We start from the raw sequence: 144,179 nt of genomic DNA, 5'->3' as shown, positions 1-144,179 counted from the left end.
TTAAAACCCACAATTAGTAATCTGCAGTTAAAATGCAAGTCAAACTGCTGCAATGAGCTAAGGATGTTCAGCAACCAGTGAAGTGTTTTTTCGTGGCAGGGCTCGTGCCAGTGCTCTGGGAAGACCTGTGGGCTGCAGTTTCAAGTCTGGTGGCAGGGCCCGCCTGATTTTTTTTCTGCAAGATTGGTGCGCCAGCCCAGGGTCACCCTGAAACCACGCAGTCTCCTGTGCTGGAGTGGAAATGACTGACTGGGGAAAGGGGAAGACTCAGCTTTCTATGCCCACATTGCTGCTGAAGACATTTTTGTGAGACTGTGGCTTTAGTTTCTGATATGTGACCATTCTGGATGACTCCCAAGATCATCACCTTTCTAGATGGCTTTGTAATTAGCAGGAAAGTCTCTCAATACCCTAGGGGGGGTTATGCAGACTACTGTCAAAGGACAAATAATCTCAGAAGTGTTTTCTAATGTTCAGGAACAATCTCTCGAATCCAGTGCAACTTAGGGCCAAAGAGACTTTTCCCTTGCCATTTTTCGGTTCCTTTCCTGGCTTCAGAAAAATCTCTCTGTGGCACACACAATGGAGATATCATGCCATGCTTGCTTGGCTTTCTGACAACACTGAAAAAATCCTAGACAGACACTTCTATTTTCCTGATCAATGATACTGTACCTCAGAACAGGTCGTGCTGCACTATGAGCTGATCTCTGCCATAAAAATGCATGCATAATATATAACACACACGCACACACACACACACACACACACACACACACACACGCACTCATTTATATTCTCCACACAGAGGATGAAATAATTCTGCACCTTGTACATTTTTGCGCCGTTAAGGCACGCTGTTGCTTTGCAAGCAAAACAGTAGATCTTTCATTTGCCAGTGACATTCCACAAAGTGCTTATAATTCAGTGCGAGCTTATCAGCCGTCCAATCACCCACTCCAGGGAATGTGTCAACCATCAAAAGGAGTGGAGGAGGTGTGCTGAATCTTAATGGCTTCTATTTCATCAGACTCACTTTCTTAAGGGCATTTAATCAATGAGGACAAGTAGTAGGCAGATTTTTAAATAAATGTGTCACTTTAGGTTAATCCACAGTACAGTTGAATGTATTTGTTTATGCGATTCCCTGAATATGTTCCACTGCTGCTCAGCTGAATTGATAATCTGTAAATCAAAACATGTTACAAGTAGCTTTAAACTAGCCCTTGAGCAATAACTTCATTTGACCTACTGGTATCTAAACCAGCCAGAAGTTTCAGATCCAAGGGTGCTTAATGTCAGTGTTTCATATTCAGCACAGTTTCAAGCAAACATTTGCTTCAGTGAATCACATTGTTTTTCTGGTCGTTGTAGGTATATGGAACGCTTTGGTGGATTGTTTTGATTTGACTGTGGGTTCTTTGTTAAAAAACAATCTTTTGGAAGAAAGGATAACCTAAATGAGAAAGTGAACCCCCCTCCCCACAAAATCATTGAAATAATTAAGCCTCCCGGTGTTATTTATTATTATTTAATGGCTATATGACAGGACAACATATATAACTAAAAACATGCAAATACAGATAAAATTGATTGTATATGTATGTACATATATATGTGTGTCCATGTGCATGCGATAAGCAATTACTCATGAGTGCTGATTTACCACATGTTAACTCCGTGCTAATTAAAATGTTCCATCTATTTATCCTTCCTGCTCATACATGAAAAAAAGGTTATCACATAATTCATGGGGGAGAATGTGTCACGCGTTAGTATATGACAATCATTGCTAGTCTATAGTAAAAAGGATTTAAATTAGCCATTGTTACAATTATACCAACATATCTTGGTGTTCACAGAAAGGAAAACTGATGAGCTAGTGGGAAAAAATGGCTAGCCCATCTGTACTGGAGATTTGCACTAATGCAAAATATTGGTAAAGCTGCTTTGATTTACACTGATATGAACAAGATTATAATCAAGCCTAACAGCTAGAATGGATGCTACTTATGTTACTCAGCTGCGAGAACATATAAGGCCTGACTGTGCAGTTAAAATCCCCTTGGAGACCAATGGCAGTTTTGCCTGCATAATGACCTCCGAGCCGTACTGTAATAGAGTAGAAATTATTCTGTGCTGTAATAGAAAACTTTACCTACAGCCATTTATTGAGGTCTTTGGTGGAAATACTCTCCAGATCGAAGTGTGTGACATTGCAAAGGACATCTGTGCTTATGAAAGGCTGCTTGTGTTATGCAATATAAATCATTCGAGCATGGGCATCCAACCAGAATATGACTTTCCAGTTCGTGTGAGGAGCAATTAGATTCGTGAGCGTGCGCCACACACAGAATAGTGAAATAAAATAAAATAAAATAAAATGAGTCAACAGAGCTCGTATACAAAATCAAGAAATAAAGGTTGAAGATGTGTTACAGGTGCTCTCAGCAATGTTCTTATGATTTTAAGGGTGATTCTTGCATGACCTTAGCCTGTCACAACTGCTCCATTTCCGAGCTTCTCAGCACTAGCACCGTAAGTGCACTTGTAAACATACATATAATGGGTACTTTCAAATGGATATTCATGTGCCAATTTGTATCACAATTTCGCTCTTCTCCATTCAAGACAAATTAAATTCATTCTTGTGCATCCTACTGGTAATGTACAATTAGCTTCCTGAGACTGCAATCTATTTTTTTCTCCTGACTTGCAGGAGGCTTTGAAAACACCAGGTAAAACCTACCCCACCCCTTTAAAAAGGATCTTTAATATGGATCTGAAAGTCATGTAAATCAAACCATTTCATAAACTGTGCCTCAACCTCTTTAAACATATCTCCATGTTAGCTTTAACATCATTATGTCCCATTGTGATGAAAATGGACTTTCTGTTTCCTGTGATAATGAAAATAGCCACTTTATGCAGTTTCTGCCTGCAATTACCCAGGCTTTTCTCAGGCTCTAGAGAAATCTAAGCTAATTGCTTTGGGACTTTTGCTACATTTCCATAAATTCTTTGTTAATTTTTCATGAGAAACTGTTATTGCAGTTGGCCTTAAAGTTCCCATTGTATTCAATAATGTAAAGAAGTCATTATGAAAACATAACCAATTCACTAGTGCCTCCATCAAAGCTACACTCTTTTATCTACATGTATTCTCAGGTGAGACTGAATGACTCATCCAAACCCTTCAATGGCTCTTTTTTATTTTGATACAAGCTTTTCTTCATCTGAGCTTACTCAAAGCAAATCTAAAAGTGGTTCTATGTGGTGCATGACCTTGTCATTATAGGACATGAATTGAGTTTGCTTTATCTGACAGTTGGCTGTGGAATTGCTTTTATACCTACTCATCAAGCCAAAGACAAAGAATTCTGTTTTAAGTGACATGGTAGTAATAAAAATGAGGCACATTTCCAAGGGAACGCTTCACAACTTGTGATGTTATATTTGATTTATTGATTATTTCGAGCTCAAAGTCACAGTTTCTGTAGACTAGAAACAGCAATAAAATATTAATCTGAATCCATTTTAGTGCACTTTGCTCAGATATTCAGTAATACAAACCTAGCCTCTATCCTGATGGGTGTCAGGCACTTCTTACTAGGGTCCTTTTTTCTTTCCTTACACAGCTGGGCCTCAATACAATGATGCATGTTTTTCTCTGCAGCATTTTTATAAAATGCAGCAATTACGTATGTTAACTGTTATTAATTACGTAAAACCCCACCAAGCAGTAAGAAAGAACTGATGGTGGTTGAGGTTCTGGAGATTCCTGGAACAATAGCAGCTCTGTGTATCTGGCTGCAACTGGGCAAGTGTTTTTATTAAAAAAAAATAATATATGAATTAGAAAGCAAGAAATGTCAAAAGCTTGGCTAAAGTTCTGTTGCTGACTGTGAAAATATCTTTCACTGTCTTCCTCTGCAAGCTGCAGTGTTAAAGCTTTGCCTGCATTATAAGGACAGGCCTCTCAATACATAAAACAGAAGATTTGCATTGATTTTGGTGGCACCATGCCAGCTTACATTAGCTACAAACCCAGCCCTGATTAGGTCTGTACTTGAAGAAAGGCATCAGAGCTGTCCACTGAGATGCTCCTTAAAAAGTCCTCGGGCCATAGCAAACCTGCTTAGCTCTCGCACAGCCCTGAAACACCTTAATATAACAAAAATATCTACGCCGTTTTAGGAGCTTATTGCATTTTTACCAGTTTTCACCATGTAGGTCTTTCTGTTATGATCATAAAATATTGATATATTTGTAATCAAATATGTGTCACTGCCAACTCTCAAGCAGTTAATGTAATTTGCAGTGCAAAATCTACTTCCACAAGGATTTTCCCTTGTATTTTGCAATAGAAAAACAACCACTTTTATTAAAAAAAAAAAAAAAAAAAGAAAAAGAAAGAAAGATCAGGGTGAAAAATCACCCTGAAAAATCATGATGAGCCAGTATTTTTCCAGTCAGGGAAAACTGCTTAGTGATATGATTTATGGAATGCACAGGTTTTGTTGATACCAAGAGTAACCATTAGAGATTAGAACTGTGTCATTTAATGACCTATCTCTCTCTAAGGTCCTCTAGCTTCTGAAAGCTGAAAAAAGGCAAGGTATCATAAGCAAACCTCAAAAAGCTCTAAGGTTTGACTCAGAAACATGTCACAAATCCCATTGCTTGTCCTAAGCTTTTCCAGACCTCTTTTGTGTGGTAATGAAGGAGAGGATCATTGTATGATTTGACCACTTTTTCTCTTGTAGCTGGTCTAAAAATAGAACAAAACTAATATTGCTTGTGATATCTATAAATCATTGATAACGTTCTGACCAAAATTTGGAAACACTCCATGCAAAGATCTTAAACAAATAAAATTTAAGCCCTACTTTTTTGCTTTCCCACAAAAAAAGATAATGCTGGCTTTGGTTTTACATACAAACTGAGTTTTTTTCATATTTATCAGTGGTTTCCCTATGCTGGGGACTATTGATTCAAGAACCATGCCTTTCCCATACTTCTTATGAGCTGCAGTGCTTTATTCTCTGGGGAGCTAACTGAAGTGAATGGGAATATTGGCAGCATATGGCACTACTCAGGGTATTCGAAGTGGAAGGTTTGCTGGACTGGAGGGAAATTTACTCTGTTCTTGTTGTCATGCGTATTACCAAGCAGTGTACATTCACAGGCTCTCTGAGATGGCAATTTTAATACCACTGCTTTTCAGTGATTTGCCACCACTGATGCTAATGGCAGTGGGAGCAAAAGAAGCAGTACAGTAGCTAGTTGGCTACTTCAACTACTCAGACTTTAAACTTTTCTTTTTACTGCAGTGATAGCAACAACAGTGAGTTGTGTCAGGGACCTAAAGCTTGTATATATATGACTTCTAAAGTGCTTGAGCATACTTTATTAATACTTTATCCAGAGCACTGGATCTATATTTTCCCGAAGAGGTAAAAGCCTCCTCTTCACACTGTTTCTCTTCCATAGGAAATTTGGTTTGCTTTGATTGAAAGAGAGAAACAACCGAAAGGCCTGCGCTTCTCCCAGAAGTGTACACCTGTTGGAAGACTAATGGTCTTACAGCTGGTCTGCATTTATTTTCATCATCTTCCCTCTAACATCTGTCCCAAACAGGGCCTTCAGCCTGTTTGTTGGTAAAAATGCAGGAAGAGAGGGTGGGAGGATACATGGATCCACTGGCAGGGGATATGAAACATCTAGAGACCAGTCTGCATTGTCATACCTGGGGTCTCTGAATTCACAAGGAACGTGAAAAGTAGGAAAGTTTGATTGCGTTTTTGCCTGCAATTGCTGAGTGGATTCAAGGAAATGGGGTCTTATTTGGGATTGTGCTAAAGCAGGTATTAACTGAGGGGGGTGGAACGAAGATTAGTGGAAGAGAGGTGGGACATGAAACGCTGGAAGCTCTGACATCCAAATAGGAAAGGAGGTATAAACATGTGTGCTTATGTGAATATGTGTGCACATCTGGGTGCTCACAGAGGACTGTTGTGGGAGCCAAAAGAAAGGGAGGAAAGAGGAGCCGAAAGGCACAAATGGAGAGAGCACATCCAAGCCTTTTTGCTTTTTGAGTTAAGAGAACAGCAGTAGTGGATGTTTCTTATACAAACAGTGCTTCAGTAACACAGGAAAGCTGACTTTGAACTTCTTGGAACTAATTGAGTGGTTTGGCCGTGCTTGCCTAAGGAAGTCATTCTGCTTCGGTTGTACACGATAATTGCAACAGGCTTCACAGCTAGTAGCCCCCTTGCTGTTACAGAAAATTTCACTTTGACCAACTCGGTCCAGCAAGTCTGGTTTATTGTGTTTTGAATATGTTCACAAGTTCATACACATTAGGTAATTCCATCTCCTTTTGTAGCTCTGTCCTAATGGTGTTTCTTTTACATGCCAGTTATTTTCTAGCTTTTAGATATTTTGTTACTCTGATATTACCTGAACCGTAGGGGCAAATGAAATGTTTGCACGAGCTACTGAACGTGGCTTGTTCTTTTTTCTTTTTTCTTTTTTCCCCTTTCCTTTGCTAGAAAATCTACTAGCTCAAATAGGTGAGAGGAACAAAGTTCCCTGAACTTTAGGGGAAAAAACATAAACAAGGGCAAACACACACAGTAAAGTAGCCTTGGATTTTTCCAGACCCCTAAGTGCTTCGTTTCAGAAGATTTCCAAGTTTATTTAGGAAACACATATACAAGGCGTGTGTAAAACCTTCCCTGAATGGTTAGCTGGCTATAAGACTGATCACTGAAAGCAATGCAAAAAGACCTTTCATTCTCACAACAATCATTCTTTCTTGATTGGCTAAGTGTATGGAAAAATCCCTTGACATACATATAGTACCAATTTCCATATAAGTAAGTGCAGTCCAGCACTATCGCATTCCAGCTAGCTGTGCAGTGAAGACAATTGGTCATTGAAAGCTATTGGGAAGATAAAGTTCATGTGCTTTAAAAAAAATGCAAACTTTTGACTGTTAAAGTCCATTATGCATTATGCAGTTCTTTACTTCAATGAAGGATCTCAGGAAAAAGCTGTTACAATAACAATGAATAACACATTGCTTTACATGATGCTTCATTTGCGAATTCCCTGTGGCTAGTGCATTTCTTTTCCAAACGGAAAGAAATGAAGTGTCATGTGTATCAGCTTGTTCTTCATTGCTCACATTCCTCTTTGTGTTGACTAGAATTTTTCAGTACAAGGACGCAAGAATGGTGCTTTACTTAAGGATACTGCGTTATGTTAAGCAGACAGTATTGTCATTATTTAGCTGCTATGGTAGACTGTGGATGCAGTCCTGTTGATTTTATTAAAGAGGCTGTCAGGATCTATAATTCACACATCATTAACCGCTTCATTAAGACTACAGCAGCTCTGTGAGCCCTAAACTTGTAGCAGTTTCAAGACAATACAAGTAAATGCTCACTGGCTGCGACATGCAAGCATCTCCAGTGACTTGTTCACTGGATAGTTAAAAGGCAGTACTGTTTTTTAGGAAACGCTTTTTTTCAAATTATAAGCATAAATGCATAAAACATGTTCACTTACAATTGATTTGATTTAAGTTAAAAGCATTACTTTGCAATGAGGTGCACACTCTCACATCGTCAATCAGAAAAAAGGGCAATAACATAACGAAATGTACAGTTATTTAAGTACTTTCATATGTTTTAGGTTTTCTTTACTGGAATATGGAGCAGCCTGTGTGCTGAAACAATGTGAAGCAGAACTCTAACAGACCTGAACAATGTGAAGCATATCTATTTAAGAATTTAGAATTAATGGAGCATTAATTATATGAAGTAATTTTTATTTTCCTCTTATTTTCCCTAAGTCTTACTATATTTCCATTTTTACTCTGCTCAGTCCCTTGCACTTGCTTTCCGTTCCTCACTTTCACTAGCCACCTCCTTCCCTCTCTCTCCCTGCTTCTTTTGTTAGAGCTACCACATAGCACTGGATTTTAAGCTGTGTTTTGGAACCTGATAGATTTGAGCGGATTTAAAAAAACAGCAAAAAGACTTGTGTTTCCACCCATTACACAGGGCCAACCGTGGAAGCTTTGTGGGTGGGATTGCTGTGCAGCTCTTTGGCAGCACTGCCCTGCTTTCACGGACCCTTCTTGCCTTCTTCCCTTGCCTTCCTGTTGCATCGACGCAGCCATTTGTGCACCCACAAGAGGAACGGGGCCAGGCAAAGGGTTCGGCGTCTTGGTGCTGCTGGTTTAGGCTGGCCCTGACACCTCCCTTGGAGGAGCTCATGCCTCCTCACCTGCTACCAGGGCACTGCTTGTATTCTGCAAACACGGGGCTGCCAGCAGGGAAGGACCTTTACTTCTCTTGCCAGAAATCACAAATTTCCAGCCTTCCCCTGCCTTGGGAGCTGCGCGTTCAGCTTGCTCCAGCATAGCCACTAGCCGTCCCTCCAAACCCAATGGGGCTTGCGGCTCTTGGCTTTATGGGGGTCTCTGCGAAGGTCCTGCCCAGCCACGCTGGAGGCCACCAGTCTCTCTCTCTCCACAGCTTCTTCATCCCATGGTGACTTGGCACCTCAACCACCCGCTCTAGGGCTGATGCTGCCCTGTGGCCTCCAGCAGAGGCACCGCCCCCCCGAGCTGCTCTGGCTCAGGGCCACAATGCCCCAGGGCAGATGCTGGGGATTACGCCTTGCAGTGGGTCACTACCATCGCTGCACTGAGTCTAGGTGTCCTGTAGGGTCTCCAGCAGCGTTTCTGGGGCACATATGTGCTCCTCAGCGATGGGAGCCTGACATCCCCAAACTGGCGCTGAGCAGTGAGGCACTCCCTAACAGGAAACCATGGACAAAAAGAGCCAAAATCTAGCTTACTTTGGAAAAAACAAGCAAATGCTGCCCTGACCGCTGGGGAAGGCTGGCAGGCTTTGCGGGAGGCTCAGCCTGGTGCTAGGGTTAGGGTTAGGGTCAAGAGAAGAGAAAGTTGAAAGCTATAGTGAGAGTGGGGCTGCAAAGGAGCCGCCAAAAGAAACCGAGAGCCGCCTTGCAGTCCTGCTCCCTGCAGTTTTTATGAGGTACTCTTTGAAAGATGCTGAACAAAATAAATGGCTTTGTATTGTATTTGTTGATATTAGCCCAGGAGCACCATGCAAAGCATAATTGATTGATGTTACCCTAAAAGTCCATTTGAATTTTGCTAACTTAATTCATTGCAGCTTTACTGACAATTTAAATAGTGTATTTGTTGCCATAAAGTAAGTCTCAGGGTAAATGTACTGTCAGCAAACATATTGTACCTTTCTTGGAGCCAATATGTGAATATTTCTATTGACATTTTTGTAGGGAAATAAGTCAAATTTTTATTTATAAGAAGTTTATTTTCTTCTTCTTCTCTGCATTTACTTAGAAAGATGTACATACATACCAAAAGATTTCTGCTCAGTCACGGTGGATTCTTTCAAGGTTAAATCCCAAGTCTCCATGGGAGTGTGTTATTCTCTCTGTAAGATGTCAATCTTTCTCAGACTGTTCTAATCAGGGAAAACAAATCTTTTACCAACAGCACACTGCTGATAACTATTTTTTTGCTGGGGGAGAGTGATTGCATAATGGTCACCAGTTATAACATGCTTACAATTTATTGGGATGTCTAGGCTGTAAGATTGTTGATAGGGTTGAGATTACTCTTTTCATGCTTTGGTGTGCTAGTGGTTACTGAGAAATAAAATTGGCTATGGTTTTCCAGCCTTTGTCTTCAGACCTGTACAAATATATGTCAAATAGTATAGGACAAAGTTAGCTTTGGTAAAAGGGGAAGGAGCGAGGAACTCTATTTTTTCCTGTAATTATCACTGGTGAGTATTTGTGTTCTTAACAGCAAAAGTGCTGGTTATGTTGGGAACTGGCAGATCTTGTACAAACCAGAAGGGTAGTCACTGTGTAAACAGTTAGAGGCCAAGATTTTTCACAGTGACCTTGCACTGACCTCAGCCTTGAGGTAGAAACTTCTTTACTAGAGATAAAACATTAATGCCTTCCTGTCTGTCCAGGACAGATGGCCTATGATATGGCAGTAAATTCAATGTGCCCAAGGCCATTCTCTGGCAATGAGGCCAACCGACACAGAGTAGCACAAATCCCTTCCTTTAAACTACCTTTAAACTACCTTATTCTTCAAAACAAGGTGGCCAAATGCAAACCAATAACGAGGAAGGGCCCAAGGTTCCCACCCCACGCTGGGAAGGGCCCACCCCATGGATTGGCATGGGCCAAAAATGGGCTGAGGTGGCCCTGGCATGGTGTCACTGTAGATGGATGGGTCTAGTACCCAGCAGCAACCCCCAGCCCTCTTTAATTTAATAGTATAGAAATAGCAAGAGGGCTTTTTTTCCCCTGGTGCTCTTCGTTCTTTCTGGGAAGTAAATCTAACCATTCCGCATTCATTTCACTTAGAAAATCTGAAAGAAATACAAGTAGTTACCTCTTAAAGGAAGGTCAATAGTCACCACAAAAGCGTCTGAACAAGTCAAGTCATATTCATACATTTTCCCAGCACAACCAGCATATTCCATTCACAGCTTCATCCTTTCCCTGCAACCTTTTTTTATTGTCAAGTTAGAAAAAGATGAAAAACATAACAATTCAGCTCAAATATTCTCAGCTGACCTGACTGTATGGAGGGCTTTCCACTTAGGACTGTTTGGGTCCTGAGCCAAGATGGCAAGAAGATTGCAGCTATGGTAAATCAATGAGCTGTAAATGCTACAGAAAGTTAGCAAGGCTTAATTAATTAGTCCTGCAAAATACCTTTGCTGACTAACTGAACAAGTCAACAGTAAAATATTTTTCCTAAAAGATCATCTGCAAGAGCTGAAAACACAACAACCCGTACTTATTGCAAACAAAAACCTGTGGAAAGGAACATGAGAAAATGTTTGTGACTGATAATTGTAAAAAAGAAAATGTCTGAAAAATAATCAAAAAAACAGAAAAACAAGCAGATAAAAGCTAAGAGGGAACAGCCCTATCCATTCCATATAATTCCAGAAACCTGCAAACATAACAGAAAGATATTGTGAAAGCAGCAGGTATATCTGTGATATCCGTGTAAGCCCTTCTCCCAGTGACAGGGGATCATCGTCATTAGTGCACTAAAACAAACACAGTCCATGCAAAACTGAGACATTCCCTCAGGAACATGCAGGCATCACCACAACCTTTTTAATCAAGAACAACAGAAAAGCTAGATACGTTGGACAGATCTCAATAGGAAATGCTAGCTTCCAGAGCTCAGACCTTACCAGTGCTTCAATAATTAATACTAGATGGTGGCCTAGATGGCCAGTATTTGGGCTACAAGGACTTGTGGTATGACCCAGTACGGCAGTCCTTAGCAGCTTGCCTTTCTGGTGTGCAACTTAAATCTCCCTTGCTGAGATTGCTTTCCTTTTCAGCCTATCCACAGTAGCCAGGAAGAGTAAGTTACTTTCCCACTTGGTTGTTACTTTTATACCTTTGAAGGCTTGTATCTCTGCTCAGACTCTTCTCAAAAGTGACATCCCTCATTTCTGGCTATTCTCATTTTCCTTTGGGCTCACTCTAATCGGTCACATCTTGAAGTGTAACGTCCAAAACCAGGCAGAGCACAGAGCCAAATTCTTCCCATTGCTCAAGCGAGAAGAATCTTTACTTCACATGTTGCAGACTATGCTATTTCATATCCCAGCATGATGGCTGATGCTTTCACAAAAGCACAACATTGCTGACATTGTTCCGTTTGATCCATGATAAACCCCTACGGAGCTGCTACATAACCAGTACTTGGGTGGTTTATTGTCCTTACCTGCATATCACACTTTGCATTTGTACTGTTTTTTCCAGTGCATATTGCCGATTTGTGAAGATTATTTAGCACTGCAGTACCATCTTTCTATGCACTTCCAGACCGTTCCAGTTTCGTAGAAGCTGTATATTTTTAAGGATATATACTCTATTTTGTTATGTAAGTTATTCATTAATATACTGAAAATAGTGGATGGGAAGCACCTGAATGGGAATCCCCTCTCAGTACATACTGCGAGTTTGATAGTGAAGCATTGATAGCTATTCTCCAAACACTGTCTTCCAGTTAGGTTTGTTCCTACTTCACAGCTCTTTAATGGACAACACATATTCCTCACTTATATTTGAGAGCATTGTATAACACCTAATCAAAGGCATACTAAAGTCAAGACAGGTGGCATCCATTGCTACTCTCTTACTGTCCTACTATAGAAGGAATCCAGATGTTTTGCCTTGAATTGTTCCTCTCTTTGTTCTAAGTAAGTCATTACAAACAATTTGTTTATCATTTTTTTGAGTATCATTCTGTGAGTTTGAAAATAAGCTAACCTGTCCTCTGCTAACAAGCTGAGCTAACCTTAGATCTCCTATTATCTCCCTGTTGCGCATATGGGAATATTTATGCAGTAAATACACAAAATAAAGCCAGCTGGTCTTACAGTTTAGGCAGAGAACCACTTCTTGCACACTTGCGTAGACATACCTTAAAACCCAAAGGTTTTTAAGTTTTTTGTGATAGGCAGCTGTTTCAAGCTGATGATATCAGCCATAAGCAGTTGTCTCCTTTTTGTCCTAACAGCATGGGTTGCAGATGAACTCTGAACTATCATGTCCTACAAGTCCTAAGCTTGCCAAAAAAACAAATAAGGGTTGATCAAATCAGCAGTTGAAGATGAAAGAACTATATTAAAAACTATCTGTGGTTAAATAGAAGTATCCTGGCATAAACACTTTCTCCCGTTAGGCCCTTAGCCTTCCCTTTTGGTACTATGTCCTTTTTCTAAGGTAAAACTAACAATTCAAACACAAAAACTTTAAAAAAACCCTCTAAGTTCCATCATGAAATTGAGCTTCAACTACATTATTACTTTAAACAGCGCCCATCAGATACTGACATAAGTTGGCATAACTGGGCATTAAAATCTCTTACCAAAGTCCTAGAACAACTCTACAAGTTGTAAAATCCAATCACTTATGGATTCTTTAAGACTGTGTGGAAACTGAAGTCTCAAAGTAGTCTCATTTTCATATTTATCATGTATTTCACATTTACCATGTATTTTGCATTTATTTTTCATATTTATTAGGTATTTATCAGGTATCTCACATTTGTGGTAGATATACTATCTTTGATATTGTTTCAGGTAAAATACTAGATCTAGGGTAACCTGCACAAAGTCATAGGAACTGCAATAATCCCTCTGCTGCACATGCTTTATAAAATGCCTGTCTGACACCACTGTGATAGTAGGAGTCCAAAGTATTGCTCAGCTGGTACTTCTCCAAAAAAAGCCTTTTTCTCATTTGAACTGTATATTCACCTTTATCTGTTATAACCAATAGCTTAACCATCAGACAACTGGTTATGGATAAAACTATGCAGTTACTGTACTTGTGAAGCCTGGGATCACGGAAAATCACTATAAAGATATTTGTATACCCCCATCATCAGGTACTATGCACTGTTGTTTTCTGGGATTTGGCCCAGAATTTCTGACCTTTTTCTGCTGGGTACACCAAGTCTGTATACGTGGCCTGGATGTATGTAATACACAGAACACCCATGCTAAGGAGGGCATTTCTCACATGTGGCATCACTTACTTACATACAAGCAAGTCCGCACAGTGTAGTGATAGCTTTCTGTAAGTTGATAGCCTTTGTCTTAAGTTTGTGTCCTCTCTGGTTTTTTGTTTGTTTGTTTGTTTTGGCTAAATATTACTCTAATGCAGTAAAACCTTGTGTATAGGTAAGAAGATTTTAGAGAAATTAAATTGCCACTGGCTTTAAAAATGTCTTTTCTGTCATGGAAGTAATGTGAGGACAACTAATTCAAGATGCTAACATTAATAGAAGTTGATAAAGTGTTTGAGTAGACAGTTGTATGGATTTATCAAGTGAAGCATGCATCTTAAATACATTAGAAAATGATCACCTCGCACTGATTAAGGATGTAACATTTCTTTCTATTGAGATGTGTTTTACATCTGTGAGGCTGTAACGTGTCTTGCAAATGGCTTCAGTATTTCACAGACAAATTATATGTTTCTCACTTCTGCATGTTCTGTCACTAAGTGAGAGGAGATGCTAGAGAACTTAGAAAGCTCTAAAAAATTTCCACTGGTTTTCTGTCCAAAGCAGCCTGTTCATTGTGAACCAACCTTTTTCAAGGGCCTTCATATATTTTATTTGTCTTTTATTCCATTAGTACATTATGACGCAGTTAGACAGACATGAAGAAACTTCAGCCCTGTGAACACTTGCCACTGGAGACATGCAATCCCTGGCAGGAGCGCTTAATCACATTCCTCAGTCAGGTGTCAAACAGAGCAAAGGCACAAACACACAAGCAAGTTTTGTTTAGAGGACCTCAAAAAACCAGCCAAGTGGCAAATTTGGACATCTGTGCTAGACTGTGGCTGTCCTGTTTTTTCAATCTAATCTGTCAAGATAACCATTTCCCCATTCTCTTAAACAAACACAGACTTCCTTGTTTAAACACTATAACAGTTCTAACAGAGCACACGGTTTTTAATCATGCTCTGCTAAGTACACTAGCAAGAGCCTGAGAAAAGCAGCAAAACATCTTAAATGTAAGCTGCTGAATTTGCTATGTGCAAAAGAATAGGGCATGCAACCCTCAAATTTTGGATGGACTGTAAATAGTGCTTGTAAGAAAAAGTGCAGCTTAAAAAGACATGAGCTCTTTTCTGGCCTCTTAGTTAACAGAGCAGCTGAATTCAATTTTACTCCAAAAGAATAATTAGGATAATGAATGTGGGGGGTTCATTTTTCTTTTCCTATAGGGTGTCCCTTCCTACAGATTTCCTCTACTACTCAGATTATCCTAATGTAGCATTAGTAACAGATTTTCCATGAGTAATAGAATCATAAAATATGGTAAATGCTGAACAGCAGTCTGTAGGTAGTCATTACATTTAATACTAAAATTTAGAAAGACAGGCCTGCTGCAGAAAGACTATTAAATATAGACATTGAATAAATCCAATTAAAATCACTGATCTATTTTTGCTGAATATTGACTTTGCTTTTTACTCTCTTCAGTCTTTTTCCCCTCCTTTTCTTTCCTATTATCTCCGATTCATTCTATCCACTTCTGTATTATTTATGTTTAATTTTTTCTTGCTTTACACATTATTCTCTCACCTTTCTCTTCTGTAACTACTTGTTCTTTTTATCTCTGAATGGAGCATTTCCTTTCTGTTCATTCTTTATTGTTTTTTATGCCGGGTACACTATGTTGACCTTCTCATTCTCTCTCCTTTTCCTATGACTTTCCTCTTTTTTTCTTTTGTCTGTTTCTTTTCATTGCATTCTGTTGTCCCTTTCTTGCTTTCCACCACCACATTCTTCCTTCTTTATCCTTTATCCCCGAAGTCTCCTTCTTTTTGTCTTGAATCCTTCCCTTTAGCTGTTTCTCTGTATGGAATTTTCCCATATCTTAGTCTTACATCTTTTCCTGATCCACCATATGGTGTCTCCTATCCTCTCGTTTCTCATGGGGTCCTTCTTCCCGACCTGCTCCAGAAGATACATTTCTATTGATGGGAATGCTACTTTCCCGTCTTGCTCCTTTACCTCTGTGCTTCATTTATATTACAGACTAGCTAAGTCATACCATGTGCTTGGAAATCAGTCTGCCCAAGGCTTGGATCTTGTGATTTCCCACACAAACGAACCTGATTGTTTCCCACCTGCAGGTTGCCCGGGTGTACTCCTGGGGTAGGCATTCTGTGTTGGGAACCTCCTTCCGCTGTGGATGGGCGACTCGGCAAGGTCAGCCCAAAAGCTCCCCTTCACAAAGTTTCCTAGATGGTTTATGCAGACTTCCCGGAGCTCTTCTTTTACGACACTCTGGTCTAAGCTGTTTCTCATTGGAAACCACAGTTAAAGAACACACAAGGTATGCAGGGGAATATTTAAAACACCTTATTCTTGGACAGTATAGGAACTACACAGATCCGTGCACAAATGAAAACGTTTAGATACTGTATCACAACAGGAGTTTATTCTCACCTCTTCAGGGATTCTTTAGGTCCAATCTATGATTGAGGCAGCTGTAGTCCTTTTCTCTTCTTTGTTGCTCTCCTAGTTTCCCAGGATGGTTCCTTAGTGAAGGAGGTAAAGAGATCAGGTAGCTCTGGAGAAGATACCATCTTCAGAAAAAACATCATTCACCTTTGTCAGGTTACTCATCGTTTTTAATATCCTGGTCATATGGCTCATACACAGCTCTCAGAGAAAGACTAAGACTACTGGCTTCTACTAGCTTAGTCTAATTGTTCTTAGCAAAGACAGTTAACAAAGTATCTCCCTTCATCTTCTACATTCAGGACCAAAAAAACTAGGCATCTGGCTTTGTAACACGAGTGGAATAAAACAATCCCCTGAAAGTGCCATGTACAATGAGTCTGAAATATAGTGTGTTTCAACAAAATGAGATGCAGTCAAAATCTTCAGACCATCATGTTTTCTTGCACAGGACTCCAGTCATGTCTGGACACTGGAAATAGCAGGTCACATACCTGGAAACTCTTTTTTCCTGCTCAAAAGGTGTAGTGGTCTGCTCAGACCAGTACTTCAGATTGGGCAAAACAGGCACTCCAGTGATACAGCTATCCTACCAGATCATTGCTATGTTAATTCCCAAATTAGCATCCAGAAAGAAGTAATAGCTGAGGGTCATATGTAGCTCAGATCTGGAAAGTGCCAGAAGCTGTGCATGGAAAGAGTAGTAGGCATGAAGCCTCACATGCCTAGAAACCAGAACCAAAAGACTGCCAATTCACCTAGAAAGCAACCCAGGGCTATTGAGATGCCAGCTGTAACAGTGTGGGACAGGAGGGCAAAAAAGGCCCTGAATTGACTAATAAGAACAAGCAGGACAGAAGCAGCAAATTCTGGCAATGGGCTCTGTGACCTTGGGCCTGATTGCCTCCCGAGTTTTGTTAGTACCATGCACATGGAGCACAAGCTCCCGTTTGCTATAGTGGGCTCCTTAAAGTGCCAAGTGCAGGACAGCTGGTTGTCCATAGTCTGCACCTGAAAACAGTCATGTTAAAATTTTTGCAAAGATTTCTAGTAGCACTTACACAGAAATTCTTTCTGTTGCTGAAGAGCGTGAGTATTTGTTTTGAATCTGGAACTCATGTAAAGATAGATTTTTTAAATCTCTAAAATTATTTTGTACTTTGCTGTACTTACAAAAATTTATGTTTATACGACGTTATGGTGCCTTTCATCAGTTCTGATAAGAAGGCTAACAAATTCATGGAAGGATCATGGATTAGAGACACAATGTTCAGATTTTCTTCCGTAGCTGAATCCTGGCCTACAAGGAGGTCAGCTAAACAATTTCATAATCCATCAAATACTCCAACACTCCGCAATTATTAGTCACCTAGAGGAATTTACAATTTGGGGAAAAGGCTATAGTATCAACGTGAATCCAGATACTAGTGAAGGTTAAGGTTTTAGGGTCAAAGGATTTTCTCACAAAGGGAATATTGTGCTGAAGATTTAAATGTCAGAAGTCTATGTGGGAAAATACGAATGACTATCTCAGGCAATGAAAAACTAAGCTTTTCATAAAACTTCATGCAAAGAATGTGGAAAAAAAAGGAATTTAGAGGAAAGGGAGTGGAGTCTGCAACCAAGAACAAAAACTAAAATAGAAACATCAGAGGCATCAGAATGGAACAAGTGGCTACAAAAAGAAATCTGAGAATGAATAAATAGGGCTGTAGAAGTTCAGACCTGTCAGATATGGTATGTGACTCTGACTATTTCAGGTTGGTGTCCAGGCTAGAATAAAATTTGGCCTGTCTCACAATATGCAGGCAGGGTGAACCTTCTCAGAGAGGTCTGGACGATTAAAGTAGGAGAGCAATTTGCAAGCAGGCAGAGATAAGAAATATGTACAAGACTGTTGGGAGGTGTAAGCTGAAATATTCCACAAAATATTCAGAAAACAGAATGATTACTAAATCCTGAAAAAGGCAATGCACAGCTTAATGTGGGCTGGCTTGGGTGCATTTTGTATATATATATATGGTTATGTCTTGCATTAAATATAAGGTTATGAGGATGGAACAGAGTGAAGTGAAATGCTAGTATAATTAAATGAGAGACAGTACCCATCTGTATCTATAACTAAGGTGAAAATAAACACAAAAAAATGGTAAGGCCAAATATTCAACTTAAAATATTAAAACTCAGAGAATGACAGAATCACAGAAAACTCTAGGCTGGAAAGGACCCCTGGAGATCAGCTGATCCAGCCTTCTGTTGAAATCAGGGCCTTAAATTAGGTTAACTAAGGCCCAATCAAGCCAAGTTTTGAATATTTCTGATGAGGAAGATTCCATCACTTCTCTGGGTACCTGTTTAATTGTTCTGACAATTAAGATTTTTTTTATTTTATCCAGATGGAATTTCCCCTGAGGCAACTTGTGCCTGTTGTCTCTCATCCTGTCACCATGCAACCCTGTGAAGAAAGCACCTCCATTTCCTCTACAACTACCTTTGAGGTATGGGAAGACTGTGATTAGATCCCTGCAAGCCCTAGCTTCTCAAGGCTGCACAAACCCCATTTCTTCAACCTTCCTACATATGTTAAGTTCTCCAACCCTCTAGTCATCTTAGTGGTCCTCCTCTGCTGGACCCTCTCATATTTTTCTGTCTCTCTTGAACTGTGGGGACCAACACAGGATGCAGTATTCCAGGCACGGACTGACAGGTACCCAGTAGAGTGGGATAACCACGTCCCTCAATCTGCATCCAAGGTGCAGGATTTAACATTTACCTTTGCTAAACATCATGCAATTCTTTATGGTTCGATCTTCCAGCCTGTCAGTATCTCTCTATACAGTGACTCTTCCCTCCTGTGTATGTACTGCTCCTCCCTGTTTGGTGTCATACACAAATTTGGAGAAGGTGCATTCAATCCTGTCATCTGGATCATTTATAAGGATATTGAACAGTATCGCAGCTAGTATCAAGCCTGAGGAACACCACGTGACCAGCTGCCATTTCAACTTGGAGCCATTGACCACTACCCCTTGAGCTCAGCAGTTCAGCCAATTTTCCACCCATCTCCTGGTCCATCCATCCAGTCCATATCTACCAGTTTGTCAGCAAGCACATTGCGAGAAACCATGTCAAACACCTTGCTAAAATCAAAGTAAGTGAAGTCCACAGCTCTTACCTCACCCACTGAGCAAGGTGTTTCATCATAGAAGGCAACCGTGTGGGTCAAGCACAATTTGCCATTGGTGAATCCGTGTTGGCTTTTCCCAGTCACCTTCTTGTGCTTCATGTGCTTGGAAATAGCCTATAGGAGGATCCGTACCACAATTTTCGCAGCGACTGAAGTGATGCTGGCTGGTTCGTAATTTTCTGGATCTTCTTAATTTTCAGTTTAATGTGATATATATTGGAAAGATACGAATGAGGTGCCTCCATAATTTGTGTATAACACTCAAGGAGAGGTCATACAAAATGGTGTGGTAGAGGCAAATGCTCCTGTAACTTATTTAGACCCCCAAAAGCTCTTTATAGGCTTATTTGCGTCTTACAGCATCCTATAGTGTAGCTCATGGAACAATTACAATATATCCTGTGGAGAACTATGGAAGGAAAAAAGAAGAAAAATCCCATCTAGATTTGAAGACGTTCTGTAAAGAATGTCTTCAGTACGCAGGCCAGGGCAGGGACCGATGATGGTGCCCCTCCCCTTTTCCCCATGACCCGATACGTGTCCATGCTGCGTTACCCAGTCATACACAAATAGCATATCTGAATGTCCTCTGGTGAGGCACTGAGCACCTGTGATATCAGCGCCTTCCCTCTCACGTGCCCTCCAAGGAGGAAACATGCATATACCCTGGGGGTTTTGTCTGTACATGTGTTAGGATGTGGGTGTGTTTATTTGTGCAGGCCAGGCTGCCTTGACTTACGCCTTAAGATCTTTCTGTTGAGGAGCTGCATCTCTTGTCAGAACACCCTAAAAAAAATAAATTCTAATGGGCCAAAACCCAGAAGGTAGAATGAATATTTGTTTGATAAACTCAATAGATTTGAAACCTGAATGCATTTTCACAGGGCAACATAAAAGAGGTCTTAGAAAACAACAAAACTCTACTTTGAATATTTGCTAAGGGAAGAAATAGGTTTTGTAGAGTAATACAATAGTGAAGGAACAAAGCTATCTCTAATATATTTCAATGGTAGTATATCTCTGCTTTCACTTTTAGGCATGGTAATTTCATCTTTTACACTGTATAGATAACTGAGAGAAAGTCATGGAAAGGCTGCAATTCTTTTTCAAAGGAACGTGAATTTTAGCTATTCAACAGTGAGGTACACTCAAAAGCCATGTTGGCACGATCAATATAGTTTTATGAATACTTAGTTTACTGGTGTCATAAATAATTAATTCAATCCAGGTAGACTCCCTTAAAAAGCAATTTACTAAGCTGTCAACCAATACAGCAACAACATACCAGGAATACTTTTTGCTAAGAGGCATGATTTTAAAAAAAGGATTAATTATAAGATTGAAGATATGATGAACACTTTTCTTCTGAACTCTGCAGTTCAATTGCAGTATTGTCTTCACAAAAATTCATGACTGTAAAATGGGAGACAAACAGAAGATTTTATTTTAAATAATAAACATTTTGAAAAGTGACATACCGTAAGAGATATTTCCCATCTAAAAGAGGTGGTAAATGAATGTATTACTTACTTCACAATGATTTAAATATTGTTCAATAATTAATGCGGTGCTGTGCTAACGTGGCATTATAGAGAAGAACTAATTCAAAGGCAATTAGTAGTATTAGATGAAAGTTTTGCTTTGGGGACTTTTATTATTTAGAAGCTATTTTTTATCATTAATTTAAACCAGTGAGCTTACATTTAAGGTTATGTGGCGGTGGCTGCCTGCTACTTACTGAATTTGGAAAAGCTGCATATTCTCAAGCCAGTCGGTCTTACAAGCCAGAGATAGCAAGGCCAGGACAGCCCTGTGCATTCAAGGTATCCCATGGGTGTGCAAACATTTTTAACCCTGCCACCTCCTCGCTATTGTAGCCAAGATATAAAGGAAGAATGCAGTGGCTCGGCTTTGTCTTGCACTTCAGTCCCAGGGAGAGGCAAAGGTTAAGAATGAGGAAAATTAGGCAGGCAGCCCTGTGTGGCCCAGAGAAAGACATGCTCTTCTGTGGGGGCCAACTCCCCTTACATAAATGGGCGAAAGCCCCATGAATGAGATCATTTTGACTTCCTTTGCTCACATGCTAATGTGGGCTTTCTCTCCTTTAGTTAAAGCAGGTCAGCCATGCACTAAGGTTCAGCACTGCTTTGTGAAATATTTCCGAACCCCTGGTGCCTGCGCTGTGACTCAGGTCTGAAGTACGTGACTCACATGGGTCGTCCTTGCTCTGCAACGGGTGCGTAAGGCCTGGCGCACCTGAGCCCACCTTCGTGTTCCCGGTGAGGTCTGAAGAGCGAAGACCCCAGCAATCAGCACGCTCGAGAGGAAACACGGGCAGTGGGGTTTATTTCAGACCACTACTCAAGGGCTTACTAAAATGGCATTTGTGTACGCTCTGCCCTCATTGATAGCAAATTGAATGTTAATGGGGGGCAGTTCTGGCATTTAGGAGCGCCAGTAATCACATACTAGTCACAGTGATAAGGTTTCAGACTGCCACTCTTTTTGCTGCTGTTTGGCTTTTTTTTTTTAATCCTTGGATTTACTTTGCTCTCAAATTCTTTTACAGTTTGCTCACTGAATTATGTTCACTCCAAAGAAGTGAATCCAGTTTCTTCTGTTCCCACAGTAATCATCAATTCAAGCTAAAGTGAAAGGGTCAAATCCAGAGGCAAAGTAAATGGTGGTGTAAATTTCTCATTAGCAAATCAATGCAAATCAGTGAAATTCAGTGTCACTGAACCAAAGTCAGCTCTGCTTTAAGTGAGAACAACCTCCATCAATAGCTTCTTTCTACTCTGCGTTTGATCCATTGGGCCAAATTACACTTATACCCTTGACATCACTGTGAAGTTGAATTAATCATGGGAGGGCACTGTCTCTGCCACTGTGAATGTAAATCTGTATAATTCTCCTGCTAAGGGGAAAAAGGAGCTGAAGTAGCAAAAGAAAAGAGTGTGAACAACAAAATAAATTTACCCTCTTCAACCTTTTTAGCATCCTCCTGAACCTTGCTGTTGGCTGCACCTTCTAGCTTCACAAAATGCATGCGGCATTAACAGCTTCCTATACACTCAATGCAGGCTGGCAGGTGGGAGAAGAAGGGCCTGAAGGGAGGTCGTGGTGCACGCAGTGCAGGTCACATCCCTGCTCCCCACGGCTCCTCCTCGACTGGCACTGCCCCAGACTGAAGAATGCTGAAGGGGGGAGACAGCGTCAGGGAGCTCTCTGGAGTATAGGCTAAATATGTGCCGGCCAGCAGTAGGTTAACTTATACATATGAAAATCCTTTTAAACAAATCAGAAATGGTGAGGAAATGTGGAGAATCCAACGCCTTTCCTTGCTCCAAACCTTTAAGATTTCCTTCAACCAACTAAAAAGTTAAACCACAGTTCACACTCCGCATATGCTGTCTGCTCGCCTTTCCAGAGGCTCGCAGCTGCCTCGGCCGTGAGGGAGCCTAGTCTGTAAATCACTGCACGGAGGAGACTGGCGCAATTTATTTCTTCTGGCACAAGCAAGGAAAGTTGCCACAGCTGTTGGCTGGTACGGGGGTGCACTCTGGCTCATGGGCGACAGCCGTTCGCCATTTCTATACCACAAGCCTTGCATATGTTAATGATGCTCCTTAATCCCCACCAGTTTATTTCAAAAATATCTTTAAATCAGGCTTCTGCAGTTATGGCCAAGTTAACAATTTATTTCACTCAGGCCTGAAAATACAACATGTAATTTAGCTGTTTTAAATTCCAGAATGTAGCTGTGTGTGTGTACACATATATATATGTTTACATGTATATGTATATACACACACACATATATTAAATATATATAAAACTTTAAAAGTAGACTTAAATATAAATTGTAACATATCAAAAGTAAGAAGAATAGAAAGGGAAAGAAATAGCCTTCACTGTAAATTAGGTCTAACCATAAGCTTTTTAATGAGCCTTCATTCATGCAAACTTTGCATCAGATCTATTTTTTCCCTCATTTTCCAAAGACATTTTGCAGGTACTATGTCATATTACAAAACCACTGTGAGAGGCTTAAATCCTTATGAAATGGATGCATTAGTCAGGATAGGTCAGGTCTAGCAGTAATGTTGTCAAGGACAGCTTCTGTTACTTTTTTATTTATTTTTCACATTGTCCAGATTTGCTTGATGTTGTTTTGCACTTTTAGCACTGTTACCTCTAAAAACATGGATGAAGCATTATACCAGAGTCTTATTATGATCTCTGAAATACTTATGAACAAAGGCATATTCTGAAGTGTAAGTAGTTTGGACAAAATACTATATTCAACACTGGAAATATTTAACAGATCACATACTAGTTGGTACCTCTAGGCAGACCTGATTCTTCCCCACACATGCATACAAGGTTATTAATGTATTTTTAAAGCAGATTGTTGACTTAGCTCTGTGTTTTTACCTGTATAAGAGCCTTTACAGAACTCCTATTAAGGCTAGAACAAATCTGTGTATGAGTCAAAACAGGATGATAATACCTACAGGTGTAAAGACCATTTAACTATATGTCCCAGACAGGAAGAGTTGTCCACATCTCCAGCAACAGATGTCAAGTTAAGTTGGGATGGACCATACTCTCTAGAGTTAGCACTGGAGTCTGGGTTGCTGTCATGTATTTGTCTACAATAAAAGATAGAGCTTGGTTTGAAGTCTGTAATAGTGCTTCTCGTTTGACACCTACTTAACATATGTTTTCATATTGGCAGAGGATTACAGTAAATTTCAGGATTATAGATCTGAATAGACGCAGCCTGTGTTCAAATTCTTGGCTCTGAATGTTTTAGATTTCAGATTTGGATCATAATCTAAGTAGACAGTGTCGGATTTGCTGTGGTCAGAGTCTCATGCAAGCTGCCAGTCGTATTTCCTATCAAGATAGCAGGAATTTTATGAAAGCAGCTGTTCTGGAGAGATTTCTGCTATACTCCAGCATCAGCTTCAGCTGATTTGTCTTTATCCGCTTCACAGTCATACTCAAACTTTGGGAAGTGTATTTCAGTGTACTCTTCAGATTGACTGAGAGATACTTATCACCAGCAGACTGAAAAGACTCAGCTCACCTTCCCACTTTACTCACTAGTGGACTCGCATACATGAAAAAAGCAGAGGAGATTTGTGTGGTATATACTATATAACGTACCCTCAGACAGGGGAGCAGTCACCCAGCACCATAGGCTGGGCTCTCTTGGCAAGGGAGGACAACTTTCCTCATTGGAGCCCCATCACTTCTGCCAGGAACCACGTGGATGTCAAGAGCAACGCACAGTCTCTGGTGAGCGTAAGAGCCAACAGTTCGAACTACATGCTGGTGCAAGCCAGCAGTTAAAACCTCAGCTGGTCTTTCCAGAGCTCATCATACACCCTGATGGATCATGGTACTGGAATTACTTCAGTGCAAGTTAGAGCATCCTGAATTGCTTTAATTTCTACCAGTTTTTGACGGCCCCCTCAGGGGTCATTATTCTATTAGGGTTGTTCTTCCTAGTCCCCACAGTCTCTATCCTGATATGTACTGTACATCCTACATCATTCAGCCAGTTCTTAAGGAAGTATTAGTCATTGACTTCCAATGAAATTCTTTAGATCTAACTGCCTGTTCTTGAGCAGCCTAATTAAAAAACTTGTTAAGGATTTCTTCCAACTCCATGTGGATAACACCAGCCTTTCCCATTCATTATTAAGAACAAGATTTGAAACATGCTGCTGCTGCTGTCAAACCAATGTTATCATCTCTTTTTGGCTAAAAGAACTGGGTTTGTTCAGCCTTAAGAAGAGATGGCTGAAGGGAGATTTGATTGCTGTCAACAACCACCTAATTGGAGAATGTAGAAGAATGGAGCCAGGCCCCTCCCAAAGGTGGACATGGGTAGGAGAAAAGACAACAGACACAAGTTAGAACACAGGAAATTCCAATTAGGTATAAGGAAAATAATTTTCACCATGTGGAGGTGAAAAACTTGAACTGGGCCAGGAGAGGTGTGGGATCTCTGTCCTTGGGGTTATTTGAAAGCCAGCTGGACACAGTCCTAGGCAATGTCATGTAACCAGACCTGGTTGAGCCCAGGGTTGGACTAGAGATGTCCACAAGTCCCTTCCAGCAGAAATTATTCCGTGGTTCTAAGAACAAAACAAGAAGGCAGATTTAATAAAATGCTGCTGAGGGCACCTGTCTCTCATCTTCCTAACTTCTCTCCCGCAAAGTGTGTGTGTCTCACCTGCTCTATTCCTACCTAGTCTGTATAAAACCACAAGAGAATTCACAGACCTAGATTAAAACATCAAAGTTCCCATGACTTTGAGCAACTTTACATCCTTCTCATACTGGTTACTAATACAAAATACACTTCCAGGCCTGGTTTCTATATACAGTTTCTGGCAAGGGAAGTCCTGCCTTGTAAACCTCTTGATGGTCTCTCATGGGATGAACAAGCATGTGGAAAAGAAGGCATCAACCAGATCACCCAACTGATGTCTTTTTTGCTTTCCGAAAGGCTTTTGACAATTGACCTTCACTGGGGCTTTTAAGAAAACTCACCAGCCATGACATAGGAGAGCATATAGAAAAATAACTGGCTAAAACCTAGGAAGTCAAAGGTAAATGGGCAGTTTTCACAACGGAAAAATGGTTGTGTCCCCCTACAACTATAAAGGATATATTAGAAATAAAAGAGGTTCAGAGAAGGGTGACAAGGATGCTTAATAGGTTCCATATAGGAAAAAAAAGATTAGGCTGGGAGACTTTAGTATGGGGGAAAAAAAGATGGCTTGAGGTGTTGATGTTAAAGTCTACAGAATTATGAGCGGTATGGCGTAGATGACTAGGAAAGAAATTGTTTGCTGTTTCTTCCAATACGAGAACCCAGGGTCACCAAAGCAAGACAGCAGGAATCACACTCAGAACAAACAGAGGTTCTTCGTGCGATGGATAATGGATGTGGGAAGCTCCTTGCCAAAGGACACTGAGTACAAGAAGTTTATATTGAATTCAAGAGGAGACTGAACAAAGACTTTGAAAAAGATTATAAATTTATTGAATAGAAAAACCACAAAGGGTTCAGAAAATCCCCTGGCTGAAAATTGTTAGGAGATGGGAACGTATTAGTACAGATATGTGCCCTATTCTTGCTCTTTTCTAGGTTTGTGGCCACTATTGATGACTGAGCTAGCCAGGATATGGTTGGGTCTGTATTCCTTGACCTCCAAAGAGACTGGTGACGTGGATGGTGATTTTGACCTTTCCTTTACCCAAAGCTGAGTGAGTAAACCCCCATGCCATGTCTCAGTGCAGTCTGGAAATAGTCAATATTTACAAGATGCGGTGCTTGAGCTCCTGCAGCTGCACTGCTGCTGGACCTCAGCTGGCTCACCTATGGCCGTTAGGTTTTCTCCCTCTTGACTCCCCAGCATTTCTAATTCCCGGGACAGACAGCATATGTGTGTCCTCCTGAGCAATGTAAGCACATCTGATTTCAGAACTTTAAATCTTGGCCCTGAAGCTTAATCTTGGCAAACCTGAGCTGGTGGGGGGGTGGGGGGGGGGGGTGGGGCAGAGAAACCACTGGTGACCTCTGCTATGTTGTCTGAACTTTTCTACTCCAAAAGCAACTGGATTTTTGAGAGCATTCAGGCACCTAGACAAGCTCCTTGTGGGCATCTCAAAATCTGCTTTACAAGATTGTTGCCAGATGCCTAACTCCCCTTGACTTCAGTGCAATAGCACTTCTGAAAATCCTTAAGACACCTATCTACATCTTTAGGTGCTTAAATATCTCTAGTGTGCTGATCCTGTGCCCTCCAGAACTTAAAAATAACTTTGTCTAATTGGAATCCTACTTGACCCTGGGTGGTTTGAGGCCTGCTCCATCTGCATAGGCTGACAGGACAAATGAAAATATATTAATCTGAAGTGAAAAGCACTTATTGCAGATGGAGTAAGATCCCTTGAGGTATGTGTCTGATTCCAAAGTTATGGACAGGCACAGCAATTTTAATATTAATACGATGTTTTAAATAATAGAGAAGCTGTGAGATTATCAATTTATGGCCAAACAAAATATGAAGCACACCGTTATATGCTAGATTAAAAGAATGCAATCTGTAACTTTTCATGGTTCGCTATTACAACAATACTATGGTGGTAACTAGTATTAAACAGGAAATTACTATGCTTTTTTTTTTTTTCCCCCAGAATGCAGCAAAAGAGAAAGAAAGAAAAATGAAAATCACTGGGACAGGACCCTGTCCTTAAATGTGTTTGTATAGCATTGAGCTGAGCGGATTGAAATCTTTGGAGGGCAGGATAAAATAAATTAACGAAGAATACTAAATCATGACTCCAAACAAAAGAGCTCAGAAATGCGAAAGACAGAGCAGGAGGGATTTCAGCCAACAGTGTTATAATCACTGTGTGCGCGCATGTGCCAGAGATGTAGCTGATCACTAGGTGATCTTGTACCTAGGCATACTTAGCTCAGGGTTCCAGTATTTTTTTCTCTCAGAGAGCAATTTTGTTATTAAACAAACACAGGCATTTTCATGTTTGGCACATTCAGGATTCATTCCCATCCCTTTGCTCTTTTTTTGCTTTGTTTTCTCCAGTGCAATGTCAGGAGCTGTAAGCACATTTTTTTCAGCTCCTGATTAGGTGGAGAGGTCTTCTTGTCTAATTCAAGGACACATTCACTCACAGTTTCAAAGCAGATGATTAGCTGTCCCTGGCTTTGCCAAGACAGTGGGAGTTGTATGACTAAATCCTTGTGCCGGTCTTTTAAAATATTCTCTCTTGATAATTAACTGGAGCCGCTGACCTTCCTGATTTCACCTCCTACCACAGTTTCTGAGCAATGGTGCAGTGTGCCACCTACAATGCAAGTTAGCCAACGGCCATTATTTTCAGAACTGCACCAAAATTATTTTTGTACTTATTCCATTGCCTTACACTCAAAAGCAGTTAACGTCGGGCTCTCATCCCGCTGCACTCCCTCAGCACTTGCTCACCGCGCCGCAGCAGCAGTACAGCTCGCATGATGCACTTTGCACACCGCATGAGGACATCTGCAGGACTGAAGTCTCCTTCACGCTTAAAAGCCTGAGGCACAGAGGGACGAACTTGAGTGGACTGAAATATGACGTCTGAGAATGTTATTACCCCCAACTGCCCTCCTCGCCCCCTTTTCTGAAATCGGCATGCCTAGGCGAGAAGGGGCAGGCCGGGTGGTGCAGCCTCAGGTCTCCACTTGGCAACACCGGCCGTGGCTGGCGGTCAGGCACGAGTGGCAATAACATCCTAAACCCCCAGAGGTGCAGTCACCACGGCTCATCCCTCTGATCCCCAAGGTTGTGGCTCTGAAGCAGATGGAGATAGGAAGGAAATTCTCTTGCCGTTAGCTTTATCTTTGGCAGAAGCAGGCAGTTTGCAGTATCCTTGAAGGAGCTTCTTTGGATTACAGCAACTATTAGCTGAGTGTTTAACAAATAAATTCAAATGAAAACCAAATGTCTTCAGCAACACAGCAAAGAGCATTTGGTTACCAGTGCAGATCAGCCTATACCAAAGCTTGGGTTCGGAAAGTTTGGGTTCAGCCTTTGAGGCTGTAGCCCTGCTGCAGTCAGGATGCACTCTTGCCTCAGCTGTTTATTTATCTGAAATGCGTAATGCTCTTGTCCATGCAGTTCGGGTAGGACATTTCCTTTATCTCTCTTCCAAGAGAAGCAACGTTCTCTAAGAAAAAACAGCTCATGACTAAGAGTAAATAAGTTATCAAAACAGCTGTGTCAATGGGCAACATGAGCACTCTCCCTTCCCTCACAAAGCAGCTCATTTATTTGGATGGTTAAGTAAGAAAATAGGTGCGTGAGTTGAGGTGCCCAAGTCTGCAAGTGTTGGCCTGCGTTCCTGAACTGAGTCTTCTCATGCCCTGATTCAATTCATATCCACCTCTTTACAGCAGAGCTGTGAATCCTAAAAATGGATGTTTGCTGTAAAAAAATCACTGCTGCAATTTCAATTATAGTTATCTAAGCTCAGCACTGTGATACAGGTATGGTCTTTGCTTGATATTTCCTAACACTAACTGGACATGTGCGTGAAAGGGAAAGAAAGACCCCAGAAAAGAAAGACCTCGCCAACCTCACTTGAACATTAGATTATTCACTTTCCCAACTAATCAATAATCGTTATAATTAAAATTGATAGCTGCAAATAACATGACAGAGTGCTGCTGCCAGAATACTGATTGTGTATTTGGCTTGGAAAGATATGCAGTAGCGTGGAACACTTATTTTCCAATTTGCTTTTAGCTGTGTGCAAATTGCTTTAGCTGTATCCAGCTGATTTAGACCTTGCCTGGAGGTACACTAGATTAATTGGGAGCCACACATTCATTGCTTACAGAATGGACTCTGTAATTGGTGGAATTTGTTAGTGCCAGTTATAAAATAACTATATAGTTCTGCTTTTTTTTGTTGTCCTTTCATTACTCTTTCAGGATAGGGGAAAAAACAATTAGAACCCTTCAGACAATCAAGATTGCTTTTAAGTCTTTATGTAAAACCGCCAATGTGACTACAGTCAATATTTTATGCAAGCAAACATTACTGTGACTATGGTATTGATTTTTTTTTCAAAACTGAAAAGCTCTTCAGCATACACAAGAGGGATTTTTTTTTTGTCCTTGTTGTGACTGAACTTTAGATAATGAAACCATTATGTTGTTACTACCAATGGCTTTCAAAAATAACTCTTTGTTCTTTTTTGTATCTTAACTAGCTTATTATTAAATAGTGGGAAAACTTATTGTTGTTTGTTGGCACCTAAAAGCATTAAAAAAGAATCTAGGGCCATAGCTTTTCTTAAATCCAGGCTGCTCTTTTGTTTATGTATGTATAATAGGGATGGGTAAAGCCTAGAGCTAAAAACATAAATATCTCTATAATGGACTAATTCAAAGTTATAAATAATCTGATTATTGATGGATTTAGGCGTTAAGAGCCATGACCTGGGCTTACTTCAGTTTCCCTTGTTGTTCATGTCTTCACCTTGGAAACGAACAAATGATAAAACTGTTTTTACAACCTCTGCATCTTACGCACGGTGCAGAGCACAGGACAAGACACTGGAGCCTGGAGGATTTCACAGCCAGGGGCCGTATTGGGCCTGACCATGCCCCATTTTTGCGAGGGGCAAAACCGTGACGCTCATAGCCGCCACTCGGTCGTTCACAGCTCACAATACACGTGTGACAAGGCTGCGCTGCCGAGACCCTCGCGCAACCCTCATTTACAGCTCCTGCGCTCACACCATGTGCATGGCCTTTCCCTCACACACAACACTTAAGCCTGTTGGCCAGCTGCAATTAAACTAAAGGTCAATGCTCCGAAGACATTCTTTTTTGATAATTTAGCAAGTATTGGTAAGCAGGCAGAGGACAGACAGCCTGTTAGTGGCCTCATTTAGGAAAAATTCCCACTTCACTGAACATCTGAGAGTCCGAACAGGCAAGAAAGCCATTGGAAACTGGTCTTCATTAGCTCCACTGGTCCCAGAACTACCTGTTCTTCTTCAAGTCTCTTTAGCTATTAGCCAGCAATTTGCTTCTGATGGTACTGGAAGATAGGAGTATTTCTACTGCTCATTCAAACTGAGCATCCAACCTTCATGCTATCACTAGGGAATAATGGATAGTAAATATGAGAAGAAGTGAGCCTGGGGCAGACACATGATCTAGAAAAGGGTGTATGTGAAAGGAAGACAAGAAAGGGGCCTGGATCAGTCACCACCCTTAGCTGCCCTCATATGTGCATAGACACAAGGAAGAATTAAAGAGCTATACTGAATCACAATGATGACTGTCTCAGGGGACCAAACTCTTACATAGTTGCAGCACACCTCACCTGAGATTAGCGAGAGGTGCCCTAGCATAAGAGACAGTGGACTCTGTCCTGCCATTTTTGGTTCTTTCTTTTTGTGGTAGTTTCCTCTGCAGCTTTTTGGTTCTTTAGAGCAATAAGCTGATGGAGACCGACTTTTGGCAGGTGCAAAGGGAAAGTGGTCAACTGACTTCAGCAGAGTCACAGCCGTCTCCACAGGCTGAGGGTATGGCAAATTCTCTATTAAAGGAAGCCAGGAGCCAGCCTCTCATTTCTAAGTAGGAAGATTGTGAATTAGCTCAGCAGATACTTGCGGCAAGGCTCGGTATTAAATTGTCACATTCCAGGACACGGCATGGGAAGACATACTGTGCCATTGACATTTTAATGACCTTTTCAGTATGGAGCTCTGCTTAAAAAATCAGCGCCTTGATGAGGCTCATCACTGCACACACTGGAACTGATTTAGGACAGATTTGGAGAAAGGTGTGGATGAAAGGAGACTATAAAAGCCTTGCTCTGGCATGTATATGCAATGCAAAAGCAGAACCTTCCCTGCAGTCCTTGTAGTCCTTGGCCTGCTTCCTCCCATTGTCTCTGGGGAAACGCAGAGCCCCAAAGGAAGGAGGTTGAGTCATTTCTACAGTGGCCAACAGAGCCGACCACTGCTGAACAGGGAGCAGAGCAGGGAGAAGCCTCTTCCGCATGGGGAAGCTGCCCATACAGCTGAGCACACATAGTAGAGGCCAGCTCCTGTTAAAGCAAATTGCAAATCTTGCCCTTTTCAGTGGCCCATATCGGATGAGGAAAGAAAAACCACCTCCTCTCCCCTCTATTTCTAGTGTCACTGATATAGTTCTCGGACTCTTAAACACAGGTTTATATTATTGAGAAAATGGGGGAAAGATAATAATAAAAAGGAACATTTTTCATGGCAGCCTCTTACCTATGTAGGAAGTTCTTCAACCAGAAGACTCTAGGGCTTCTTGTACTATATCTCATTTCCACTATTCTGTGCAAATTTGATCTGAACCATATAAAGGCAAAACTCCTCTTTCACTTTTCATATGGCTAATTTTTTGGCTTGTTTTTTTAAGCTGGCATTGCTATACAATTCAGTTTCATGAACATGCATTACTCTCAAAATAATAAATAAGCACTACTCTAGCATCAGCAAGTTCAAATGGCCAAAATCCTGTAATTAAGATACACCACTGCACCATCCAAAATGCCTTCCAAATGCTGCTGAAGTGACCAGCTATGAAGCCACGGAAATAGTCTACAGGAGTTCATTCATCTATAGTGAAAACTGCTTTCAAACTCCTCAAAGCACTTTTGTGTAATATTATGGTGAAGAGTAACAAGCTTTCCGCATGATTAACATTGACAGGTTGCAACTAATAATTACCTTTGCTAAATCCTAAAGTTTGCTAATTTGTCAGTCCAGACGAGAAGTTTCAGAGCTGCTACTGAGGTTGGAAGCACCATTTAGCATAGGCTCCATAGAAATTACTAACAACCACCGTGAATATTTTAATAGGGCCTAGCTTCCCATCACTGCACATGTGTAACTTCAGCTTATGTTAATGATTTTCTACATGCATCACAGAGCCTTAAAAAATGGTTAAGTAAGTAAAAAACACAGTGTCTTCAAAAGGCTTTCTCCCTCCCCTCATAACGAAACAGATTCAACATCGGATACACCAAAAAGGGAAAAATGAGCTGCAAAGCTCTTATAAGTCATTAGACATTTTTGTTTTCAAATCTCTCTGAAAAATACAAAATTTTCTAAATCTCATGCTATAAAGAAAGGGGTAAAGAAGATAAAGACAGTACAAACCAAGACTTAGGAGTTTTCCATGTTAAATTGAAATGGAAAACTTACTCCGCTACCAACAGTCAAGTGTCTCTTCTGCCTCACGCAATCCTCTTGTGTTGCTCAGTAAAAGAAAGACCCGCACAAAAATACAAAAATTAAAGAAAAGGCTAAAGTTAAGTGAACCTAGGAAAAATTGACCTGAGCAAAATAACTGCATCAAGGGAAGCTCATGCTAACACTATAGAGAGATTAGTACAGCCAGGCAAGTAGAGGGCTAAAACTTGAATAAATGAAGAAAACAGGGCTGCCTTTGTAAAACAAAGCAAAGCTGGTTCGGTAAGTAATGACCGTATGGCTGCAATTCACTCTGATATGTGGAGACAAAGCTTCGAAACGCCTATGTGGGCTTGGTTTTGTTCCCAATTTTTGAGGAGTAAGGTGCTTTCAAGAGACCTTTTAGAACTGTAATGGCTTTTGTCAGTTATCTTCAGCTGCTTGTTAATAATGGCCTGTTCTAGCTACTCATCAAACATCTTGTGCTATCTCCTGTGAGATGCTAAAAGCATCCATTGCTGTTATTCAGAAGGAACTATAAATATGAACCATGCTGTACAAATTTGAAGTGAGACATGTTCCCTGTCCCAAACACTTCAGGCTGAAGAGAGACAGGATACATTAACACAGCGTAAGATACAGGGGAAAAAGAAAAGTACAGGTCAAAGGAAGCAGTGTGATAAAAGCAAAAAGAGAGAGGTAATCACAGGCTGAGAACACGACTGCACGCAGAAGATTTCAGCTGTACAAACAGAAAGAAAAGAGTGAGTTTTGATGACACCAAATGGAAGTAAGTTAGAGGGCTTATTAAGTGGGCAAGAGGGGGAGCGAGAGAAGAGAAGGAGAGAGAAATGGGAAAAAGAGAGGGGGAAAAAAAGTGAAAGGGCACAAGAGTGTTGCAAGCCAATGCTAGAGTGACATTCTGAGGCAGAACAATGAGGACAGTAAATCCGTCAGTTGTCAATAAAAGTGCGACAAGACCGTGACTCCAGAAGGAAGCAAGAGCGGGGTTCCCTTATGTGTCCCCTAGGGTCACCAGGGAATCCAAAAAGATAAACTGGAAGAACGTCACTCCCCACCCCCACGAGAAAAGCTCTACCCCAGCTCTGCCAGCCCTTCGTTTTAGCCAGGTGGACCCCCGTCCTATTTCAGGCTCTGAAGCTACATAATTGCTCTAAAAAAACCCACCCCTTCTCTGTACACATCCATTTTATCCCCACGTGAGCCCCACGGGCAGTAACTCCCGGGCTGAGGTTTCCGGGCCAGCATGAGGGGCTCTCACTGGCAGACCCTTCGGCTGCATCCCACAGACAGGCTGGAAATGCGAAGTCAGCGCATAGGCGAGCTCCAGGTTACCTCTGCAGACATCCAGCAGCATCCGGACGAAAGACAGGAGCAGAGGGAGCGACTGGGGCTGCTGGAAGAGCAGAGCAGGAGAGGTGCCAGCCGGAAGAGACACGAGCCCGGGCCCTGTCCGTGGGCAAAAGCGCTCAGCTGCGGCCGTCCCACGGTGCGTGAACTGCCCCTTTCCAGTGACCGGCTCCTGTGGCATGCAGACAGCTCCCAGGTTTGTAAAATTTCTTCCTCACGGCGGTGAGATGGTTACAGCCACTGCGTGTCAAAGCCTGGACGTGAGGACACCGTTTGGCTTTGGGGAGCCAGAGAGTCACGCGCATCGGCTGCACAGCCTCTGAGAGGTCAGCGCGGCAAGCGTTAAACCGAGAGGAACGCTATAAAGACGGAAGGAAAATAATACCCTTCAGTGGAGGAAGACAATAAATGGCAATGACAGTTAGCCCCTCTTACAGACTTCAAGGATATAATAAAGCTATAACATTAATTATCATTTAAACTGCTGCTTACCCTGTATCAATCAGAGTAATTCATTCCAGTTACTTACGACACTCAATCTTAAACCACACTAAATCAAAATCACCAACAGTGTGAATTTATAAGATCTGTTTTGCTGCAGAAGCATTAATGGTCTGGGCTGAAAAAAAAAAAAATCAATGGCGCATTTCAATAAAAAAGCCATCAGAGCTTTTAATATAGAAGTAAGAGGGCACTTATTTAATTGTTCAGGAGCTTTGCACTCACAACATCCCCACCCCACAGAAAACACCCCTTCCTTCCCATTTCTGATGAGGCTAATTTGTCGTATGTCAGTGCTGGGAGATTTCTGAATGTGTTCAGAACAAGATGATAAGAGTAAGCCAGAGATGAATGTGTAGTAAAAATCAATAAACCTTATTACTAGTCACTAAGGGGACTGATTTTATGTCTGTAAAAATAAAACAATTATAGCAATATTAATGGCAGATTCATCATGGTAATATAAAAAGTCCAAGTGTGCTTGTCTGTTGGGAATCCTTAATTCATCCTTCTATATTAAGTATTCACAAGGCAAGAGAAATGGAACCCACTTCATAAACAAGTTCTAACCTCCAGTAATTCATCTTGCCAAGAAAAAAAAAAAAGACAGTAAAACTTTAAAACCAATTTTGCCGCCCAATGTAAATGGAACGTGCAGGAAAGGATAAAAGTTAAAGCCTTAAAAACGTGACCAGTAAATCGCGTTTTTTTTTTTCATGTCATAACCAGTGCTCTTTCATGTTACTGTGTATTGTGGTTACAGCACTGGAACAAAATAGGTGGCAAGTCTACAAAATTATTTATTTTTTGGTAATAAGGGTAGGAATGGGACTTTTTCTATCTACATGTCCTCCGTTGTTAGGTGTCTATTCATTTTACTGAGGCAGTACAGATGAAACAGAAAAAGAATAGCCTATAATTTATAGCGCACACAGCTGCTCTGCAAAAGGCATTAGAGATTTAAGTACCGCTAATACCACCCAAGCTTATTAGGGGCCTTCCTCCAGCCTGCTGAAGCCAAGGGAAGGAGACCCTCGGCAGTCACCCGGCTCAGGTGCCGCGCTGCCACCCAGGAGAGGCAGCGGAGGTGCTGCGGGCCCGGGGCCACCGCTGGCCTGTTGCCGGTGCCGGCGGCTCCCGAGCCGCAGAGAGCCGCGCCGCAGACACGCTGGGCTCTCCTGCCTGCATCGATGGCACCGCTCCCAAAGCGGGCCACAGGAAAGCAAGTTGAGACAGACACCAAGAAAGTACAAAAACAACTTTTTTTCTTTATTCTGATTGCCAAATTATTTAAGGCAGGTATAAAAATGAAAGCATTCAATATACATTTTACATAAAATAAACTAGATTACAGCATAAAACAAGTAACCAGGCAATGGCATTAAAGTCTCTCTTCTAAAACTGGATAATTGTAAACATTAAAAAAAAGACTGCAGGACTATTCAAGTAATAGAACAATCACAGATGTCTTCTGGTATGCAGGCTATTGGGTTATTTGCCATTCAAGATTATCAAAAAAGACATTTCATTATTCACAGATGCTCATTATTTCCCCATTTAAAATCTATACATTATGTACAACACAGTTTTTGTGGTACTGGCAACCCCATGCCTTCCAAATGTATATCTCTCACAATACACAATTACAATGAAACAGTGAATACAGTAACATTTTACACTGATGCATCTTAATAGGAGCCACCAAATAGACATCTACATTGTACCAAAGTGTCATCACAGTTAGCCTCTCTGAGGGCTTGTGGGAAATATCAGAAGGGTATGCAAGGTTCAGGCACACTGATACATAACATTATTTATTTACAATTACAAAGCAAAAAAAAAAAAAAAAGAAAGAAAGAAAAGGGAAGAAGAGAAGAGAAAAGAAACAAACAGCCTTTCGTGGTTAACACTTTCTAAACATGACAAATACATTTCTCCTTTACTGTGTGGTTTGCAACTTAGCAGCAGACCCTGTGTGCGAGCCTGGTTACTGATACAAAAAAAGTAAAGAATATATATATATTTTTATATATATATGTATATATATATACGCATATATATATATAAAAACAGAAGTCTAATTACAGCAACATTTGTTACTCTGTGATAAAATCTGCAATTTACAAAAATGAAATGACTGGTTTTTGCCTGCCATTAAGGCATTTCAAATTAACACCATGGAACTGATGTCTGTAATAAAGCGCTTCCTCATGTGATCCAGTCACATGACAATGTACATTTCCAAACTCATCATTCTCTGAAAAGAGAAAGAAGAACGTTTAAGCATGGCGTGTCCTTTTCTCCTAATGTTTTCTGCATCTCGGACACGCTGTGAAATGAGATCTGCACAGAACTCTATCTCAAGCGACAAAGAGAGCAAGTCACATCCTCTTCCCTCCCCCACAAAGGTCAACATACAACAAACGTGTCGGGATTTATCTTCCGAGTTCTGACACCCTGGACCACATCGGGTCTTTCAGAGCCAGAAACCTCCTCTCCCACTCAAATAATTCAAGCTAGAAGTCTTACGCGCTCACTTGTTCCCAGAAAGACACCAATAACCACGGAACTTTATAGCACTACATAAGACATTAAACTCTGAGACTTAACATGGAGGTGATGAAAGAGACCCTACTGTTACGGATGCATTGGGTTTTTCACTTAAAATAAGATGACTGTGACACAGAAGGGTGTCTCCCCTGTTGGGGGTCGAAGAGTAAATCTTATTCACAACCTATTAAATAACTAAGACGTGAATGCATGGAATTCCTATGTGACTGAAAAATGATGTAACCTCTAACGGACTCCCTAGCAAACCCTCTGAAAATAAAATCAGCAAACTAGACAGATTTGCAGATTACATAAAAGCATAAGTTTATCTGGTAGTAGATGGATCTTAATTGAACATGAAATGTTATCCACCTCGTAATATCATTTGGATCTTAATTATATTTCATAATCACTTGTTTTTTCTTAATAATAGCTAAACCTAAAACATAATCTATGAAAAAACTCAAAAAACAGACTATTTGTTTCCCCTTAATGATCTACATTATAATTAAAGGACACAATTCAAAGACAAAATGTCATCTTAATGAGAATAAAACTACAATTAGCCTCAAAACCCAGCCAACCTTTTCCCCCTCCTTAAAAACTGTGTCTTATAAGGAACTGCAGCCCTCTAGGCTATAAAAACTATGCTTTGCCTTCTCCTCTCTATATTAAGATGTATAATTCAAGATTTACTGGATATTTACCTTCTTTGTGCAGGAAACATACCAGACGCAGATGCCTGAGCAGCCACCTGCTGAGTGGCAACAAGGGCAGCAGAGGTCAATCCTGAAGGAAAGGAGAAACAAAAGAATGTGGATGCACTTCTGGTTTTAATGGATTTTTCTGTTCAGAGAACGGTAGGAAGAATCCCTAACGCAAACAAATAAAAAAACCCCACCATCAGAAAATGGCTTTTAACACTACACAAAAGGCAAATGTTTCAGACAGCCGTGTTGAGACAGTCTGCCCAGTATGACCAATATGCCTTCACAGAGTATACTGAATTCTCCTTGATAGGTATTTTACAAGAAAATACAGCATTCCGACTTATTGTATTACTTTCCAAGTACTGCACTGTGTGGTGCTAAATGGTTTGTATGAATTCCTGAAAGCTCAGTAGAAATAACAGGTACCAGGAAACAACAAGAACAAAAAGTCACAGTGAATTACAGAAACGACATGCTAGCTGCTCAGAATACAATACTTTCATATTAACTTATCATTTTTACAGTTTTCCTACTGAACAGGCATAATGCATCCCATAAGGCATATGGAATCACTGAATCAAACTGAGAAATTTCAAGACTTTTACACAGGAAAAATAACTTCTGAGGCACTGAGTGAATGTAATGAATTAATGTCATTTTAGCTACCAATTGTGTTAGCATATACTTTGCTGCATGGGAGGAAATCTCCTTTTAATTCAGCTAGAATCCAGGGTTAGAGAAAACCAGTCAAAGACTGGTATAAAACCTAGGGAGAATGAATCATGCCTTACTGTGGTGCCTTTTCCCTGACTGCAACTCTGCGCACTGCATTTGCTGAAATACAAAGAGATCCCTTTCAGAGGCTCAAACTAGCAAACTCAAACCGTTGTGACTCCAATGCCCTGTACATAAAATATGTTCCGGATAAAAAGCTTTTGTCTTTGCTAGACTTCTTCCACTGCTTACACAACCCTAATTACATAAAAAGGGGTTTGTTTGGTTTGTTTTTTTTACCGCCTTTTACCCGGTTAATGTCAGTTTGCAGTAGGATTCCAAAAGTTCAAGTGAACAACAGTCTAACTAGTAGATCTTTAATAATATGTTGACAACCAGTTGTGGAAAGAAAACTTGGTATTTCTCAGGCACGAAGCTGTTTACTTGAGGTTTTCCTTGCTGCTAGTCCTTGATGGGAATTTTCAAGCCTCCTGCCTAAATGTAAAGCCCTTCTGATTTAACAACGGGGTCTCTACTCAAAACGCTTCATGTACGTACGGCTTGCAAGGTCAAAGAAACAACTCCACCAGGCATGCTAACCCCATTACTGCTCACCTTGAAATGGGTCGTATTGACCAGGTATAAGCGGGTAACCCATTCCAACGTGCGTGTGATGGTGCGTATGGAGGTGCCGCTGGCTGAAAGGAGAATGACGGTCTCGTTCCCTCTCTGCTTCCCGTTCACGCTCAGCTGCAGATTTTTCCACAGGCTGACAATAAAATGGTGGAAGAAAATTGACGTGAGAATTTCAAAGGGGAGGAAATCGTAACCAAAATACACTTGCTAGTATTACCTGGCAATGATCTTTTAAATTCAGATGATGAAGCTGATTCTCCAGTGTACTGGAGACCTGCACTTGTTCTAGCACAAAGCAAGTGTATCTGGTTATTTCTGGTATTCTGGTTATATATAATCTGGAAGATTTTCAAAGCACAGATTTTCAGGTGACACCCTGCAGCATGAAGCCACCAGGCTGACCTCTATTTTTGCACTCCCTCAAGTTTGGCTGACCCGCCAATGCCTGAACATCCTCTTTGGGCTGCTGAGAGCTGATGTAAATTAGTCCTCAGGCCTCTTTAATGCACACTAGGGAACAAACCTGCCTGAGCAGCAAGAAAGCCCTTTTTAAAACAGAATCAGAGTCAGTGACTTGCTCACAATTAAAGATAGCACCAACTTATCTGAAAGTAAAATAACAGTGTTTGTTCCAACATGGAAATATTCAGAAGTAGATGCTGGGAATCTGCTATTCAGAAGATATGGCTTCATGGCAAATCTACTGAGGGGATATTAGCGAATCCCACAGCTGAACTTATTTCATTTTCTGCTTTCAAACAGGAGCTTCCCATTTAACCGCAACAAACTCTGCCATGCACCAAGAGATATCTCTGAATCTAGGTTTCTATATAAGTCCTCTTATTTAAGTTAGGAAGACTGTGCACAGAACTCTGTTATACGTATCACTTCCAATTTATGCCAAGGAAGCATCCGGACTTTAAACTACTTTTACTTTAAGTAGCAGTATAAAGAAGCATCATGCATTCATAGTTTGATGCCAGACTCTGTGTGCATATTAAAATGATATTCTCTAGCCCTCCCCAAAGGTACTGCTCTTCAGTAACAACAGAAGAAGCCTTACAACAGGGGACTTGCTGCGATACTGGTTGGCATGCTGCTGGAGCAAATCCAGTGCTTTAGACTCAGTGGTTGATTTCGCATTGATGCTCGGGCTGGTATTGACTTTCTCCGCCTCTTCTCTCCCTGACATCTTCCCATAAACAGGATAATGAAATCCTGGAGAGAGATAGGCCCCTGCAGGTAAACAATAAATGCCACATCAAGTTACTGTTTTTACATTTTGGTTATACCAAGGTGGGAGGAAGGGATGGCCAGGACAGAGAGTAACAACAGAAAGGGATCACGCGACTATCAAACTGTATCTTTGCTCTTCGATTTTTTCCCCTAATTTGCCCTGATGAATGGAGGTTATAAAGAGGGCTGAGCTGATAGCCATTTCAGACATTTATGGGTCCTCTTTAAGTGAAAGGAATAGTAACTCTAATGGTTCTGACAGTAAGTGCTTAGAATATTTTTATAGGCAATAAACTATCTGTCAGTCTAACAGCAATAGCAAACTGTCAAGGGTTGAGGAAACTGTAGCCGGGAACTCTGACAGTTCATAAAAGGCACACCTTGTGTTGACTTTCCCTAGCATAAGCTCAAGCAAAATGAATGTCATCTATGAAGCTTCTAATTTACTCCAGCAACAAATAGAAATATTAAAATGCAGGCTTTGCTGCATTTTGAGTGTGCAAATCTTTACCAGTGCGCAAGGCAAGTTTCAGAATACATACCAGGATAGCTGTGCATTAGGACAGGAGAGACTGCACGATAGGCTGGATGGTTGGGATCGTACATCTGTGGATAAGGATAAGCATGCAAGTACTGGATATATGACTGATGCTGACTCATTGGTGAAGAAACTGCCACTCTAGCGCCCCGAGAGTCCTTCCAATTTACAGGAGTCTTTCGATCATCGTTTTTTATCTTGTTCTCATCCACTGATTGAGAATCAGAACGCTTGACCTCTTTAGGCTCCTCTTTAATGCTTGCTAATGAGACAGGAAGGTTAGGCAGGGAACTTTCCTTGTTAGGTGTTTTTCTTGGGCTGTCTTCTTTTAACTTTTTCTCACGATCAAGTTCTTCTGATTTTTGCTGATCGAGGTATTTGGGCTGATAGACATAATGATGCCATGTTCGTGAATCTGGGTCCTGAAGCGGAGGAGAAAAAAATTTTGGTCTGAACTTAGATGTTGAAATACAATATTGATATTTCCCATATTTTGGTTAATGTATTTTTAATAGCTGTTTTAATAACATATCTGTATTACAAGAGGAGAGGTGTGCTTGCTACAGAGTGCCTTGAGCTCAAAGTCAAACCAATATTACCATGAAAGAGTAAGAGACTGTTATCAAAATGTAATTCAGTTGCTTCATCTTATATCTTCCGTCATGCCTTTAACTAGTTTAATCATGAAATACATATGCATTTTATCAAAGTTCTGCGACCACACCATACATAAAACATTTTAATTAAAACCCACTGAGAGATTTTCCCACTAGAGAGCAAAAAATATCTGTGAACCACAAAATTAAAGCTGCCTAATGATATGTCTGGGTGCTCAGATTACCTGGAACAACGAACCTGAAAAACTGATTTAGCTGGAAAGATACTTGTGCTGCCTCTGATACTGCAAACACTGACGAATCAGTGGAATGCCAGACATTTAGGCAGACTCCTGCCGCTGACAGACAGTCTTATTTTAAGTTTGTAAAATGACACATGCGTAAGTATTTACAGGATCAGGACCACAAGGTTTAAGGAACAAGTACAGGATATAAAAAATGTATTTTTGCATAATATACTATCTAGACCAGTTTATAAACATTGTATAGAAGTAGATAGGTGTGTTCTTTACAAGACTACGTCAATCAGTACTGAACAACAACAAGAAGACTTAAGTACAACCTATGTAAGGGCTAACTGTAAACATCATCTCCAACAGATCCACATCATGGCAGACACAGCGGAAACATGAGCACAGAACTAGACGCTTGGATGGTCTGGTTCAAATACTCATTTGAATCAGCAGAAATCTCCTCCTTAGGCCCATACCATCCCACTTCCTTTATAGCTCCCACCTCCCACTCACCTGACCCCACCACATCTTGAAAGACAGCCTGTTAGGGTGAAGTCTAGGATGTACCGTACACCACAACATGAAAGCGTTCGACACTGAGGCTCCGGCTCAGAGCAGAGAGACAGTAACGTTACCTCCAGTGAAGGAAAACCGACATCTAGGAAGGTCAGCATGAGCCACTGGATGAAATTCTGGTTCCACTAAAGTCAATGGCAAAACTAACACTGACTTCAATGGAGAGATGATTTCATCCATTGTGTAGGCCCGTAGGGGCTTGGGGTTGGTTGAGGAGAGAAGGGGAACTTAACTGTTTTGAAAAGGTCACCTTGGGTTAAGATAAAGAGCTGAGCTTCAAGCCAACTCTTCAAAGAATCAGCTCACCCATCTTTAGTAAATGCCAACTGTCATTTAACAAAAAAAAAAAAAAAAAAAGAAACACTTCAAACTGTGTTTCAAATCTACTTTAAGTCCTCTCACAATGAAAGCTGCTTATTTTGCTTCAAATTTTTCATTTCTGAACTAAGCAAATTGCTTGGAATTTACATCTAAAAGAGAAATCTAACTCTATTTCATTCTTGCATGTAATTTTAAATAGTCTATTCATGTCTTAGGCCTGGATTCTGTCACCACCTTGCTAGATAGTTTTTTTCTTTTCAAACAGCTCAGCTGAAAGCTAACTTCTTTTCAAACAGCTAAACCGGTTTATTCACCAACTACAGTAATATCCAGCAAGAAAAAACAGATGGCGGCGCTTGTTTGGCTGCAAAGGTAAAAGGCCATAACAAAATCAGGGACAAAACCTCACACGATTTAAGAATAAATCAAGACACCTGTGTTTCATTTCCTGTGATCTCACCTGTTTAAATCTTGTAGTCGGATCTACTCCTGTCTGCTTCATGGAGTCCATAACAGATTTCATCTCCACAGCCTCTTTTATGAGTTGGTGGTTTTCCATTTGTTTGGCTTTGAAACTGTCAGACTGAAGCTGCTGCTGGTGATTGGAAAGGATCTGCGATTTGCTCGTCTCCTCACCTTTGTTAGGGACTGATGACCCTATTTTAGTGTTATTTTTGCTCGACTCTGGAGTTGAAGGGGCCTTTGAAATAGTAGCAGATGGGATATTCTTCTGCTTATTATCATCCTTTCCTATTTCCTTCAAGGGGGGTTCGTTCTTCCTTTCACAGTCTCTTCCAGTTTGTGCCATTTTCTGTTCTGCTAGTCTCTGGTCCTCGTAGTATTTTTCATACTGCTGTCTGTAAGCAGGGTTGGAGGCCATTAAGGACTTTTGGTCCATATAGAGTCCATAAGCATACTGTCCGTAATAAAGTGACTGGGCGAGTGCAGGGTGTCTTTGTGTTATTACCGACTGATGCTGTGGCTGCAAATTAGAGGAATTGGTTTCACTTTTCTTGGAATCCGATGGTTCGGTCTTCTCTTTCTTTTCAGCCTCTTCCTCAGCCTCTTTTTTGATCTTCAGCCCCTGCGGGGTACTGCTGTTCCCAGCTGCTGGGGCACTGACCTGTCCAGAGTGCATGTAACTTGGAGAATAATAAGGATCGTAGCCATGGTAATAGGGAGAATGGGACTCTTTTGCTTGAGCCGATTGTGCCGCGGTTGAAGAATGTCCTTTTACAACACTGTCCTTACTAGAAATAATATCCGACGGAGAGCTGGCCTTTGACCTCATGCCCTCTGACCGGCTGTCAGAACCACCGTCATCAGCCGCATCAGAAATATCGGAGTAAGCGGGGCTGTTGGTTTTAGCGGCCGCGCTGTCCGCACCGTTTTGCGTCAACACGTGCAGCGGCGCCATCGAGGACTGTCCATTCACCAAAGTGCTGCAATCCATCCGGGAGGCACTCCCTATCGACGGGCTGGGAGCGTTGTCCGTGAATGTGTAAACCTTATCGGCTTCGGCCTTAATACTCGCCATCCTGCTCTCTTGCGACTCCGACAGTCCGTTAGCTAACGCTTCGTTCTTGTTGAGATGGTCCTTTAAAAAATGGCCAGGTAAATCTTTCCCAGACCCCTTTGAATCCTCCAGCTTTCCCAGCTTAGAATCCATCTTCGGGCTCCCAGACTCTTTGCTTTCTTTGTCCTTTAGCTTTCTCTTCTCCTTTTTCTTTTTGTCTTTGAGCGATGTGAGAGCTGGGTTTACAGTGCTTGGCTCTCCCATAATTGTGGGCTTTGGTTGAATAGGTTTTAGCGGAGGGCTCTTTGGTGTAGCCTGAACAACAGTAGTTGTTAGAGAGGGCAGTCCTGGTATTGTCCCTGTAGTGGTGGTTGTAAAGGCCGTAGTAGGTATCGCTATTAATTGGGGAGGAGTCGGCGCTGGCGCGGGGGCAATGGGCCTGGCTGTTTTCAGTTTGGAAAGGTTTTTATCCACTTTGCAATTATTAGCTTTTTTGCCTTTGTCTTTATCACCCAAACCTTTCTTGTCTATTAACCCTTCAGCCTCCAACTTAGGCATTTCAGTCTGCAAATTGCCATCTGCTACCGAGCAATTGTCCAGGGTGGCTGCCATATTAGAAATCACCGGCAGGCTGTTCAACTCACTGTTCAGACCCTTCTTTTTGCCCGAATTCTTGCCAGTTTTGGAACTGATAACTGAACTGGGGCCATTGCTGGTCAGCTCCCTTTTTCCCTTGGGGGTCCCTGGGGTAGTGATGGAGGAAGGAGACGTCGGTGCTTTTAGTGGATCAAAGCCGGACAAATTTGTGCTTGGCTCGCTGCATTCAAGTGCCACATTACTCAGTGCTTCCTCGCAGTCTGAAATTTTGTCTTCGCTGTCAGGCTCAAACTCCAGCTTGTTTTCTGGGTCTAAATGTGCATGAGCCTGGTGGTATCGCAGTCCGTTAATGTGCTTGTACTTCTTGTTGCAGTTGGGGTGAGGACAGTCAATCAGCACTGGAGAAGAGCAGCCTTGGTCCAAAAATGTGGTCTCTGGTTTCCCCTGTGGGGTGGTAGGAGTGCTTCTAGAGTTAGTACGAACACGTTTTCCAGATTTATTGTCCTCTGAACTGGAGTTCAAATCAAGCTCCATCGGAGGCTTATTTTTCCTCTTGTTGGTGGATGAGGGGCTGGCTTTGACGTCATCTACAGCACAGTTCGGGGGTGTCCTGCGCCCGCTCGAGTTAAGGCTGCCCCTCCTTCCCTTCCCGTTGGCGCCTCCTCGATTCTTGTTCTGGAGTCCTCTAGACTCTGTAAAACTCGCATCGTTTCCAGGTACAGCTGCAGCTGCAGCGGACCTTGCCCGCTTCCCTCTGCCCCGACCTCCTCTCATTTCCAGGTCACTCGTTGGCGATTCACAAAACCTATATAAACAAGAGCAGATGTCATCAGCAGGAACTGTGAACTAAATAAATACTGAAACAACACCGCTTCCCGTAACAGAGCCTTCAGCCGTGTTAAGGGAAGGATGTGCTTCTTCCACATGAGAACGTTACAGTCTCAAAGGGAGTGTCAATTAAAAAAAAAAAAAAAAAAAAAAGGGAAAAAAAATCTAATTAGAGCAACAGAGAGAAAATGTTTCCAAACTTATAAAAATGTATTTTTAAATTAATTCCCCTTTGATTTCATCCCACATACTTCCCTTCCCCTCTCAAAAACACAAAGCAAAAGGAAACAAAAACGCTCACCCTAATGTCCCCACTTTCCAGTGTGGAACAGAGAATTATTCATTTCACTGATGCATGTTTTCAATTACACCCAGTTGTTTTTTATTAATGTCTGTATAGTTTCTTGACAGGGACTGGGGGGGAAAGGGGCTGAAAATACAGCAGAGCAAAACCAGATGCAAAACGCTTGCCTACCTGGGAGGGGCCCAGTCGTGCTTTGTGCAGTCCAGCAGCGTTCCCACGTAGGTCTTGTTCCTCCATGTAACATTTACCACTAGAACACCTGCCGGTGGGAGAAAAACAAAGTATTATCACAGTCAGAACAATAACTAGGGCAGGTTTTTTGTTTTGTTCTTTTTTCTTTTTTTCCTTCCCCACAAAGCGAGAGCTTTATTCTCACTTGCTTTCAAAAGCTGTGGTCTATACTCTTCCTCTTTTCTGGTTTCACTGACCTCAAGCTAAAACCCACAGGAAAGAGAGCGAGCAAGAAAGAACAAGAGCGTGTGTGTAAATGTGTGTGTGCGGCTGTGTGTGTGCGCGGGTGTCGGTGTAAGAGACAGTATGTGCCTGTGTGACTGTGAGTGTGTGTAATCAAGATACAGCTGACAGAAGGAAATGGGTTTTGCCATGTCCTGCTGTAAAACGGCAACACTCACCTCTTAATTTTGCTATTATTGCACATAATTGCTTTCGTTTGGCAGCCAGCCAGCATAAACTGAGCACCAGTTACAGTGTTTAAATCAGTAGGTGACTGAGAAGAATCTGCTTTGCTTTAAACAATATGATAATGATGCTTCTATTTATTTGAAATTGCATATATCCAAACACACAAAAACATACACATATATGCATTGTAAGTTTGGTTCAGCAGACTGATATGAACACGTATTATCTGCCTTGCCTTCTCCTCCGCGGAAAGAGAGGGATTAAACGAGAAACTGCAACCTTACAGTAAAGCTAGAGGAATCAAAATGTAAATATTTAGAAAGAGGGCTACTTTAAAAAAATGCATTGTGTTCATTTAATGGCTTTTCCATTTAAGACTTCTGTTAAAATGTAAATACATCTGCCCACCTAAGACAGACTTAGAGTTTTGCTTTATTCAAAACATCTGTGTAAGATGTATACATGGTACGGATGTCTTAAACAGAATTAAAAAGGGGGGGGGTCATTCAAATGTTTTCAGGCTCCCCTCAAATTTGCCTTCACAGAGATAATTTATCACCATGTTTATGGACTAGCCAACATAATTACCCCTTTCATTCATTAACTACCGCAGATAAACACAAGGTAATATTCCTGAGGCAGCCGCCTCTTCCCTTCGGACCTCACACCAAAATAAGAGATTATCCCACCCAGCCCAAGGAAGGCGCAGGGTGCAAAATGTTTCCAGTTCATAAGAGGCATTAGACACTGAATCGCAGCCGCCAGCCCTGTGACTTTCTTTTCTTCTACGCTCTCCTTGTTCCAGCTCTGGCTCTTCCACAATGGATATAATAATGGCACAGTGCCAAAGTGTTTCCAGCCTGTCCCTGCCTTTGTGTTACCAGTGTGATTTCTAATTTTGCACTAAAACTCTCCCTCTCTGCTGCACCAAGGTAAAGTAAACATGTAACCAGCAGCTTATTTCCTCCGGGGCCTTTTAACAGCAGGGAAGTATTTGAAGTGTTGTTAGCGGAGGTACATGGGAAGAAGGGATTTCCTTGAAAATTCTCAATAGCAGATTTGAAATTTATTCCCCATATGGTTTTAAGTTGCCCTTATGATGAGACGTCTGTACGATTTCAGACATTGAGGGTAACACGGTCTAAGGGATAAAAGATAAAATAGTCTCCCAGTCAGGTCCAAGCCCCGACTTTCGACACAGAAAAGGATTAAGGTAAAACTGATACGCAGGCAATCAAAATCAAAATTAAGTTTATTTTTATGATCTGCGCCACTTCCGTAGAATGGAAGAACACATTTTATTCCTGCCCCCTTCAAGTGACAACAGACACCTGAAAAAGCTATGAGGGGAGGGGGGTCCGTTGCTTTTCTCGTCGCCGCTCTCCAGCGCGTCGTGCGCGGTGCCAGGGACCTTCCAGCTCCCCCAGACCCGGCCGAGGGCAGCGCCCGCCGCGCTCCTCGGGGCCGCCCGCGGGTGGGGGCGGCGCGCGTGGCGGCCGTTGCCTCGCGCAAGAGCCGCGCGAACAATGAGGGCGCCGCTCGCCCCCTCCCCTCCGCGGAGCCCGGGGCGCTCGGCGCGACGAAGGGCTACGGTCCGCCCCGCCGCAGGCAGCGCTCAGCCCCGCGGGGAAGCGGGGCCGCGGCGGCAGCCGTTAGCCCCTGCGCCTCTGCGGTGCGGCGGCGGGGGGAGGGGCGACGCCTGACCAACGCGCGCAACCGCCACCCCAACGGGCGCAACCGCCCTCTGCCAGCCCGTGAGCCGCCGCCGCGGGCCGGCACGGCACCGAGCGGCCCTGCCGCCAGCACCAGAGGAGCAGTGCTCAGCGCACGTCATGTTTGGTGTCCCCTAAACCTACTTACACGTATGGGCAAACGCTTCAAAGCATGAAAAGCAACCGCCGGTAGAATCAGAGAGGAAACATTTGCCAGTGGAAATCTGGTTTCCCCAGCAGCTCCCAGCCAAATGCCCACCTGCCACTTGTACACCAGAGAGATGCATTAAAATAGTGTTTCTCTGGTAACCTTGATGCTTTTCCTCCCACTTTAACAACTTGTCAGCCACGACTCCTTAGTGCTAGGAGTGAAAACGACGGGTATTTTCCATCTCTGAAGCCTGCTCTGTCACGCAGCCCACCTGTCTGCGGCACCTCAGCGGTGCCCTCCCGTCCCGTCACCAGCGCCTGTCCCATCTCCTAAACTCCGGGGCAAGGAGGGCTCTCCGGCCTCCCACCAAAGATTACCGGAGACTTAGGCGTGCTTGCCCTTTCCTGCTAACTAGTCCACCTTTTTTTTTTTTATGTAATTGTTACATTCTTAAAAATCACGGAATACTCCTAAATAATTCTGCGTCCTCAACTCTTCTTGTCTCTTTCTGTGTCCTGTATTTATTTAATAATTTATATAACAGAACCATGGGTAGTCTGTTATCTATTAATAGAACAGAAGGCAAAAGAGAAGGCATAAAGAGTAGTATAATGAAAAATAACTGAAATCAATAAATATTTCAGTAATTCTCTTAGAAGACATTCAAATGACCTTCCAGTGTGAGAAAGTCAATACTTCAAAGCAAACACGAACAAGCTCCTCCTCTAAAGTCAGTTACATTTAGCATCTTACTAATTTTGTTGGTCTTAGCTAAGGCCCCGGTAAGTAAGTAGAAGGGAAGATTAATCCCCACGCTGTTTTAGAATAACTGTGGTAAGGAGTAAATTTCCTTCCTCTAATGAACAGCATATTACTCAGCCACAGGTACAATTTCACAGATCAGGCAGTGAAGGGAGCTCATTTAATCTATTAAAATCATCACAGAAATGGGTCAAAAGAATAGAAGTAACATGGGAGCTAGGACCGACCCCTAGGGAAACGTGCAACTGGGAGGCTAATTAGACCAAAGCACTGGAAAGCCAAAAGGGAGAGCAGAAAGATGCTACATGCTTGATGCACCTAGAGAAGAGGAAGGACTATCCCTGCTGCACCCACTCAGGGGGGACTGTTACAGATTTCTCTCATCCAAAATATTTGTCCGTGGCACAAAGCTCAAGTGAGTCCACTTCGAAACAAGAATCTCTCCTGGGACTTCTTTCCAGGAAGCAGCACACAAATAATACTGGAGCAGTCTTCAATACATCCCTGAGTAATGCATCCGAATACACAGCGCAGGTAGTCACAGACGCATTAGCTTTCGCTAATTTGTTCTCAGCCCTCCTGTGTGCGTGTGTGCTGGGACACAGCTCTCCACACACTGGCACATCTATCTGACGAAGTAAGTAACATAGCACTCACAGGACCAACCCTCACTGAGGCTGTATCCAGCTGCAAGAAATCTCTGTAATGGCGGTGGGGGGTTCCTATCCACTAGAATACATGCCTTGTAACAACCATTTCTTTAGCGTTGTCTCAGCGGAGGAGGGAAGATGGGGAGACAGTCTGAGGAACCCACAGGCTTCATACCACCTGAATACAGAAATGCATTTTCACATGAAAAAAACAAGAGGCTAAACTATCCAAAATAACCACTACTGCTGAATGGGAGAAAAAAATCAGATGCTTGTGTATTACAAGTGTATCTAAGGGTATCTGGACTCTAAGATTGCAGTTCAAGGAACCTACCTGAAATCCTAAATTAAAGCAGCCAAGAATAAGAAATTGTCTTTTCACTATTTCAGAAGTTACTACCCATGCTACTCGTTATTCCTGAAGAGTAGATAGAGTAACCAGTAAACCTATGCTCAAGGATTGTCAAACACAATCTAGTACAGATAAACAAGGTCATGTTACCTAGAAATTTTACAGTTCAACCACCTATGCTAGCTAGTCAGTATCTTTTCTGCTCAAATCTGTTATTAGCCAAGACAGGATCATACGCAAAAGCCTTAATGTAAAGTGAAGGTGCACACTGGATGTTACCCAGTGCCCACCACTGTCACTCCTCTAACATCAAGGGACATTTCGTCAGCCTGTTGGGAGCAAGAAAAGATTCTGCATTTGGGTGTTTTCTTTCTCACTGGATGTACCTTTATAAGCTTTTTCTTTTACTCATCACATTCAGAACTACAATGTAGGAAGCTACATTCACGGCAAAAAGAAGCTCAAGAATAGTTAGAGCAGCATTAAAATGTCATTGGCTATTTACTATTAATTAAATTTAGAGAATAAGGTATGTCACCACAATTTGGAAATGAAGGCATCTAAATTACTTCCAAAGCACTTTAAAGACAAAAACAAAGGCAATTCACAGTGGTTCTGTATAACCTATCATTAAATTATTTCTTAGTTCTGTGCTGCAAACAATGTAAGACATTAGTCTTACATTGTCTTACTGGTGAGACATTAACAGAAGACTGAAATCATGAATACTGTCCAATGCCCAGCCTTAGGCTCTTAGCTGTATAATACTGATCTTCTGTAGGTCTCAGACCTGAAACTGCAGATTAGCACTGGGAATCTTTACAGGGCTTGCATTCACAATAAAAAGAAAACAACCCACGTTCTTTTAATGTTAGCATAACAAATGCAGATGTACTGTTTTGACATAAAAACATCACAGTGACAAGGCATCTTTAGCACCACTCCAGGATACTGTGCACATTAATTACCTTGAAGTAAAAAAAGACATGGCACTTTTAGCAGCAACCTCAAGCTTGTAGGGATCTACTCACATCTAACAAAATACGCTCTTGCAGATGTTCTCTCATCTAATGCAGAAAAGACGAAAGGACTATTCTAAAACAGACACAAAGTTTTTTGCTTTCATGACTCCACTTTATGCATATAATAAAATCAAGACTTTTTACGCTTTGTATTCAAAACTTTGAAAATGAGATCATTTGTTTAGGAATCAAATTATCACATTAACAGCTTAAATGCAGGCCCCAATTTTTGAAAAAGTTGGCTTTGGAAAATAAACACCTTCAAAGTCCAGTATAAGTAGACATTACTCAATTAATTAGACTGGAAAGCCTGACTTAATGTTTACAGCATAGGCTGCTTTGGTGTTCAGATCACAGTAAATGCTACAAAATTCTGCTTTAGTTAAAGTTGATTATTTTCCCAGGCAACTCAAAAGACCAGTTATCTGAGAGCGTGAATGGGCATGGCTTCATTTTGGTAATGAGAAAGAGGAAGCTCTTCCCTCTTTTCTTAATTGAGAATCCAGCCCAGAATAATTGCAACATTTTGGGGAAAGCAGAGCTGCACACAGGCTTTCTGAATATGTATGTCACTCATTTGTGGAAGATTATCCAGATGATCTTCCACCAGTAGGAACTGTTTGTTTGCTTTTCAGTTATCAAAAACTACCGTTTAAACATCAGTGCAGTCCTGCTTGCTCAAAACTCCTATTTGGATAATAGTTCTGCCTACTGCCTTTACTATGCTGAGCATTATTTTAGACAAATTTGCTGATGCTAAAGCAAGACTCACCAAACTATACTGTGCTTTGTAGTCATTTTTACAAGATTATTTAACAAAACTTTAATATTACAAATTCTTTCAGCAATACTCCTGTGGTACAGCAGGTCTTCAAAGCTGAGCTGCAATTCTCAATACTGAGAAGGCATCATATCATCACTTGACATAACATGAGAGCAAAATCAATTCCTCATATCTTTACCATCGGTGAATCCACAAATTCATTTGCAAGCCAAATTCAATTTGCCTTTTGTGCCAGCCTTGCTAAGTACAAACAATCCCAACATGCCTGGAATAGCCAAATCGTGGTGTGTGCTTCATCTGTGAGTACACCACCATCATGGATTAAATAAGCACATCTTATTTTGCAAGTAGCACTGTCAACTTTCTAATCCCACATGTACCTATTTGACATCACTGTTCTAACACTAAAGCATTTTGAGTGCAAAAAGCAGCAGGGTGAAAATCCCTAACTTTAGGATTATCTCAAGCTTTTTTTATTGCCACTGGTTTCGTAAAGAATGCAGTAACTCCTTTGCCTCACAACACCCACCACAGGCTCATCAAACCCAGCTCCACATACACACCTGCCATCCATCCAGGCATATAGCCCATAGAACGATGTTTACATTAGACTCGCGAAGCAAATGCCCCACTTTCTCCTGATTGCTTCCATCAAGGAGGTAATCTAAAATTAACAGCACACATTCTACCTATAAAGTCAAGTCTCCTCTGCTGAATACTGATCCGGTAGCCACACAGTTTGTTTACTACCTTAATCATACACAGTGCCTAACATGGCACAAGAACTTAACTGCATCTACAGCAGGTGCACATGTAACAGACATCAAGATCAGCAAGGCTGAGAATGTAATGATTGTCAGGTGGCCAGAAAATGCAAGACTGGGGATTTTTTTTTTTTTTTTTTTTTTTTAAGTGCCCTACTGCTGGGCTGAATGTTTGAAGAGTCGCTTTAACCACATCCTGTAATCAAACCATCTGGAGCCCAGATCTGCAATTAGTCATCCTGGACATTGGACTTTATCTGAACAAATACGGTACAGCAATGAAGCTGAGAAGATTGGACAGCATTAAGGAAAAGAAGCATAATGAAATACTGCTGCTACAGTCATAAACCTTTGAGACACTTAGATGTGGTGTTAATTTACTACTTTATGAAAGCACAGTAAGCTTAGAGGGCTGAAAGGCTAAAAACTGCTAGTTTAGATAATGTTGCCCTGCTGGTGGCTAAAGCAGGTTGGCATTACTCGAGCCACATAAATTATAGCCTCTTCAACAGCATAACAAACTCAATTCATATCCATGTGATTTCCAGTGGGTTTTGAATAACACCAACCTAAATTTGATGGGTACTTTATCCAAATGTCATGCCCTCTCTTTCCACTTTAATTGGGAAGCCATCAGCACAAGGTATTTAAAGTAGCAACCACCACCTTAACGCAAAAAATCTGTGTTATACCTTTATTGAGATATGAGCAAAACATACATCCCCCGGACTCATGCTGCAAACTCCCATTTACACTCAGAAAAGCAGCAGCAATTTCACAGGGAGGAGGAGTACCTCTTGAAGCCATTGAGTCGGGCCATCAAGGAGACAGCCTTTTCATCCCACCTCATAATAATAATTTTTTTTTAATCTCAATCTATCCCAGAGCATACAGAAGAATAAGCATTGAAATAACCAAAGAAGGCCTGTTTCCCCATGGGCCTGTGTGCTTTAATACACAAAAGCACACACAGCCACTTCCATCACTGTCACGTCCCCCACAGCCTTTGTTCTGAAGCCTGATGAGCTGTATTGATTTGGGAAAATCGTTGAGCTTCTTCGAAAACTAGACTCTAGCTTATTCGCCACCATCTATTTCTTTCTCGTGAAGACAGTTGGTCAATATTCAGTTGACTGGTCAGCTACAAGAAGCTCTGGTTTCTTTTCTTTCCCTTGCCTCCCTAGTAACATTATACTTTTCCAGCTTTAGTATAAAATAAACGTTAGGAAGGCTTGTTGCTAGGGGTGATATGAAATGGTAATGCCTCTGGACAAAGCAATGACCTAAATGCTAGAGTTAGGTTGGCTTTGGAAGATGGGGCAGCATCTAATCAAAGAGCTAATGTCCCTTACCAGTTATAATAATAACAGCACTATAACGTTTTCAGTGTATGTTTCTCTTAAAGACAGTCTGCCTAACAAATAAGCAATAAGCAAAATCTAAATGCAAATGGAAAGCTGAGGAAAAAAAACCCAACCAAATGGCCCTAATTAAATACAAGGCTAAATTCTGTACTCATTAAAAGAGCAATAAAAGACTCACTGAAAACTGGGAAATAACTCCAGAAAATACACCAGATTGGGTCCCAAATGGCTTGTAGGTTTATCTGCAACTGAATAGTTCTACTAAAATACGAGCTACTTAGAATGGTGATTTCCAAAACTATGAAGCCACAGTGACCAAAATAGTTTTCTCCTGTCAGATTTATATCAAAATGATTAGTTCTTGGCAGAACTAGGAAAATTTTTGGATAAATTGCTGTTACACCTCCTGAATGTCAGACCACATGTTTGCAGTGTTTACAGGAAAAAGTGCAATTAATGTTACTATAAACTAACCATAGGTTTCTGACCTCCAGAGTACAACTAAAGATTTATTTTTATACAACCCGTACCTTTCCTTTGGCCAGAGTAGCTGAACCATTTCACTGTTCTACTGAAGCCTGAGAATAAAACTGCAGTCTTACTCCTTCTCAGCCGACGCTAAAAATGTTAGTTGCAAATCATTTAACATCTGTGTGTTCTGAAGAAAAGCAAATCTGTTTCAGAAATACAGTATTTTGTATCTGGCAGATTTTTTTCTCTTTGACTTCAATAATCACAACTGCAATTCACATAGCCTGGCCCTAAGAAAAACGGCACAGCGTCTCAAATTTAGACGAGGAAATGCTCTTCTGTAATCCCCTAAATTTCCCACTCACTTCTCAAGGAGCGTTATTTCAGCCCCTCCACTGCAGCCCTGTGGAACACATGGCCACTCTTTTGCCTTCTCCCACAGTGAAAGAAGGGGGAAAAAAAACCCAAAACCCAACGCACAACCCACTGCCTTTGCTTGTACTCCTAGGACCATATGTCACTTGAGATAAGCAACAGAACACAGGGCTTTTCAACTCATCTGTCACACTTGCTTCCTGCAGTTTATATTAATTACAGGATCTCTTCAGCTAGTTATTTCTCTCTCAAACTCTTTCACCCTGCAAAGCGAGTAAATAGAAAAGCAAAACAAGTCTGCAGTGTAGGGAAAAGCACTGTTGTTTAAATAGGAGAAGTAAGACCAAAAAGGGAAAACCAAAACCATTTTTTCTCACCCTGACAAGCATTCAGGAGTTCCTTTAATAATTATCTGCCTCCTTCCTATTTTTCATCTTAGACACCAGACCACAGAAGTACTGTTTTCACCAGCAGACTGTTGAGAAACAGCTGCAGAAATAGGGAAGCTGATATATATATTTATGTATGTGTGTGTATCTAGCTACCTATCTAAAAAACCCCTTAAGGATCTTACACTGTTTTACTTTTCTTCTTAAGGTCAGTATTAGCACATCTCAACAGAAAAGTTTGCATCCCAGCTCTGAACTCTGCTACTGTAGGAACAATTCACCGGGTGAGTAAAAAGCAAACAAACAACAGATGACAAAAAAAAGAAAACCCTATAACCTTTCAGGTGTCTTTGGTGATTAGTCCCCCAGTGCTCTACAACATGACAAAGAGCTGCCAGGTGCAAACGGTGGCACAAGTCTTTATCGAACAGCAGAGCAGCTAATGCAACATAAAGGACCGGGAGAGGAAAGAGGTGGAATTTGTGGAAAAGAAAGCAGCACGGATAAAGGAAAAATCCCAAGCCAAAACCATGAAAACGCTCTCCAGTCTGTAGACTGCAGATATCAGAATGCAGTACAGCCAGGCAAACGATTCTGCTCAACCTCAAAAAGCTGCTGCTGATCCATGTACCTCACTGGGACTGAGAAGCAGAGCCTCTTATAAATTATGATGCTTTATTTAAAGTCAAAGCATTTATTTGCTTTTGTGCCAGCTTTGGATCCTTTTCATCTCTAGCTACCAGGCCCAAGAGAGAACACATTCCTATAGCTCTGCTGGCAGCCAGCTGTGGCCTCAGTAAATCATAAAGCCTCCTAACAAGCCATTCTTTACAAAGGCCAACTGCAGTTACTAGACATGATAACTTCTCTATTATTCCACTCACTGGAATTTAAAATAGCAATTTAAAGTGGTGGCTGAAAACACTGAAATCTCCTGAACTGCATTTTACCCGTTTGTGTATGTGTGTGTATGTGCGTCTGCATTAAGCTCCACTTATCACATGACGACTTCATTGTCCTCAGCCTGGGAAAACCATAAGTAAACACCTGAGACAGATGCATCTGAGACAAAGGGGGGGGAAAAAGCATTTGGGATTTATTTTGCACAACTCCCTCAGGATTTCTGAATACATCTAAAAAGAGGTAAGTGCCCCCCCCCCCCCCCATACAGTCTGTGGGGCTCGTAGGGCCACATCTTTTATGCTTGTGAAGGTAAACTCTCTTAAGATCTTAAGACCATAATACCCCATTATGAAAGGTCACAGTAAAATATGTAGAGCTAAAATCTGTGAACAGCTGATCATGGGATGTACTTCAGAGTACTGCAAGTAAATGAAGAGCTCTGTCCCTTCCACCTCTCATTCCCACCCCTCCACCTAAAATGCATCAGTTAAAAACAGCCTGGTGAGGCCCACCACTCCACTTTTACCTCTGTCTAGGAAAAGCAGACCGAAACCTTACAAGTCTGAGGCCCTCCTTCACATACAATTCTTAAAATGAGTGCCTCAGTTTAGGATTTGCAGTAGCATTGCTGTAAGGTCTTTTGTTGGTACAGTTAACAGATGAAAAACAAAACTCTGCCTGAAACTCTACTTTCTAGATTTCAATACCACAAAACACGTATTATGCATTGCCAAGTTCTTAAAAAAAGGACCTGAAAGAATAAAGGTGGCTAAATGCCACATAAATTTTACAGTTCTTATCTGATAGGCTAATTTTTCTCAAATATAACAGGCAGTGGTGTCCTTCCCATTACAAAATTCTTGTCTTTTAGCAGGGGAAAAAGATGCCCAGAACAGTTCCAAGTATTTCAGCAACACGCTTAGACACCAGCTCTTTTTTGTAAGCAAGCCTAACGAAGTATGACTAATAATGTTCTCCTTGAGCAGAAGAAAGGTAAAAGGGCCTTTGTTAGCATCTACTGAAGCAAAGTAGTCATTTCGCGGGGACCGCACAAAAGTTAGCTACTTATCAATTGACCAGCTTCAATAGGTGTCAGGATTCTGCGCAGCGGTTCAACGTGCACTTTTTTTTTCCCTCCCCTGCTCACTTTTAAATTACCTCCCAAGTGGGTAAACCAGTAAAACGTCTAGTTAACCAGTTGGCTTTGCCCAGCTGTTCCTCAGTACCGACGCAATGCAAAAGGAGGTTACCGGCGAACTGATTTCCCAGCAGTGCTCAAGCACACATCCCGGCAGACTTCTCTTCTTCTGCTGCTGATGACTTGGACTAATTTCCTGTAAGTCTCCTTTGTGCAGCATGTCCCAGTGTCTCCATTTATTAGTAAGAGACAGGCAAGTTTTCCCTGACCTGCTGTGATCCGTGCCGCTACTACAGCTTCGCTTGCCTTTTTCATGCACTAGAGCTGATCCACCTCTGACCTTCACAGGTTTGGAAACAAAACTATTCAGACACCCAGAGTAGGCCAATGTCGCATAAAATGTAAATCAAATCTTAAGTTTCCAGCAATCCTGATATTTAAGACTAAGAATCGCTAGATTAAGAAACCTAAATTCAAACCTAATCTGAGGTTAAAAATCTCTGCTTTTGTTTTGGCAATGAAATTTCCCTCGAGTGACCAACCCAGGTGTGCCCTCCCTCAGTAAGGTACAACTAACGCGATGATGGAAGTGAATTTCGACACTATTAAACGATTTTCCCACGCTGCTAAAAGCAAAAAGAGGTTGGACTTTCAGCCCTGACTTAATTCTTTCTTTGCTCAGCCAGGCAATGCCAAGATGAAACTTGCTTTGCTCCAGAGCCTACACCCAAATTTGCGTATAAATTATCGGCTGCGCTTTGGCCTCGTCCGAAACGCCAGCCCCGGGGGCCGATAAACCCTGACCCCAGGCGGCACACGCAGCCCTCTCACCAGAGGCAGCGACGTTACTGCTCTGAGCCCAGGACCGTGCCGCGAGAGCCCATCAATCAAGGGCCTCGACAGCTTTTACAGCCTCCCCGCTCTCGGCCCAAGTCAAACGCCGCGACTCCCAGGGCTGCCGTTCCTCGCCCTCTTGCTGCTCTGAGGAAGTTCGGGCAAGTCCAAGGCCTCAGCGAGAAAGACAGACTGTTACGAGCAGCTCCCCATTTATTGACTCGGACCTGCAGAACAGCGGCCCCAAAGCCTTTTCCCCCCAGAGTAACACACTCCTAATTGCTAGTCGTCATCAGGGACCCTCATTGGCTCTTAGACATCTACTTCCAGGAGAGGAAGGCATAATTGACATGCAAACAGCTAGTCTCATGATCTTTACATACTAAAAAAGACTTCTTGTGGTAAATGTACGCAGAGCAAGAACTGCAAGCGTTCAGTCACACAGAACCGTCAGAAAAATATTGATATTTTTCCATAATACAACTAGTTCATTAGAAAACTAGTGACCAAAACAGATTGTGATTCAAAATTGTGGACTAGCGGATATGTTTTTCTTTATTCACTCTGTAACATTTCAAGATCAATATCACGTTGTGCTCAAAATGGAAAAACACTTTTGGACCTGATTCATGATGTCATTATTTCTCCCTAGCATTTTTCTCTGAGGCCTAAAGATCATTTAAATGAAACTCGTACATACCTGACATGAAAGTAGACTGACTTGCCAGCAATAATATTAACCCCTAATTATTACGATTATTTTTAAACAACCACATGTTACTCTAGCTGCATGCATAAATCTTACTACCACCAACAGGTCATTTACAGTGTCTTAATGTGGTGGTGCCGAATGCACACACACTCTCTTTCGTGTAAGAATTTCACCACTGCTTAACAGTTGGCAAAGACGTCCATCTCTATTTCCTACTTCTCAAAGCTAAAACTGGAGCAAATAAAAGAAGAGGAGGAAAAAAAAAAAACGCTTAAGAGCTTGTTTTGGTAGGAACCGAACTCCTGATCAACTAGCAAAAACTAACTGCAATAACTCCAGAAATCAATCTCCCTGGATACTGAGGGAACAGAAGGGAGGGAATGGCTCTTTTTTATCTTAGCTGTAGCTTTAGATGATTCCGCCATAAAATCTTCAGCCTTTAGGAAAGGATTAGCTCATTTTAAATTATAGAACAGCCCGCGATAGCAGTGCATGAATATTTATTTGCTTTCTTAAACCCGAATATCAGGACTAAGATAGTGAAGGGCATTTCCAATTAAAGTGTTCACCCACATGTTTGTTAGTGCCCTGCCTTCCCAACTGGGCTGGAAGCGCTAAGAGTTTCAGTGAGCTTTCTGCAGAGCTGCTGGTTGAGAGAACAGCAGTTTCCTTCTGCTAAATCCCCTGATAGAGCAGCTTGCCCTTTCAGCTGTCATTCAGTCCAACATGGCTTTTCATACAAAACCTGAGGAGATCAAGTGCAGACTAAAAGCTTGTTTCAAATGACGAATTTCCCTCCCTCTCTGGCTTTCAGCTTCCCATATTTACGTCCTGAAGAATAAAAAGAACTCATAATTTGTAGTCCATCAAATAATGTGTTTTCAGATTGTGCCAAAGATGCAATTTCACAGTTATATAGATGGACACCTGAATAAACAGAGCAATAAGAGAAGAACTAAGCAGCGCTTCTGGAGTAGAATAATAGAAATTAAAATACAGCAGGTCTTTCAATTTACTTATGTAGTTACTGTGGATGAAATAGTCACACAGTACTTAATAAACCAAGTTCTTCCCTTACAAATATTCCCTTATTTCCTTTCTCAAAAATAACAACAATCAATGCATGCAATATCACATTTCTTGTCCCTACAGGCTAAAATCATTCTTCCTGGATTTTAGTGAGGTCAAGTAGAGAATGAACAGCGTAAGAGGTGGCTGAGAAAAACTGACAAAGCAGCACAAAAAGGTATGCACTGCAGCACCCTGAACTGTACTCATGGTGCACGTAAAAAGAGGATTCCTGCTTACAGCGCTGTCAATTAGCTATCACTCACAGGCACTGCATTCAGCCTGAGAATTTTTTTTAAGGGAAATAAAATCAGAAAATCAATATGGCATGCTATTCTTGTCAAGTTACAAAGCTGAGAAGTAGTGCTGCAATATTTAACCTAACCTGTTTTTCATAGGTCCTCTGCAAGGTGAGTGATACCTGACTTAGAAAAACGACGGTGATTTTGCTGAGCTTTCCAAAATCAACCGCCATTTTCGTTGAACAAAACCAGAGGCTGCTGAAGCACATTTGTCTTTCCGCTGATATACGCTCCCTCAGTGCAGCCCATAACCCACCTACCCACAGCAGCTCCAGACAGTTAGCCTCACCCACAGCTCCTCGCAATTTAATGAACAGTCACATCCAACAAATCTCTTACCAACAGCCTGACAGTAGTCAGACACTGGGCCCAAAAGAGAAATTTGTCATTGCTTAAATACATTTTACAGATGTAACAGATAAAGGCAATAAAGAAAACAGAGCTTTTATAAAACAAAGTCGACTGAGCAGAAAGCTGTTCCTCCAGAAAGTGCGTCTGTGCACGCAGGCGCACCGGGCCCGCGCGTACCGACGGCACGGAGACAATGCAGGTTAGCAAGCATGAAACGACAGCCCACGCTGCCTTTCAGGAGGCCTAAATGTTATTTGCAGAATGTAAATCTCAAAGCCATGCTTTTCAATCTGCGTGTGTGATCACCAGAAATTGATTTCAAGGAGATTTGGAAGTATTTAACTTATTGCTTAGAGATGCAAATCCCATCTTGTACAAACGCTATTGTAAAAAGGGAGGAAAAACCTGGGTGACATTTCTGGGTTCTGCTTATACGTTTTCATTTTTCAGCTGCTCACAGCTCATTAAGCTTTCATTTAAAATAAGGACCTGTCTATACTGAAGCACACAAATAAAACTATGTATGTTCCACGTGTTTTAAGCCAGCTTAAAACTCTTAGTGAACAATACAGCTTAAACGCAAGATGTTCTTGAAAGCATTTGCCACGATATAACACAAACGTGCTTATGTCCCTCCCTAAACGTGCGTGAAGATACTGTTCAACAGCTTCAGCAAACACGGCAGTGGATGCAGCGCTGAAAAGTTTTTGGAAATGCACAAAAACATTTCCCAACTTCAGCACGCCTGCTGCATCTCCCAGTGGCTTTCTTACAATTTGATACTTCCTTCTTGATACTTCACTGTTTAGCCCAAAACCAATCAGGTACAAAAGCTGCTGCTGTTAAATTAAGAAAGCCCAAACCACAGATTCTCGTGCATGGTATGTCATGTTCATGCACGACAGTATTAAAAATATCTCTGAAGCGCAGCATTTTCCAACAGAAAACAGATCTATTCTTGAGCACAGATGAGCTTCCTCTGTGTCAATAAACACAAATTGACTCTGTTTAAAACACAGAGGAAACTGGTTAATTTCTATCTCAATAAAATTTATGAAGCAATAAAAACTTTGTAGTACACACTGTGTGGTTTGCTTCACTTCCTTGTCACATGAATTCATGAGGAGAATTTTTCCTCTCCCTCAGACGCTTTTTTTTGGCTGCTCGGCTGCCCGCTGCAGAGTACCTTACAGAGGTCAAAAGCCCAGCGAGGCCAGTTCTCCTGCCCACTCCTCACCCTCATGTTCTCCTGAAGGTTGGCAAGGAACATCTTAATTTCTCATCTTTGCAATGACAGTATTTGCAAACTCAATCACAGTGTGAATTGTGCTGAGGAATATAGTCTAACTGAGAGAAAAAGGAAACAAAAAGAAATAGCATGTCTGAATTGGGGTAACTGTCACCAGAGCGTACTAGTGTAACCCTTAATCCTAGCTACTTATGATACTAAAAATGTCAGACAATTCAAACGCTTGCAATCCCTGAACTAGAACCAAAAGGAAAAAAGCAAATATACTGTCTGAAACTGTACATCTGCAAGAGCAGGAGCAGAAAAAACTGATAAAGACTTTGTGCATAGTATTTGGTCAGATTAAGTATAACTCTTCCCTGCATGTTTTATTGTCATTTATGTTCTCTCTGACCACTCGCAGAAAGCTGCTTTTGACAGGCCACAAGATCAAGGCTTCTGGGAATGTTTTGTTCTCTCTCTGCAAATCCCCTGATGCATTAATTTCCTGACCTCTCTCCTAATATAAAACTACAGCTCGCTCCTTACATGATCATCTTTGTCAGAACAACTTCCATTCAGACAGCAGCTAATCCACTCCAGCTAATGGCTTCTGTCAGGAAGGAAGCCAGTGAAACGATGCTATCATTAAACTATAGAGAAGCATCTCCGCACCTCGCGCGGCCATCCCCTTTTGGCAAATACCAGCACGATGGAGCCAAGCCCCATCAAATCTAGTTTGCTCAGTCCTAACGCATGCAAACACAGTGCCACTTAGCCAAAGCCGCTTCGGTGACCTGGTTACACCACTGGGGACTGGGGGGCTGCCTGGGGTGAGTATTTGTTCTCTTGTAAGCTGGGAGCCAGCCGCACGGGAAGACTTCTCCCTCGCTCCTGGTCCTCCATGCTGCTTGTAGAGTTGTTGCAACTTGCTAACCCACCCACCTTATAAAGAGGTGTCTCTGCGTTTCAGGGCACAAGATGTAAAGATGACCATCTGAAACCACAAAAGTCATCAGCAAACAAAATACTGTCTTCCTCTCCTCCCCCTTCCTCCCCTCCATACTTTCTGTGCAATAGTCACCAACAAATTTGAGGAGGCTTGGAGGAAGGGAGGGAGGGGGCAGAATCACACAGACTCGGGATGTCTTATCAGGAAAAGCAGAAGGCACCACTGACAGAGGAAAAGGTGCCGATGGGGAAAAGGGCAGACCTCCGTATGTCTCCTCCCATGGGTTTCCGCTAATGGACCACCTCTCTAAACAGTAGACAACCAAATGCAGTAACAACAGATGCCGTGACAAGGAGTCTGTAACACTTCGGGAAGGCGTGAGAAGAGTGACAGTTGGCTGCCTTTCGCGATTCCTCGGCACAAGCCTCTCTGCTCACCCAGAAGGCAGCCGAGGCTGTGGCACCATTTCCTCACAGTTTCACTGCACGTACAGCGCCTACCAATGATCCTTCGGCTATGTTATTTTAGGTAATTAGATTAAACTGGCTTGGTTTCTCTCTCAGGGTCTCGCCTCTGACAGAGACAGAAAAGAGTACTAGAAATTCAGACCATACATGTAGCATAATGGTCAAGGGACACAAAAACATGGAATTTTTTCTGCCTGTTTTGGGAACTTAACAAAAGACGTGTCCAGCTGTAAAGATTAGAGCAGAAAAAAAAGTAGATCTTGTGTACAAAAATCACATTTTCTTCTGGAAGACTTTTCCTTTTCTGGTTGAATAGCTATTACAAAAGGCATTTTGAGAAAGAAATGTTAAAATGACCAATGAAAACAGCATGGAACGGGAGGCATCTTGCTTTTGAAGAAATAAAGGTGGAGATGGAGGACTGCAGACTTAATAACCAAGAGTGATGTATTCCTCATATTGAAGCTCTGAAAGCACCTAGAACAGATACAGAATACTAAGTAGAATAAGCTGGATTTTTCATGAGTGCCCATGAAGAATGTTTTTAGAGGCAACATGAAATGTCTTTTTCCCTTCACCGTATTACAGCCAGCGCAGATCCAGATAGCGTCTTTTGAGACATCCCTTTTTTCTTTGCAGAGTCCAATGCATTATGCACAATCACCAGAAACCACCTCCTTTAGTAGTAAGTCTTTCGGGGACAGGCAGATAGAGAGCTGCCTGGGGAGCTGAGCCAGATTCCAAGGAAGCAGGCTTGGGGACACCGGAGGAGGCGTGCACCAAAGGAGAGCCACCACCGCAGCTTTTTGTGGGCTCCTCCCAGCTCACAGGATTGGTAGGTGGGCGGAAGCCTGCTGCCTTTAGCACTTCATTTGTGAGAAGGGTCAGAAGATTACGACAACTGAAGGGATGCTACGAAAAAAACTCTTGGGCAAAGATTCCCTGTTCTGATAAAATGTTGCCAAAACAGACCCATTCAAACCTCTCTTCAGTTTGGCGAACTCACTTTACTTTTCGCTTCTCTCATCCAGAAAAGCCCTTTTTTTCCTCTCTTCATAAAACTGTCCAGTGAATGACATCTAGAGATGTCTGAGAACAAACACCAAAACTTGATTTTAGTTCACCACACTGCAAAATTTACCAAAGGTTTTATACAGGCTCTTTACATAGACATTTTGTTCGCTCTGACAAGGTCCTGCAAGTAAAAGCACACTCTTGAAGCAACCTGTTTTTCTCAAACAATGATGTATTCAGCAACCATTCCTTCCAAAAAGTTTCCATTTTCCTGAAAAGATTTCATATGGTCTTTAATCATGTTTAGACTAGGGAAAAGACACCACTCACAGTATTTCAAATGCCTAATGACAAAAGGCAAATCTCCAGAAGCAGATAAGCTTGAAAAACTGGAATGTGGAAATAAAACATCCTTAAACCAAAAGACTGCAGGTAATTCTTTCAGTATATAGCCTTCAAGAAAGTCCAGACATGCTTCCATCCAGAATGGCAGCCACTCAGTTTGCCTCAAGCACTTTTAAGTCCCACCAGTCAACAGTCACTGTTTTACAAATCTGAACAGAGTAATTTTTTTGTCTTTGGTATGTCGTTCTTTAGGGGTTAAATATACCTACTTCAAGTACACGAGAAAACTGTCTAGAAAGAGCCCTCTTGTCTACAGACCTCCATGGACAGGAGGATGACAGGAGACCAGCAGAAACAGTCTGAATCTAGCGAGTAGAACAAGGAATGCCTCTCTCTCTAAAGGATGTCCTACCTACATAACTAACAGGCTTGATTTTCAAAGACAGAAAATAATTTTGTCATCTAGGTGATTCCACGGGGTCTTCCAAACTATTGCAGCAGGATCTCAAATAAGAGGAGTTTAGCCTTCTGCAACAGAGAAGGAAAACACTATTCTCAATGACATCTCTAAAAATTGCCAAATGCGAACAAACTTCCAAAAAAATCTTTATTCTCTGAATGGAAGACAATCTTAGCTGTAATTAGGACACCTCACTGGACAAGTTTAGAGCCCTGAAAATCCACACAGCATGCTTCCAAAGAGACTTAAGTCAACCTTGGGCTATGTTTCTGAAAGCAAAGGCACTGTATACAGAACCTTCCAAATTGCTTCAGAGTTCAGATATTCACAATGACAGCTGCTGCAGCCATAAAAGATGAATCTGCACCGAGGGAAAACTGCCTTAAACTTTTTTTTCAGACTACACTATTTCATCTGTCCTGTCTAGGGATGTAGAAGAAACAAGCAAAAGCCAGGTTGTTATTGGCTGAGGACCCCTTTTCTTCAAGGACTTCTCAATGGGAGATAAATAAAATACCTACAAAAAATACTTTCAGAAAAGTGTGGGTTTTTCTCTGGTTGGCCATGAGTAAAGTTCCTCTTTCTTTAGAGAATGAATTTGCAACCCAGTTGCTCACTGGAGGAAAGGAAACACTGATAGATAATCAAATGGCTAAAACCTGCTCTCTGACCAAACTACTACATGGCAGACCAACTCAGAAACTCATATGAGAACTTAAAACTTCACCAAATATCAGGGGAAAAAAAGCAATTTTTTAAAATCTTCATTAGGTGTACCCTGATACAAAAATGACAGGTGTTTCACAAAGACAGATGAAAAAAAGACTAGTGATTTCACAACCCTTTGGGGTTTTCTAAGGTGCAAAGAAGGATGTTTGTGTGAAGGTCTGCCTATGGGATAGTTAGGTTGTAAACACATCTGCTTAAACTGACGATACCTATGGTTGTGTCTTCTGATCTTAAAGATGGTGCAAGCAATGACTGCAGAAAGAACCCGAATGAATGATGAACAGAAGATAATATTGTTTGGTTATGCTCACTGTTACTCTGTTTCTCTGTCACACTCAGTCGTTCATAAGGAAAATAACGGAGAATTCAGAAAATCCTAAATACTATTCCTGGTAGGCAGCAGGACATAATGAGAAAAGAATGAGATGAATGGAAGGACTGAGAGTGAAATTCTTTTTTCATATGGCTGACTGCCAGCTGCTTTACAGATGCCATAAATAACATACACCTGGCCAAATCTTTGAGACCTTGAAGATAATTTTTTCTTCTCTCCAAGCAAAACTCAACGTACAACCAATACCCCTCAAAAGAAGCAAAGAAATGCTAATAAATATTTACTGCTGGAAAAATATTGCATTGGAAATAGTTTGACAAGCTAAAGGAAAAGAGCAGTATATCTTATTTACTTTCCAAATTGAAACCAAGAGCTATCTTCACAGATGAAAGATTAGTGTTATTTATGTGCCTCACTCAGCATCAGTGGTACATTTCTTGGATCTCAGTATGCTGTACTACGCTTACAACACCGCCTTCCCCCATTCCTCATAAGACAACTCTAAAAGGTTATGTTACAGAAAAGGGTAGGTTACTGGAGAAGCCTCCTGCAAATTTATGAGATATCTACTAGCTAGGTATTGGTATGAAAAATGAAGGTTTAAGCCAAGCGCAGGGGTAGCTTTCCAGTCAGAGTACCTGCACACTCTCCTTTTTTTCCCCAGAGCTGTATGGATTCAACAGTTGGTCTCTTCATTACCAGGCTGTCCACAGGAGAGCTGTTCTCCGTTTCATATTCGGTTCTCGTGGGTCCATTTGATTAATAGGTGCCTACTATAATTTGTATACAGCTCTCATTCAGGCAGCATAATTTCCTTTTTACTGCTATTTTTAAGCATTTCTCAAAATGTTGTTTGATTAATTTTAAATCTAAAAACATTAAAGGTGACACACCATGTCCTGCTTTCCTACGAAGTCCCTGTACGACAAGTAAAAAAAACCATTATAACTATCTTTCCTTTAGACATACAGAAACCGAGGGCAGAGGGGGACCTCAGGAAGTTGTCCAGGCTATCCCCCCAGCTTCTGAAGCAGCAACCGTGTCCTTCCTGACAGATATTTGCCCAGCCTTTCCCCTAATGGCAGGCTCCGCAAGCTCCCAGACAACCTATTCCACAGCCCCATTACCCCTGCTGTTGGAAATACTTTTCTAGTATCTAACTTGGGTCTTTCTTGCCTTCATTCAAGACCATGATGTCCTGTGCTTTCTGGAATGGCTCTTAAGACCAGACCAACTTGTGACACACCGTGGCCCTCACATCTCACCTGGATTAATAAAAACCAAACCAAACCAAACCTACATTTATCTTCACTGTGTTATTCAATAGCAGGCCCTGTGCAAAAGGGATTGATAAAACTCAGATTATGCAATTTCACACTGAGCATTTCAGTATGGTGGTATCTTTTCTAACCTATGTTGTCTTTAGACTTCTTCAGACAAGATCTGAGTCTAAACAGGGCTGGGGGCAAAACGGACACTAATTTAATCCTGTGGTTCGGAACATAATGCTCTTTACTACTCTATTTCCACCAAACTGTATTTCCAGCATAAATGCATTGTGGCTGACCCAGACTTTCTGTTATAAACACCTTATATTAGAGTGGCAGCCTAGCACTCATTTTTCACAAAGTTTTTCAAGGAACGGGTTTGGTGGTTTGTCGGGGAGTTATTTTTAAGGCCTGAGGCGGAAAGGCTGTTGCGCTGCTTTTTTGCACTGCTTCGAACAGAAACCTCTTGTGAGGTCTTCTAAAATAACAGTTCAGCAAAAAGTGAGTGCCGAAGCCACTGAGTCAGCCCTTAGATGCCTTTTTTTCAAAAACGCAGCTTCCAATGAATCCATTTTAAATGTTCCTTTCCCCCCCAGTTATTCTTACATAAAAACTTTCCCTCCCAACCCTTTCTCCTTGGAAATTTGGTAACCATAGTTTCTGTATCCTGCTGAGACTTGATATGTAGAGCTGTATTCTACCTGCTATTAAGCTGCTGATAGCAGTGTTTCTGTTGCAATTTATGAGAAATGTCAGTTGAAGGCAGAGAGTATTGTACACACTATATTTTCCCAGCTGGATACCTCCGTGAAGAGAAAGCAAAAACATGAATACACATGCGCTTGAGGTTTTGGGGGAGGGGAGGAGAGCGACTGCGGGGAAAAAAAGGCTGCAGGTTAGATGCGCTGCTGGGTGGGCTAAAGCCAGTAGGAAATGAATACATGAAGGGGAAGATGCCTCTAAGATTATTAGGAAACACCGGAGGATCTCAATGCAGTTGTTGGTGCTGTAGCAGCAATTGGGAGACCCCTCCGCAGAGTCCTCAGATGCCCCTTTCCCCGGCACAAACTGAATTTTTGCCTTTGGAGAATTGTAGCCTTCCTGTGTTGGTTCGTCTGAGCCAGTCCTGAAGGTTTTTGTTTAATGTTTAGCATGAAGACATCTTCATCCTGAATACGGTTAAGCCATTTTTGCAGTAGTCACATCTGAGGGGCTTTTGTTTCATCTCTTTTGTTTTTCGGTAGAAAGAGAACCAAGCCGCCAAGTGCAGGAAACGCAATCGTGTCTCAGCTTGCTCTGCAAAGCTCTTCCAGATCAGTTTGCTTCCTTTAATGCTAGCGATATATTTGCTGGCAAAAATATTTTAGCCTTTCCTGAGTAACAAGGACAGCAGTTTTCATTTTTCTTCATCACCCAAGCAGCTGAAGGTAATGGACCTTACAGGAGAGAGGAGCGGAAGTCCAATTCAGCAAGCAGTGAATGGGCATTAAAGGAAAATGCCTGCTCTGTCTTCTAAAAACACCATGGGTCCGTAACTTTTTCTACACCAGAAAGTACTGAGGATTACAGTAGAAAGCATTCACCAACGATTACCATTTAAAGGCACTGGCTCCCCGGAGACCAGAGTTCTGTGGCCAAGGCTTTTCTCTCCACAGAGCACTGTATTGAGCCAAAAATGTTACAGCAAATAATTTAGCAAGACCCAAAGTTTATGCTTACTTCACAGTCCACGCTATATGGAAACACAAGTCACCAGTAAAGAAGAGCCAGACTATTACAACAGCAAAATCATTTATTATGGAACACGTTGCTCAGCTAGCATATGTGCCTTCCCCAAAGTTATCGACTCTTGCCACAAGTAACCGGCTTCCAAATTTGCAATTAATCCTTGTCATTCCCCAAATCACCTCTTCCATTAGAGCCGCGGAACTGGAAAGAATGAAAATCGCAAACCTACTAAAGTTAAAATGCTCATAGTCAAACTGAGGATAGAGCCAATTACCATTTAAATAACAACACGAAACTCTTTGAAGGAAGGGCCTTTTGATCTCCAAGATTCAAATGCTGAACAGTGAGAATCCAAGTTCTTTAAATTTCCAGGGAAAAAGCTACAAAAAAAGAACTGTGACCCAGGCTGTCAGTCATGTGCTTAAATCCCTAGCATTTTTTACTGTTAAATGTAGCTCTCTTGGCGTGTAATTAGTGGCAATGTCATCATCAATACCATGGTTATTAAATGCTTAAGTAACTCTTTTCTTACAGTTTGTTCTGGTGCGGAGAGGCAGGGAGCAGGAACGGAGTGAGGGGGAGACGCATCAAGGGTAAAATACAAGTTGTGTTTTTCTCCCTTCTCCGTGGGCAACGCCAAATTGCAGCTCTCCAGACGGTGATCAAATCACGCTTAGTTGTTAATGCAGATTTTGTCAATTTGAGTGCCTCGTTTCATCTCAAAGTCCAAACAACGTAAGGTCAAATGGCATTAAAAAAAGTCTCATCTGTGGCCGGACTGAGAGCACTGTTCCTTTTGAGAGGCAGAGCCAAACAATAACCCTGAACCGACCTGCAGCTCCAACTTCTGGCTCCTTTTTTTAGCCTCGCTCCGGAAAGCTGTGAAGGAGCGATGCTTTTGAAAGCTGCGGTAGCCCCTGACAGCCTAGGGAGCTTGCTGATGCCACACGTCCCAATTGACACAACGCAGGGCCTGCACGGCACATTGCTACAGCCGTTGTTTTACAAGTGCAGATTTCACAGGAAACCAACCATTAATTTCCCCAAGACTTACAGGCATACATTTCCAAAAAGGGAAAAAATAAAACTGTTACATATCCATACAAATCAAAATTCATAGAAGGGTGGCAGCCAGCCAGCCAAACCACTCCAGGTCTGCTCTCCCATCTGCTTGGCCTGTTAACTATCAGAAAATAAAAGCAAATTGCTTCTTCTGCAACTAATTCTCAGAAGGACTCCTTAAAAAAAACAAAAAAAAAACCAAAAAAACCAATTCCGCAACAGGACTTTAATCGCACAGAACGCCTGACGACAGTCGAGAGACCTCCTAGCCCCCCACAAGGTAGGCAGTGCAGCTCAGCAAGGGGTATCGGGAAAAGAAGAGCTCCCTTCCCCCGTGCTAACAAGGCACTGGGCCAAGGCGCCATGGCTGCTCAGGAACCAGACCTCTCCCCTCTTGCCCTCTTGCAAGCCGAGCCCTCCAGCAGGTGAGCTCGGCCAACTCTTGACGCAGTGGCTGATGCCACCCCTCCCGTCCGTCTGCCCCAACCCTTTGCCGGAGGCTCCGGCCCTCGGAGCAGGGACAGCAGAAACAAGCGGGTGCCAGGTCCTGGGTCACCACCATCCACAGCGTTAACGTAACACCGAACTGATGCTGGCTCATGCCGCTTGGTGAATGCGCTGGCGCTGGGGAGCACACAGCATCCCTCCTTCTGCCTCTGCTAAATGGGAGGTAACCTCCGCAGATGAATAGGCCGAGCAGTTGAGGTCGATAACGCCTTCAGCTATTTGTCTGCTGGAGCCCTGACAAGTGATTCTCAGTTTATGGCAGCGTACCATGTCAAAATCATTACTTTTTCTTTTAATCTATAAACTAAAAACCCGTAGTAAAGACTTGCACAGCTTTTGTCTGTCTACCACTGCAGTGGTATACAGTAATTAATATACTACAGGTTTCTACTTCACAGATTAAAATATAATTTGACTAAAAGCACTTTCAACAGCTGCCTATAAATCAGCCCGCTCTGCCTGCAAAGTTCAACTCAAGAGTTATTGTGTCTATTGTGCATCTTAAGGTTCAAAGAAAGATTATTCATGCATTCATTCATAGCCAAGAATGTATCCCAGCAATGAAATTTACCCTTCAAAGCTGACCTAAGCTTAACCACTGCATTGACTAAATAATTTAATTGCTCCATGATATGCTATATCCCTTTTCTGAAGACTGCATTTTTGGTGACTTGAGCTAGGATTATAACTAGTGGTATGTTAATGGCACCGATTCTAAAAATGTAAATGGTTGCTTTCCATAAACACTGCCAAACTGTGAATAAGGGAATAATAGGAATGCAAACAAATCTCCTGGTATACAGATAGGTTTCTTAAAGTATTTAAAAATTGTAGGGCTATAAAATTAGTTTTGTGGAAGAGAGAGAGACAGAAAATAGATGAAAGCAAAGCTGTTACTTACAGAGAGCCCCTAATAACTGAGTAACGTTGCCAGTGTAAGAGCATTAATTCTGTCACCCACTCTTCGTACCCACCAATTTGTTTTCCTTTCTGTGCCTCGATCTAATCGCACAAAGCCCAGCGAGTACTCTCAGTGCGAACGGGAGAGTCAGCAGAGTCCCTGAGCAACTTCTCCGGCCTTGCCAGAGCAGCTCTCCGGGGCACTAATTCGGCAAACATTCCAGCCTCTCCTAGCTACACTAAGCCAATGCAACGAGGCTGAAGATTAAGGAGAAGGGAAACAACTACATTGTGTGCTACTGCCAAGGATCCAAAGTCTCTAAATCTCCTTGAAGCTGAAAACAAATTAGCAGCTTTGCCTGCATCAAGCTGGCTGTCCAAATGGAGGTCGCTTTGCACAACCGCATCACTGACTGTGCTCCTCCAAGATAACGCTGGAGGGATACAAAAACATCGTCTCTAACTTATTTCCTGTCACTTTCTTGTCTAGCCCAACAGAACAGCTTGTAACCCAATCACCCCTCCAACCCTGGAGCAAAACCAAGCATGGATTTACTCTCACCCCTCTAGCTCCCCACTTTTTTTAACCCATCTAATATGCCACTTCCTTGGGCAGAATGAAGATAAGAGTAAAGAAACTGACTTTGTTTTCTGGTTCTTGTTTCATAGAAACGCACCTTCAGTGGGTAAATCCCAATCTCTGTGCCACCTTTAATCTTTATGTGAAAGAGAAACTGCCTGTCAATTCTTGTGGAAAAACCTCCAGTCTGGTATCATGAAACAAATAACTAACATGCTGCACAGCTTCATTCCTATGGTGAATATGAAGGGGTTAGCAGAAAAAGTGTACCGCTGATCAAAATGCGATTTAGCTGTGTGGGCGCCTACAGCTTCCCCGGTCAGCCGCTTGAAGCGTGCATCTCACTGCAACCAAGCAGAGAGTGAGGGCTGCAGAACTGCATGCCCAGGAAAAGGGACAATTCAAAGAAACCAGTGTGAGCAGTTTTGGGGGGACACAGAAAACCCAGGAGAAAACTCCCAAGTAAGACACTAAGGTCTGTGGCGGAAAATATGCAAAAGAGCTACACTGGAAGAAAGTGCCTGTTGTTAGATGAGCGCCTCGGGCTGTGAGACTGCCTCGGCAGAGGTCGGAAGCGCTGCAGAGGTGTCTGGCGCTTGCACCAGCACTCGCAAGGACATCGCTGCTGCCTTCCCCGCCAGAACGTGGTCCCCGCTAGTTCTGTTTCTAACAAACGCTGACTAGCCAGTTTAATTCAAAACAAACCACGGTGTCACTGTGTTTCAAAAGCAAGATGCTTCACTCCCCTCTTAGCTAGCTCTCGGCTCTTGAGGAAACAGGGCCCGGTCAGGGTTTGCACAAACCTGGCCAAGCTGAGAAAGTTCAGAAGAAGCTACCGTCCAGGGGCTAAACTATAAAGCCACCTGAGAGTCACAGAGGCCCTCTGATGTGCTAATAAATATTAAATTCTTAATTTTTACAAGACTACCATGTAAGAGGTTTTCTTTCCTTTACACAACAATGGAAAAAGGAAAGACTTTCTGAAGTGCATAGGGACGATGCTGAAATGCCGGTCTGCCATTTAGAATCCATACAACAATAATCCGATTTTCCAAAGTAATGAGCATCAGGAGCTTCCACTGACCTTACAGCAGGTTGTATCATCTCTAAATACAGGTCTCTACCTGGGAATTGTTCCAACCCCACATTTGTTCCCTCCTTCTCTTTTTTTTATAGCTTTTAATTCCTGTAGCCAGTGATAGTTCTTACTCTGAAGCTGAGCCAAGTCTCCTGATAGCCAGGGGTCCTTCTGCCTGAACCTGGCTTAGATGCAGATAATGGGAAACTTTTATTGGCTTCACTGCCACCAGTAATGGCTTTAGCAAAACTTCTCAGGAAGCAAATAGTAATTCATTGCAAAACTTTTTCAGAAATCCCAGAACGTACAGCCATAATTTTCATGACTTTAACAAGATTGCAGAGAATAAGCTGAAAGTAAACTTTTTTTTTTTTTAATCCATAACAGACATTAGAAGTGACACTCTTCTGAAAGTTGATATCAGCTTACCTCTTCTCTAAGGAAAACAGCTCCTTCAGTGAAACCTGAGACTCCTCTTTCTATTTCTAAAATCTCCCAATTAGAGGGGGGTCACACAGCCGCAGGCTTTAAAGATCCACAAAAGCCAACTCTATGTGAATGCAAGGTTAGGAAGTTTAGGTTCAATCACTGTAGGGGAAAGTAAACAGGCAGTAAAACATAATTAATTCTTTCAACTTACTTAAAGGCAGTTTTAAAGTGATTGTGGGAAAAAAACACCTCTAGATTAATTGAAGATTTATCTGGAACCGCCTCTGCTTGAAAACGTTTCTCCACAGTGCGAAGGACCATGATGGAATTGCCATCTACTGACACTTAACTTCAGCTCCATTTTATTAAAGGACATCTTTATGTTATTGGTTGAGTTACCTGAGAAAACCAAACGGCTTGACCTAGCTGCTATGGCCATATAGAAATAGCCCCCCCACCCTCCCAATAAAATCTCTTAAATACAGTAAAATATCAGGTAAAGCAAAGCCCGAGTAACCTTCCCAAATAAGGGACTATTTAACAAGTAACGGACATCCACCAAAAAAAATCTGTAGCCTCAGATGATGGGGAAAAGAAGGATTTTCTTAAATTATTTTTCCAATTAAACCTTTAACAAGGATAATCAATTCTGTCTTTAAAAATGAATTCTATAACCTTTTATTTCTATAGCTATATCCATGTAAAAATTCTTCAAGATTTAACTTTGCAGCAAGAAAATACAAACAAGCATTAATGCTGATGTAAATATAAATGTTTCTGTCTTAGTTGATACTCCTTTAAAACACAGAATTAAAACAAAGTGCTCTAAAATGGGCCTTTTTTCCCCCCAGATGTTATTTCTTCCCACAAATCTGATGGGGTTTGGGAATTGATGAACCTTGATTGGGGCTTCCATTGCAACACTAACTTTAATAAAACTAGACCTAGTTTTTCAGTCTAAATCAAGAAAGCTATACCCCTTGAGCTTTTCCTTTTTGATACTCTTTGTTTTCACCCTCGACCTCTACCTTTCCTCTCTCCCTCTTTTAGAACAAAAATATAACCTGTAATCTTTTAGTTACCCTAAAGGCCAAAGAAACCTTCACTGTTCAAAATTTTTAAACAGAGGTTTTCCTCGTGCTTTTGGGATTGCCTCTTGTCACCCGTAGTTCCAGACTAGTAGCTAGTTACTACCACGTCACTAACAATTTGAATGAATTAGGAATATGCCCTCGGGGTGAAGAAATGCAAGTTCCCATCAATTCCAAAATATGAAAAGCTGGATATTAAGCCAGACATTGGTCTTATACAGGCTTGTCAGTCCCAATACCAAAAGCAGATTTTTGCTATGCAACCCAGAAGGCCAAAAAAAACCCCCACCCTTCTTATTAAGCTGCTATTAATCTGTATTAGTGAAAATGTGCAGTCCAGCAACAGAGAGAGCCCCTCATGCACCACACTGTACAACATAGGCAAAACTTATGAGCATAACAAACTAGAAGACCACAGCTTGTCCTAACCAGTTAGACGATATACAAAATTGTCATGGAGTGACTGTGAGAACATCTTCAAATAAGTGGGTTACTCCTTGAGTCACATCAGTTAGACACAGCATTTCTACTGGGTTTTCATTCCTTCCTCCCGTGGTATTTATTCAGTAAGAAACCACTTGCACGCATACACACTTTCTTCATTAACAGGCATCCCTCCTCCCCCTCGCTATCTACAAACCCGAGCACCACATGTTGCAAGCGTTTTATACTGGAATGGTCTCACTTCTAAGCAATCTGCGGCTATTGTGATTTTGCTTTTGAGCAGTAAATGCTCAAAACTGTTGCTTTTCTTAAAGCAGCTCCTTCAGTGTTCATAACCTCACTGCTTGAGCAGGCTCAGTTTCATGTTCAAATAGCTCCAAGCCAATGTTTCCAATCTCAATTATCCGCCTTCCTTTTTCTGTGCACCCTCCCTGCCCCCATACGCTTGTTTGCAAAAGGGATAATTTTCTATGTATGTATAAGCAGTGCAGGGAGTCTTCCTCCGCAGCAGTCTGGCAAGATACAGCTTTTTATGTACGCACTGTCTGGAACGTGTTAAGGTTTTTCACTCTCTGCCTTGGGTTATACCAAGATAAGTCGCGCTCCGTCTTCTCAGAGAGCTGTAAACAGTGGCATTTGCCAGTTCCCCTCAGACAAGCTGGCTGTTCCTGCCCTGGCTAAATAGATACCTTGGATAATCTTGGTCAGTTAGGTCACTCAGCTGTGGCTACGCTCTACTTAGCATTACATCTGCATCCATAAGGCTGAAGCAACACGACCGGCACTAGGTGATAAACAAATTACGCCTTCCTCCACGCACAGCCAGGCAATAAGCAAAGTCATAGGACGAGCGCTACGGCGCGTATATGTTTGGGGAAGAAAGCTGACATTTAAAAATCAAATTTAGCATTTAACATAACAACAGCATCTTTACGCACCTTTCCTAGGTGTTTTTCTTTCAAGAGTCTGTACAGTCCTAAAAAAAATCTGCTGACCTGAAGTGACAGTGTTGGGAAGGAATGGGAGAGGGGACGAACCAACTTCACTTCTCTGCTTACATATAAAAAGCCTGGAAAGTGGCAGTGGTTCTGTTTTTTTCCTCACTTTTTTCAAGTTTTTCCTGTTACAGATCTTCAGTACTCTGTGATACCTAGACAAATAACCTCAAACTGAAATTAGTGCTAAAAGGAATGACTAACTGAACATTTCTGGAAAAAGGAGCGCTTTGTTAAAGAATCAAAATTCAATTGGAAGAGGTCAAAATATCCCCCTCTGACATATAACTCTGCCAGCAGGGAACACCCAGGATCTATTTCACGTTTCTCCTTCACTAAGAAGGTTTGTACAGACGTGATTTATCTATTGTTTGCTGTGCGCTAAGAGCCTGCAAAGGTTTGGTTACCGTAGCTCAGCTGATTCATGGCAACTCATTAAAGCCACATCAACTCAACCATGTACCTGGGTCATAAGAGTCAGTCCCAATGGCTTAAAACCACTTTAAGGGGATTCTGTTGATGCACAGGGGCTTGCCTTTAAAATTACTATTTGCTTCAGTTATTTTAGATGAAAACAGTATCAAATAGAGAACAAGTAGCAGTGCAATTTGGAAACTGAAGGCTACATGCAGAACAGTTACTTGGCTGGGTCAAAAACGGTTCCCTTTTCCGTTCTCTGAGCACAAACATTTTGCTACAGCTGTGTCGTAGCTGTAAAATATGTCAGGAGGAGATTCCTGCCATGCTGGCTCAGACCAAGCAGTCCCCCCAGCCCCACAAGCTTGCCTCTAAGGGCGGGCAGCACTGAACGTTTCGGAGGAATGTGCAATGAGCACTGCAGGAGCCAGTTACAGGACAAGGGATACAGATTCTGTATCCCTAAGCAAGCACGTACACTGATCAGATAAAGTTGGGCATACTGGTGAAGTCACCAGAAAGGCCCCACTTACAAAACCTCAACAAACTGACTGCCAAATCCCTCTCCTGGTCCAAATCCTGTAACACTAATCTCTTAAACTTTTTGCGGACACTGTTTACGTCCAGAAGTACAACCTCCCAAACTCCTTTTGTAAAGGAGGCAGAGCTGCCGTAAGGGCACAGCGCAGGTTTCCACGCAAGCCTGCCTCCCCACTGAGAGACGGAGCCCGTTTCTGCTTTGCTACGGGCTTCTGTGTGACACAGACTAGGGGTCAGACTCAAAACACCCTGGGAAATAAAATGAGACAGTTGAGGGCTATGAAGAATTGGGTACCGCAGGCTTCCGTGAGTCCCTTAACTCACTGGGTCCGCTATCTTAAACAGCAGAAAGAGGAAGAACAAAACATTTAAAAATAGAAAACACACATGTCTAGACTTCTTCTGCACAGACTGCATTTTGATACTGGCGGATGTTCATGCGGGTCAGCAGATGACTCACATGAGTAGAAGAGAGCTGAATTTCAGGTGTTCTCTTAAGGTAGCCGGCCAAAAAAGCCACCGCCTCCGTGAAACACTTCCCTCGACCACGGATGTAAGGAAGCCTCATTTCTGAGCTTCTTCAGTGCTTCTCTCCCATAAAATCCCCACTGCCTTTACAGCTCTGTGCTGGATATGGGAAAGAATACCAGACTGCTGCTGCCTGTGTGCAGCAAGTTAATGCTCTCCATCACTCAGAAAGGAGAGAAACTAAGTGCGCTGAGCTTGAAAGCTTATCTGTTCTTTCAGCTGTATCACTTGGTTTAATAAAGCGTATTACCTCTCTCCATAAACCTTGCCTGAACTTAAGAAGACAGTGTTGATTTAATCGTGTTTGTCTGAATTTCTATGGTTTATTGTAAGGTTCTTTGATAAAAGAGATTAGAAAAACAAAAACAATTTTCTCTAATTTCTGCATTTGTCTACTTATGCATTTGACAGTGCTTTCAACATTACAAGTTCATTGTTTCATCATGCCTTTGTATTTGTGAAAGTAGGAAAATGTGGTTGTTAAACCACAAAAAATGCTAAGGGGAATCAGCGGCAGTCCGACTACTTCTGATGCTTTTAATTCTATACACTCGTACACACCCTTGCTTATACACACATGTACAAACACATATAGCACTAACGAGATTTCAAACCAACTGTATTCTTTTAAAACACTTTTTGCAAAACTAACACTGCATAGTAAAAAGCGGAGAGGAATCAAGCTCAGTTCTGTGCAATAGGTATGTTTTCAAAACAAGGTCTATGCATACAAAATACAAACGTGGCAGGTGGGGAAACCCATCCACGACAGGTATCAGCACGCCTCCGTGTAAATTATGTCTTCTCCTTTCTACCGGAAATTTCTGCAAAACGGTGTCAGAACTGATGACAGTACCCATCTGGAAAACCCCAGCGCTGATCCCATCAGATTTCCAAGATCCAAAATAAAATTACAGCAATCCCCAGATTCCTAGTTCTCACATCTGACAACCAGCCTTGAGTTAAAAAGCCAATGCGCTAACGCTGACAAGAGAACTCTTTAAAAAATACAATTCATTTCTCCATTATTTATGGCCAAACAACAACGGCAAGTTGTACCCAAACTGCACAAAGAGGAAGGACGTCAGCGCAGCAACGTGAGAAGCCGAGCGTGGCGCGCTGACAGCTTGCTCTGCACACAAAGGCGGCGAGGTGACGGATGGCTGTCTCCTCCGCCGTCTTCAAGCAAACAAGACATCAGCAGAACAAGCGCTCCTCACCACTGCAAGCTGACTCCGCTCCTAGATGCGGCACCAAAAGCAGGACTTGACCCCGGGCAACCGAGTGTGAGAAGCAAAACAAAACAGAAAAACCAAGCTCTAAGCAATTTAGAAAGTTGGTTGGTGGTTTCCCCTTTTTCTGGGTCATTTTTATTTCCTCTAGGCGGTAAGAAACAATTACTGCTCTCTTCAGAGCTGCTTTCCCAGAAGATAATTACATCGTTTAGTAAGTACCTGATTCTAGATTAACCTTACTTCTCAATATAGAAATACAGACTTTTAGCAGTTGTTTCCCAGAGAAAACAGAGCATGAGAAGAACCAAATGAACAAAAAGCCCGCTCCAGCAACGCTACCAAGCTGCTTGATGTAATGGATTTTTACTGTTACTGAAGAGTAGTTTATGGTATCAAATATCCACATCAGCTGCCAGCTTTCAGGTTGACTTGCCGATAAACTATTTCTCATTCCAATACTGCAAGGTAGCCTCAACCAGTTTCCTCGTTTCCCCCCGCCACCCATTAACACCACTTTGAATACACACCAAGTCATAGCCAAACAAGGATGTTACACAGAAGAAAATGCCTACTGCGCACGCATGTGAAAATTAAGCAGTATACAACTGTGAGCAGTGCAACTGAGAAATGCCCACGTGATAACCAGCCTTCTCAGTCAATTATATTAGTAAAACCACAGCCATGGTTAGTTACAAAGCCCCATAATAAAATGTGACAGACTTCAGATGCCAGCTTCCCTCTACACATCTTAAGATTGAAACACTCCGGGAAAAACGGTCTCATTTATTAAATCCACTGATCAAATCAGCTGCACAGACTGGCATGGGATAAATGAAAAGAGCTGTAGTAGTAACGCTGTCTTTGATCAGCCACAATTTTGTCTGAAAACCAATGCTTGCTTTTATTTTTTTTTTCTCCTTTGGACTGATTATCTTAAAAACATGAATAACAAAACCAAACACCATCCTTCTTGTGACCTTGAAGAACAAATGCAGCAGAACGTGACAACCTGTTTAACACTCCTAAAAGAAAACCACTTATTTCAGATGCTGATAACCTTCACACCACGAATTCCCAAGCACACACCTTCTCTTCCAGAGAGCATGGATTAGATTTAGTAATGAGGTCTACATAAACTATCTGACTTCATCTTCCTCTGCTGACTGCACTGTTCTCATTATAACTCTGATGGCCACATCCTTGCTGTATTTGCACTCCCGTTGCTAGCTACGGCAGCGCGTGAAGGCTGCCCAGCACGCACATGGGGCTCATCGTTCCCATATGCTATAGGGTGCGCAGACATCCTCCCAGCATATCCTAATTGCCTCACGATTCCTCTTACAGAAAGGCTAAAGCATTCAAATATCGCAAAACACAGGCCAAGGTCAGCAATTCTTGCACCTTGGCTTCTTAGAACTGTTTTACCTTAAAAAAGCCATCAGATGTAGAGACAGATGTCAGTTTGCATGTGTGTTTTATTAGGCCTTGGAGAGCAGTGGAGGGGGGTGGATATGAACGAAACATATGGGCAGCACAAAAGAGACTCGTATTTCAGTCGGACATTATGCACAACAAGATGGTTTTGGATCTCACCAATTACAATGATTTCAGTTAGAGTATTCTGGATTTACACCAGTTTAGCAAAGGTCATGTTCTGGCCTAATTAAAGTCAAAATCATAACCGGAGAAAATGCGAATCTGATAATCATCCTTCTGTTAAAGGTAAATAAAAGACCCATCTGCACCCTGCTTTCTAAAATTTGGCAGACATGGCTTCATGCAAGCTGCTATATAGCTGCTTTCATGAACATATCAGGAAATTTGAAAACAGCTAAATATATACATGCATGTGTGCCCCAAACGTCAAAACAGAATTAAAATGCAAAGCTGATCATTAGGAAGTCATTTTTTAATAACACAGAGTGAACTGAGAACACTGGTTTGGGGGGAAAACAGAGTAAAAGTAATGACATTTTCTTCAGTAAAGCAGGTCTCAAATGGTAAAATTTCTTGAGAGAAAATCATACCTATTATCTTCAGTCTTTTAAACAATCTGCACTCTACCTATATCACCAGAGTGGTATTTTAAAATCCCATTTTGTCTATTACTGTAGCCACTCACACCTGTAGTGTCACTCCACACTGTTTGTGAACCGGTGAAAACAGGCACATTCAAAACCATTTCACTCAAACCCGTCTTCATTGCACCCTCGGTTGTTTCAGAAAATTGTTTTAGACAAAGTGGGAAAAGGTTAAGGGAGTTAATTTCCATTAAATAACATGAGCTTTTAAACCAGTAGAGTGCTGAGAAAATGTTAAATGGAATGTCATCCCGGCCAGAATGCACTTCTTTAAATACTTCATTTCTGGTGCCAAACCTTTAACAAGGCAGGCTTCTTAAATTCAGTGGGGGTCAGAAGTTTAGTTTATTCAGCAAGAATAACACTATTAACAGCTACTGCTCTTTCATGTCACCACAGTTAACACCCACACATTCCAGCACTGGTTAATACAGGCCAGTCAAGGAAGATTGGAGCTGCTAAGGGCAGTCATCTCTGCAGGGATATTTTAAAACAGAATTTATACTGTGCTTTAAAAACAATCTAAAAGGATCAATCTACCTTATGAATCTGCTGTAGACATAGACAGAGAGAAAGATGGATGGATGAGAGCATATAAAAGCAAGTAAATCTGACTCTCTATATTGATTTTTGCGAGGACAGTGTAGAGCACTTTGGTGAGGTCTTATATATCACTGGAAAGGACCAAATGCCACTGTGCATATGTCTGAAGGATGTCAGGATTTATCGTGAAGCAAAGCACGGCTGTATTCTTTCATTATGTCCTTTCGTAAATAACCTTGTTTTCACGGCTGAGGAAGGTAGACCACTGCAAATTAAATACTCCTCAATACAAACAAGAGAAAACAATTACAGGAGGACTCTCGAGCAGCTGTAACTGGAGAAATACACCGCTATTAAACCAAAAATTGCAGGAGCTTAGAGTACACATGCAGTATTTTTAGCATTAACAAGAGAAAGCTGGTATTTTAATAATGAGCTTTTGAAAACCAGAATGGAAAAATCTGCATATCAGAGCATAATCCTCTTTCTACTGACTTTGTTCTCAATTGCAGCCAATCGCCGTGGAGCCTCCCCCAAAGCTCCCCAGCGCGCCTCCTTGGCCAGACACCGCCCAGGGATACTCAAGAAATCGCTCTGGTTTAGCTAGCACTTCTTCACCAGATGGAGCATTTCTCTTTGAACGCGCATGTTTTCCTCTTAAAACATGTTTCGAGCAACCAGAATGCAAACAAAATAATCACAACATCAAATACAGTCTTTAAGAGGGCTCTGGGGCCTCTATTCTTGTGTAATGGTGACAGTTTTGATCATAAGATCTGAGTTCCAAAATTACTCAGCTTTGCACGCTTTCACCTAACCTCTTCACATAGCCACTCCCATCCTTATATTCCCCTCATGTTGTATATTTAACGAAGATCCTGCTGCTTAGCATACTTATGCTATCCTGCTAGCTATTTCTTAATATGCTTTTCTCAATATAGCATTAGAAAACAAATCTATTTCGAATTGGAGTTACCTTGTAGGTCATTTGGAAAATCTGACTGTTTAAATTAAAAATTGTTGGGTTTTATAAAATAAAAAGCTCACCAGCTTAGCTATAAAGCTGCGACTGCCATCGTACACAACGGCATCCCAACAGACTAGCGAGGCCCCAGTTAGCGTCCAGGCAGACAGAGCACAGTCTCCTCGTTAACATATCTAATAGACAAGCCTAATGAAAAAACAATTTACCTTCTTCAGTTTCATGCCACACAATTCCTTCCAAGTTCACGCTGGTCCCAGGCTCACAGGGTCCAAGGCATTCGGGTTCTGTTACTACTCCAACCTCGCAAGTATTTACACCCACTGAACGAGTCCGTACCAAAAGCTGCTCGACTGGTGCTGCAATATTGGATGAAGATGGGGAAAAGTAGGAAGGCAGAATCTGAGGTGTGATACTGCTGGAAATCGGAGGTGGAGGTGCAGGCACTGTAAACAGGGGATCAACCTGAAAACAACAGACAAACTTACTATAATGGTGCTGTGAGATTAAAAAAAAAAAAAAACAACAACCCAAAACAAACAAAAGAAAACCCAGTTTGCTTAGACTGCATTTGTGTATGTAGGGATTTGGTTATCATGGGTGATTTCAGTCTTATGAGCTCATCTAATTTTTTTTTTTTTTTAGCATCAGCCCAAATGCTGCACATGAAAAATTAAGCACAAAAAAACTATCATGCTAAACAAGTCAAATTGCTAAGTTGCTACAAGACTATTCCCTGTTGTCATAGACTGCTAGCATGAAATAATAATAAAAATTTTAAAAAAAGGATTAACGCCACTTTTTTCTTGGTGCTGACAGAGACTGATTTGTGAATGGAAATTAATTTTGCAAACTGGGAACTGCATTTTCTATTTAAAGAAAAACATTTAGAAAGACAGTACAAAGACATATAAACGCCATTTTGTTTCCTGTGCATCACAGAAAAAATAGCACTTGGAACAATTCTAATATCCATATGCCATCAAACATAATCTCTTGTCATCCAGTCATTTAAAATACATTAGGATCACCCACCTAACAGCTTACAGATAACATTTACATCTTTCTACTTGAAATAACAGCTGAGGACTTTTACAAGAGTCTATCCAATCCATCTTGTTTCTACGAATTCCCAAAACGTGTACATGGAAGAACACAACTCGCCAGGCAAGCGGCCTGTACACAGACAGTTCACATAGCCACAGGATCTATGTATGAATTGAAAAAGTTACTGGTCTTGCATGGCTTCCAATACCCCCAGGAAGAGATTTGCTGTATACGGGTTTGGTCCTCAAGGTGCTCAGTATTTTACTGTGGCCATAAGGTCCTTCGTCGCATGAGAGATTAAATGAGGAATGTTAAATGAGGACATGAGTGCGCCCACTTAAGTAGTTGGTGATCCTCAGCACACCTGCTTGTCCCTGCCACTTGGGGAATCCTCCCTCCATTTGTTACATACCAAAACTCATGTTTGTTTGGCCCACTGGATCATAGGTTTCACACCAAGAATTCCTTCTTCAGTCCAAGGGTTTAAAAAAACAGCATTACCTGCTTTCAGATAGATGATGAAACACCTTCAAGTCTATGTAGCTTTTCATCCTGGGCCCCTGTAAGAAGGGCCAACAGGAAAGACAAGCTGTCTCACAGCACATTGCGATCTAGGGTTTGTTTAAGCGCTTCTCAGTGTGGCTCAGAGTTAATTTTGCTTTCTTTTAAAGCACAGTTGGCAAATACGCAGAAAGAGGAAAGGACTGAAGGGCATATCCTTGTGTCCTGTACTTTTTGTAACACAGATCAGATCACTTAATCATGTGGCCGCTTTTCCTAATGAGAAAATGAGATGGAAATCTAAAATCGTAAAGAACTTCCTTAAAATAGCAAATGGCCCTTCCAGCTGTGGATCCCTTTTCATTCTTTTTCTTGAAGCATCATCCATACAAACTGAGAACCAGCCCTTCTGAATCGCGCACCCAAGCCCAAGGATGCTAAATATATGTATTTTTATATATATATAAAGTTCTGTATGATCATTTATTTTTTGTCCTACATGGCCATAAGCAAATACTAAAATAATAATAATAATAATAACAAGCCTGGATTCTGATATTGATTACACTAGAACGGTAATGAAGAGGAGCCATAATCAGATTCTTACTGATACTGCTGGCTGGTGGGGGCCGAGGGGTGGCCCCGAGCAGAGCCCTGCCAGGACAGCGGAGGCAATACGTACTCCGGCAGAGCTCTGAGTCGCTCTCCGCGTATTTCACCTCCAGGCAGAGGAGAGAACGGGCAGCGAAATGGAGCCCCGGCGCTCCAAAAGCAAGGCTGCCTACTTCTGCAAATGGAGCAAGGCTGAAGGAACGGCCTGCCTCAAAGCTTGCACGCGGCTTTGGAAACCTGGGCAAAAGCTGCCAGTACCCAGCGCTCTGCCATAAAACACACTCGTCCCAAAGCCAGGGGCAACACACCAAACGTTTGCCCTTATCATACCGGAAGGGCGAATGTTTTACATGACTGTAGACGAAACTGGCAGATGTTGTCTTCCGTTTTCCAAGTATTATAAACAGGGAGGGGGGGCCAAAGAAGAAAGCCCAGATCTGACAGTGTCCCCTGCTAAGTTCGTTTTTATGAATACTTGTACTTAGTTCTGGTTTATTTTGACTTGCTCATGAAAGTTCATGTTTTCCACTAAAATCACTTGGAGCAGACAAGGCCAAAAAAGCAGCTATTGCAGCAAAAGGGGCCATTACGCTGTCAGACCAGACCACTAAGGTTCGGTCACCAAGTAGGTGGACGTTTACCGGCCCTGACGTCCACAGTCGTTGTGCAAGTATGACCTTCCTCGTGAGAATAAATCTGCAGAGCTTAAATATCGCTCCACCTTCCCCTGTTTTAAAACTATCCTATCTTGTCGGACAACCAGGCCATCGGCAGAGCGAAGCAGTGGCTCTTCGTGATACTGGAGTGACACGGCCGCGCTCCCGAACCCGCCGGAGGGCACTGATGTAAGCGATTAGCAGCCCCGAGAGAGGCAGGAAGGCGGCCATCTCCAGCGGAAAAAAGGCACATAAGTCTAAACATCTGGTGGTGGCAGTCTGTCAAACTGAGGAAAGTTAATGTCAAGAACAGACGCTCTGCAGTTTCTCACTGTTATTTTTGCATGATTATTGCCAGGTGCTGGTGCACGCCGAGCGGTAGCCTGGCTATTTATCACGCCAGAGATTCCAATAGGAGGACGACAAGCTAAACCAGAGTAAGGTTGTTTACACAGATACTCTCTTAATGCCCATAATGGAAGGGCTCCCAACCCAACGGAAGTATTCAAGCGATATTTTCTTCATTCACCCCATTTCAAGGGCTTTCGAGAGCTGATTAGTACCAAAGGCTACAAGGTGGGAGCGTTACCCGTGGCAGCGCCCCACCACCGAGGCTTCGAAGGCATCAGGCAGCGATGGCTCCCGGCAGCAGAAATCACGACCAAGGGACAGAAAACGCTCCACGGAGCCCTCCTCGCTCTGGACAGGGCACAGAGACGTTGTGGTGGCTGCATGATGCTGGTCTGCAGGCAGGAGAGGGTACAGAAGAGAGAAGACACATCGCCCCAACCAGGAAGAGGCAAATCTTTCTAATAAACAGGGATTTCCTGCAGTTACTCGGGCACTTTAATTTACACACTCAAATTAAGTTCTTCTCATGAAAGCTCATCTTCTTGATGCAATGTAACCTCCTAAAAATGTGTTTGAAAATTAACATTTTGTGTCCTTTGTAAGCGATTTCCTGACAACCAGGAGGATCTGGTGGAGCTGACGGCAGCTCATGGCAGAAGGGACACATATTTGAGCGGACATCCTAGGTCAGAAAGCCCAGCATCATACTACCACAATCAGCCATAGCCCAGTTCCCTTCTTGCAAGCATAGAAGAGCCTTAAGTCTTTATGGGACAGAGCCTCTAATCTACTCCCACAGAAAACCCCAGGGAATGAAAGAAGAGTGGTAACCCAGAAACCCCCATGACCTTAATTTGCTATGGTACTAATCTGACCATGGGGGATTAGTTTTATCATTTTACTCAAAATAACCTATTTTTTCCCAGATACTTAAATAGATGGCTTTTGATCATATTACCAAATGGATGTATTCTGCATATAGGTATTTCATTCATTTTAACTTTGAAAACTTTCTGAGGGTGTGTATCTGAAGTGTGAAATGTTTTTGTCATAAATCACAAAATACAAACTAAAAAACTAATAGCTCCCAAACTGCCCAGCAATGTGATGTGAACCATCAAAGTGTGCAAGCAGGTGTATAACTATAAAAATATATGTAGTTCCGCCTTATTAATGAAAATATTCCTTTGGCAGTGATCTCTGAAGGAGAGGAGACAGAGCTACCAGACTAAGACCTGACAAGGTCATACGCTCCTGCAGCATCACCCAGCACATGATTTTGACATGCACATGCCATACACCATTTAATCCATGTACCATCACACAGCTCAGACCAAGGCAGAGGAGCAGGTTCAAAGCTTGGGATAGCCCCTTCCACAAGAGCCCTGCTTTTTAAATTGAGAAAAATAAGCACTGCCAGCAGGAATGTCTGTAGAAAGAATGCAGAAAGAAGGAGATCCCAGACCTATTATGGGATATACCTAAAAACAAAAACCTGACCCTTTGCAAAACTAAGCCCTTCCTTAAGGAAGACGCCAATGTAAGACCAAAAGGAATGAGAAACCTCCAGCCTTGAAACCGGCATCAACAAGTTCCTTAGATTTACACAGTAATACTTCACAGAATCACTATACCCGAAACGAAAAGCAGGAAATAAAGGAATCCATCTCTGCATGGAAGTGCTGCTTTTCTCCAAATTCCTTTACCAAGATTTTAGGGTAAAAGGGAGATTGACTTGTTTTTGCATAAAGTATGCCCGTCCTGCCTTCACGCACTTCTAAAGCAACAAGGACCCCAGAAGACCTCATTCCAATCTCATTCATGGCACCACAAACCAGAAGTACTGCTAATGAAATCAATAAAATTACTTTGGAAGAAAACAAACGTGGGAGAATGTAACACGGAAAAAACGCCTGTGTGCTTGAAAGTCTGTCTGTTTCTCCAGCCATCTCACTGATCCAAGAAAAGATGCCTCTTTTCTCAGCGAACCTTGCCCCACAAAGAATTTATACAAAATGAAGCTATCCACCCATATTCTACCATGTAATAAAAATGGCCCCTATGAAGAATCTCTCCTTCATCTGAAAAATCTCAATTTAAACTCAATTCAGGATTTTTTGCATCTAAGCTCACCCAAGAAGCCACTCAGGTGCATTTTGCCACCATACTTAACAGAACTGATGTTTAAAAAAAACTATCCATTTTCAGATGAGAAGGTTTTAATTATATCCTTGAAATCTTTGGTCATTTTCTCAATACAATTTGTTTATTACAAGACATTTATTATTTAATAAAGACATTTAGATGAACAAACTTTCTACAACAAATTAATGGGGGGGGGGGGGGAATAGATTACTGCCATGTCTGGAAAATAGAAAAGAAACATTACATGACTTGGCTGTAGAAAAGAATTTTGATCACCAGAAAGGCAAATCTACAAGTCTTATATTCAACATATGGAAAAGTCAGAGGAACTAAGGAGGTTAGTTATTATGGTCAATTGAACTGAGGATCACAAGAGTTTGAATGTGAAGGAACAATGAAGGAGATTCAGACTGCCTAAATTTCATCCACATTTTAGACTTAAGATCCTATGCCTAAGAGTAATCCAAAAAATATGCTTTCCAAATTCTGTAGCATGGACAAGAAACCTGAGATGTAATTATGTTCAACTGACTAATACAAGTAGCATCTACTTGGAGATTTCAAGTATTTCCTACTCTTAAAATGAACCTTTCTGCTTCAACCAAGTAGTTAAAAAAAATAAAAAAGCAAACAAAAAGACACTGCAAAACAAAACCTGAACTCTTGCAGTACTATTAACCTTTTACTGCAAGGAAGAGGGAAAAATTTCCCCCTTGTATTCAAGATCTTCTATGCCACTCCAATCAACTGTGCAACCAGCAAACACAGTTCTGCCAACACCCGTGCTGTTGGTAATTACATATTCCTTCCACATACAGATTTCCAGACCTCCTCAGACACTGTGCAACTCTATCAGCAGCGGTTCCACAGATGGGGTAACGATAATGCTTTCTAGGACAATAATAACATACAACGATGATCATAACGAGAACTCAAATCTTTCAGTAGGGTCTAATGCAGATATAATGGTGCTAAACTATTCCAAACATGGACTTTCAAGGGAGATCAACGAAAAACAAGAAGAACTGCAGGCACGGAGAATTCCTTGTTCTCCCTTATATCTTCTATCCTAGCTAGCAATCCTAGCTCAAATGCTTGGGATTTCCCAGAGCCATTCACCCATTTTAGTATGGGAAAGATTAGCATTTGACAGCTGCCAGCGATATCCTTCTGCCAAAGGCTGCATCTGTGAAAAACTGTATGTCAACTCTAACGTTTGGCAGAGGCCTGGGAAGATGCCCAGATTACCACCTGCAAATTTCTAGTAAAGACATTTCTCCTATCTCAGCCCAGGAAAATCATATTGATTGAGATAACTCTGCTTGAAAGTCTCTAGAGCACCTTTCTCCATTGAAACTTGGTTTCTCATAGTCAATTCCTCAATTCGCACTTCCAAACTTTTATGTCAGTCACTGCCTGACCCTTTGCTGAGCTTTAAAACAGAATAAACAAGCCCTGAAATTCCCTCAAGATCCCTGTCCTGTCTAGACAGATTCACAGTATTCCAAGTCAAGAAAAGAATTTCTCTGTTTGCATTTAGACAGAATATGCATAAGACGAGCTCCTGTATCAGATGGTGTCTTGCAACCAAATATGGTAAAAATTGAGGCATAGTCACGTCCTGGTAAGGGATTAGATACTTCTTTACCTAGGTCTGTGACCCTTTGGAAAACTGTAATGATGAAGATTTTAATTTTAAAGATGGCAATCACATCTTTTTTTCCACAAGTTTCTTCTATACACACCCCCTCAGGGTTCTGAACCTAGATAAAAAGATAAGGTATTTACATATGGCAATTCCACAGCATTACTAATAATTGATACCTTGAAGTTGCCAATGTTCAGTCCTAACAGGCCTGAGACTTTGATGAGGAATGAAGCTGTACTTGCTGTATCACTTATCAAGATATCAATTCATCAAGGAAAGTTTTCCCATTCTGAACTGTAAATAGGAAGATAATGGATAATTTAATTGCATCATGACTGACTTCCATTTAACTGTTGCATTTCTTCTCAAGTTTTTATTCTCAGGGTCCAGGCAAATCACACCACATCCCTCTGACCCCACAGCAGAAGTTCTCCGTTACCAGCAGACTGCAGTCTGGTGGAAGGGCCGCCTCTTTAGCCGCTCTGAACACGGGGCTATGCAGAACCAACATAATTGCGTGAGGAGGAACCTGCAGTGTACATAACCAGAGTAAAGCAAGACTGCACGTAAAGCAAAGCTAGGGTGTCTTTTAGTCTGGCTTCTTTGCATCTCTCGGCATTTCTGCACTTCAGTGTCCCATAACTAGATTTTGTTGCCTTCTACCTCTTTATTGTCTACTCTACCTTGTGAGTTTAAAGTTGCAAGCATTACGATTCAGACCCATGCTTCCTCAATTCAAGTAGATTTTGGTGAAAGAAACTATTGGACTGTTAATTTCTCTTGCCACAGTTTGTCAAAGAACTTCTACAATCCTCAGAAACAGGATGAGCTCCCTTGATGGTTAACACATACCAAACCCTTTTCTTTGTCTGACTAGATTCTTACGGATGACACTTTTCAGCACGTTCTGAAAATTCACAGACCAGTATCTTGGACCATGGACCAATATCTGTCAGTGTCCGCCAACACCAAAATTTCTAATTTAGCTAGCCCTTCGGCTTCTTAGGCAAGACAGACGGATCTGGGTTAGTATCTTCCAATATACTATTGCCTTAGGTCTCCCACATCAGCCAGCTTCTCTCTTTCTCATATGACTTTACGCCATTACCTACAAATACTACGAAGAACTCAGTGCCCTAATTTTATTTAAAGAGCAAGATAGTATTATTGCTATTAAAAATGGGATGTATACATTCACAGTTATTTAGCAAGTCATTAAATGAAACCATTTTTAAAATTGCCTTTCGACTTTTTCACTCTGGTAATTCTACTGAAAAGGGAGTGGAATCGTTATTTAGCTTTAGCTATCCCTGCAAATGCCTGCAGTTGAAGATCTACATTTAACAAAAAAATCTTTATTCTCAAATGGAGTTTGGAGTTTTTACAATATGTTAGGGAATGTCAGTTACTTACAACAGTCAAATGTTCCTCTCAACTGGCATACACCTTTGCTCTAGTGTAAAACCGGAGTAGTTCCACTGAAGCACAACTGTGGGCAGAATTTGAATTGCAGTGTTTGTTTTACCAGGGAGAGAGGAGGTCAGCATTTCTAATAATTTTTCAAGAGGCCTTAAAAAAATTCTGAAAATAATCTAAGTACAGTGAAGATTCTGAACAGAAAAAATAATCCACATGAGGAGGAAACGGCTAATAACCATTCCCTCCAAAATGTTTATTTTTTTCCTTTTTCTAAATTGAACATGGTACTGATACGAAATGTCAGACAGACAGTCCTTAAGAGGGAGACTAAAAGATTAAACTTACAGTACAAAGACAAATACATGAGTTGGAGTCAGTAAGGAAGATCTTCCTGAGTTTACTTACCTGCTTCAGTTTTGAGACAATTCAATTTTGGCAGAGAGGGGAAACCTAGGTTTCATGTTCATGTAGTCCTCTTTTACGAAAGTAGCTAGACTATCAGCACCAAATTGTCTGATTACAGGCCACTGAACCAGACAGCACATCTTTTCCTCTGTATGGCTTAGAAGTGGGTGACCTTGAGATCTCTGTTCTCATGTCCCTAACTCAAAGACATTAATTCCTATTGATTTTGCCTTAGTACCTAGGGATCCTCATTAGCATGCTAGGTAAGCACCCAAAAAGACACAAGTTCATGTTTGCCAGAGTTCCAGCTGGGGCTTATGCATCCTGTTTTGCTGAGAAAGAACAGAGAAATGGAGAGGATGCAATTTCACTCAGAAAATCCCAAACACCATAGCTAAAACATCTTGTGTTTCAGAACATCAACCTGGCCTTAAACTTCCTCCTTTCTTACACTGTCTCACAGACTATTTTTATAGCCTGACAAAGTGATCAGCACCTGCTGCAAATGAAACTCCCCCTCTGTTCAAGCAAGAAAGCAAAAGAAATATTTATTCCAAATATTCCACATTTCACATGTGATATCCTAGTTACATGCACCTTCTATTCTCTGCTCCGCCCTGACTGTACATATCCTTTTTATTCCAATCACTGCATGATGAGATTAGTAACAACAAAAGCCAGTTCTTTCTACACTTGGTAGAAATTCAAATATTTTGCCCAACTGAAATAAAAAATAAACCTAATCTAAACTGTCATGAATTCATGAAATGCCTCTGGCAGTTCTATCAAAGTATATAGACATGTACAGACTCTTTGAAGAAACGAAACTGCAGTTTATCAAGTGTGATTTATAAGCAACACTGATTTAGCTGGGAGATAACACTGCTGTCTAATCATTAGTAGTCAGACAACAGCCATGTGAACACATCAATTATGGGCCACTGCCAAAAGCCCTTGAGATCCCAGAGATTAACAGCCAATCCTCTGTTTTACAAGCTCACATCAAAAAGAATATTAATAAGAGGAGGGGCAATGTGAAAGCTTGTCAGAGTAATTCAGGCACTAAAACAAGCCATTTTTTTCCCTTTGCTCTGCCTTGAACTGGTCCACGAAAAAAGCTGGCATCAGCTACAAAGCACAAAGCTGCCAATTTCTCGGAAAATGTTTTTTATTAACATATGGGAAGTTGTAAAGGGCTGCAAAAGCTCTGTTTGGTGGATAAAGGCGATGACTTCTATGCATTCCTTTCCTGAATGTATCCTGTATACAACATCAATCATTATTCAGATATTTGGAAATGAACACCCATGCATAGAAGTGTTTGATGGCTTTTCTCTTCCCTCAAAACCAGAGCCATTTAGTATTATAAACAAATTAGCCAGCCCTAAAGGCATCCATTTACTCTATCTCGCTAATGACTTAGCAAAACTATAAAGTAGGAATACTAACAACTCATCTTCAGGTTCATTCGCGTCTTCGAACTTGTGGGAAAAAAATCCTACAATTGTGCCTTATTGACTTTACTCATATCCTGGGTGTTTGATTAGGGGTTTACTATTCTTACATATAAATGAAGGGACACAAGAGAAGAATACACTTCCAAAGGGAGCACTTATTCCTTCATACAAATGTAAACATGCCCACTGAGACGGAGTTCAAACAGCCGGCTGCTGGCATTTTAAATACAGCAGTATTAATTGGCATAGCCTTTGCGCTTGGTCCACTCATCAATTAGCCATGTCTGGACCCTAGTTGAGGGCCTAAAAATAAACAGAGCTGTCTTACAGCCTGTCTGCGAACACCCTGGGTTCACTTCAGCCAAGGATATATTTTAGGGTATGTAATGTGGAAGAGAGAATTTGGTTTGTGGGGTTTTACCGGGAGCTCCCTTTGCACGAGCTAGCAATGAACCTCTGAGCTGAGAGGGAAGGAGGAGGAGGAGCCTCTTAGGCTGGCTCTGCTGCCCCAGGCCCTATAATTTGAAACGTGTACCTTTGGGCACAGCTCCAAAATACATATTCTTTGTCAGATGAGCCAGTTTAAAAGGTTCCCAATGCCCCCCTATCTTTCTGGTATCATTCCCATCTTCAGTCGTTTTTAACTGGACTATTACACATACACAACCTGCTGGAGGATTGCATACTATTAGTCAAATGGACATAGCTGTGGGGGCCGCAATCACGCATGGAAGGACATGCGGGCAGGAAACTTTCCAAGCAGCAGACTGATTTTGTATAACTGCCCCTTTAGGAAACAGCTGCAGCAATGAGGTGTGGGTCCCAGGTCTCAGGTAACCTTGGCAGGGTTGCCACCACAGCTTAAACTGCTTCAGGGACACCTCTCATGACAATTTTAACTAAGGATACAGTCCTGGTGTTCATACAGCCAAGCAGGCGGCCAACTCACATCTGGCCAAAAAGCAAAACAAAACAACACAATCATGATTGGTTTGGGGTTTTTGGTGGGATTCATCTTAAGAGCCCAGCCAGAGCCCACAGGCAGGCAAGACAGTGACGGCTCACTTTGGGACAGCTTTGTGCAGAGGTGGACTCACAGGCTAAGTGCACGCTCTGTGCTGAAGGGGGTGGAGGACTCTCATGCTGCTGACACAGCCATGGCCATAGCAGCTAGTGGCAGAAGCCTGTAACATCTTAAACTAACACGGACATTTTCTAACTGAATACCGTGTGCCAGAGTCCTTGGCTAATTTGGATTAACGTTTTTTTTTTTTTTTCCCTCCTCATAGAGAAAGCAATGCCTAAAAGTATAGCCTCCTGTACACACACAAAGTCCTTAAAAATCTACTACTTTCAGCTTAACAGCTGATACAATTTTAGAAATACCTTTTCTTTTTCCTAGACATAGCTTAGGAATATATCCACCAGTTTAAAGAAAAGAATCTCTCCGATATACATCCAAGGTGGATGTATGCCTCTTACATGTCCAATAAGGCCACCCTGCTGTGAGGAGCCACCTTCGAAAACCTGACATTTTTAATTTCAATGTATTTCTTCTCCCTCTCTCTCTCTCCCCCTGTGAGGATTACTGATTTTGATATTCAGCTGCTTAAAAGCCAACCTGGGAAACATATTTTCCTGGGAACCTGGGAAAACATATTTTTCAGGGAGATGTCTTTTAAATCAGTAGCTTACATTTGTAACCGAATCATAAAATAAGGAAGTGAATCAAACACTGTGGCGCAGATAGTGGCAAAAATTTTATCTTCAAAGTGGAAAGAAGCTAAATTTATTAAGAGGCCATGTTTTCCTTCAGCTGGCTGAGACAGGAAATTCATCTTCCAAATGTTCTCTAACATTGTTTTCAAGTTTGAATGAGCTAATACAAACTAACGCCAAGTGTTGAACTTAACGTGTCCAGTGACATAAGTTCATTTTGACAGGAGTGGCCTTCCAGTATCTAGCAAATTATGAAGAGATACTGCTTATCTATTTTTAGACCATATTCAAAACAGCATCAACATTTTCAGACTTTCCAGCTGAAGAGATCATTCTCAGAAAGTGCTGAGCACTGCGTACAAAAATCTGGAACTTCTGAGATGTCTCAGATCAGGCCATTATGGATCTCTTAAATCAACATTCAAAAATTCAGCTCAAGAACACGATCAATTAATATAGGGCCTGGATGAACGAGATCCTATTAGAAAAGTGGTAAGACTGACTGACTCGAATGACTTCTGGACTGGCCCTTACTATGTCCCCTAACTCAGGCTACTAATAAATGCAGGCTGTATCAGTAAGCGAAAACAAAACCTTTCATAAAGTAAGCGTAGGGCAGGACTTTAATTAATTTACTCTTTACTGGTGGTGATCCGGTAGCAACCTTCTGCAGGCTCTGTAAGACACAGCTTTGAAGGAAGCTTGAACTGATGGAGATATGATTGCTGTAAAATAAGGGAGTGCATGAGAAGTCTAACGACAAGGGGATGGTTGTCTTAATGCGGAGCTCGAGAAGACGCACAGTGGCACAATCTTTGTTCTAGGCAACACTGGTTACTTTTTAAATTCTCTATTAGCAAGTCGCTGATATACAGGTTTTCAGCACTAAGCGTGTCAGGCTTTAAACACTTATTTGATTTAAGGCAGTGTTAATGACTTAGCCAATCACACAATTTTATAGTTCTATAATGTACTGTGCTGTAAAAATTAAACCAGTGTTTATTACACCTCTGCTGCCTTTACTTTCCTTCTTATTGCATGGACTCTTAAATGAGCTAAAGCAAATACTGTACTACAATAAAACATAAAATGTGCACTGGTTCACAACACTTCTCAATGCGTTACACAGTATTTTTGTTCAAAGCCATATACACTACTTTCAGATAGTGAATATAACACTATACTTATTTTTCAATTTTGAGGGAGCTATTCAGCATCAAAACGTAGAAAACATTATCAACACTGAACTACCTTAAAGGGATACTGACAGATTAAAAATGAAACTACTTTGCTTATATTATTACTAGCATTTTAGGTAACTAAAAATAGAAATTGTTAGATTTGCTTGTCATTACTTTTATTTGCTTCTGGAATTTCACTCCTTCTGGACACCAAAGGCAGACTCGTCACTTTTCCTTTTAGAACGCAAAATATGAAAGGTGAAAATACAACTTGGTTTGTATTTTTGCAAAATTATAGGTTTCTGCAAAATCTCTTTGATGTCAACAGTGTATATGTGACAGGTCCTGGTATGTACGGTTAAAACGACATTGGGAATAACGCTTCCTTTATCACTGAAGTATCATTGTGACTAATGGTCAAGCAGGAAAGATTGAATGAAAGCTTCCTGAAGAGTGGTGAGGATAGGAAAGAAGGTACATCCAAAATAACTTTGAAAAAACATAAATAGACATCTAAGATACAGAGATGGAGTCGGCAGACCTCTGAAAAAGAACTTCACATACACCATACATGTTCTTACACTGCAACCTAGGATTTCTGTAGAGGAAAAAAGAATGGCCGAAAGACTCGGATAAATACAAACCTCTTGGATCTTGGTATGCAAAACATACAGAAAATTCTGTAATCCTACACAGCAAGGAAACAAGTGTTTAAGACACGCTAGACAAGATTAGCTTGAGCATCTACTGAAGACTTGCCACTAGCTTTCAATATTGTCAATAATTAAAGGGAATCACCAGCTAACTGCATGGGTTTTTTACAATTAGCTCTGCGGCCTTTACATTCTGCAGAGTATTTGTTTACTACTCCACAGAAAGAATATACTATTTGCTCTTCTACTAAGTTAAAAACAAGTATTAATTCACATTCCCAAACTGTGTTGAAGAGATTGATGTTAATGTAGGAATGGATACCACCAATCCTCATGGCATAGTATGACTGATTTCCTGGCCATAGCGTAATTAATTTGCTTAGTGGTTCTACAACCTAGAACTGTTGAAATCGTAGAATCGTAGACATATTTCTTTTGGTCTGAATTTAGGCTCTAAAAGCCACTTCTGAGGGAACTGTTCAGTATGGAAATGTATTGACAATTTTCAATAAGCCAGTAAGTGATCTATCTCAGTTTCATTGTTTTTAAAATATGGACAGGTTTTTTCTTTCCTCTCCCCTCTCTCGGTATTGGGAAGCTTATAGCCAGGCTGTGTACTATATTTAATTAGAGCTTAAAACCCAGAACTGATGCCAGATTTTCAAAACAGCTCACCAAGCAAAATAAGAGGCCAGATGTTCAAAAGAACAAAGCACATTGGGTGCAGGGCTTTCCCTCAGACTCTCATAATGGCAGGAGTAGGTGCTAGACTGTTGAAAATCTTGCCACAGTTGTACGTGTTAACCACATAAAAATCTGCCTTTCAAAAACCGTCTCTCTAATGCCTAGAAGTGCTCTGAGATCCTTGGAAGGAGAAGAAAACAACTGAACACGGAATTATTTAGACCTGAGCCCTCTTTTCCTTCCCATAAAAGGAATCTAGCATTTGGTCTCTTATTTGTTTGGGGGCAAAAAAGATCATTTCTTGGCTCGCTTCTTCCTTAGCAGCACAGAAGAAGCTTTGTGGGGTGTGTGTGCCTGTGTGTGTGTGTGTGTGTTCTAAATAAAAGTAAGAAAGAAGAGTAAAATTGGAGCAGGATGCCAGTGGATAAATCTGACAAATGAAGCTATGTTTCCCTCTCCTACACACAAGCCTTCAGCTCGGTCCCATACGTCACAGCAGCACAACAGAACAGAATGTATTGGCTTTTTCTGTTACATTCACATTTGCATGAAAAGGAGCAGTCAAATGAAAATTAAGCACTTAAACAGCTTAAAAAGCACTGGTTCAGAATACTGTACTTCAAGAAAACATTCATTGTTATTCAGTGCTTGGCAAATGACATTGCCATCAAATACTAGTAGAAGAACTGTGAAGAATAAATGCTATCTGAAAAAGAGGCTTGTACTTATGCAGCGCTAATGACCATCTAAAAGAGCGATCCTGCATGGTTACATCCTCTTTTAGATTCACAGCTGCAGTTTCACAAGAGCAGCCATACATCATAATCTGCAGCCATTTTAGGCTATCCTTGCGCTTTCAAGAGCAATATGGGCAGTAAAGAACTGCTAATCAGCAAAGTGGAGTTCCCAATCAATAACAAGTTTATTTAACAGAGATGATTGGGGAGGAAGCATTCAAATTTTAATACAGACAACACAGCTCATTGTAACAGCAGGGACAAATAGTGAGGAGATCTCTATATTTAGTTTCATTAGAGAGTAAACATTCCCATTATTAGAATGTGATTTCTAATTAAACGCAGCACAGGCACAGAGTGGCACATAAGCTAGATCTTTAAAGAGGTCAGATAACTGTATTTTAAGATTATCATACTCACATTTTAATTACTGTCAGGAATTTGTTTATTTAATAACATGCTGAACCTATAAACACCACTAATTAACTGGTATACTGTGCCTTTTCAGAAAGTTAACATCTTGGGAACAAACATCATTTCACCAAACTTTGAAACAGTTTCAGAATCAAAGGCAAGCATATGGGCAGAAACGTTAACATCCACTAAATTAGTCACAGACTTTGCGGGCAGGCCAAATATAGCCTTTACTTTCTAAACGCGTAAAATTCAGAGCCACACCCACCTCAGCAAAGCATTTTCTCCAATTATGCGCACTTTTTCAAGCCCAAGTAACCTGGGAGCAACCACGGGTCTCGGCGCAGCACGTATCTGTGGCTTATTAGCACGACTCTTTAGATCTTTAATTGGGTTAGACAAAAAGCAAAACAGTCTGGAAGTCTTTTGGCGGTAACATATCAGGTGAACAAGTACCGTAAATAGTTTTGCCTCTTTTTTGCAACCAACTAAAGCCCATTTGTCAGGCCAGGCCATTCAAGCTCGCTCTCCAGTGCCCGGGCAATGACATCAGTCATCATTATGGTAACTCCCAACATATCTTTACCTACAAATTTGGAAGAGGAAGTTCCAGAATGGAGAAATGGGGCCGGTGCCAGTTTCAACCGCCCGGAGTTCAAGCAGAGGTTAACTGCAACCAGGAAAGATGGTGTTTTGCTTTCAGCCCCCAGTTCTAAAGAAAGCAACTGCTGATATGCATCTCTCGTGCTCCTTACGCTTCTCTTGCTGAGATGAAAGCAGTTTGAAATCCAAGTTACTACAAGCATAAGCATCTATATGAAAATGTGGGCATACTGAAGAGAAACTAACTCTTTGGTAATTAGTTACTGCCATATGCTCCTCTCCACTGTGAAAACGCAGCTAAGAGGAATACGTGCATACCAAATGCTCATATGGGTATACATTGGTCGCTGAGAAGCTAAATTTCAGCTTCACGTATCCAAGACTGGCAAAATCACAGTAGGGCCATATTATAGCCAGGAAAAAAAAACAAGAAAGCCCAGATTCGTAGGTTATATCCCAACCTCAATTTGACAACGCAGGGACTCACCGCACAGACCGCCCTGCCCTAACTGAGGGCTTCTGCTCTCCTGCTGCCTCTTCTCTGCCAAAGAGGCACTTTTGCTATTTTCGCACCGGGGATAACTCACCTACCTCTTACATTCAGAAGCACAGCAATGCAACTAGCAGCTTCAAGCCATACCATTTCTGCAACTGGATCATAGCTTGGGGCCCTAAACAACACAGAGTTGTCACGCAAGCACAAAATCTATCAATTAAACCAGCTGCACAAGGGATTATATAGTTACCTGTTACCGAAGGTGACCCATACCTATTACATCAGGTATAAAAGGCCAGCAGCAGCCCCAAGGAAGATCCCCAAAAGATCGACGAGCACTCGAGAGAGCCACAAAGCCAAGGCTGTTTACGTTTTACGCCAGCTCCAAAATGCTTTCTGAGCTGAAAAGTGAGTTCTCCAGAATCTGGTGGCAAGTGTCCACAAAATCCCTCCCCTAGCCAAGATGACAGATATTACTCAACCCCTCCCTCCCCCCCCCAAAAAAAAGCTCTCTCTGAAAAACAGGGGAGTGGATTTCCTTCTCATCCAAGCAAATTACACTTATATTAAGTGACCCACTGCCAGCTTCTACCATTATGCCTTAAAACGCTGTCCTTGTTGCTAGCTGGGACATCCTTCCCAGTGACCACCACAGCCCCTGGCCAGCGGGCAGGCAGCTGAGCACCTTCCAACCCTACTAAAGAGGAGTTCTAGATGGGGCTTCCAGGGCAGGACAATAAAGGACGTATGGATTTCTGCCCTCAGCTGTCATTAACCCACAGCAACAGTGCCTGTCGAAGCCTAGGTGGTTCCCCAAATAAAAAGAAAGCCCTAAAAGAGTTGTTCCAGATACAGTGCTTACACTGGAGGCTTCTAAGTATTTTTGTGGTTTCACAACACATTTTCCTATTAATTCGGAAATACTTTTTCTCCTCAGTAGCTGGCTGATAAATCCACAGAAACAACAGGGGAACCTGACAGACTACACCAGGGAACTAGAGATCTGAAGACATATACAATCTGTGAAATGAACGGGAAGGTCTGGGAGAAAATTTTCTCCCTACACTCCACCTGTTTGACTAATATTGAATACAGCACAAGATAGGAAAAGAAACTGAAAGACGCACTTCAATACAAGAATACCATGCAAGGAATTAGTATCACATCAAATGCAAGCAAAAGTAATGATAATCACTAACCTAGTGGAAATCAGGAGAAAAAATTACGCATTAAAAAGTGATAGCCTTCACGAAGAAAGCAGGTAATGTGATATAATAAAGAAAAAGGAATTAAAGTGCTCAATCCTCTTGATTTTTTTTTAATAAATTGCTCTACATCAGTCTAAATGCCCCAAACAAACTCAGTACATTTAGCCTGCAGTCACATATCTCGTTATGCCTGCAAGTAAGGCATGCCGACTGAGAGTATTGAACCCAGGCCTCCATCACCGATGTGAGATCATTGCCTCCCCCTCCAAGTTGTCCGTGTAACCCCGCATGCAGACACTTCCCATCCCAGCCAAGTCCAACACTGGGTTAGGAAAAGCTCACTACTTAGATCACCTGGACTTGCTTCGTTTAATTGTTTTTTGAAAGAAGCAGGCTAAGGAATGGCCACCTCGTGGAAAGTAAGGTGGGAAGGGAAGTGATGAGTCCCGATAGTACTCTGGGTAGATGCAGCCACAACCAGATATGGCATCACAGCTGGCATTTCTTTAGAAGCCTCCCCAAATGGTTTCACTGATACCTGCAGGCTGAGACACACTTGGGCAATCAGCAGCCAATTCTGTCCTGGCATGGATCCATTTACACCCATTTTGCAGGTATAGCCTCACTATACATTAGAAGTCTGTGAATACAAAGACTACAGCCCAGAGAGATTTGATGACACTATTTTGCAAGAGAGCTATGCAAATTCTTTTGTAAGAGAAGCAAGCAAAAATGTGACATTTCATGTCCTGAAATCAAGAAAACAAGATTTAGCATAGTCCACTTCCACACTGGCAAACCAATTCAGATACTAAAGAATTGTCATAGTGCTGTAACAGAATTTAGCAAGCACAGCCTGGCTTAAACTAAACCAAAGAAATTACTTTTCTCTTCTTGAGGGACTTGTAATGATGCTCTGCTGTCATACCCAATGAATTTATTAATTAAGCTCTAAAGTGGGCTACAGGTATATTTTTAAGCTAAGCTGTGATTTAAAAGGAGAGTCAATTAATCTCGAAACAGCTTACATTTCCTCCCTGTTCATAACCTGGTTTCTCAGGGAAGGTTTTACAAATTTAGCAGTGACTAAAACAAATTAGCCTAGTTATCTGAAAAAATGGATACACTGACTTCCAGTTTCCAGATAGGGTGACCTTCTCTAGGTCAAAACACTGAAAATACTGTAGGTACAGGAATGAACAACACAGGTGCCACACTTTCTCATCGGTGGAGCTGGAGGTCCACTCACATGAGTAAATGCACCGGCCTGTTTGTGCAACAGAGGCAAGATCTGATCGAAAACACCCATGGACCATACACATGAAGGTCTGACGGGGCAAGAGAAAAAACGTACTTGACCTCTATATTTAAAGGTTTTCAAAGGTATTCAAAGGTTTGCTTCCTGGAAGACACTGAAAATTCGTAACAGATTAACCTGCTTTCCTCCCCCCACACCCATTCAATTCTGAAAATAATATTACATTTGCATAGCTTTTCTTGGAAGAATTAAAAGTGGTTAAACATAACTACAAGGCAGAAGAGCTTTTATGCTGCCATAAATATTATCCGCAGCTATTTTTATCTTAATGAGTTAGAACCATTTCAGCAACTTCCTTTGTTTTTCTCAGAACTTGACCAGCCCTTTGGCTCCTGGTACAAAATGAAACTGAGCTCATATCAAATTTTGCAAAATGCTGAGATGAAATAATTTCTTGGGCTTAAATTGTTCAGTTAGAAGGCAAGTTTCCTTTTCAACTTACTGAGGCCCACATTCATGGCAACACTGCTTAATTATCATTTCTGACTCTACCAAGGAGACAGAGAAGTTCAATAAGTCTATCAAGCATTTGGACACAGTACTACTGATAAAGAAAACATACAAATGTTGATGTACTTGATTACATTGATCAAAAAGCTAACGATTAGCCTGGGGTGGGTTTGACTGCTGATAGCTGTCTGAAGCCTAGCCTACATATACAAAGGAATAATTCTGTCTCAAGATTTTATGAAACTTTGTCTGTTATTTCAATGCTATCATTTTTACCATGCAGCGTGAAGACCACCCATCTGTGTATCTGTTAGAAGCAGTAACAACAATGAAACTATAAACCTGTAATTAGATGCAAAAAATATGGCCATTTTGAGACTACGCTTTCCAAAACAAAATGCCTCTCACAGGCTGCTTTTGTAATTCTACCATTTATGTTATACAAGTTCTGAAGCACAACGTGAACACAATCACAATACCAGAACACACTGTAAAGCAAAGTTCTTCAAGGGTCACTTAGAACACTGCTTTCAATCACTTAACATATGATGTCAATGCTCTTTTTACCAAATAGATATCAGATAACAGACTGTAGTTTAATGTTCCAGAGGAAATAGCCCTTTCACTGCCAGGGGAAAAAACAAAGGGAAATACTGCATACACAGATATGCATATAATTAGACTGCATACAACAGACCCATTTCTTATATAACTTTCAAATATTGAAATATTTGAATATTGAGAAGAATATTGTTCTTAGGGTAACTATTTAGCAGACTACAGTTTGTAAGAGAGGAATATTTCTAATAGCACAAGTTCCTGGCAGTGCTCCTGGCAATGTTACTTGTGATGTTCATCTATAAGCAGAGAGCATAATATTTTATATGGTGGTACTAAATTTCAGTCAAGCCATATTAAAAGAAACCACAGGTAGCACTGCTAAGCTTTTAAAATGCCAAACCTGAAGCTCATTAACATTTTTACTGTCCCCTTACAATTATACAGCACGAGGTACACTAAAAACTTATCTACTCCTTTACTGGATGTGAACAATTGACAAGTTATTCTTCATGTAAACTTGTCCTAGTTAATTAAAGCGATACAAACCTTCGATGTCTACTTTACTATAAGGGGACTAAACTAAAAATATAGTTTAAAATGATTGCACATGACCAGACACAACCTGCCAACCGCAGCTATACCCACTCCTTCCCTCACCCAAAGTTACAATAGCCATGGCAGATGGAAAATGGGGTATTTACAATCCTTATTACACAGGCCGAGCATATTCTTCAAAAGGTTCATAATCTGATCACATCAAAGCCAATTTTCACATAAACAATCACGACACATTTTTCAAGAAGGCTTTGCCTACCAAGCTATTGGAAGTGTGGATAGGGACGTTTCATATAAATAATATATGTTGTTCTGAATGGGACTTTTTTCTAATAAACTTTTTCTATATTCAGACTTGGCACATTCTGTTTCGTGGTGGTCATGGTGGGAAAATAGGCAAATGAGTGGGGAATAAAAAAGTCACAGGAAATTCAGCTTAAGAGTTTTGAAAAGTTGCAAATTATTGAAAAACAGGAGGTTCAAATAAAAAAAAAGCTTAAACAACCTTCAATGTAGAGGTTATTCCACATCTGCTATAATACTTTCTTTCCTTTGATCTTTAAACCAATGACTCATGAAAACGATATCTTTAAATTCACAGGCCACCAGTAACTGGGTCTTTAAAAAAATGTTGTACAACAATAAAGCAGGAACCGCAAGCTCTTCTTAACCATTTGGACTGTCCGCTAATTAATTAGGGTACTGAAACAAAGGCCCATTTACACAACTTGCCATTAAAAGGAAGAAAAAAAAAAGATTTTGTGAGAAAGCCAAACTGCCTTTCAGGGAGACAGGTTCAAAAAAAATGTATTATGTTTGCTCAGATTGACAAAAGCATTTCTGCCCCTGCAAATTCAGGCAAGCAAAACAGGGCAGCTCTTCCAGCCACCGACGGGTGCCCCTCAGCTGGGAGCAGCGCCAGTGGTCGGGTCCGAGGCAGAGCGCACAGCGCACCCACACTTCCCTTCTCCCACCCTTTTGTTCCTCCTAAGGACGTGCGCTTTGCCCAGCAGCCTGCCCGGGAACAATTCCGGTTTTTCCTTGCCTCCCCTGCTTCAGGAGGGGGTAAAAATAGCAGAACTTGGTCACAAAATATAAAGCCAGACACTCATTTCCTGTACCTTAGAGCCTCATTCTTTCACCTCCTTGTCCATAGGATTTAGCTACCAAATAGGTCTTAATCTGTAAACAAATGATTTGCTCTACAATTAAACCATTCATTTCTTTCTTTTTTTTTTTTCTTTCTGTGCCTGCTTGGCTGCTGTCCAGTGCAGAGGCTCATAGGTTCTTCTATTATTTAGTGCTGGTTAAAATGCAATAAGCTCATTTAGAGTTTATAAAACTATAAGCCATCAACAAAAGCATTTAATGCTTCTCAGAAGCACTGTGGCTTTTGCCTGAAAAATTAATAATGTGTGGATATGTGTGGGGGTCCGCGTGTGTGTGTGTCTGTATGCACATATGTGTGTACGTGTGTGTGTTTTTTTTAAGTGCTGGCCTGGTTAAACACTTCAGATGTCTTTAAGTCAGTTATAGTAGGCTAAAAATGCACACACTCCACTTGAATTTTAATTGCCTGTGTACTTTCTTCTTAACAGCTGACAATCACAGCAACTGCAGTTCACCCTGCCTACAGAGCTGAACCTCAAAGACTTTGATGTTGTATGGAAAAAAAAAAGTCATGCTGCTGGAGCATTTCACAATGTTTGCAAATATTGTTTCCTCATAAAACGATGCTGTGAATCACAGGAGTCTAGTAGAGTAAGCGAAATCTTTAGAGAAATAAAGACATGTTAGGTTTCTCATCTCTGCAGTAAGCGTCATTTATGACCCCAGAGAAAACGAAATATCAAGGTCGTTTTCCTTTGTCTCTATTTTTACGTTTTTGGTCTTGATGGAAAATAAGTTAGAGGGTGTGAACCCAAAGACCTTAAATGTGTGTGCATTCACCTTTGTTCAGATGTGCACACACAAAGAATATGGGGCCAGCAGGCTACCACCTCCATCTACAATGGGTAAAGATAATGATACATTAAAAAAAACCGCTGTCTATAAATAAGTGAATTATTGTAAACGAATAGCTAAATTTACAGGTGCAAATCTCATTTAGAAATGACAGGTACTTAGCAATATCAACTTCAGCAATTTACTTTCAATGAAATTCTGCAAGCCTATTTAAAGTCTATTACGGCTGCTGACATCAATCTGCCAAGCTGCAGAGTGCTAAGCTCTACTAAAGATTTGCACCTATAAATTTAGCTACTGGTGTACTTGAATTAAATACACAGCATTTCGCCATATTGGCAATACAGACTTTGAGGTGGAAGGGCATTGAGGTAGAAGGGTAATAAGGTGGAAATGTCATGGAGACTTTGATGCCAGTTTTGCCTGAACAAGCACTGAAGGTTCAGACTCCCACTTGGGTGTAGATTTCAGTCCTTCCTTCAGTCCTTCCTCGGTGCATTAGAGTCTAGGTCTCCACAGTTTCCACTCAAAATTTCACTTCTTCCCCAACAAATACCATAAAGGCCATAATTATATATATAATATGCATAATATAATACCGTAAAGGCCATAATTCTAACCTAACGGCTCACCGGAGTATGAATGCTACCTGAGACTCCTGCAAACTCCGTTCAGCTTAAGTATTTGAAAGATACACCCATGTGCCAATGTGTATGCACACACGTACAAGCACAGACACATACAGAGGGGGACACATAAATATGTTCTCATCAGTCGTATCTATTAACACTCACTAAAGACCAGATGAATCTCAAGCTCCTCCCTCCAAAATAAATGACAGCTTATGGAGTTGCAGATAATAGTTGGCAGGCAGACAGGTGGCAAAAAAGTATGTTCCTCCTTCTGAAAAGCTACAGTCATAGGTGAAAAAGTATCTGTAGTGCTAACCCTGCAGAACAAAAATGCCTCCCATCCTGAACTGATAGGGTAATTATAAACAAATTATTCTGACTTTAATTGTAAGTATTGTTCATTTGCAGATTTTATCCATATGCAATGTATTTTCAATAATTACCAATCAGCTGGAAAGGTTTTTTTAAAAATTAAATAGTAAGAGACATTTTAAATCTGTGATAAATATTACAGTTTGAGGAAAAATGTAAATCTTGGAAGTAATTTGAAAATAGTTGGCAACTTTTCCTCCCAAAGTAAATCCAAAGGCTCAAAAAATAAATATTCAAGAGCATTAATTTGTTTCTAGATGTGTGCGTGCAAGTAAAACAGCAGTCATAATGTGGAAATTTGAGTCACATTTTGCAACTAATTGGAAGCAGATTAGAATTCTGCCTCAGGGGAACATTGTCAAACTAGAAGCTGAAGCAAATGAAGAAAGAGGTGAAAGCATCGTGAAGAGCTGACAGATTTACAGTGCTCAAGGCAATAAACGGGTACTAGATGAAAATGAATGTGCTTCACTGTACTGCATGCAGTTCTCAGTCATATCTCAGCAGTAACAGCACACAGCCATGAAACTATTATTTTCAGAGAGATGGTGGAGATGGAAAGAGTAAGAATGAAAAAAGCTACTATTCAGACTGTGTGCAAAAAAATATAAAGCACATAGTGACTCAAGCTGTTATAACAATAATCAAATTGGTAATACTGGGCCTTGTTTTGTAACCTGGACTCATTTCAAGTAGGACTTACACAGACATAATGCGATGATCTACTTCTGTGAGTTGAGAAAGGACCGCAGACTCACTGTCAGCAAGAGACAAAGCATTAAGCTCTCAAGAGAAAAAAAAAATCAAGCAGATTCTATTTTTTTTAAAGCTAAGAATAATACATAGTCCTGCAGACAGACAAATCAGAGGCAGAATGAAAAAAATCTTTTTTAATGGGTGAGCAGGGAAAGGTTGGAGGAGAATATAAAAATGAATATAAAGTGTAAGGGATAAAGTGCCAATGGTGTAATGGAAACAGCTGCTAGCTTTCTCCTTCAGTGTTTGGCATCTGGTGCAGCATCATAGGAAAGACTGTTAAAGGATCTGGACATGGAATGTAAATACAGACAATCAGCCAAATCTCAGCTGCTGTATTTATAAAACAGTAGCGGAGTTTTATATAGATATACATGTGTGTGTGCATGTAGACACACACACGCTATACAATCCTATCCTTTAACGGCAACTAGTAACACTAAGTTTATTACATCAAACTACACCTTACTACCAGGTTGAAGGAGGTAGGAACATGAATTTAGTTTTCTTTAGTAACAGAGGATGTAGAAGAACAACCTTCTTTGTGCTCAAATTACTACAATATTTTCCCCTCAAATTCCAGAACAGAATGCAATTGAATATATGCTGCCTAACATTAAACCCACGGCAGTGAAATTTTATGTCAAATATGTTCAATACATCCAACATACTCCCGGAGTATTAAAGCTGTACTTTCAGAACGGGCTAACTAAACAACTCCCTGGACATTTGCTCAATCAGATTTGAAACTTATAGCCGCAAAACAAAGTTCAACTCAGATATCAGGTCCATTTTTAATTGAATTTGCTTCTGTTACCTTTTGTTGCAGAGATACAGACTTTCATTTCCCTCCTCCAAAAAGGAAGAATTGGCAAGAACATGAAACCCAGAAATACACAACTACTGCTGTTACTCTACTGTTATAAGCCTATAATAAAGCACAGATTTGATAGTACTATCCATGTACTGTGGCGAACCACACACAAATAAACAGTTCTCCATGAAGAATGAAAACCCAAAGACCAAACTCTTCCAATTCAAACATTATTGTTGCTTTTAACATGAGCCATCCGCAAAAAATCAGCCAAGGAGGTAACAGGAAATCCAAAAATAATTTGGTCTGGCCCTATGCACTATGAGAACGGAGGTTACAAGTTGCATTTGACTCTTTGTAACGGTTGAGGGAAAGGAAGTAGTGAAAACTATAAAATCTAAGCTTACGTAACAAACACCTACGGCACCACAGAGACATATTTCCATCACAGTTCAGCACAGTATCGCTGAAATTCATCAATGAAGGTGGCGCATGACCAGGGTGAATTTATGTCGGGGGCGGAGGGGGAACCTTAACAAAACCTCTGAATTAAGTCAATGGCTAATGTGAAAGCCTAAAAGTGTGCAAAATCAAACTGTCTAATGTCCCCAGTTAAAGAGGCCAGATGTGCCTCAAAATTTCCTGGGAAACTGAGCCTAAACTTGGGCGCTTTCTTTCATCAGAAGGATGAAAGCAAGTGACTTCTAGGAGTTTACAAAAGTGTGACCAATTGGAGCTTAGTCTTCTGTTGCTAATTGAAGCATAAAAAAAGAGAGCCAGTTTCTGAGGGCAAATGACAAACATATACTTTTTTATAATCCACTGCCACATGATAAAAAACAGAATCAAGCTGACTGGTAGAAACTTGACTGGCAACCAAAGACCAAGCTATTACTTCAAACTGTCATGGGAAAGCAATAAAATTGCTACCAGGTCTCCTCATGTTACTCTTCAATAAAAAGAAGCCATCAGGGAAATAAGAGGAAAAGAAAACACATCAAAACCTCTAAAGTTCCTTTAAGTAAAAGTATACTTTAGTGGCATAATGCCATCTGCTTCCTGGTTAACATGACAAGACACTTCAACAACATGAATATGAGTGTTTTATAAATACCAAGCAAACACAATCAATGTATTCTAGTTTCCTCTTTTAACTGTAAAAACTGCATTCGCATACCACTATTGGCATATGTTTGAAACACCCCCACGGGCACATTTTTCTTATGGTAGTAGTTGACAATGGATATTCCCAGGGGACCGAAATACCTCAGCCAAGCTGGGTTTGTGGTCAGGAATAATATTTAGGCTGTGAAGACTTAAAAACTGAGAGTGGAAGATGGGACAAGATAAAGGAACCAAATTTTCAGTATTTAATTTTTCTGAAGACTGGTAAGTCATAACGGTCAAGGAAGATTTATCATAAAGGACAATTCAACACAGCATGGTATACCAACAACTTATTTACTTCAAAATTTACTAAGACAAAGAGCTTCAATTTTAAATTCACACTGCCTTTGACCTGAATAGCCTCACGGGATGTTACAGGTAGATGCTGGAAAAGCTAAGCCCTTTGTTTTGAGACTTAGCAGTGTTTGCCTACCTACGGGAAACGCAGACATTCATATTATCAAACATCTCTCCCCAAAATGCATCATTTTTACTTTTACTGAAATCTTAAGCCAACAGTACATGTAAAGCAATCAAACACCACAGATGCACATGAGATGGAAAACCTACATGGACAGTCACTAATCCTGTTTCACTGCGTGCAAATCACACTACTCACTCGCTCAAACTGTTTAATCAAATTTAAGTGGTCCTGTATATAAGCATATATTTTATGTACTTGTACATGTACACACACACACACACACAGGAACATCAGAGAAAAGCTATCTATTCCCACCCCCTTGAATTTTCTTTCAGCTTTCTTTTTCAAAAAAAGGAAAAAATTACAAAGAACTTGCTTGTCAGTCAACTCCTTCTGAATAGTTTTACAACCTTTCATCCAAATGTAAAGGCTTTGTTCCAATTGCCAAGACCATTTAGTCAGAATTAAAAGAGAACGCAACAGAGAATGCTTAGTGAAACCTTGGCTACAGCACAACGAAAAGTTATAGTCTGATCTTCATATTTGCCCAAATGGCTACTCATAGCCTGCAGTAAATTGCGGTTTTAATTTCATGAATGTAACCAAAAAAATACTGCGATTTAAAAATCTCATTTTAAGAAAATCCCTCAAGTCCTGTTTTGAAAACTGGTAATTATCTTTATTCAAATTCTCTTATTTCAAACATATTTTTAAGCAAAGTAAAAAATGGTAGTCTGTATTATTATTCACTTAGGTTAAACACTACACCACAAGAGAGCTTCACTGGGCAGAAACATTCTGGTGTGCAAAGGAAAAAAAAAGTTTGCCAAATTGAAAAAAGAATGAAGAAATATAAATAACCATTCCTAATTTTTAGAAAAGTATTTACATTTTGTAATTACACTATCATCAGAAAGTTTCAAGAGCCACCATTGTGCTATCTTTCACCCAACAGATAACATTATGTACAGACCAAAAAAAAAGAGAAGACCCAAAGTCAATATAATTGCTATGATTATTAATAAACAAAACCTCACTGACATGTAAACATACTAAAACCAACACAAGATTTTAGCAAAACTGTGGGCAGCCCTTCAACTGAAGTCTACAGCTCCACAGGCGTGACACCATCTGAGGTTTCAGCAAGAAACAGAGCACAGGTCAGAAGCCAGATACTCTCTCCAAACTTTGGGGGAAATACAATGACATATCAGAGTGTATGTTATGACATTATGTAAGTGCAATGTAAAACTGGTACAGTGCTAAGCATATTAAGGGAAGACTAAACTGGTTGTTGGACCATCTTTCTGTGTCCAACAGGAAGTATCCTAGCTCAGAGCAAAGCAGACTCTAAAGCTAGATTATATTCAGGCATCCCAATTGTATACCATGCAAAAAAATCTGGAATATGTAGCCGACATACAGTTCAAGCTATATAAATGAGCAGCATAACTGAGAAGTGCAGAACACTGAGTAATGACATCCAGAAAGTCAATATACACAGCTGCCTAAGTAAGTGGAAATGATCTAACCTTTCTTCAGGGGTGTGCCACGGAAATCCAAACTATATAACTATATTTATCCAAACTAGAAGTGAAGGTGGTATTTCTGATAGCATAAATGTTAGCATTTCCAACACCGTATTCTTGATAACACTTGTAAAATGTGCTCAGATATGACATATACCGGTAATATCATTCAAAACTTTGCAGAAACACAGCATGTAACTGAAAAGAAAGCTTCATTAAGACTATTACAACAAAGACTATGGCTGGAGGGGTAAACATGCATGTATGGCCTGTCAAGACACTGCTGACACAGTAGGCATTTTGAAGGAACCTCTAATGCTAAATATATTTGGCCTAGGTCTCCCAACTCCATTTCTTTATGTTCTCTATTCAGACTAGTCTTCTGATCTAGAGTTTCACAGACCATGTTCTGTGGCCTTTAATCCCATGTGTGTTTCCTGGATACATGAGCCATCTCAGTGGCTTCAGAGGGGGTAAAAAAGGTGCCAGGATACAATTTTGTGCTTAATATTAACCCCATGCTTGACATTATTTCAAGGACGTCTTAGATCACCTGCTCTGCTACCTCTATTCCTGGATTTTAACAAATGGAGGCATACAAGTGTCCTCCAGTCTAACTCTCAGCTGGACCAAGGTCTAGAAACAACCCGGGTAGCAAATGAAAGCTGTGGGACGTACACAAGCGTTCTGAGATCTGGCAGCTCCCCATAGAAACCACAGCAAGTTGGGAGCGTAAAAAAACAACACGCCACGGGGAACAGCCAACCCTGGAGCTCGCTGGCATGGAATACGCTTATGGACTTACGGGACGTGGTGAGCAAAGTGCTAATAGGAAGAAACAGGAGCAGAGCTGCAAAGCCCTGTACCATGTCTGGTCTTTAGTTTGTAATGGATACCACTATGTCCCACTGTCCCCTCAACCGGCTTATGTAAGGCAGCATATTTTTCTGCCTTTTTTCTTTTTTTAATCCACCTGTTTTACAAAGCAAGCACAGGACAAATCTTGCTCTCACTGAAGTAAACAGCCTGCTTTTACAAATGCAAATCCCACAGCTAACACAGACCAAAGGGAGGGGAACACTGCATTCAACATCCAAAGGATGTGTTCAATTAATGGGAAGCAGGCCACAGAATCTCCCACAAATGTCAGCATTAGGCAGCCCGGAGCTGATACCTTTTTAAAAGTAGATCACACATTTCTTATGCAATAAAAAAAACCACACACACAAGTTTTAGCATGCAAGAGAAACTTCACATTGCAGACCTATGATTTCAGTTGTTGTTGATAAAATAGCTTTCCAATTATCAGGGCCCTCGTAGGAGAAGCAGGAATGCATTATGTGTTAATGATCACAACCAGGGGTCCGAGCTTTACTCTTTTGTCAGAACTAGAGCAGATCCTCCCCGCAGCTTCACCATTAACATGTCTGTTTCCTGTCAGACCACTCAGAGATAATGTCATTTATCTCGGGGCGGCACAAGACCAGTCATTAGCTTCAATAAAAGACCTCAAACAAAGGCCGGATGGCGTTTTATCCAGGGCTCATAGGCTGCAGCCAAGAATCTCACTGCCTAACAGTTCAGAACTTAAGTTACCTTTAAAAGAATAATTTTCCAGCTATCAACAATTCTAGAGCACTTCTCTGAAGAGCAGAAAAGTCGCTGCATGGAAAATTTTAGTCAATGGTTTTATCATATAAAATTAGGTGACTGATAAGAGCTTGCGAAAGTTATCCTTTGAGAGTCTTTTTTTTCCCCTCCTCTTTCTTTCTTTTACCTCTCAGGGAAAAAGTGACAGAATAATTCAGGTTCTAGCTAAATAGTAAGATCTTTGAAGAACTGACCCTTATTGTGTTTGCCTGCAGGAGGTGATTCACTATTATAAATTCTTCAATGTCTGAGCTTCTGGGAATCTCTTTAAATGAAAGTGGAACCGGTTAAATGTATGTATGAACATGTGTTTTCACAGTCTCTCCTGTATTATTGCATTTCAGAAAGCTTCTATAAAGTGCCAGGTGAACTTTTTAAAATAATAATAATAAAAAAAAGAACGAGAGTCAAAAAGTATGAGCAAATCGCAGCTATTCAATTCCTGTTTTTATGTTGCAAACTAGGAACAGATGGTACTTTCCACGTTACTTGAATCTGGTTATTGAACACCTCTGTGGTTACGGGAGATTTTGCTTAGCACTTTTAACACACATTTCATTTATTGGACTATAAAATGCTACTTTGGAAAAACAAGTCTTTATATAACTGTAATTAAAACAATCTTGCAGCAAAGCCCTTTAACAGGGAGAACACGCTTAACCTCATGACATCTGGACAATCAATCCTTTCCTTTTTACTGGCTATTTATGAAGTTATTAAAATTGTAAAATTACCAATGCCCAAAGTGAAATATTTCCCCAGGAGTTCTGACTAAGCTTATCAGCGGCAATACTTGGCCGTGTAACTGTCCGGGACGAGCCCCCATGGCGTTGCGCTATCTCCCGCTCTGCCCAGGAATTCAATGGCAGCTCTTGGGCATACATATTGGCCGGGGTCAGCAGGTTCACGCCAGAAGCTTTCCTCGGCCAAAGGGCACCACCTCTTCACCCAGCTCCAAAAGCCCTGTCACACTACTAGACAACACTACAGAACTTTAAGAACCTTGAGCTGTGCTTATTGTTAGACACCCATAGTTATCAATGTTTTTAACAGCTAAATCCCTTATGTAGCTTTCAAAACAGTTTGCTGTCAAACAACAATAGACTTTGTTCTTTAATTACAGCAAGTGACCCCCATGCCCTTTTATTTCACAGCGAATAAACTACACCCATGGCCAGGGAGAAAAGTACATGAAAAGCATATCTCCATAGCATCATTAATCACAGCATGCACTTAAATGATTTACATCAATAGGTAAAATGCACAGAGAATTTCCTGATGAAGTGTAAAACACCCTCAATCCTGCTATAAAACATGAAGAATGAAATAAGCAATACCAGCCAACATGTTAATTTATTGAAGACAACTTTCAGATGTGAAATGCAGTCCTAATGAAAAACAATAAACTAATACAAAAGAAATAAATGCCATCCTGCAATATTACTAGACCGATTCATTTTAAAACTGCAAGCAGAATTTTTACAGCTCTGACTGTAGCTTCATTCTTCTATATCTACTTAAACACAGATTTTCATAGGCCAAATATAACCTTCCCATATCTCAAAGTAAAGTGAGTCCTTAAATCCCAAACTCTTCCTGTAATGCACAAAGCAAAACTGTGTAGATAATCTGAACACTTTTCAATGTAACAGCTGTTAAAATTACAAAAGCATAGCAAATAAAAAAGATGGAAGAGTTCATGCTGACAAACCCTCAGTAACTGTGCTAAAAAAAAAAGTGTGGATGAGGAATGGAGAATGGAGACAGGTTTTAACACCAAAAATCTTAGGAGTGGTTAGCATACCTGTCAAAGCTACTTATTCAGACATGTCACTGGTGGCTTAACCACAAAATGGGCTGCACGAATATAGCTCAAACATCTTAGAATTACAGCATACTTTGACTTTATGCACATATTAGGGGAGTGGCGACTTTTACAACATACTTGCGGTTTCTGCATAAAAGAGCCAGCAGAACACAGTCATTGATTTAATTAGGCCTCATAAGATCCAATTTATCATGTTTTACATGACTTTCTGCAGCAAGGAAACAGAATAAATAGACCAAAAATAGACATTGAAGCATGCTGTGAAAATTAAACAGTGACTACAACTCTTCGGAATCTGCTCCAAGCTTTTCACAAATAGTAAACAAATGCAATATTATATTCCACACCACATGCAAAAAACCTCAGATTTTGAATTGGTAGGCATTAACTCACTTGTATCTAGCAAGAAAGCATACAAATTCATGAGACATGTCTTCCATGAACATTAAGACAACTGGAAATTGATTAAAACATGCAGGCTTGAAAATTATACACTCATCTAGAGACACAAAGGTGCTTTGTGCAAGCATTGCACGTCTAGTGTGTAAATAGTCAAAACAAGAACACTTTAATGAATCTAAAATCCTTTAAAAATATATAACGATTATTAAACATTAGGGGGAAAAGCCAAAACAACAAGCATAAAACATTTAAGTTTCACTAATAATACCACAGGCAGGGTTTAAAGTTGCAACTATTGCCAGCCAGGAGCTTTATTATTATCATATGGCTATAAAGGAAACATTCTTTAGGGAGAGAAACGCTAGGAGATGTTATTGAAGACAGCAAGCAAGCACATCATTGTGCCAGACAATGGCCAACCCTGCACGACTCTAATGGGCGAAGCCTATATTAAAGTCACTGTGTGCCAACAGCAGTGGCTGTTACTGGAAATGCAAGCTCCAAACCTCCCATAGAAGCAACAACTACAACACAAAGTGCACTCCCGGCTCTAAACCACTCCATACATGTTTGCTCTTAATTTACATATGCTCCGATTTACATTGCACGTACGATTACTCGCATGTGTATGAATTCTTCATACAATTTCCTGTGTGACTAGAGAGTGAAAAGAACACAAAAACTGGAGAAACCACACCACTCTCTAATCTCTGTTGCCATGACAGCAGCCTTTGAGATACTGAAATGTTCAGATTGCCAGCTAAACAAAATTGTTGAATGTGAACATTTGGCTGGAAGATTAAAAGGCTAAGGGGGTTGCGAAAGGGCAGTACCTCCCACATTCCAAGCAGCCACTGAATCCAATCAAATGGCTCTGACTCTTTAACCACAACCATTGTGAAGACCGGATTAGGGCAATTTATCTAGATAGTTAAAGCAGATTAGAGAACTGCAATTTGAAGACTATTGGCAACAAAAGTAAATGCCTACTGTACTAAGTTAATAAAGAGACCATGGGATTTTAGGACACTTTTCCACAGCGAGCACAACTTTCATAAATCAAAGTGCAAACATATACCTATGAATTAAAGCAATCTGCTTTTCTTTCCCCTCATCTGCATTTAGAAAAGGTCACAAGGCTCATTCAAATTCATCTGTAGATATGCTATCTTAAAAGCAATAATACGCATACAATATGAAATTTAATTTGCTCCTTGCCTTGAACACGAGCCCTTGAAATTATCTTTGTTTTCTTAACAAATATTTGATGTCACAAACACCCAAATCTAATCCTTAAAAGTCTACTGAGAAATTACACAACCTTCAACATCACTGAAAAATAAAAAGCCAGTAACAGGTCATAAAAAGGTAGAACTTTTTCCCTGAGACCTCCAGCCCTCCCAGACGCTTGCAGACCACTCCGTACAGTTAACACCAACCCGAAAGTTTTCCCATCACTGAACCTTTGCCCAGGGAAGCTGTAAAAGCAGGCAAGTTAAGACCGACAGCAGACAATCAAGTCACAATCTAACACCCTGACGCTGCTCATTTGGAGGTGGGTAGCTTTTGCTTTCCTTTCCAGGCAGGCTAGGGTCTCGTGGCGTAACAACCTGTAGAATTCATCTGCCTCGTAGTCCCGGGCCAACACCAGCCCCGAGATCCCAGAGAAGCAGCCTCCTGCCCTCTGGACCCAACAGCTCCTGCTGCCTCCAGAACCTGCCTGAATGAGCAGTAACAAAAGGCGAACTCTCCCCCCGCCCTTCCCCAAGAACACAAGGCCGTTTATTCTTCCAGAAAGCATCCTTCACACATTAATAGAAAGCAAGAAAAACACACACCCCCATCTGATGTCTTTCATACATTTCAACCACTCGGCAAACAAGTAGTTCACATCCAAGAACCCACAGGGCTCAGATAAGAAAGCTCCCCAGACAGGAGACACACTGTTCTGCAAGCTGTTTTGCACACACAGCTCAGTACAAGGTGCATTCCCCTCCTCCCAGCCTCCTCCTTCCAGCAGGACTAGAGGCACCGCCTGTCTACTGGCTCACTCCTTCCCCTTCTCCACAGCAGCTTTCGGGGCCTCGGGGCACCACAAGAGCCCCCGGTACGACAAGCATCCCACATCTCCGCCAAGGGGAGTGGCGGAGCCCAGGTCTCTGCTGATGCCTCTCTTCTCCCAGGCACAATCCGGACTCCAAAGCAGGGGTCAGGGAGCAGGGAGGGAGAGTCCCTTTACAGCCTGGGAGAGGAACGGCTGCGAATATCCGCCGGTGTCACAGAAAGGGGTCAGTACATATAACTCCAAGACCTGCTACTGGTGCAGCCTGAGCTACACAGCCCCCTAGGCAAACACACAAACCTCCAGCCTGACAACACGTGCCATCCCACTGGTACCAACACTGCTGCTCACTGCTGAAACCAGAGACAGCTCAGTCAGGGTCATCTTGGGGTTTTGTCCTTTCAGGTGAATGCAATCAAAAGAGGCAGACAACACGAAACAGAAATGTTCTCCAGGTCTGGGGATGGGGAGAGGAAATCAAAAGGAAAAGCAGCACACTCAAAACGTGGTGTCTTCTGCCTAGGGACAGGGATTTTCGGTTTAGAGGAAGAACAGATGCATGTCACATACACAACAGAGAACAGGAGCCAAGCACACAGTTGTGGGAAGTTTATCATAGACACAGGGAGACACAGAAGAGAGGTGGTGGAGAGGAGCTTGTCCTACCTTTTCTGTTTTCAATTTCTTGATTCGCCTGTGGCTCTCCTCCTCCTCCTCTTCCTTCTTTACCAAAATAGAGTTCCCCATTAACCCTGAATCCGGGGTACTTTTGCTCACCTCCCCCACGGCGGAGGAGGCGCAGTGGAAGGGGCTGCTGCTCCCACCACCGCCTCCCTTGGCCCCGTAGCCATACAGGTGCCCAGGGGGAGCTTGGCTGCCGCCACCCCCACTGCCGTTGGGGTGGCCCTGCTGCAGGTCATGCTGCTTGTCCTTCCTGGATTTCCCCGCATCCTTATCCCGCTTGGAGCCTCTGCTGCCCTGGTTTTTACCTGGTTTCTCCTCTTTGTTTTTCCCACAAGAGGCAATAGTGTTGTTGTTGCTGGTGTTGTTATTGCCATTTGGGTTACTGCTCACACTTTGACCCAGAGCTGAATTCATGCCAGCTGCCTCTCCAGGGCGCCCTTGGACTTCCTGCCTCTTGCCAGCACTGCTGATCTCAGGAATCCCATACAAGGCAGCAGAAGGCAGAGATTTATTAGCATCCTTAGAAGTTTTACTCCTTTTCACTTTTGATTTGCTAGTCTCTTTGTGAGAGGAATTCCCCTGGGGAGCAGAGGGCTGAACAGAAGCAAATTTTAGGCCATCAGCTAAGGCTGAGGTAGCATTAGCCCCACTGGAAGCCAGACCCCCGCAATCCTTGGAGCTGGTGTTGCTGCTGCTGCTGGTATTCGTGGAATTATTCATCTCAAATTTCTGTCTGTCCTTTTCCAAATCGGCGTCCAAATCGATTATTAAATTCCCAACCCCGATTTCCCAATCATCGCCACTGTCATAAGTATCAACTGCGTTTGGATCCACACCTTTTCCTGCAGTGGAAGTGTTCACTGACATCCTGAAGATGAGATCTCTAGAATAAAAATCCGATGAACTTTCCTTTGGAGATGTGGGGACATTCGTTTATCTCCGTTGGGCTTTTTTAAATTTAACTCTTCTTGTCTTCCTCCCCCAGGTATGTCTAGGTTTATACCCTGCAGTCCACGTCCACCTTTTCCTGTGAGGAGGGGAAAAGTCGAATATTTCTTGTCTGGGTGTTACCAGAATATAATACGATTAATAAAAAGGGAGAAGGCAGGGGGAGCGAAATCATTCAATATTTCCACGGGTTGGTTTGTTTTTAAGTTTGTTAAACCGGAGGCAAAGGCTGTGATGCTTTTATAGTGAGCATCTTGAATCTAGTTGTATCCCAACATCCACGATCTCTCTTAAAAAGTCATGTCCAAAAAAAGAAGAAGAAAAAAAAAACACAAAAATTTAACTACATGATTTAAATCCACAAAGCTCAGGAAATACAGACTTAGGACTCGTGCCTAGCTGTTGGAGCACATGTTGTAATCTAACCCCCTGGACCACCACCTAGGCACAAAAGGGAGAAAAGGAAGGACACAGATTCACTCTTCAGTGCATTCCATGGATTTTGTGGCTTTAAACCAGACCCTTGAAGTTTTGTGACTTTCCTGTATTATCTTTACCTCTTTCTACTTAATCGGTTTTTTTTTTTTTTGAAAGGGGGGGAGGGAAGAACAGCAAGAAGTGGGAAACCTAATTTTCCTTGACACAATACAGCTTCTATTAAAAGCCAGCAACCTACATATACAAATGTTTACTGAAAATTATTAAACTCCACTGGTAAAAAAATAGAAAAAGAAATAAAAAAGTCTTCTTTCTTTTAAAAATATGCCCAAGATAACAGTTCTACAAGCAGTTCTAATGTACTCCTAGGTCACACAATTGTTAGGTCTGTTAAATATAGTATTACTGACTGTACAGGAAACTGATTAAGACATACACTTTAAGTGATCTGCACCAAGGTGGCCTCAGTGACCGCAAATGAGTGTGTGTTTGACAAAGCTTAGTTAAAACGATTTTTAAAGGGATCTCTCCCTCTTACAGTCGACTGTTGAAATATTTATACATATACATATATATGCGTATTGCTTACCTTTAATCCTTTATCATTTTTTTAATTAAACCAGCAAATCAAAATGCTGTTCCCACTCGTCTCAGCAACAACTCTGTGCCTCATTTTACTTAAAGAGCAAGTGATCAAGAAGTAGAAAGCAAGTAACATCTCAGCCAGTATAAATCGGTCAATAACATATCTCCCCCTACTTTGGCACACGGATCAGAAGTCCTTTTTTGTTTGTTTTGTTTTTCCTCCTTGCTTAAAAAGAAAAAAAATGCTGTTCCTCACAACTTTACAAGCTGGTAGGTCACATCTCACATTCAGAACAGGAGCATCGAGGACCAGATTTTTGTTTGCTTTCCCGAATGAGCACCGAGAGGCAGTAATAATCACAGTAATCTTAAAAATGTTTCCCCAACTTCACACTCCGTCTTCAGCCCCGGACCTCGGAGCCCTCCTGATCAGTAAGTAATGATCCCATGAAACAAACCTACAGGCGTCCGGGTGTTACAAGACAGAATGTGCTAACATCGGGATAAATTAGTGAAAGGGAGGAAGGAAAAAAAGAAGAAGAAAGGACTGAAAATCTGGGCTGGATTCCGCCTGTTAGTTGGGAAGTGGCATTTTTTTCGCCCGTCCTGACAGATCTGATTTCTTGAACTAACTTGAGGGGAAACGGAGGGGGAGGGGGGCCGAGGAAGAGGAGGAGGAGCGGGAGGGGGGAACCACTGATCTGATAAACCAGTTATCAAAACATTTTGTGGGAGTGGAGGAAGGAGAGCGTGCTCTCAAATGAAGTAAATTTTCCCAAGGATAGGATTTGGGGGGGGGGGGTCTTCAAAATATACGTTTAAAAAAAAAAACCGCACAGACCAGAGTTCCAAATTGCTGTCTAGAAAAAAAAAAATTAAAAAAGGTAGCTTGGGCTAATCAGTCATGTGGTAAGTAATTCAGTAATTAGAGTCCAAAGAGATAAAACAGACGACCTTTTTTCAGGACAGATCGCTCCCCCCCCCCCCCTTATTGTTTCAGCAAACCTCGCAGTCTATTTCTTTTCTCCCCCTCTTCCACCACCAGCCCTCCTTCCCCCCCCCCCCCCCCCCCAAAGTCAGACGGGCTCGGAGCTTTAGCTTAGTATTTTTAATTAGCCGGCGTTGGGAAGCTAAAAGCCGTAATGAATTGCCGGTGGCGGGGGGTGGCGGGGGGGGAGGGGCGGCCGCGCCAGCAACCGCCAACCCCCGAGGAGCGGCGGTTCCGTTACAGTTCAGGCCTCCCGCGTCACGTGAGGCTCACGGGCTCAATTGGTTGTCGTGAGAACAAAAATGGGTGACAAGCGTATCAAGCAAATACTGATCTGGTCTTTAAAAAAAACACACACACACACACACACACACACACCACAGAGCCCGTAAGGTCTCTCTCTCCCCCCCCACCCGCCGCTGGCACCGCTACCAGTCACAGAGGTGAAGCGTTCTCCTCAGCCAAGGGGATCCCTCAAGCTGGGGGGGGGGGGGGGGGGGCTGAATGCCATGGCAAAAGCGTATGTTTCAGAGAAACACCTTATAAACCTTTCCTCGACTTATCTAAAGTACTACAAATTGCAGAGAGAGGAGATGGGGGGGGAGTTATTTCGAGGTTTTCACGTCCTCTCGGCTGAAGAAGGTGGCTCGCGGTCTGATAGCCCCCAGCCAGCCGCCGCGGCGGGGGTCTGCTGGGGGCTCGTTTGGTGGGAGAGGTCGGCAGGAAGCGCTCAAGGCATCGGGACCAAACGGGCGATGCCACCCCCCGACTTCAGCCTTGCACTTCTGGCATTAACATGTGACAGGAGAAACACCTCCTGTGCCACCGGGATCCGTCTGAACCCCATCACTCCTATTAACAAGTTACTTGCTTTTGAGGGGTGGGGTGGGGGGGTGCAGACTGCTCTGTAATTGTGTCACTTTTATTTCCCCCTCTTGGTTAGTTAAAACCCCCAAAAGGCACTACGCTTTAACGCCCCCCGAGTGCACCGTCAAGTATGATTTGTGTGACTACAGTGCTTTCACCCTCATATTTCCCTCAAATAACTCATCCTCCTGCTTGTGGAATTTTCTTTTTTTAACCCCCCCAAAAAACCCTAGTTATTTCAACGCCCAAAACTCTTAACACTCCCATTTGCATGAAAAAAAATCCCCTCTAAGTGCTATAGACACATCACGCAACCGTACTTACGATCTGTATTGGATCGAGTTGACCTTTTCCTTCTAACTGCATTGAGTGTGTTTTTGTTGCAGCCGCTTTTTATTTTTGGAAAAAAAAATTTCTAATGTCTTCAACAGATTTATTGTGTGTGGAAGAAGCGAGCACCAGATACCGTGAACCTTCCTTTCTTAAAACAAAATCAAAACAACCAAAAAAAACAAAAACAAAAACAAAATCAGAGTCCCCCTGCACACACACATGTACACACACACACTACACAACAAGCTGCCTTTACAGCACCCGCGAGCGGCAGCGGCCGGGAGCGGAGGAGGGGGAGCGGGAGCCGGCTCGGGCTCGGTACCTGAAAGGGACTTTTCTTTGTTCCCAATGCCCTTCCCCACGCGGCCAATCAGAGACCAGCTTTTATGAAACCGGGCTCTCTGATTGGCCCGCCGCTCCTCCTGCCTGCCGGCGGGGGTGAGAGACAGAAACACGCACGCACACACACAAGCACACGCGCACACACACGCACACACACAAGCACACGCGCACACACACACACACACACACACGCACGCACGCACGCACGCACGCACACGCACGCACGCACGCACAGCCCCGCGTTTTGCAACCCTCCGACTACCCCCAGTGCTACAGTAGGCAGCCTCCTGCTGCAGCGAGATACAAATCATGTTTCCCATTTCAATTACGGCATTATCCTGCATAGTGCTTAAAAGAGAGAGAGGAGAGAGAGGAAAAAAAACAAGGTGGAGAGTAGCTCTGCCAAGACTCACACGTTGGGAGGAAGACTCCTTCATTTCATTTTAATTTAATTTCAGGGCAGTTTTCGAAGTGATGATGAATGATTTTTCTGTGCCGGTTTCAAAGAGGCAATTTAGAGTCTCACTCATAATTTTTAAATGCCCCCTCATTCAAAATTATAACAGCTTGAACCCAGCGAGAGAGAGCTGGCACTACACATGTGCGATTATTTTCGTGCTTAGCGAAGGAGAAAAGCAAACAGTGTCTGAAGGAAGGGGCTGAAGGGAGGTTCAGGGGAAGGCAGCCCCCCCACCTCTGCTCTGAGGGACACCGAGGTACTGCAGTCTGCTCACATCAGCCCTATTTCTCAGCTTCACCCTGCTTCCCTCCCCGCGTATTTTATTTCATGATCATTTTTACAATATGGCTTAAGTTAGGCAGGTCGGGTTTTATTTATTTTCCCCCTCTACGAAGGAGGGGGAGCAGAAAATAACCCTTTTGTTTCCAGGCGCCTGATTTACTGCTGCAAGCACTGAACTGTGAATGCAAGCGACCATATAACTACCACGTGAACATCCTTTCACAGGAATTAGTAACACAAATCTTCCCTATCGGGCTTTGTGTAGCTCGAAAATATCCCCCCTTAATCATTCCTTTTGTTTAGGTTGGGAGCCATTACGCCGCACAACTGCAAATTGCGCTTAACCCTTTGCGCGCTGCGGGGGCGGGCCGGGGCCACGTGTGAGCGCCGCCGCCGCCCGCGACACGTGGGGCGGGACCGGCCCCCGGCCCCGCCGCTGCCACCCGCGACACGTGGGGCGGGACCGGCCCCCGACCCCGCCGCTGCCACCCGCGACACGGCGAGGGGGAGCGGGGGGGGCAGATCCGCCCCTGCCCCTGCCCCGCGCCGGCCGTTGGTGCCCGCGCGACCCCCATCAACGGCCATAACGGCCGCGCCCGCAGGGCGGGCCGAGGACTCGACTGCCGTTGTTTTTCATACGGAGGCACAATTTGCTCCCTTTCCCTTTTCTTTAATTTTTTTTATTTTTAATCTCACTCTGAATGATCTCCCTGTGAAAATCGATAGGGGATGTTTTTCCTCGCCAAACGCAAGCGTTGCCTGAGCCGTGGTTTCCGGAGAGAAGTGGAAGCGCGGCTTTTGCAATGTCCCACGCGCACAGGGCAGGGTGACAAAACGCGCCTTTGGATTTCATCCAGCTGAGCAAATTATGGGCATTAATGTCCCCACGTTACACACTTTCCATCAAAGGGGTGATAAGGGGAGGACACACCCGAGGAGGGAAGCCACCTAAACCTGCTCACTGCTGGGGCATCGGGGAAAAACGACACCGTTTTGGGGAGGAAAAGCTGCCTGTGGCACCCTGCCTCGCTGTCCCCGGCAGCCAAAGGGCCCTCGGGAGGCACCTGCTGCCCCTGGCCCCCAGCTAAGGGTGGCCCCTGCCCCAGGTCGATGGCTGTGGGGCAGCCAGCACCTACCCCCTTGGGGGGCTTGGAAATCACCTGGAGGAAACCATGTCTCCTGGTGTAAAAACACTTCCCCTTCTGGGGCTGATAACGAAGGGCTTATTAGCACCGATAAGTCCATTGCCAGACAGGCCCTCCATCACGTTACATTTTTCCACGATTACGAAAAGAAAACAAACACAGCTAGAGTACGGGACAGCAGAAAATACCGCGGGAGACGCTTGCTGGCCTGGCCTACGCGAAGGCCTGGATGTGAGACCAGCCCACATCAGGGCCCCGCACGGCCTGGCCCCGCAAAGGCTTGTTCGTGGAGGAACAGGGTTCGTGGAGGAACAGGGTCTGCGGTGGCCCCGGGCCCGCCATGCAGGGAGGTGAAATGGACCCCCATATGGAGGGTGACCGCCTGCACCTGGGTATTTGCCACACATGGGGAACGAGCATGCACAATTTTACAAGGCACCAAAAGTCGCAGGCTCACCAGGGTAGCTCTGAAGTGATGTTGCTGGGTGGTTAGCGAGGATTTTTAAGATCAGCAATATCAAGCCTACTTTTTATGCTACTTAGTCACCGATCAGTGTTGCTGTGTTTTTGGGTTTTTTTTAACAATATGTATTTTTCAGATTTAGGTAATAGCCCTGATCTCTCAAAATCGACCCCTGTTTAGACATGTTTCACTTTGGGCTGCTTCTCGCCTGCAAAATTACAGTCATTTTCACGTTATTATACAGTGAGTAGGAGACATTGTATTTAGCATTGGGTGGGGGAAGGGTTATTATGGGAAGTGATCTGCTACGGTCAGCACATAATTTCAGCCCAAAGAAAATTGCTTCTGAATAGCTGGTCTGTTAACTAGCCAAGGAACGGTCACTGGGAGATATTGCAAAAATGCCTCCGCTTTATCTGCATTACACCATCCTTTTAATTCCTCAAAGCAATGGTCGATGAAAGAGCCGTTTTTGCAACCACAACTGCCAATTCCGGGGTAAAATATCTTCACACACTTCCTTAGATCATGATACTCAGAAGAGAGCCGCTCCTCTCGCCCCTCTCCCATCTGGCTTTTGCATATGTCTATACAGTGAAAGAGGCTGTCCAACGTACTACACTGATTATCAAAGAGGGGCTTTTATTTATCTGTTCCTGAGGCAGAAATTGCAGCAAGCCCACTCACAGGCCTAAGGGTGCATCTGCAGCCGTCACCTCCCAGAAGCAGCTGCAAAAAGACCACTTAACTCATACCCTCTTGTCAGGGTGGAAATGTCCTTATTTCAAAAAGAAGCCAACGCCCCTTGTATGATTTAGTGGCTTTTTCGCCTTCATTAATTTCTGCCTGCTCGCTAAATTAAATTACAACTTCGTGCTCGTGTACGTTTTACAAGACAGACAGAAGGCCAATAAATTAGTGATGTTTGTCTAAAATAGGAAATCCCTTTCTAATTAATGCAGCTGCAGACCGCTAGTAATCTCAAAGAAAACCTCAGGCTTTTTTTTCCCATTATCTTGCCAGACATATGCATCATATACGCTAAGAAAAATCACCAGCAAATGTCTATTTTTAGCAAAAGGCATGTGAGGCTCTTATCTCACACTCCTGGACGGTTTAAAAACACGTTTGTTACGAGCAAACGCTCCTTTTTCCTCCTCCCAGAACAGCTTGGCAACAAGATAAATCAGTGCAATCGGCCTCAGAACATTTAGCAAGAAACAGAGGAGCAGAAAGTCGCTGCCCGCCGCGGCGCGCCTCTGCCCGCGCCCGCGCCGAGGCCAGCGCCGGGCCGCAGCGGCCAATCACCGCGAGGAAAATGTGCTTTTCCGCCTCCTCATTGGCTGAGCCTCGCCGCGGGGTTCTGCGGCCGCGCCGCACCGCACCGCGCCCGATCCGCTTGTGCCTTGGGCGCGTGCTGGATGCTTCCGCCACCCCCGGCACCTGTGTCCTTGGGCAACGTAGGGTCAAGTCAGTATTTCCTAGTGGACGGCTTTCGGAAGGAGCACTTCTTAGTTCCTCCTCGTACTCCGCGGAAAGGACCAACTTTAAAATCAGTGGTGTTAAATGTATTCATGTTTGAAAGTGCCAGCTAGTCTTACCGTCATTTGCAGCTGGGTCTTAATTACCTTTCCTCGGGGGAGCTCTTCCGATTGCACCCTTTGTTCCTGAATTTCACGTTGGGGGAGTGGAGTTGCATGTATGTGCTGGCAATCGCAATATTAAACATGGCATGTTCACAGTGATTACACCAGCATTCTTTTTTTTCTTTAACTTGGCACTAAAGAGAGAACAAAAATCTACTTCTTTTGAGGATTCATTTGCCAGGTTAATATGCTAAACAGAGAATGGCATTTCTCTTGTATATAACTTACTTTTTTATTTTATTTTATTTTATTTTTTGCAAATACAAGGTTGCTCACAGCAGTTTTGAATGCAGTACATTGGAAGCTATCGTATTGATCCGAGGAATTGGATTAGTAAATCATTACAACTACCCAAATTTATCACAGCCTATCCTGTAGTCTCATGATCAAACTTTTAATTGATGTGGGCAAACATTACTTGCTCTGCAGATTAGCTGTGGTTCATTCATTATGGCTCTGCAGACTGCCAATGATCCACAGACTGGACTGTGGGAACTGGTGATACAAACATACAGACGAGTCATTATACACTTGGCAAATACGTATGTTAGATACTACTTTTTTTGAAAGAGGCAATGCTAACAGTGTTTTCTTCTTTAGAGCAGTCCATAGACTCTTTTACATCCATCTGCATTCTCACAAGGACTCTCAGTTGGATATCTAATCTAAAGGTCAGTATCTCTGATGGTTCAGCACACAGATCTATGTTATATATGGAAACAAAGTACCACTGTGGTGTTTATAGAAGAGCAACAAAAATGACCTGGCAACTAGAGGGAATGATTTATGAAAGACTGTATGTGTGTGTGTTGGGAGACCAGGAGACTGGGAGAGAGTGAGAGAGTGCAAAAGGTAGACAGGACAGAACCTGTCTTTCCAAGAGCAAGGAAGATAAAAACAAGAAAAAAAAAGTTTAAGATTAAAAAAAAATCCTAACAGTAAAATGTGCTAATCAGTGAAATAAATAATGTCCCAAAGGAAGTTGTTAAGTCCCATTGCTTGGGACTTTAAAACTAGGCTGGAAAAAGCATTAAAAATGTACTATGGGGAATGAGTCTATTTTGGCATTGGAATGGACTGAATGACCTAGTAAGTCTTTCCCATCTCTTAACTTAGCAGCTCTGTGAAATCCTGCTGTAGAATTTGAACTACAAACCTTTGACCCAGACATGGGTATAGCCTTCAGTTTGCTATATAGACACTCAATTTCTGCTCAAGTAATTTAAACAACAGATTATTTATTTATGTAGAGTGTTGTGTAAACATTCAGATAATACTGAAAAAACTGTATTTCTTGCTTAATAGACTGTGTGTGATGAGAAACAGGCGATACATGTTAAAATCTATTACAGCCTTTTGTCATAGCCTTAATATTCTATTACACAATGTATTTTTTTACAACTTCTTTCATACAAACTAGCATAATGTTTCACAGTCAATTATAATTTGTAATACAAATGATGGATGGAAGTACAGAATTTTATCTGGGCAGCATCCACATTATAGTAGTGCTAAGGTGAAAAACGTACAAAAGGCCAGTGGCTGGGTGCCATACTTCAGGTTTTCAGAGAGAACAAATGAGCATGAGGAAATGAAACTGAGGTTTAGAGAATAGGATTAGATTGTTTTATTAGAGAGAAGGCTGGGAGTCATAGGCCAGGGAGAGAGAAGATGAGTCTTGAAATGGAATTTGCAGAGAAGTAGTCAATTAGGCATAAGGAGTCTGCAGTGGAAGCTGGGGTGAGAGGGATTTGTTGTCCAGTGTGAAAAAGGAGAGAGACTAGGAAGAGGTCTGATGCTGGATGGGCAGCTGAAATGAGCCAGAGACAAGATCAGATAGTATAATAGGAGTAAGGTAATGATGATGAAGAGTCAGCGTGTGTACTGGCTGGCAAAAGGAAGAATGCAGCCATCAAAGTTTCTGTGGCTAAGGTTAGGAGGAATGAGGAAACATACTGCTACATTTTTGACAGAAAGAAGCTTGAAGAGGAATGACACTGAAAACTCACCACAGAAGTTATCAGAACATGTTTGGGATTTGACAACTGTAGATTTAAAGACATGCAGAGGTGTGGAAGGAGAAAGGGAATGCTTTAGGGCAAGATGAATGCCTGAGATCTTGATAATCGAGGTGAGAGACATAGTAATAAATGAAGTACATGGGCCACTGTAGCTACAACTGAAGAGACTATCCCTAAGTAGTGCGGTATGGGTGCCAGAGCAGGCAGCTGTGGCTTCTTGCTTTGCTGACTGCCCTTGCTCCACCATTGTTTCCTTTGCTGTGGTGGGGCAGGAAGAGAGATACCCAGAGACCTATGTACCCTCAAGGGTACAAGAAAGGACCTTCTGGAAAAGCAGTATGTAGACACAGAGGTCAGACAGTAGAAGAAAAAGGAGAGAGAGACTTAAGACCAAGAGAGGGAGACAAAGGAAGAGGACAGTGTAAATACAGAAGTGGAAGAATGCGCTCATTAGTGCAAAGGATGGGGAACTGGGGTTCTTTCCTCAGCTCTCTTGTGCTTATTATGTGACCTCAGGAAAGTCATGGTACCTGTCTCTGTGACTCAGTCATCTTGCCTTGAAAAGGAACAAAACTAATGCAGGTAGATTAAGACTTGTTAATTCCTCAGCCAAAAATAACACAGTTACATTTTTTAGCAAAAAAGAGAGCCTGAATCGGAAGAGGCATTACTCACTTTCTAGGCTTACATTCTCCATGGTGCTACTCTAAACATTGCAGAACTACACTGATCATATTTGAGAAGAAGGCACATCCAGCCTTTAGTTATTATTTGTGGAAATATGATTGTGAAAGTTTAATTTTAAGCGAGAAGAAGCCAGATAAATAGAGGAGAAAATGAGAGGAGAAAATTCTGAGGTGTGCCTTGATTTAGAAGTCTGGTGATAAGGAATACCTCGTCACGAAAAAAATGGAACACTGTGAGAATTTCCTACAAAAGGAAATAAAGCATCCACAAACACAGAAAAATTTATCCAACATTCAAAAAGGCATTAATGATGTCTTACCCTGTCAACCTGAGGCGTGTGTACAACTCGCCAGCAGGCTTGTTAAGCTCCTTGGTGTAATGTCTAGGACTTGTAGCACAGCAGAGGCTGTGAAATTTAGCTGGTGTTTCCAGACATTACTGTAAGACAAACAAATAACAAACACCATCACTGGCTGATCATTCATCTTACTAGCAAAAAAAGATATGACTGTAGCTATCCTGAGTGCATTACTTATGTCTCTGTTTTAAAATAGCAGCATGCACTGAAGCTGCCACTGTTCGTGTGGGACTCAAAGAACAGCTGATCTGTCTAGGAAGCTGCTGAGCCTCTGCAGTCTAGCCTTTCAAATCTGTGGGTCTTCTCTTCTCACTGCTTCTGCTTCCTAGGCCATAATTTGGTGTAACAGTGATTACTTAACTTACAGGGTGCTTTGAAAGCTGTGTTTGTAAGGCATGTTGAGATCAAGTGTAATGTGATTAAGAACATCTGCATTAGCTTTACAATTGTGTATAGTAAATAACTACTAAAAAAGCAGACCTTTGGTGCCTGCAACTGCTCTCTTCCATGGGCCTAAAGCAAAAGACTGGCCTACAGTCCAAAGAATCACCCACAGCCCTCAGCTATATCTACTTTTGCGTAAAGACTTTCTATGCTTTCAAACTCTTTAAGGGGGGGATGAGTGCAGACTTTTTGCCTTGTTCGCTGAACAGCCACAGGGGTGTGAAGAGCGGCCTGATGCACAGGTATCCATCCCCAACATACTCTGAGCCCAGAGGGCCTCTGAATGCATCTCCTAATTCTGGTTAAAGCAGTCTAACTCGTTAGGAGATGCCCAGAGGTCCTTGTGGAGCCTGAGGTGGTTTGCAGTGTCCTGGAACCACAAATGCTATTTTTTCAGCTGTCTTCTAATAGAATTACCAGAAAAAGAACCTGAAAGAAATTCCATGAGGATCATTCCTCCATTGCTTCACCAGACTGCATTCCAGCTCCTTTTCATCAAGAACGCCTAACAGAAGATCTCCAGATTGTACTTAAATGACACAGATACTTATGAATTATACCATACTCTAGACTGTGGAATAGTATTCTGCAGAGTACATACTCCCCCTTCCCCTTCTCTCCCAGATTTGAAATTTAGGAACAAATATCTGTATAAAAATCTGGCTTTCTAATTTTACACTTCTCTAATTTTAGGTGCTCAAATATAATGCCCTCAGAATTAAAACATGTTAAAATTTTGCCTTGAGCAAAGTTTTATAGCTTTTAAACAGGCTTGTTGGTTTTTATTTTCAACAGTGATATTAAAAGACACCTTTAACTAAGCTGATATTAGTAAGAAGTACTAAAATACACTGTTTTAATTTGGAGAAATGAGTTTGCGTGAACTATGTGTAGCCATAAATCTTTTTATCTAGCGCTCTGTATTTTGCTGGTTAAAAGCATTCTTGTGAGGTCAAATGAAAGTTTGTGATCAAATGCAGACCAACTTTCTCTTGTAATGCTGTTCAAAATGGTGAATTAGTTCTGAAATATAATCTGTTAGCTTATTATTAATGAAAACATTTAAGCACCGAGGTCAAGGCTTTTTAGAAAAAAAGTGCACTTTTCCAGGAAAATACTGGGTGCCTACCCTTCTTATGTGTTATGTGTACTAAAACTAGGTTATAATTTGTCTTTTCCAGAGAAAATACTTGGCAAGAATGCATGGCAAATGCATCAAATAAGTTGGCCATGGCTTTCTCCTGATTCCTGAGGAGTAGGTGTGAGAACTGTGCTGATGTTGAGCACAACACATCACATCAGCAGTGCCACAGGCTTCAAGGTGAGGAAGGATGGCAGCATGTGGCCCTAAAGCAGAAAATATGAAGCCCTGTGTATTATCTTCCCAACATTTTTACATGTTCACACATTTCAGACTGATCAGAAAATTCCAAGGGTATGTTCCTGTATTCACACATAATGTTACAACCACTCAGACTGCAGATAATTATTCCTAAACTCAGTTCTCCAGAAGGTATTTATAGAAAGAGCTTTGAGGAGAATGTGATTGTGTTCCTTTTATTTCTCCCTATTTTAGCCTTATTAAAAGGAGAAACTATGCATCTGAAAAGAAAAACATGAAGAGGAGACCCCAATGCCATTACTTTGGAGTGCTGAGAGGTGGAGAATGAAAAAGCCATTGGTCTCAGTTTTACTACCACAATGGCCTTTTATGAGAGGGATTAGATACGCCTAGAGCTGGTGCAGCATTCAGTGCTGCCCTGGACAACAATCTGGAAAGAAAGACGATAAAAATCAGTTTGTCGTAAGGTTAAATCACCACAGACTTGCTAGATTGGCTTTTCAGATTGTTTTTCGTTGAGGAAGGGGGGAGAAAAAGAGAGAGAAATATGGCTTAAAGGCTAATTTTTTATTTTTTTTCTTCTCTCTTTTTTTTTTCCTCCTGCAAGATGTAGCATTCAGAAAACATGTTGAGCGAGTTGAGGCATTAAAAAGATCAGTCTTTGGTTGCTGAATGAAAGACTGTTGTGCGTGTGACTCACATACTAAACAGAAATCTGCCTTCAAAGCCTATTTTACTGCCTAATTATATATACACAAAATGTAGCTGTCTGTTTCAATCAAATCCTGGGAAAAAGAATATAACTCCTCTTAAGATGCAATTTTCATGGTTTGTCATAACCTTAGAACACACACTGCTAATGCAAAAGGGGGAAGTACAGCTGCAAGGTCCAGATAAGGCACCAGTAATTGTTTTTCTTTTAATTATTACTTTATAAAGACATTACACCTCCTACTCGGAATGAGGAAAATTAGTGTCCTCTCCAGGTTTTTCTTTTAAGATTTTCCTTTTTTTCAGAGAAAGCTTGTTGTTATGCATTTCAGAAGCAGTCAGCAGCTATAGAAAGTACTTTTAAGTAGCCTCCCTAATAACAAGCTTTCAGGAGGAATCTAGGAATTCCAGCTTCTACAAACCTTTGTATTGAACTGAGCACTCCATATGAACAAACCCAAATATAGAATGAAAGAATGCATCATAAAATATAAAATAATTGTTGGTAATCAGCTCTCTTGCAAACTTTCAAGCTGGACAACATGTGTGAGCCATTTGTTTTATAAGGCCAAAACCCCCAAACTGATTTCAGTCCTTGCAGTATTGCAGTAATGTGATTGTGTGCCTGTTTGTGAGTGTACATGCGTTTGTGTGTGTGTGTGTATATATATACACACACATCATTTTTTAAATCTGCTAATATTCACAGGTCTTTTTTGAATAACTTAAATGGTAAAGTTTAATAGGCCATTACTAATTTACATCCTCTTGCAGATACAAATCATTAAAATGAAATGATGTTTTAATGGCTTATTCAATATGTATCTAATTGCTCCTTAAAAGTTTCTCACTCAGAAGACATCACTGGAGATCTCCCCAGGAGACTGGAAGGGTAGAGACATGCATTCTGCAGATGGCTCTGCCGGGGAAGAGAGACTGCCCGTAACCTGCCAAGGAAGAGCACATCACTCTCCCTCCCCCTGCTCCAAACTGCCCATGCAACTACTTATTTGAATGCTCCCTAGACCATTTCAGTAAAAATGAGACAGATTAGCAAACTCCTGTTATTCACACTGTTTAAGGTAGTTGAATCCACTTAGGCTTGAGCAAGTTGTGGAGGGCTTTTCTTAGCTCACCTGGCAGAGCTGAGGTTTAGTAACTTCTGGGAAGAGACATGGGAGTGCAGTGACAAGCAAGTCGTGTAGACTTAGAGAATAACCCTATTTTATCAACACAGTTGTTTGCAGCCTCATAGTTGTATCCTGAACCTGCCTCCATTGCTGTTAAGCCACTGAGCCTAGCAGAATATGCTTGCTCATTACTAGAGGGAATAAGGGCAAACTTGGTCACTGACAATTTAATTCAAATATATATTTGCTCTCCCAGCCACTGGCATTACGTGTGTTCCAAAAAAAGGCACATCTCTCCCAAACTGGGCAATGCCTGTCAATTACAGAATTAATTAGATAAGGGGCCCGCCATGTTCTGCCGTGTAATGTATGTGCATTCAGCCAGAAGTAGTTTCCTGGCAAACCTTCCTCCCACCTAATCGAAGCCTAGCGATTTGAGCCCTGACATAAGGCAGGGATGGGGAACTGGGGAAAACTTGGGTAAATCTGGTTGCTGCGCTGAGCGAAGAGGTTTGCTGGGCCACTGAGCACCCCTGCAAAGGGGTACCCGCCTCGCCTGGACTGTGGCCTGTCTCTCCCGGCCCAGTTACAATGGAGGCTTGTTGGACATAATGACTGTACTTTAGCCAGACAATAGGTATGCTAAGGAGATTAGCTGAAGCCACTTCCCTTACCTGCCTGCAGGGAGGGAATTTGGAGAACAAACGGGGAACAAAAGACCTCTGGATCGAGTGAAGTTGCTGCAGAGTAAGGGAGGGTGTGACTTTACAGCACACCAACTGCTGCAGCCTTTCTCATGGGGGCATCCTTTGTGCGCTGTGAGGGTGCCGCCCAGCCAGACACTTGAGCTGCTCTAACAGCTTGCTGCTGCCAAAAGGGGCAGGCCCAGGCCCCAGGCCCCGTTTTCCCACTTTGCTCTCCAGCCCTTCGAGCTGTGTGGTCTCATCTTCTCCATTGCACAGCCCTGGCACTCCTTTGACCCCTCAGGGAGTCAGTGGAGTTTGTTAAGCCAACAGAAAAACCATTGACTTTTTGGGAGGTTAGTTTGCTGCTGGCTCAGTGAGCTGAATCAGCTCCCAGTGTGGCGAGAGGGGCACCCGCACCCTGGGAGGGAGCCACCGCCAGCAGGTGGGTGGGAGCGAGGGACAGAAGATTGAGGGGGTGAGCGGGGCAGGACCCCTCCTTTTAGGGGCAATGAACCATGCAATTGGCTTCTGCCATTTTGTCTAACTGTACCCTGAGGGCAGAGATGTGTGCTCAACAGCCATCGCCAGATATGCCAGCTGAATTGCCAAAAAATGCATTTAAACTATAAACCACCACTCCAGCTCATTTTGACTGGAACAGGCTAAAGCACACTCAGAAAAGCACCTTACTCCCAATAAAGGGTAAAAATTTTTGGTAGCTAGGGATAGAAGGCACTGGCATGGCTGTAGTGCAAAAAAAAAAAAAAAAAAAAAAAAAGCCTCTGCTGTCAGCACATCTGTGCTGTGAGGGAACTGATCCAGAAAAATGGTCAGGCGGTAAGTTTGCAAGAGTTTCCTTTGCCATAGCTTCCTTGCATAAAAAAGCAAAGAAATCAAGGTGTTGGAATAAGGATGTATAGGTGGACTCGCAGGCACACATGGGAAATCCTAGACAAATGAAGGGGAGACGTCAACATGCTTTGATAGCAGAGCAGAGAGGTTTGGCTGTTAGATCAACAGATGCGCAAGATTGTGATCTGAGCTGAAGGCAGTAAATGATTTGGAGAAAAAAGGATTTGGAAGAGTCACTCAGACTGTTCTGGGCCAGGCCATCGACTCCGGAAGAGTGCTCCAAATTGGTAAGAAAGTAGAAGCAAGGAAATAATTGCAAGAAGTATTATTTCTCGTCTTGATCTGTGTATTTTTGTGTTAAGTGAAACCCAGTGGGCGATTTTAGAAACCCAAAACAAAGTCCATCTCTGTATTGGTTCCTTCCAAAAGTCACGTGGTTTCCTGTCACGTTGCTGTTGCCCACTGGCTCCGTCCTCAGCTTCTGGGCAGGCCACGTACTCGTCAAAGCATCACATACCTCTGGCTCAGACTCACCCAAGAGGACTCCTTTGTGTTTTATCTCCCTTGGCCTTCAGTGCACCGGTCTGGGACTACACTGCCACCTTCGCTGGCAGTCATAGACCCACAGCTTCATTCCCTTTCACAGAGAGTTTTGACAGTCTGATTCTTCACTCTGAGTTTAACCAAATCAGAAGTTTTTACTGACATTCTTGACACATTCACTTTGATTTGTCAGTTCTAAAGTTAAGCATGCAGAAATATTTCTGAGAGACTGCCCCACTGCTAGGACTGGCATAGGTTTACTGTTAAGTTACTCAGTATTGTGGTATCAGTCATTCAATTAATAATAAAAATAAGAATTGACACAGAAAACCAGTATCAGGTTATTACAGTGGTGGAACTTTAGCTGTAGTAATGATGCCAACTGAGCACAATGTTATGGCACCATGTAAAACCAATGGGACAGTTATTGGTGCAATTTGGTCTCGGATAAAGCCAGTGCTGTATTCTGCTTCCAGAGGCACATGCCTGCAGGCATGCAAGGCCCTGTCAAGTCAACTTTAAACTTGTATTAATGAAGTTTTTGGAAGCAAATATTTCTCAAAGGCAGAAAAGAAGGGGCAAAACATTTTAAAATGTTTTCTTAAACTTTTATTTTCTACAAACAGTAAAAGAATAAGAGAGTATGGTTTCTTTCTGGAGCACATATTCATAACATACCATTTCAGAGGATGTGACAGACCCCCAAATATGACAGAAATATCTAACAGACAGATTGCTAGATAGACAGATAATATGGAAGGGTACAATTCAACTATTGTGCATGAAGTCTGTGGCAGAATCAGGAGCACCGTCTACATCACCGGACTCCTTGCCATTTTGCAAGACAGCATAAGAGTGCGGGTCAGGAAAGGACACTGTTCTGCCATTGCAGAAAACCATGCAATAAATATCTGCATTAGGAGATGCACAGCACATGTATTCTACATCCCACCACAACATCACAGGCCCCAGAGTTCATTCCAAAGTCCTACAGCAAACACCAGACCTGTATCCAAACAACAAGAAGGCACAGCTATAGTATGTCCCGGGAAGACAGCAGGCGTTTTTCCAGTGCTGTAAGCCTCTGCACAGAAGGGAGCTTATTAGAGAAACCTCCCAGATGACCACTGGGAAAAGAGTATGTTTAATTCTGCAGAGGAACACCACAAGTACATGCCAATCAGATCTCAATAACAATTGTTTCCAGACCTCACTTTGGCACAAGTGTGGGAAAGGACACATGAACCAGATGCCTGAGAAATTTCATTGCTACTAGAAGCCTCTCCTGCCTTAAGTTGTGACCAATTTCCACTGCTTCACAGGAAGGAGAAATACCTTCTTTCTCTCTCCACTCTGCCTGAGCTCCAGGGGGGAAAACAACACAAAAATAAGAGAAAGAAAAAAGCATCATTTGCCATATGGAATTCCCTCTGCTTGTCACTTGATTCAGTAAGAAAGTTCATATAACTGAAAGGCTTCTTTCAAAAGTTTTTAAGTTGATTTTTAAACTTAACTTTTCTTGTAAGTCTCTAGTATTAGAGACAAAAAACATTTGTTACTGGAAAATATTAGAACTTTTCCACCAAGGCTTGTGGGAAAATAACATGGGTGTGCATGTGAGCTTCCTTAGCGCTATGAGGACAGATACACTAGTGAGCTGCCAGGTCCATTTGGGAGCTCACTCTCTCACTCCTTCCAGCTCCCAGATACCCTACAAGGTAGAGTGCCACGATTTCCCTTCCCTCAGCACTTCTTGAAATCTTGTTGCCATCATTTTTCTCATTCCCAGCAAAACAACACCCATTTGACTAAGCAGCAAGAGATTCCTCAAGCACTGAAAAAAGCACATTGGTGCTGATTTGGCACCACCTGATACGCAGACTGGCACCAGTAAGTTACATTCCTTGTAAAAATGTTTACCACAACATATACCAACATATTTTTTCCTGATCTTTTGCTTCCACATTGCCAGTACTTCAAAATTGAGTTATCCCATGGTTTCTGTGTTTCTGCTCAGTTTCCAAAGCAGTGGAAATGCCTCCTGATAGAGAAAGCATAAAAATAAGCAAATATGGTCTCTGGTAAAAATGAACGTGAACCTTTGAGTAAATCAAATGAAAAGCTTACTATGAGAAGGACCCAGATGAAGGAGAACTTTTTTGCAAGAGGAGATCTGGCACTTTTCTGTCTATTCCCAACAGCAATTCTCCGGTGGTTCACAGCAGCAGGACTTGTCTCTGATGATCCATCAGATAAACGTTTACTTCTAAGTGCAGGGAAGCATTTGATTGCTCCGCTTTCTGCCTTTGTCAGCTATGAAGAGTCCACTCTTGCTCGTGAAGGTTCACAGGGAAGGAGATTATAAACTGAATAGCATCTGAACCCTGGAGAAACACCTAAAGCTTGTGGAGTTTGGTGGCAGTGATACTTTTCAGCATGAGTGTCTTCACCAAGACAAGATGCCACTTACTCATTCTACAGTATCAGGATTTCCTCTTGAGGATCCCAGGGAGGCGATATCCCCCCCCACACACACATCACAGAAAGGAAGGAATATGGGACTTGGCAACAGGAGAGAAAGATACCCTTCAATGTGCAGTTCTTCTAGCCCCAGCCAGGAGTGTATTTTGTGTGCTGAGAGCATGTTTCATTTATTCTCTGTGACTCTGTGGTAGGCCACCGCCTTTAGTTACAATTAGGGCAAGTCTAGATTTTGGGGGTTGGTTGCATGAAGAAACTTTCCATTTTCATTGAAAAAGACAGCATTTGATATTACCAGGACATTGCAAAAGGGCAAAATAAAGTTAATCCGCCTCCTTTACTTTTATCTTTGGAGCTCGGCATATTTCGTTTCCTTTTTAACACTATTGCTGAATTGTCTAGCTCCCTAATTTTTCCAAAACATGAATCTAGTGTTTTTGACACAGCAATATATTCTCAAGACACAGATAACTGACTGTAAACCTCATGTCACTATAGGTTTTTCTCCTTGGGGTTTTCAGCAGGAATTATTTGTGCTTCAGTTACCCTTTTATGACAGAGTAATGCACTAAAAATAAATGTTTAATGGAAGTTTACAAGAACAGACAAAGAAATTGTTACAGTCCACCATGTAGAACATAAAGGCATAGTTTAAAATGCATAGTTTATACTTGCAGCATACAGCCACTTTAAATGACATCAGCATAAAATATGAAGCATTATGGTACTAATATATGTGCACACAAAAAGAATAGAAAAGAATACAAGAAGAATAGAAAGTAAGTGTAAGTAGTAACTGATTTTAAATATCCTTTGACTATAAACTTTGCTGTCTTAAAATATTGCAGGGTTCTATTACCTGGTTGTTAAAAATCCCAGAAGCCGAATCTGAGTTACATAAGAATGCATTAATGCATTTTTAAAATATATGAATAAGTAAAAGGGACAAAAATCACTCTTACAATCCAGAGTGGATTTTAGTGGTTTTATTTAAAACTTCTAAAAAACGGGTTAAATAAAGGAGACATCAACAAAGCCTTAAATATAGATGAGCTGACACCAACACAGTAGGAAAAATCCCATATCATTCTGAAAGCTTGCTACAGTGCTGCTAACATATTTTGTTACAGTGCTCTCTTAGTTCTTCACCAAATGTCTAATTTCAGATCCGTTTCACGTGCTTTCCTTGCAGGGTTTAATGTACGTGATTAATCTTGACTCGGCTTAATACTGCTAGAAATGTGGCAATGACCTCAGCTGAACACTGGCAAAGTGATTAATGTTACATGAACTGGGATATTTTTTACTCAGGATCCTGAATAAACACAGACATGCTGTATTCCGTTACAGACCTTTGCTCAATTGAAAATGTACCGTGGTTTCAAAGAGTAATGTTTCAGATGCAATAAACAACGTTAGAGGAAACATGGCTCTTGTTAAAGAAAATGCTGTTTCAGGCTAAAGTCCCAGTGATCATAAAAGATATATGATGCAATAAACAAAATGAACCACAGGCAAGACAGGTCCATTCGATGACTAACCACTGATTGAATTTTCCAACACTCCTGGACATTCTGTGAGATAAACTATTCACAAAAGGTCCCTATTAAATATAAGGTTGTCATTTCTTTTTTATTTTTATAGTGAGGTCCATGAACTGTATGAATTTCCCCCTATTGGTTGTTTGTGTTTTTGAATTTTTTATGATGTGGGAAGACAGGCAAACAGTTGCTGTGATTGTCAAATGTCTTAAATCAAGTAGAGAAAATGCAATAAAACACAGTTTCCATGGCAACGCATTGTAACCTAGTACCTCTGGATTATGAGCCAGCTCACATCTATGATCATTATTTGTTGACAGGCATAAATTGAGCCTAAAAGCATTAATTTCAGAGATAAAACTGGAATGTTGAGCTAAGTTATAATAATGTTTAAATATTTCCGAGGCAGTGGCAGCAAATCAACAGTAGTTATGTTGCCATTTACATAATGTTAATAAACTAAATGAAAACACTTTTATTTTCAAGCCTTTTTTCAGGAAAGATGGTGTAGCAAATATATACATCTCCAAACCTGCAAATAGTAATTGACATGTATTCCGCGCTGCTAAAGGAGATACAATAGGACCAATTATGCAGCATGATATACAAGACATTTTAATCAAATAATGTGATTTTGATTTGCAGTTGCTTGACAAAAAAACAGAAAGAAAAACAAATATTAAAGCCACCCATTTACTAAGACCATCTCCCTTTTCTGCGCTCTATCTTCCATATCAGCCCCTGGCGTTCTTGTAGGATGCTATGAAGCACTAAAAGCAGAAAAAGGAAGTGGACCGTGTAGGCAGGACATAGGTATGCCCATCGCCACCACATACATTTCCAAACCATGAAGGTTGCTCTGTCTGTTTTTCACAACTCAGTAATAATTGACCAAAACAATCAACAAGGATGATGGATCTGCTTTTAAGTGCTTCTCGCTATTACTACTAGTAGTTGGCACCATGGCAGCACAGGAGCCCTGGGAGCCCCAGACGGCCTGGCAGCCAGTGGGGCGAGTCCAACGCCAAGCACCAGGTATCTATTGCACTTGCCCTGCAAAGCTGCTCTGCAAACCTGCGGATGGACCCTCTGCTGCTTGGGCATCCTGCTTCTAGAGAGGGTCTAGTTTGCTAGTCTGTGGCTTTCCTGTATGAAAGTTAAAATCAGTGAAGTTTCTTTGGAAATCTTCTAGTGGTTTATCAACAGCCACAGATGGCTACGCATCTCACTGTCTCTAACTCAAAATCCCTGCCATTCAAAGGCTTTGGTGTAACCTTCTTTAAGGCTGTGTGTCTTGAATACTGCCTTTACAGTGCTGCCAGGGTTTATAGAAGAGACTTGAGGAAATAGCTCCTAAACATAGATTTGTATTCACTGGAACTCTGGATCGTACAGCTCAGGAGGCTATTTAAAGAAAATCGATTGTTGTCCTTTTAGTTGCAAAAAAAAATCATATTTGACCAGCTCTATCCACTGCAAAGGGCCAATTCAATAAATGTATGCAGCAGCTTTGGGAACAATGGAAGCATATGCACAGCCATTTAAAACTTTAGAGTCTAGTATGTGAATGAATAAATGCTTCTTAAAATGCAGATTTTTTTTTTTCCTGGCTAGATAGCAACAGCTTCATAGGCATTCCTTTAACATTTTGTGAAAAGGTCCTGGCAATTGTAGAAACAAGTGACTTACAGAGGTTTGCCTGGCAGAACACACCTGCTCCTTCACAATGATTATTATATACATATCCATTTGAAGAGCTTTCAAAATACAAGCCTCTCGGACTTCTTTATGTAGTACTATTGCTGTGACATATCTTAATGGCTATAAATAATGCATCGGGGCTCTAATTCTGACCGTCATTACGCCTTATATATTTTGACATTTTGTGTGTTTTAGGGAAAAATACAGAACTGGCTTTCATTCAAATACAGTGAAGGGGGAATTCAGTGCTCTGAAGCTCACACACATTCCCAAGCACGCTCTGGGTACCTGAAGGGCAATGCCAGTGCATTCAGGGACTGGGGGAAAGTTGAAGTGAGCAAGCTGGTTACACCTCTTGTTGGAAAATTGTATGCAGCCCAAAGATACTTATTAGAAGTTCAATGATTCACTGAGTGATGCATTATACTTGACAAGATTCTTCAGCGTAGAGGGAACAAAAGGATATTTAAGCACCAGAGGCATGTGGCTGTTCTCCTTTTACCAGGTGTCTACCATAAATACGTTCCAAGAGGGGATGAAGAATTGGCAATTAAGCATTGCCGTTCTAACACAGGCACAGTCAGGCCCTGCCTTCTTTCCATAAAGTGTAATGGCACAATAGAAGACAAAGGAAATTTGGAAATCTCTGTGCAGCAATTTACCCCTCCTCTCCTGACCCTTCTGCGATCAGAATACACTGTCTGTGGGTTGAATCTCCCTGCGTTGGACAGAATAAGCACTCTACTTGGATTGTTTCTTCTGTGTGAGTACCTACCTTGGGTGCTGGATGGCCTTCAGCTTCAGGTCTCTGCATCAAATGGGGCCAGGGACAAGCTCCACTTTCCACGGCAGGAGTCCTTCTGCTCTGCGTTCTTCTACTATATTGGGTCTCATCAGCTGCACTTTTCATGTGTGTTGCATCTGCTCTGTAGTTTCCTAATTATAAGGCAACTTTGGAGGTAATCAAAGCTAGAATTTCTGTCTAGCATCTGAATTCAGTTTGAAGGTGGCTTCTGAAGCGTACACTTGTCTGAACCAGGAATCCCATAATCCTGGATGAAGATAGAAGGTATGACAGTTCTCAAGACAGTACTGAGTATTCAACAACTATAAGGATGGGCAAAATATGAAAACCTAGCCAGATTAGATAGCTACATATTTCTCAGTTATGTTATTAAGAAAAGAGAGGTTAGAAGAAAGAGAGCTATAAAGCCTGAAATTATTAGCATCAAGCACAGGCTTTTTCCAGAAGGGACCAGCCTGATGTAAACTTTAGGGTGGTTCCTGGACTGTATTGCTTGAAGCAGATACTTGTGATTTCAATGATATGATTAAGTATTCTTTGATGCTCTTCAACAATGCTAGCAGTCACAAATTTTAGTTTCAGCGATGGTGCCCGAGACATTCGTCAAGAAGTTAGTGCTTCTTTTTGGGAGACTATTTCAACTGCCATCTTAGCTACTTGCCTTGGTTTACAGCTTGTCCGCTTGCTCCACGATGGTGCAAATTCCACTCGTCTTCGGCTGTGCGGTTGTCATGGGCCTGTTGCATGTTGCACTCATCTTTTTGTCTGAAGTGCACCTTCCTCAAAGTCAATGGAGTTATCTGGGAATAAAAGTAGAAGAACGATGGATTGGAAAAACGAAGGAACATCTCCTTTGCCTGTTAAATTCCCAATTAAACACATCATTGGTCCAAATCATTTGCAAAGGCCAGTGCAAGGTTATGTAGTTTATGTTACTTAGGCAGAATAGTTTATAGCTGGCATATCTGTCCTGCTGAGCAGATGATCTGCAAAAGGGAAATGTACACATACATGTTTAGAAGGCCAGAGCTAAATCCACAGAAAAGCTTCAGGTTGCAGGAACTGTTTAAAGTCACTACATAATATATATTTAGAGACTTAAATGTTGAAAGACTGTAACAAATCTATTGAGCTATCACATTAACTTTTCTTCTTCTTTCAAACTGTTTATGTACTGCTATGGATATTAATTGCTCTGTATTTGCTTTCAATATATCTTGGCATATATACTCACAGTTGCATGCTAAAAAAAAATCACTGTGAAATTTTGTTAAGCAGAATTAATAAACATACGAAGTATCCACTTTTCTATATAAACCATCTTGTTTAAAGGGTGTAGCTTGCTGACATCAGTGAGAATTTGCTCAGACAAAACCCCAAAATGTTGGGCCTCCTCCCCCTGCCCCGCATTTTGATCATTAACACCTGTCTGATTCAAAAGCAGCTTCATCTACATTACAAAGTATTTCAGATAAAAGGCATAATCTATGTTGAGTCACAGAAGCTTAGAAAGAATATTACAGCATAAAACTCGAGGGAATTTATACTGCTGATTTATCCAAGAGGTGCTAGAAGGGACTAGATAGCTGGTATGCTTATTTTTGGTGTGATGCTTTAAAATGCTGCGACTTCACATTGCCGTTACTGGATACTAAAGAGGGACCCTCAAGGATGTCGTTAAACAGTCTGAAGCATTGTCCCCCGTTGCAACGCCAGATCCCGAGGTGGACCCGGCTCTCGCCTACCGGTGCGGCGGGCCGGGCGCGCAGGAGCTGCCGCTCACGACCTGCTCGCTGAGCCCCAAAGGCCCCGTACTAGCTGACAACGCGATCTGGAAAGCCTCCTTCGCCCTCCGCTGCGCAGGCCTGCCTCGCGAAAGGCATATTGCAACCCTAAAGCTTTATGGCATTTGCATTCGCTCTAATGCAATTACGACTTATTGACTTGCGTGCAGTAAGGGTATGTTGCACTGGGAGCAAAGTTTTCTGCTTCTTTTTTTTTCTTGCTTGGAGCTTCCCAGCGAATATTTTTTACTCTGCTATAATTAATTGGCTCTTGGATTGGATTTAGAAGGTAAGTAACGTGTTTGCCTAGCTGCAAGGGAGAGCACTTTATTCTTTAACTCCAGCTTCACAGAATGAAGTACTAGCTGTCATAGCCGATCCACAGCATTTAATTTTCTAAACTCGATCTTTGAGAAAAAAAGATACCCTTACTACTACCTTGGGAAAAACAAAACAGCAAAGTTGAGATAGCTGAGAGGATGATCT

General features: G+C 41.7%; 1 protein-coding gene and 1 long non-coding RNA gene across 8 annotated transcripts; one reads left to right on the top strand and one right to left on the bottom strand.

Annotated features, from left to right (window-relative positions):
- Positions 1-36,194: 36,194 nt before the first annotated feature.
- Positions 36,195-122,593, bottom strand: LOC135323431 (zinc finger protein 608). 7 transcript variants are annotated; one of them, XM_064500947.1, is made up of 10 exons: positions 122,261-122,593; positions 118,093-119,499; positions 83,215-83,470; positions 46,494-46,581; positions 43,538-45,995; positions 41,335-41,752; positions 40,620-40,792; positions 39,536-39,689; positions 38,204-38,285; positions 36,195-37,203 (listed from the first exon to the last, which is right to left on the bottom strand). In XM_064500947.1, exons 2-10 carry the CDS (start codon positions 118,975-118,977, stop codon positions 37,197-37,199), a joined length of 4,521 nt encoding a protein of 1,506 aa, XP_064357017.1. In that variant the 5' UTR covers positions 118,978-119,499; positions 122,261-122,593; the 3' UTR covers positions 36,195-37,196. The 7 variants fall into 7 exon arrangements, with proteins under 7 accessions (XP_064357017.1, XP_064357019.1, XP_064357020.1 ...); XM_064500949.1 differs by having other exon boundaries at positions 118,093-119,347; XM_064500950.1 differs by having other exon boundaries at positions 118,093-119,137.
- Positions 120,383-134,307, top strand: LOC112992371 (uncharacterized). Its single transcript, XR_010385852.1, has 4 exons — positions 120,383-120,513; positions 127,208-127,278; positions 131,299-131,438; positions 131,694-134,307. It is a non-coding gene; the product is annotated as an uncharacterized LOC112992371 (long non-coding RNA).
- Positions 134,308-144,179: the final 9,872 nt, after the last annotated feature.

Source organism: Dromaius novaehollandiae, chromosome W (genome assembly GCF_036370855.1).
Source record: "Dromaius novaehollandiae isolate bDroNov1 chromosome W, bDroNov1.hap1, whole genome shotgun sequence".
NCBI lineage: Eukaryota > Metazoa > Chordata > Aves > Casuariiformes > Dromaiidae > Dromaius > Dromaius novaehollandiae.
The sequence above is the reverse complement of the archived record's forward strand: the minus strand, read 5'-3'. Positions and strand labels throughout refer to the sequence as shown.

Bases quoted from the DNA above. Each gene is read 5' to 3' on its own strand.
- LOC135323431 (XM_064500952.1), bottom strand. From the start codon at position 118,977: ATGTCAGTGAACACTTCCACTGCAGGAAAAGGTGTGGATCCAAACGCA. The intron at 45,996-46,493 runs GTAGGCAAGCGT...TTGTTTATATAG, and splicing joins CACGACTGGGCCCCTCCCAG to GTTTTGTGAATCGCCAACGA. The intron at 40,793-41,334 runs GTATGTATTCTG...GTTTACCTGCAG, and splicing joins CCTAATGCACAGCTATCCTG to GGGCCTATCTCTCTCCAGGA.